The 121,896-nt window shown below is 36.2% G+C and overlaps 2 protein-coding genes across 3 annotated transcripts; both read right to left on the reverse strand.

Annotated features, from left to right (window-relative positions):
* Nucleotides 1-15,859: 15,859 nt before the first annotated feature.
* LOC150103413 (uncharacterized) lies at nt 15,860-62,755 on the reverse strand. 2 transcript variants are annotated; one of them, XM_090397861.1, is made up of 6 exons: nt 62,629-62,755; nt 44,787-45,043; nt 38,274-38,441; nt 25,499-25,611; nt 23,885-23,948; nt 15,860-16,945 (listed from the first exon to the last, which is right to left on the reverse strand). In XM_090397861.1, the coding sequence occupies exons 2-5, from the start codon at nt 45,041-45,043 to the stop codon at nt 23,896-23,898; spliced, it is 591 nt and encodes a 196-aa protein (XP_090253987.1). In that variant the 5' UTR covers nt 62,629-62,755; the 3' UTR covers nt 15,860-16,945; nt 23,885-23,895. The 2 variants fall into 2 exon arrangements, with proteins under 2 accessions (XP_090253987.1, XP_090253986.1); XM_090397860.1 differs by having other exon boundaries at nt 38,274-38,453.
* A 12,627-nt stretch (nt 62,756-75,382) lies between these two features.
* LOC150103414 (inactive peptidyl-prolyl cis-trans isomerase FKBP6-like) lies at nt 75,383-116,882 on the reverse strand. The gene is made up of 4 exons (XM_090397789.1): nt 116,717-116,882; nt 95,561-95,804; nt 84,896-85,026; nt 75,383-76,592 (listed from the first exon to the last, which is right to left on the reverse strand). The coding sequence occupies exons 1-4, from the start codon at nt 116,827-116,829 to the stop codon at nt 75,647-75,649; spliced, it is 1,434 nt and encodes a 477-aa protein (XP_090253915.1). The 5' UTR covers nt 116,830-116,882; the 3' UTR covers nt 75,383-75,646.
* Nucleotides 116,883-121,896: the final 5,014 nt, after the last annotated feature.

The raw sequence follows: 121,896 nt of genomic DNA on the forward strand, positions 1-121,896 counted from the left end.
AAAAGGATCCCGTGCAGTGATGAATCGCCGTACATGACCTGGCAATCTGATAGACCTGTCTTAACCTGTTGGATGCCTGTGAACGAAACTTACAGGAATGGCTTGTATCGCCCTTGAAATTTGGAAGTTGTAGTCTAGGACTGTTTCTCCTAGTTTGGAGTAGGCCCATTGATTTCCGTGTCCAGATTTTTAAACTCTCATGCATACCATGATATTTTGGAAAATTCCGTTTTTCCCACACTTTGTGAACAGTTTGGAATAGGTCCCACATTAACACAATGACACACCTGCTCACTACTCCATGGTTTGAAAGTGGAAGAACTAAATTGGCCAGTCCAACACCCCGACCTCAACTCTATTGAACATCTTTGGAATGAGCTGCAGCAAAGGTTGCACTCCAGACCTACTTGCCCAACTAACACTGGTCAAATGTTCGCGTTATACTACAGGAGGTATGGAAACGAATTTCAGAATGCGTTTATCAGAACTACTTAGGTGGAAAGCCCGCCCAAAGGGTAATGGCTATATAATAGCAGCAAAAGGAGAGCCGATCTCGTATTGATATTGGTGGCAGGCCTGGACACTATAGCCAACATTTGTGCGTGTGTGTGTGCGTGCGTGCGTGCGTGCGTGCGTGCGTGCGTGTGTGTGTGTGTGTGTGTGTGTGTGTGTGTGTGTGTGTGTGTGTGTGTGTGTGTGTGTGTGTGTGTGTGTGTGTGTGTGTGTGTGTGTGTGTGCGTGCGTGCGTGCGTGCGCACATACATACAGTGTTTCTTCTGGCATTCTAGCATTTGGTGCTGGTGCCAGAGATGTCCTAAGGGGACTGCATCTTCTAATGCCTTCTATTTCCCCAAAGGGAATGGGCAAAGGCATTTAGTCCTAACTTTCCAAAACTGGAGAAAACCAGGTTTCACCCTTAGTCAATCATAGATCACTAGCACCTTTGTTTATTTAATAATTTTATGGACATGGTGTTATCCAAAGTAAGATCGATTAAAAAGAATGTTTTCGAGAAAAACGAGTCAGTCTCGCCTTTCAAATGTGAATAAACTAAATTACTGTAGAGTTTTGCATGTGTATGTAGATATTACTATTATTCTATTTTTTTACCATTTCAAGGTTTATGAAACACGATGATATTTGCAATCCTATGAATGGGCTTCACAGTCTTAAAGTCATACCAATACAGACAATAATCTCAGTGGCAGGATTTACAGTCACATGATGATGACAGCCGTCTGCCATAATCTCTCTCCCTCCCTTGAAAAGCTTAACTTTATGAATGGTTGGGGCTCACTATCAGCAATTGCTTGAAGAATAGACAAGCAGTTTGCAAGTCTTCAGAAAGATTTATTCTATTTTACTTGACACCTGTATAGCTCAGTGGAAGTGGCGTGTGCCATCTATGGCACTAGACCTCCTGATGAAAGAGCATGTTTTTTGACCATTTCCAGTGTTAGTCGATCTCTGGCAAAGGCAAGCAGGTTTTTTCTCCTGAAAACTTGGGTTTTTCATCCAGTAAATTGAAGAAAACCGACCATAGAACACGCACTATTTTCAGAAAGTAAACAGTGATAGGATTAGGGATCACGAGATGGCAGCATTTCTCAATAGCCTCTCTTTACGGTAGGCCAATTATAATTAGCAATAACCTTGGACCAGCTATCTCTGATTGGCTATCAGCATAAAGAGTAAACACTCCCCACCCCTCTCCAAAAAAGTGAGATAAGGATAAAATGGCCTCACTTACTTCCTATCAGGATATAAAAGGCATTAGCTGATTTTTTTTAAATTTTTTTTTTGCTGACTTGATATTCTGTAGACCAAGGTTTCTCAAACTTTTTCTATGATCGAACACTTCACAAATCCTGAAATTTTCACGGAACACCTTGGTTATTTTGTAATTTATTAATTAATAATTAATTGGTAATTTTCATTATTAATTAATAATTAATTATTTATAATTAATTAACCATCAATTAAACTATCATTAAATTAATTTGTACTGATTTTCATTCACATGTCCTATTCTGCTCACCAAAAATTTACATTTTAAGTACTTACGAGTGAATGCAGACTTTTTCTCCTCCTCCTCTGTGCTGGTATCCCCTCGTTTTTTATATCCTGGAGATCGTTGTAGGCTTGAGGTAAATGACTCACTATCTGTTCTGTCACAAACACCTTCAATAAAAGATTTCTTAATACCAAAATTAAATAAAGTGCATTGTCTATTATTCATATTTATTGGAGTTTAAATCTGTATTCCTAGTACTTTAAAAAAGAATCACGGCACTTCGGTTTCAGAACATGCACTCACACACTACAATACGAACTTGCGCAGAAAGTATTCGGTATTAATAGATTTTAGAACCAGATACAGACTACCTTGATCTTCAATTTCAGTGGAAAAATTTTCTTTATACTTCCTTGCTGATTGGTCACTGACATTTGCAACACAGATGTTATTTCGTTCAGTTTTGAGAACACGCCGCCCCTTGTTGTAATCGGCTTGCAGGCAATTTTTATGATCGGTCATAAACGGAGGTATTCTCTTTCCCGAGTCTTTAAAGATTTCGATGAGTGAAAATTAATAACGATAATTCATGAATATTTCCATGATTAAAAATATGCCACTTGGTCACTGACATTTGCTACACAGATGTCATTTCCGTCCGTTTTGAGAACAGAGGATACGCCACCCATTGTTATAATCCTCTTGCAGGCAATTTTTATGACCCATCATAAACAGCGGTATTCCCTTTCCCAAATGTTGAAAGGTTTCGATGTGTGAAAATTAACGATACACCGATGTTATTAGGAGTTCTGGGTCTGAACTTTTCGACATATCCACGAATATTATTCTCCTCAGAATATTTATACTATAAAATATTTATTCATGAAAAATGCTTAGAAAACTAAAATGACAAATTCCAGAACTTCTTGTGGAACACTTATTCAACTTCAGCAGAACACTAGTGTTCTGCAGAACAGTTTGAGAAACCATGCTGTAGACTATGATTTATTCCTTTTTGACTCAGAAAGAAACGGCGAAAGAAACCAAACTTTGTGTTATATACTGGTATTAGTAGACAAATACAGTATGGCGCAAAAAAACAGAGCTGAATGACTAAGTTATGTTATGGAATAAACGGATGTATGGCTGAATGTTGGTCGATTAAAGCATTAAACACAGTAGATCACGTGTTCAAAATGGACACCGTCTTTCAAGACAGGTTTTGCCGCCCATGCACAGGTTCTGTGATCTTGGAGAACAAGGGTTGGTACATCTGCTAGACATAGTGTGTAATTTTATCTTAGTTCATCACTGTTTGAAGACGAGTCATAGTAGGACACCCATTCCTTTAACATACCCCAAACAAAGCCATCAAGTGGTGAGAGAACAGGAGAACATGAAGGGTAAAGGAATTCTGTAAACCTCGAAATGAGCCTCTCGGGGGAAGTGTTCTGGTAAATAGGCTCTCGAACAACGCGATGTGACACGTTGCTCAATCCTGTTGGAATACTTAAGCAGAAATTGGAATGTTTTTTGCACAACCCATCCTAAGCAAATCCTTGACTGTGCAGATGAAGTGGTGAAGGATCCAGCAGCGAGTGAAAAAGCTGGTGAAAGGTCTATGGGATGCTCCGTATGAGAATAGATAGGGGGAACAGAGGAAACAATAGAAGCATGTGTTATTTAAGGGATTTATAGGATGATAGACTTTTTTCAGAACATGATAGGAAGAGAGCAAGGAGCATCCATAGAAATTGTGTAAGTGTATGGTTAGCAAAGGGGTTGAGACCAGATTTTTTGCTTGGAGGGTAATGAAAAGGTTGCCAGATGTGGATGTGAGTGCGTCATCGGTGAATTAGTTTCGTGTGAGTTTTTAGCGTGTGAGTAAAGGATCTCCCGTGATGAGTCTGACTCCATGGAGATACTGTATATTAGGGTTTCCCAAACTGTATTCCGCGAATTCTCCTGGAATTTGTCATTTTAGCTTTCTAAGCATTTTTCATGAATATTTTATAGTTGGGATATTCTGAGGAGAATAATGTTCGTGAATATATCGAAAAGCTCAGACCCATAGGTCACATTTAGATTACTGATAACATCTATGTATTGTTAATTTTCACACATCGAAACCTTTCGACATTTGGAAAAGGGAATATCGCTGTTTATGACAGGTCATAAAAATTGCCTGCAAGCGGATTATAACAATGGGTGGCATAACATCTGTTTTGCAAATGTTAGTGACCAATCCGCAAGGAAGTATAAATATAAATAAAGAACATTTTTCCACTAAAATTGAAGATCAAGGTAGTCTGTATCCAGTTCTCAAATCTAGTAATACTGAATACTTTCTTCGCTAATTCGTATTGTAGGGTAAAAGTTTCAATACCATAGTGCCATAATTTTTAAAAGTAATAGGCCTGCAGATTTAAATTTTAATATGAATAAGAGTCAAGAGACTTTGTTTAATTTTGGCATTAAGATATCTCTTTTTGACGCAACAGATAGTGAGTATCCACCACCAAAGCGACCTCCAGGATGTTGATTTCTTAATGCCAAAATGCAGCTTACAAAGCGACCTCCAGGATGTACAAAAGGAGGGGAAAACTACCAGTACACAGGAGAAAGTGTGCATTCACTCGTACTTATATTATAAATTTTAGATCAGAATGGATGTCAATGAAAATAAGCACAAATTAATTTAATGATGTTTATGTTCAACTGATGTTTAATTATTATCAATTATTAATTAATAATAAAAAATCAGCTAAATTAACAATTAATACGTTTCAAAATAATAAAGTGTTCCGTGAAATTTTCAGGATTTGTGAAGTGTCCCATCGTAGGAAAAGTTCGGGAAACACTGCTGTATATAATATAATATGATAATGCTGTATATAATAAATATAATAGAATAATAATTTTAAGGAAGTGGACAAATATCAGTGAAGCAGCCTAGTGCAGAAAAGAAGCATTACTTCCAGAATGACTTTCATAACTATTGATGAAACGCTTTGCTTGAAATATCATCGAAATCAACACTTTCTCATAGGTAAGATACTGAAGGCATTTGGATTTCTTCGTTGTCCACTATCCACTAAAGCATGCTAATAAGTATTATTTGTGGTCACGAAGACATATCCCACTCCCAAAGAAAATCAACAATTAACTCTTAATATATCAAAATTAAGAAGACTGGATGAGCCTGTGTAGCTCAGTGGATGTGGCGTTTGCACACCATCGCACTTGGCCGCACGAAGGAAGACTTGGTTTCGAGTCTAGTCGGCGACTAGAAGAAATTTTTCTAAGCCTTTTTTCGACCGGTTCCCGAGTTAGTCGATCTCTGGCACGGGCAAGCAGGTTTTTCCTCCCGTAAACTCGGGTTTTTCGTCCTGTAAACTCAAGAAAATCGACCGTAGAACCCACATTATTTCAGACATTAAAGATATTGTGTTAGGGTTAGGGACCACGAGATGGCGGCACATTTGAGCCGTCTCTCTTCACTGTGTACCGCTTAATTAGTGATAGCCTTGGGCCATCTGTCTCTGATTGGTACCAGTGGAGATTGCACTGCCCACTCAGTCTCCAAAAGTTAGATAGGGCTAAATGGCCTCGCCTACTCCCCGTATACGGGAATAAAAAGGCGTTAGCTGATTTTTTTTTGAAGAAGAAGAAGAAGAAGACTGGACAGAGCAGTCTTTTCCTGCTCGAATTTTTCTGCATAAATTATTACAATTTTCTGCATGAAGATGAAAGCAAGGCTTTCATCTTCATGCAGAAAATTGTAATAATCTTCTGGCGATGATGAAAATGCAAACGCCAGATGCCAACCGCTCAGTAAAAAATAGAAAAAATAGGACTAAAGTTGATGGAAAATAAAAAAAGGTTACCGTAGTCCCTTTTCTCTTTATTCGCAGTCAGCACTGGTCTGAAAATGTTAAACGAAAAATTCCAGAAATAAATAATTTCTAACTACATAGGCAAAGTGCATACTAGTTCCAACATTATTTCAAAGATGAATGTTCGCAGAAAGTTTACCTGAGAGCTTACCAGCTCAGCATCGATGAGTTGCCAATAATTACTTAAGTAGTGCATGGTAAGGCAACTTCGAGCTTAGTAAGCTCTCAGGTCAACTTACAAAACTTTCATCACTGAAATGAAGCTTATGGCTCTTTCTTTTAGCAATAGACAATTCATAAGTTTTAAGTTGCTTGGAGTTCTGAGTATTAATCAGATACCCTGATAACCGAGAACAAGTAATCCTTATTTTACTTAATGATCCCAATGCACAAAAGCAGTGATGCTAGCAATTCGGATATGCCAAAGAGAAGCCGTAAAGCTTCCTTTTAAGTGAAAAAGACTCAAGTTCTCTTTGCTGAGTTTGCAAAAGATTCCATTCAAATTCAAATACCTTTTATCATAGTATGTTCTTATAATTGTTCTATTTTATTATTAGTTATTGTTGTTAATCTCTTATGTACCTAATTTATAAATTAAGCTTTACCATAGGTATGTATATATATATATGGGAAAAAAGAAACATAGTATATATACATATAAGGTTTGGTACTATCTGTGGTTTCAGGTATCCGGAGGTGTCTTGGAAGAACGTATCACTAGCAAATGAGGGACTACTGTATTATTAAAAATAACCTACTGTCATCACAATATGCAATGTACTTCACCAAATATACATACCAGTGACAGAATTAAAACCTCTTCATACCATGTTGGATCTTCTTTAGTCCAAATTATAGTACATATGCAATTTGGCATAGATTCCAAAAGGTTTCGGATTGTATCTGCAACTGGATGAAAAAAGGACTTTGCTTCCAGATGTTTTTCTAACATGTCCCATACATTCTCAATGGGGTTTAGCTTGGTTAGTGTTCAAGATGGTGAATGTTGCTGCCATGCTTGCTGAACAATTCTAGAACGATGACAATGATCTCGTTCCTGACTAGGCTGTCGTAGGACTAGTTATGTTACCAATGTCGGTTATTTTCCAATTAAATACCTGGGATATCTCACCTTTTGAGAAACCAGTGAGCGCTGATGTTTTCAAAATCGCGGCTACAGCCAGACAGGCACTCACAATACGTCCTTCATCGAACTCCAAAAGAACCTTTTTTTTTTTTTTGTGATCAACACAATTTATGATTACTGACCAGTAACATTATTAAATAGTTGCCTTGAACAAATTATGCATATAACTAAGTATCTTGCATATACACTATATAATATTTACATATATCTGCCTAACAGTTTCTAATATATATATATATATATATATATATATATATATATATATATATATATATATATATATATATATATATATATATATATATATATTTGTGGATCAAAAAATAAAAGATGAACTTTTTCATCATTATCGTTATTAATTATCGTTAAAAATTACAATTTTAAATGGAGAAAATCGATCATAGAACTCATTATATTATGCAGCAGTTGTCTGCATCTCATTCCTCAATGCTAATTAAAAATCATTGATAGTCTTGGGAGGCAGCTAATCTTCACTTAAGGGTGAAGATTAGCTGCCTCCCAGTTTCAAAGGTAAACCAAATAGTCTTGCCTACTCAGTTTGGAAAATATAAGGTATTAGCTGGATTTATGTTATGTATTTAAATGAATATGTACAGTATAAATATTCATTTAAAATAATAAATAAATCCACTAGTGGCTTTTAATTCCACAACGAGTGTAGGTAGAGCTCTTAATCATAAACAAATTTGGGAAATTTCATGAGTAACCAGACTCCACACTTATTCGTCACTAATAGCATGCTTATGGTTATCGATGATTTTAAAGGCATCAAAGCAGATTGTACGGGAGGCAAGTGTCACCATACTTGATTCTCAACCGTCACACTTATTGTCAAAAGATGTGAATTTTTTCTAGGATGCTGGGTTAAAAACTTGAATTTCTAAAGGGAAAAAATCTCTACTTTCCTACGCGAAAGTTTGAAGAACTAACTATAAAAACATGCCTAGAAAAAGTTCTTGCAGTCAGCAACTAGATTCAAATATGACCTTTCTTATGCAGTCTAGCATTGTTAAGAGAAATGTTTGTTTAAAAGTACACATAAATTTAAATGTGCCTATCAAGGACTTCATATCCTGGTAAACACTTTCCCAGTCACAAGCTGTCCAAAAGACGGCTTGTGACTAATGGTGTGCTGCAGGGCTCTGTTCTTGGACCATTACTTTTCAATTTGTTCATCAATGATATAGGAAAGGATCTGAGAGGAAGTGTTCACTTGTTTGCTGATGATGCAAAGTTGGGTAGAGCAATTGTGAGTGCACAGGATGCCAAAATTTTACAGGATGATTTGGATAGTTTGGAGGACTGGGCTAGGGAAAATGGATGTCAATTTAATGTGGCAAAGTGTAAGGTTATGCATTTTGGGGTAAAAAGAATAGCAGCAGTATATCACATTGGTGGAACCGTACTTCAGGAGATTGATGAGGCCAGGGATTTGGGAGTGCCGGTGGGAATTGAAGTTTAGGGGGGCACATTGCAAAAGTGGCTAAATCAGCTCATCAAATCACTTGGCTTCTTAAAAATACTTTAAAAAGCAGAGACAAACAAGTTATTGTTTGTATCTAGACTACTGTGGCCAGATATGGGCACAAAGCTTTCTTCTTGATGGGGAGGAGGTGGAGAGGATCCAGAGACGAGTGACCAAGATGATAGCAGGTCTGTGGAATGAACCTTATGAGAACAGGTTGAAGATTTGTGGGTTGCAAAAATTGGTCAATAGGCGGAAAAGGGGGTGATATGATTGAGATATGATTGAGACATTCAAATTACTGAAGAGTTTCTATGAGATTAATCCAGAAGATATTTTTGAGAATAGGACTGGTGGTGGGAGAACTAGGGGCCATACATGGAAGCTGGGCAAGAATGTGGCTAGCAGGGGTAGAGCTAGTTTTTCTACATGGAGAGTGGTGAATGAGTGGAATAAGCTGCCAGAGTCTGTTGCGGGTGCTACGACCGTGAATGAGTTCAAGGCGAGGTATGATAGATACTGTGTGAATGTCAAATAGTTGTTCTTGACATGATGCTAGGGCCTCCCTCGATGATTATTAATATTATTATTATTATGGGCAACTCCAAGGAGTCGATTGACTCCTTGGAGTTGCCCAGAATAATAATAATATCTCTTTCAGAGAGAGAGAGAGAGAGAGAGAGAGCAGTCCCCAACTTGTGCGTTCCACCTTTTCCTGATATTACTTTATGATGATGCACTGATGGAACTGCTTACTCTTGTTATTGCTCACTGCACCAAAGTTTCAGGAAAGTCAGGGTGAGCATGAAAGAAGTGAATCTTCAGTATTTTCTTATTTTCATTTTATAGTACTTTATCTAAATTCATCAAGTTGAAAAAAAAGTTGAATCCTTCAACAGAATATCTTTTGATTTCCAGGCTTCTAGTTCTATTTTAGTGAGATTCTTTCCTAAAATTATTTTTTAATTTAATATACTTCTCTAATTTGCGTTTCAGACATTAAGTATATTGTGTTAGGGAGAGGGACCACGAGATGGCGGCACATTTGAGCCGTCTCTCTTCACTGTGTACCGCTTAATTAGTGATAGCCTTGGGCCATCTATCTCTGATTGGTACCAGTGGAGATTGAACTGCCCACTCAGTCTCCAAAAAGTTAGATAGGGCTAAATGGCCTCGCCTACTCCCGTATACGGGAATAAAAAGGCGTTAGCTGATTTTTTTTTTTTTTTCCTCTAATTTGCGATCAGATAAATGTACATTTACGTTTAGATTTGGAAAATTTTGGAATCTGCAATTGGGTTCTGCTAGTATATTTTTGCATTAGAAAATTTTTCATGAGTCAGTGCGATATGTAACAGTAACAGAATTATTTTCTTGGATGTATCAATGACTGATGTGCGTTTTACATCCTTTATGTTCTCTGGAGTGTTGGTAGATTTTAACAATGTTAAGAACTTGCTTATGGAAATGGGCTGATAGACAAGCTATACTTTGCAAGGAAGAGCATTGGTTTCCTAAAGAGAGGTAATCATCATCTTCCTTTTACCCTCTTTTACCTCGCCGTGTCGAGGGTTCTATTAATCATCGGACCTCAAACCATTCAAAGGGTAAGGTGGTCAGTCCTATGTCCTGTAGTGTGGAGTTCCCAAGGACGGTTTGCCTGCTTCATGTCTGAGCAATTTTCTCATATTTTATAATAATGTAACAGCTGAGTTGGATGTTGTTCAATCTTTACATACTGGAAGGACCTAAGAGAAGCTGAACTGTTTGCTGATAGCCAGCAGTTGGAGATATTACTGATTAATAAGAAGCAATTACAGGACTTGTATATGCTACAACTAGGCAAATAATAGCGTTGTCATTTCAATGTCACCGAGTGTAAAGTTATGCACTTTTTGTGTGATGGAATCTTCACTGGCACATTATATAGGTGAGACTATGCTTAGAGAAAGTAAGCAAGTTAGGGAATTTATAGTGGATAAGGAGTTTAAGTTCAAAGGTAACAAAGAAAAAATTACTAATACAATCTGAAGCTGAAACAAACATCAATGTGTAAAGATAGGGAAGTCATTTTGCATCTTTACAAAGCCTTCATGGGACTGCACCCTGACTACTATATAGATTTGGTCTCATGGGAATAAAGTTACTGTGGAGTGGGTGGAAAGCTGATATTCTGATTATGGAATGTAAATTATGAGGATATATTCAGTTTGCGGACAGCAGACTGGTTAACAGGAAAGTAAATAAAGCTAAACAGTAGGAATGCGTTGATATGATAGAGCTCTATAAACTTCTGAAAGTGCACTATAAGATATCAGTTGAAATTTTTCATTATATGAAAGTAGACACACAAAGTGAACAGAAGTTCACTTTGTGTGAGGTTAAGAAGGGAGTGAGAGCTAGTTTTCTGACTGGCTGCTATGTCAGGAAACTGTTGAAGTGGTATCTAGTTGTGAATGAGTTTAAGAGAAGGTATAACCGAGTTTCCTGACAGAGCAGCCAGTCAGAAAACTCTAGCTCTCACTCCTTTCTTATACTCTTTTTGATATTCTCCTTTGCTCTCTCTTTCCACATCAGAATCACAATGGAAACCAAGAGACCAGACCTGTGCACAATAGTCCAACTGAAGTCTTATCCAGGTCCTGTAAAGAGGCAAAATGACATCCTTATATTTACATGGGAACGTTCGTTCAGCATTGCAATTATTTTTGGTGTTGTATTTGCAATCTTAGCTGCATGGCCTTGTAACTTCCGCTTACTACCTACTAACACTCCAAGATCCCTAGCCTCAATTTCTTGAAGCATAATCCCACCAATATAATACAACATTGGATAACTAATCACGCCAAAGTGTGGGATTAGATAAGTGAATGACTTTGCATTTACTGACATCCATTTTCCCATGCCCACCTATTCAAATCATTCTGCAAGTAATGCATATCAGCAGCCTTCTTGATTACCCTGCCCATCTTTGCATCATCAGCGAATAGTTGAATGTCACCAGTCAAATCCTTCCCAATATCATTAATGTACAGATTGAATAACAGTGGAACAATCACTGATCTTATGGTACATACCACTGGTTATTTTTTTATTATTAATCTTTGTACTGGTTATGGGCAGTACTACCCTTGCATCACGTTGACTTGATATAGGCCTAAGCCTTTACAAGTGTTTTACCCTATACTTATTCGAGTTATCATTGTAGTCATTCTCTGATGGCAACGCCATGTCACCAGTGTGTTCTGTAGGGCCCTCAAGGAAAGAACTTTTATATCCTTTTGTGGAAGCCCAAGCTGTTTTAAGTCCTTATAACTATCTGCACTCGATATGCCATGTAAAGAAATGGTGGCGCTGGTAAACCTCGGAGTTGCCCCATGCTCCTCCCGTATCTTACTAGGTCTGGGTTATTTTTATAATAATTTACATTATTATTATAGCTATAGGCTAGTGGGCATCCTGTTCCCACCATCTGGGCATCAATTCCCCAAACGTCACATCTCTTTTAATCACCAAGTCTGGCTTACGCAAACCTGCAGAGGTCCTATAATGTGGTTCCACTGCAGTCTCCCAACCTTTGTTCTTAAAGCAGTTTTGCAGAATGGAGACCACAGCATCATGCCTCCTCATGCAGACTCCATGGGTGCAGAAGCAACACTGGGCTATATGAGACAATGTCTCACTGTAGTGGCAGCCAGGCCCTACAGTTGGAGTCGTCACAACCCCATCGAGCTGTGCGGGCTCTAGAAGGCAGCACATTGATCCTCGTTCTGATAAGGTCAATATACTCGAACCCAGGGAGGAGTCTGGTGCTATCCCTTACCCAATCATGTTGGGGAGGCACCAGATATGACTCCTTTAAATGAGCACCATCTACAGAACACTGCAACAGAGATGCCCATCTCTTGTGTTCTGCAGGTGCTGACTCAATTAAAGAAACTTGATAATGTGACCAGCCAAGTCTTCTTGTATTAATGGGCTATAGAAAGCCTCTCTGCAGATGGGGGAAGAAGACAGTTCTAACTGTGCGATTCTTGACAGCCGCAGGCATGGGATCAGCCATCTAAGTGATGGAACCCCAAGCCCACCATCCTTCACCCTTGCATGGAAATATGCAGTAGGAGTGTCAGGCAGCAGTCGGAGCCATGAATCTTGCACTCACATTCCCCATACACCATTTTGATGTCTGTCGGTCAGATATCCTCTTATTCACGCTAAGATTTTATAATTCAAACCCATATTCTCCAATTTATGCAAGTCTTCCATGCTGCATTATGCTTTACAAAGTAGAAAGATATTGGATATATGATTCTATTTACTTTGATCTCAACGAACACATACTGACACTGTTATTTTTCATCTTCACTTGTAGCAATCATTAATAGTGTACCCTGTTCTTTCCATTTTTATTGCCACCTGTATATCATTCTAGGTGGAGTCTAGAGGGATAATACTGGATATAGAAACAGTGGCATTTTTATGCTTTATACTAATGCCAGAGTATTCGGAATAAGGGAGAGGAATTCGTGGCACTGATAGCATCAGCTTGGCCAAAGGTTATTGGGCTTACTGAGACGTGGTTGACAGAAGAGGATATAATAACAGGAATAGAAGTCACTGGGTACAGCATTTTTTGACAGGATAGGAATGGTGTGGAGAACTGCTTATGATAAGTGACGACCTATGTCCTCTAAGAGTAGAGGCTTTGGAAGGCAGTGACACTAATGATTTTGAAAGTATATGGTGTGCAGTTGAGGGGAGGGGCAAGACTGGATATTTAGTGGGGTGTTGTTACAGACCAAGGAGCACAGAGGATGGGGACCAGGAGATGTTAAGACAGTTAAGTTTGGCAAGTGCAAGAAGAATAATTGTTATGGGAAATTATAAATTGGGAAGAGGAAGATGCATGTAGCAATAAGGGATTGGAATTTCTAGAATTCTTGAGGGTCAAATATCTTAGGCAACATGTAACAGATGGAACAAGAGATTATTTGGTTATAGCATCAGAAGAGTTGACAATAACTGAGATGACATCTCTCCCATCAGCTGGAGGGAGTGACCATATGGTTTTGACTTGGAAAATGAAAAGACATGCAGGAGTATCAAACAGATGGGAACGTATGTGGAATTATAAAGCAGGTGATTATAATAGTCTTAGACGTCATGGGGAAGTTTCTGGGAAGGGAGGAATTGGAAGTCTGGGATATCATTAGTGCTTGGGAGATTGTGAAGGAATATTTGTTAGCAGCAATGGTAAGCTGAATTCCACGAGTGAAGAAGAGGCCACAATTTGAAGTAAAGTGGATAACAAACAATATTAAACAGGAACTGCATGCAAAAAAGAGGCTATGGAAGAGATATAACGAGATAGGTGAAGAGAAGATGCATGAAGAATATAAGACACAGGCCAGGAGAGTGATAGTATGGTAAGGAAGGCAAAACTGGAATATTTGAAAAGACTGGCCCTTAGATCCAAAGAAAATCCCAGGGAATTTTTTAGCTATGTGGCCAGTAGGACGAAAAATGACTGTGGAAGAATGACATTTGGAATAAAAATGGGAATAGAGTGACTGATGCAGAGGACATAGTGGAATTGTTCAATGAACACTTTATTGGAGTATTTCATCCTGGAGGAGTCAATTTTAATACTAGAAGGATAGGGCAGGTTAGAGGTTTAGAGGAGTGTGTTCTAAATACTGAGTACTCTGGATGTCAGTAAAGCTGTGGAACTGGATGGTATTTCACTACGAATCTTGAATGTGCTAAAGAACTGAGTGCCTTTGACCTGGCTTTTCAATGAGTCTGGCTGCAGGAAAGTTGCCCATGGAATGGAAGGAAGGTAAGATAGTCCCATAAGGGCAGTAGCAGACTGGAAGTGTCTAATTATATGCCAGTTTGTGTGTCATCAGTAGTTGGTAAGATCTTGGAGAAAGTAGTGAGGGACCATATACAGCATTGGGCAGATGAGGGTAATGTTATCTATGAGAGTCAACATGGATTTGTGAAGGGGCACTCTTGTTTTAGCAATATGCTAGCCTTTTATAATAAAGTTACAAGAGCATTAGATGAGGGAAAGGCATATACTGCCATTTTCCTATACTTAGCAAAGGCATTTGACAGGGTGCTACATGATAAACTGATTTTCAAGCCACAGCACATGGGTCTGGATGTCAGATTAGGCAACTGGATTCATGATTGGCTGTCCAATAGGTATCAGAGAGTTGTGTATGTTGGGGCAATGTCAAAGAGGCAGAAGGTTACAAGTGGGGTTCCACAGGGCTCAGTACTGGGACCTATATCGTTTAACCTTTATATCAATGACATTGTCCATGGATTGCAAGGAGATATTCAGTTGCTTGCAGATGATGCGAAGGGTTATTAGTAATAGTGCAGATGTGGTAGCCCTGCAAGAGGATTTGAATAAGCTAGATAGGTGGGCAAATGAATGGGGTATCAGTTTAATGCAGCAAAGTGTAAGGTCTTGAGGTTTGGGACACATCGATGGGATGCTGCACACTCTATGGGAGGAGTTAAACTGGAGGAAGTAGGAGAGACAAGAGATCTGGGGTTGATGATTGATAGAAACCTGAAATTTAGGGGACATATTGCAAAAGTGGTGAAGGTAACACAGAGGATTGCTGCAATAATGAGAAGGACACTGACCTGCAGAGATAAAAGGATTATCATTCTGTTGTATAAGACTCTGATCAGACCACACTTAGACTATTGTTCTCAGATTTGTTCCCCAGGATTTGAAGGGGATAAATTAACTGTGGAAAGGGTACAAAGGCAGATAACAAAGATGGTTTCAGGACTGTACAATGTTAGTTACGAGGATCGGCTGAGGGAGTGTGGACTGCAGAGTTTGGTGGATAGGAGAGGTGATATAATTGAGACTTTTAAACTGTTGAGAGGTGGTTACAGGGTTGTCACTGGGGAGTTCTTTTGCTTGGTTGAAGAGTGGGGAGGATCATGACAAGGGGCCATCCCTGGAAGTTGCAAAGGGAAGCTGCGAGAAGGAAGGTGAGGAGTGGTTTCTTTGGGTGGAGGGTGGCTGAACCATGGAATGCATTGCCTAAGAGAGTGGTGAGAGTGCATATGGTCAATGGGTTTAAGGAGTGGAATGATAATGTTTCTTAGGAAGGACCTCCCAAGATGAGTATTGACTCCATGGAGGCCTGAATAATAATAATAATAATATCATTTGCATATGGAAAGTTATTTTATGCCATAAGATCTTGTATTAAGATTCATGCATCAATGGAAAAACTTGTAACAGCTATAAAGAAATTAAAAGAAAACTGAACTGCTTGATATAATCAGAATACATATATTGAAAGGAAAGCTTTTCATATTTGCACATAATATCCACATAAGAAAAGAATTTCATATGTGGAAAGATATTCTCATTCAGTCCAACTTTAATATCAGCGCCAAAGAAAAAAAATATACACTGAACATTCCTCAAATTGATCATATCACTTACAACCAGTGGTGAGCTATAAGGGGCTCACGTGAGCCCTTTGTTAAATTTTTCTCAAATTTGCGAGCTCCTTGTTCTTCTTGTTTAATAATCTTGTAGAACTAGAAAATACCACCATGGAATGTATACATGCTACTATAATTGCTACTTTAAATTCATATGGATTTTCTGATAACTATATAAAAAATCATCTCATTGCATTTTGTTCTGATGGAGCTAGTGTAATGTTAGGAAAATCAGGTGTTGCAATTAAACTTCCATAAAAATTTCCCAACATTGTGATTTGACATTGCGTAGCTCATCGTTTACAATTAGCATTGGACAATTTGATAAAAAACAATAAAAAATAAATCATTTTGAAATATTCATGGATAAATTATATGCTTTTTATCATCAATCACTAAAAAATCAACGAGAATTAAATACGATTGCAAAAGACCTTGGTATCGAAATTTTAAAGATCGGCCGTCTGTTTGGACTATGATGGGCAGCTTGTAGTTTAAGAACGGCTTTTGCTGCGTGGGGAAATTACCCAGCTTTATGCAAGCATTTTGCATCCAACGATAAATATAAGGATTTTTTAAACCGACTTCTCAATTTGGAATTTTTAAGAGATCTAGCATTAATGATTGATATTCTACAGGAATTATCATATCTGCCAGCAGCTCTAAAAAGTCACAATATAAGTATTATAAGGGCTAAGTTAATCCTTTTTCTTTTTTCTTTTTTTTTTGCTCGACAATGCGAGCCCTTTGTTAAAATTTCCATAGCTCACCACTGCTTACAACCATATGATATACAGTGATATACAGATTACAACCACGTGATATATTTTTATATCATCTTTATTATTTCAAAGATTTGCTATTGATGACGGACTCCAAAGATGAACCTTTACGAAATACTGACTTTGATGAGTCTGTAAAACAAAAATCAAAAAGTTTAAAAATTTACACATTATTTAATAAATAAAGTTATGCTTACCAATAGCATTTTAAATCAAATATGTTGATGCAATTTAGAACAGTTATGAGCATGCTCACAGAGGTACATCTCTATACCTACTAAAGAACTTATTACAGTGGAACCTCGGTTGCCGAACATAATTCATTCCTACAGGCTGTTCGGAAACTGATTTGTTTGAAAACTGAAACCATTTTCCCCTAAGAATTAATGGGAAATAAATTAATCCATTCCCGAACCCCAGATAATTGCTTATTTGAACCTTTATAACAGTACTTCATGCATAAAATCTTACACAAAAAAGTATAAACACAATAAATAGATAAAATATAGACGAAAATTTAACTTCACTTTATCTGTACAGAGGAGAGCTGATGGCATAAGTGGGAAGTGATGAGGAGGGGAAGTCCCCTTCCACAAAAACATTGACTCTGCTTGAGACACACTGGCCCTCTGTCTCACTAAAACCTGCCCAATGAGATTTGTTTTTGGCTGCGTTTTGAAATCTTTCTGAAGGGAGACACAGCATTGTCATTAAAAAGGTTTATGATGCAGTTTGCTACTGCTTTGTCCGGGTGATGTCTCCACAAAACTTTGGACCTCACCCCATTTTGCATACTTTTTTGTTGATCAAAGAACTAGGAACATCCTCTCTTCCTTCCATCTCTGAAGACATTTCCTCCACCACTGTCTTTTGCTGCTCCTTCTGAAGGTGTTCCATTTCTTCCACGGTGAACTCATTCCTGTGGTCCTACACATCAGCACTGTCAACTTCCAAGCCATGTTTTTTTGTGTCTCTGGGCAAAAGCATGGGCTTGGAAGTCACTTGCACCCAGGCTTTATCAAGGATATGTAAGCGACGGAGGATGTTGAAGTGATTTTTCCAGAATTCTCCGAGTGTTAATTCTGTGTCAGAGGTAACTTCAAAACACCTTTGAAACAGTGCTTTAGTGTAGAGTTTCTTAAAGTTTGAAATGACCTACTGGTCCATGGGCTGGGTTAGAGGAGCCGTGTTAGGGGGAAGGAACTTCACCGTAATAAAATCAAACTCTTCCACCCACTCCTCCTCCATGCCTAGAGGGTGAGCAGGAGCACTGTCCATCACAAGAAAGCACCTTATTAGCAATTTTTTTCTTGAAGGTATTTTCTCACACTTGGGGGAAAGACTTCAAGGATCCACTCAATAAAAATTGCCTGGTTACCCACGACTTACTATTAGCCTTCCACATAACAGACGGTTTACTTTTCATCACGTTATTTTTCTTAAACATCCTCTGATTCTCAGAGTGGTACACAAGCAATGGCTTACTTTGAAGTCCCCACTTGTGTTTCCACATAGCAAAAGAGTCAGACTGTCCTTCATTGGCTTGTGTCCAGACAATGCTTTTTCCTCCCTGAGTGACATAGGTCCCCCCTTGGTGATTTTTTCCAAATAAGCTGGTTTCATCACAGTTGAACACTTTTTGGGAAAGAAAACCCTCAGCCATTATATAGTCATTACATTCTTGCACATATTTCTCTGCAGCTTCTTAGTTTGAACTCACAACCTCTTCATGCCTAACCACACTATGTATGCCACTTCTCTTAAATTTCTTGAACCACCCTCTACTAGCTTTGAACACATCAGTATCAGCACTCGTACCAGGGTTTTTCTTTAACAGGTCACCATGTAATCGCCTCGCTTTTTCATAAATTATAGCCTCAGAAGCACTATCACCAGCTAACTGCTTCTCGTTTTATCCAAATCAGCAACAATTTTTCCACTTCTTCAATCGAGTGTGATCTTTGTTTAGTCACTCCTCTTGCAACATCGGCTCCCCTTGATTACCTCTTTATTTGAGTATTGTACAGATTGTTGATTTCACCACACTGAACTGCATAGCAAGATCCGAGACACGAACACCATTTTCATGTTTGAATGCGATTTCTTTTTTCACCTCTATCGTGGCTCTAACAACTTTTTTCGCTTTGCTGCTATCACTATCCTTCTTCAGCCCCGTGGTAACTTATTTAATAATAATTTATAAAAAACAACAAAACACAAACAAAATCAAGAATTTGCCCTGCAAATTTGAGCAGGAGAATCAGAAACCGATGTTCTGCCACTGTACATCTCAGCCCTAGGAGCATGTGGTTACCAGTTTGCCTGTTCGGGAACTGGTGTGGTTTTTGTTGGGAAAATATGTTCGGAAACCGATTTGTTCGAGATGAGAGTCGTTCAACAACCAAGGTTCCGCTGTATATGAAATCTCCCTGTATCAAATTCCTGAAGACCATAGGATGGTTTGGGATAGTGAGCTAGTTTAATGGTGTTTACTATAGACAGAATTGAATATATATTCTGTTATCAGTGAGTATACTGTTTTTGTATTATAGCTTATCTGATCCATGAAAATTGAGTGAATTAACATATGATATACATGTCAACAATATTAAATAGCTATCTTAAATGACAAAACCACTATTAAAAGTAGTAATAATTACAAGAAATCAGTGGTAAACAGTGTACACTGAGCTCTTTCATTAAGATGAAACCAATTCCAATTGCATTTAAATGAATGAATTATCACTTGCCAATGTGAATGGTTAATGTTATGGGATTATTATTAGAAACCTTCATGAAATCAAGAATTCATTGTGGTCACACCCATTCTAGCCATTATACCTTCTCTTAACTCATTCACTCACCATTTCAATAGGCAAGATTTCACTTACTGCTCTGATAGAAAATCTAGCTCTTACTCCCCTTTCATTGTCTTCTCTCCACCATCTATGTAACAATTTCACCCAATTGATATTCCATAACACCTTTTCAGAATTTTGCAAGTCTGTCATATCACTCCTCCTCCTGCTTAACCAGCATCTGTGTTACCAATATTCCATAACCTCATAATCTAAATTCCATAATCCCAATATATCATCTTTGCACCCTCCATACAGCTTCATTTTCTCAGAACTGGAGACAATCTGCACACAGTAATTTAGGTGTGGTCACATCAAGGACTTGTAGAGGCAAAATAACCTTATCCTTATATTTTAATATTCATTTTAGGTGATGAGCAAAGAATTGTAATCTATGTGAACCAAAGATTACAATTTTTTTTTTTATATGAGTACCCTCCCCACACCCACAAAACAATGAAGCCTATGGCACATTAGTATCATGGGTGGGCTAAGGATTTTTTTCTATTTTTTTTTATTTTAGTAGTTTCTATTTTTTTCAGCTTGTCCAGAAAACCTGCTAGACCAACCATGGAATTTGTTCATGTCCAGATCAGGCCTCCTCCAGTAAGCAGAGTGGTCTCACATAGGGTGATGAAAACACATCTACTGTCTAAAGACAACCACATATATCAATGTGTATGGCAGGACTCAAACCCACTGCCTATTGGTTAGAAAGTGGATACACTAACCACTCTGCCAACCAGGCTAGCAATACAATACAAGCGCAATCATTTTATTTGTAATCTTTACTGTGTGATCTTTGAACTTAATTTTCTTACCCATCATAAATCCACTAACCTCATCAGTTTCTCCAAGCATATTCCCACCAATATAATATGCCAGTGGAAGTTTCATCACACCAAAGCATATAACTTTATACTTACTAACACTCAATTGATAACCATTATGATTTGCCAACACATCAGTAACATCCTTGACTGCCATGCCTATCTTTGCATTGTCAGGAAACAATTCAACATCTGTCATCCAGATCCTACCAATATCATTAATGCATAGACTGAATAACAATGGTCCAAGAACTGACCCCTAAGGAACATCATTGGTCGTCACCTTAAATTTAGCAGATTCATAATCCCCATATATCACATTTTGATACCTGTCTTTCAGCCACCTGCTTATCCAAGTGAACAGTTTATATTCCAATCCTATATCCTCTAATTTATACAATAGATAGCCTTTCGTGTGGTATCCTCTCAAATGCCTTAGCAAAGTCAAACAGTATCATAGTGTATCCATTCCCTTCATCCAACTCAGAAATAACAAATATGAACAAATTACTGTGACATGACCTTAATGTCAGGGTAATTTGTTCATATTTTAATTCATATTTGTTCAAGATATTCCTAGAACATAATTCCTTGCTCGTTTCTTAACCCATTTCTGTATTTGAGTTCTTAACTTTTCTAAAATCTTCACCACCACACCATAAATACTGACAGACAAGTTTCTGCTGTTTGACAAGTTTGAATTGGATATCTTTTTTGATATCCAACTCAAATTATACAACCAGGTCATGAATCTAACCAGCTCAGCTGAATATTTCTTTAGCATACATGCTGATATCCCATTTGTCCCTACTGACAAATGGGATATGTCCAGGTTATACTACAACTCTAGATCCTCCTTCTCATGCATCCAATGTAGTAGTAGCAATGTTCCATGTTATATACACTCAGTTGACAAACTCAGCCAATTGAGTGGTCATTTATTGAACAATGGCATCTGCTAATTTTAGACATATATATATATACATCCTCTGCATTCAGCAAAGTTATTCTTCTACTTTCATTCCTTCCTTTATTTACAGCATAATGATAAAATTCTTTTGCATTACCTTTATCCACATGGCCAATTTTCATACTTTGCTTTCTATGCAACACTCGTTTTTCTGGCCTGTGAGTTATATATTTCATAACTCATTCTCATCCTTACAAAATTCCTTCCAATCCTTCATATGGATATCTTGTTTAATATGGCTACACATCCATTTCGCTCTCATTTATTCTTTTAAACTCTAGGGACACACTCATTTAAGCATCTCTTCAATGCTGATATCTTTCCCCATTCAGTAACTGATACTACTAGTCTGATCATACCATTCTCCAGAGTTTGTCATAATTTTTAGTTTATAATTCAGAATATATTCTTTCTTAACTGGAACATCCATGTACCTAGCTACTTTCTAGGTAAGTGCAGTATGATTAATGTGACCAAGTGGTGGCAAAATAGTCTCATTCTTAACTGAAATGTCCCCTTTCTGATGCTATAATCAAATCTAACATTCTTTGACACTGACATTCTTCTTTCAGATGTGGCTTAACAGCTCAATAAATTTTCATTTTTATTATGAATTTTCTCTGCTACCCAGTCAATACTTGGATAATTTAATTCACACATAATGATGATTACTCATAATTTAGTATCCATCAAAGTTATTAGGTAATGCATTTCATCATCCCCACTAGGTCAGTAACAACATCCTATCATATTCATTCTGTTAACCTTCACTTCACACCTGATAACCTTAAACTCACTGCTGCATGGAACATTATTTTCATGAGTTGCCTGAGGACCAGGTTTTACTAATGCCAAAAATCTGAGGGCTACAAAATATTCACCAAGGCAACAAAATGAACATCCTCCCTGCCTCCTTTATTCCGGATGCATCTGCATAGACATAACAAATTATCTTCTTGCTTTTTCATGCTTACATTTGCAGTCTACTCATTCAGAGAGTTTCATTTTCCTGTCTCCTTAAATATACATGCAAAATGTCCAAATCCAATGTGTACAAGTCTACCTCCTCAGATCATTCCATGAGATTAACATAATTATCACATTTTGCATACCTTAGTTTCACCTACACAATTTCACCATTCTTCTTATGAACTAATTTTCCTGCATTAGGTCTTACTCCAATAAATAATTTTCTCCATGCTTCAGATGCCAATTCATTGAAGTGCAGCCATCACTCTTCCACAAGTCCTTTCTACTATCGAACTCGTTCCATATATCAAAAATGCACCCATTTCTTATACATGCATGTGCATTGAATCATTTGTTACTGAGGCTTCCCTTTCTTAACTCAAGCTTACCATATTTTGGCAACAGACTAATCATTTTTACTCTCACTTCTTCCAGCAATTCTTTCCTACCCTCTCTCACACTGTATTTATCACTGCTCTAATCATTTATTCCTTTGATCTCTTACTTTTCTGCTTCTTGATGCATTTGTCATACTCTTAAGTTTCTCCTCCTTTTTTCATCAAAAACTATTTAATGACCTAATCACTGCACCATACTACATCTTCTCTTGCATTTTCTTTGACTTATATTATTACTTATTGACATCTTACTACTAATTTCCATACTTTCCTGGCTCTTACTTTTCTTATCCTGTTAAGTTTCCTAGGCATTTCTGAATTTTATTAAACTCTTATCTTAAAACATGTAGTATCAATACTGGAATCTATCCATCTACATTTCTGAACTTTTTTTCCTGCATTGATTTGCTTCAGTCTAGAAATTTCATATATCAAATTATTTTCCACATCAATATCAATGTGGAAATGTTTTTGTTCAATAGGACAGAGGTTCTCATCACCAGCATCAACATTAGCCTTTGCTTTCAAAGCTGCACTATGGACTTATGGCACTATTTTACACAATACCTTAAATTAGCAATACATGTACAAATATATAGTGAATACTCCGAATACAATAAATATACTAAAAGAACATGAAATAAAATTTAAAAAATACACTAATAAATCTAAGGAAACATTCAGTTGGTATTAACCTCTTGTGTGAGTGTTGATTATAGGATTCAAAGGACAAAATATTAACTATGGTGTCACTGCTCAACATTTGACAAATATGGTAATAACTGCTCCTTGATTGCTACACCAATAGAAGACCATAACATAAGATCCCACAACAATGGAATCCTGACAGATAAAACAAAATTTGAAGAAAACTGTCAACAAGAAGTTAGTAATAGTGTAAACTATTAGTGTAGTATATACTATCATATCAGGAATTTCATGAAGAAAATTACTATAGTATCGAGCCATCTTACTATAATGGAGCAAATGCCAAGATTTATTTCAACAATGTGTGCTACTATTTTAAATGACATAAATATACTTACTCCATTTATTGTTATTCTGTTTTATAATTTTCACTTTGGAAGTTGTAACTCTCATTAAGTGTTTCTGAAAAGAAAAAAAAAAAAAAAATATATATATATATATATTTTAATTTTCTATCGAGTTGCTTCAAATAGTTTATGACAAATAAACAAACAACAAAAAAAAAAAAAAATCAACATTTCTGGTTAGCGTCCTGATAAGTAGAACTGGACAACTATTCTCAGGAAATAAAGTTCAAGTCAATGGACCATTAGCAAAAATCACTTTAAGGAATGAGAGATGAAGGTTGGTTCTTTTCGAGCTGGGCTCATCTATCATTTTAATTAACTTATTGTCTGGACTTGCTAATTTCTGAAAAAAGTGACCATCTTTTGAAGGGTAATTTCATTAAGTCAGTTTGAATCGCTGTTTTTAAATGAATCCACAGTATTTTATACTAAATATGTTTGATTTTTACTTTAGTATTTTTTATATTATTAGTCTCATACATTTCCTGTTAACTTTGCACTGTTATTTTCTTATATCCTATTTTCTTTTTAACGTTGTTGTGTTTAGTTCATATTTTAGATTCTCCTGGGCAGTTTGCCTAGTTACCAGTTATCAACTGTATGAAATAAGCACAGCAAGAACTATTATGATCAAATCAGAATAATGTTAAAAATAAATTTTGTGATAACATAAGGATGAATGTATTTTGAATAGACTAATGAAGTGCTCACTAAATTTGAAGCTTAGTTTATATTACAGCATTGGTTTGCTTTGAACATTGCGATTTTGTGTAAAATTCCTTAATAATTTAATCGTTTTACAGGTGAGCATTTTGATGGTAGTCAGCATAAAGGATTATGAAGAAAGAAGTCATAGTGAAGTTTAAATTTAAAAATTTACTTTCCTTGTTATATTATTTATGTCAAATTAATCATCTCACTTTTACATGGTTACGTCTGTGGTTCCGAAGATTTCTGAATGCACTAGTCACGTTGGATCCAGAGCTACTGCATACTTCACAGAAAGAAAATACATACCATCTCCATCTGGCCAACAATCAGTTGTTAGCCTGAGTGAACAAGTGGTATGAATGTTTGTGTATATTTTCAGGTAGATGAATTTCACTGCCCAGCAAGATCCCTACTCTGTTTACTTGAGGCCTGAAGTCTTGATAAAGTTCCATTTTTGCCTTGAATAGCAGGATTTTCTGGATTATGTAACCTTCAGCATACCCATGGTACTAAACTGCACAACAGGTTTATGACCATTCATGGAACCAACATAAAAAAAAAGTTAACTTTAGTTGAAAAATCCTACAAAATATTCCTCACATCCTTGATGGAATTAAAATCCAGGTCTTTTCAAAAATAGAATATACATGATCTTGCAAATGTGCCATGTGAAGATATGTATGCATGCATGGGCACACAAATAATCTTGAGTATTATTAAACTGGCATACTGGCAGTTAATTTTAGCTACTTTCATGATACTTTAGAAAAAACCAATTAAGTTCTGCCCAGCAAAATTGTGAAAGAAAGTGATAAATATTTTAATCTAATTATAGTTGGTATTAATTAAAATGATCAAATTCAAAATTATCAAAGAGTATCAAAAATTACTCACCATGTATTGTTCCACTGAGGATTTTGTCATTACTCCATATATTCAACAATTCACTTCCTTCAGAAGGTTCATGAAAAGCTCTCAAATCAAGTATAAGTTTTCTCTCTACTAGCCTGATAGTTTTTGGTTAAATCTTTCAAACTTTTGAAATTTGTCACAACAATAAATAAAGCTATGCAGAAAAAAAAAATTACAAGAAAAAAAGAAATTTCACTTTATTAATTACCCAAGGTTATTTTAGATTACCACAGTAAACAGTCATGCTCACTGCCGAGTATGCTGTTTTTGATAAACTAAATACAGTAATATCAATGTAATGAGTGCCACTCATCTAGTCTTCCTTTAACCCTCTTTTACCTTTCAGTGTTGAGGGTTTATTAATCATTGAACCTCAAACCGTTCACAGGTTAAGGTGGTCAGCTCTATGCCCCGGTGTATCCTATGTCCTTAGTGTTGAGTTCTGAAGGCCGAATTTTTCATCCTGCTTTGCGGGATGAAAAACCTCAGGATAAACTGGGGAAAAACCCTACTGTCCATGCCCAAGACCGGCTAACTTGGCTATGGCTGAAGAAGATCCTTCAGTTCCTCATGTCACCAACGGGAATTGAACCTAGGACACTCCTTCCCCTGGCATATGGTTGTGAAGCGCACAGCCACTAGGCTAACCGCACGGACTAATGCGTACCACTCATAATGTTTATTAGCATTTTGCTTTAACAAGTATTTTCAGGAATGATTAATGTAATAGTGTTAAGTAGAGAACAATTTTCATTAATTTCAATATAACAAGCACTTTGTATGATGATCACATCATAACACACAACCATGTCAAACTGAGGAGATGACTAACACAGAGATACTGGAACTCATGTATAATAGTAATGCAGTTTCAAGATTTTTTTTTTCTTAGCCAAATGCATTAGAGCTAACTTGCACATGGTATCAGTAACTTATTTTTAATTTGTTTAGTCATTTACATGTCATGCTGTATAACCACAATGACAAACATCATATCTCAATTATACCACCCAAAGTCTATTGTAAAAATTTCCAATGCAACATTACTTTGTCACTGCAATGTCAGTCAATGCAAGAAATTTAGCTACCATTAAGCAAGGAGCATTAGGATGAAAATGACATTTCCATCCTACTACTAGAATACTAAATGACTGTCACATTGGTGGGTTTTGTAATATAATGCAACCTGAACACAAATCATGTCATTTTTCAGTTTGATTTAGTAACATGACATATCCTAATGATAGCATAAAATATCATGAGATATCCAAATGATAGCATTTGGTAACATAGCATGCCCAATGTACTTTTGGCTTTGGTTTTCAAATAGATAAACAGATAAAAAAACATAACTGAGAAATGAAATTATAACAATAACCACAAATTGCATTTATGAATATTTTTTACATTACTGTTTACACCTTAGATTTCTTGTAATTAGTTATCACTATCTTAACAATGTTACTGATAATAGTCATGTGAACAGTTGAAAAATAGATGTTTCCATAGCTTAGTCAGTAAAGACAAAGCGTTTTGGTTGGAAAGATAAGACATATAGAAAATGAAGAACTTCTATATAAAAAAAGCTTTTCAACTGAAGGCGAGTTAGATACTCATACAGAGGCGGCAGAGTTTTTTCACCCAGAAACTTGGTTTCTTATTTGACTAAACAAACAAAGACAAAAAATACATGCAATTGACAGACAAAGCACATTATGCAGATCTGCTTAAATGCTATCAGTGAATCTAAAATGTGAAGATGAGAAAATTAAGACTATACATCGAGTCAGAACTTACCAGAGCCATTAATAGTTGCAATAATTTTAACAATCTTTATTCAACATGCAGACTTAGTAATTATGGTACAGTAATACCTGGTTTTGCTAATGACAGTATAACAACCATTATTTATCACTGCTAAAATTTTGTAAAAGTGACTGATTGCACATGCACAGTGAAGAGATCTATGGGAGACTGACAGCTGTCACCTCAGAAACCCAGTAAGCAAGAAAATAATGAAGATAGGTGGATTTCTTTAGAAATTCTGGAGATTTTAGAGATTAGAATGTGCGACAGTATCTTTGCATAGGAACTTTTATGAAAAAGTGAATACTGGAATTGGCAGAATAGTTTAAATGTACAGCGCTGGAAAAAAAGTCAAGTCATTTTCTCAAGGAAAAAAGAAAATATTAATACGTGTTGTACTGCGACATTTTGAGAAATTCTGTTGAGGAAAACTTTAATCTAAAGAACATAACATTGTGATAAGAAGGAAATAATCCTTTAGAAAATTATTTCCTCAATCTGTCTTCATACTGTTACACCCTGATATCTTAAGAATATAGAATTCTCAGCTATCATGGTGTAACATGAAGAATAAATAAAATAAATTAAAAACCCTGCATAAAAGATAATAGTTGAATTAATTAAAAGAAAAAGAAAGATTCTTGCAACCAATAAAATATATAAAAAAATGAAGGTGTTTGTTAAACTAACTAACAAAAGAAAGAATATATTAATATTGTGATATGATTTAAATGAGAAAATTTAACTAAATAAGACAGAAAAGGATTAGTCATAAGAGATGGTATGTGAGAGGCTAGAGATTAAAATATTAAGTGAATTCATAGAAAAAAGTTGAAAAGGGGATTAAGTTAGAAGGATTTTTTCTGCCAAAGGACGTTTGGCAGAAAAAAAAATGCCACCCTAATTGGTCGGTGAAGTAAAAACAAGTAGGGGGTGGAGAAAATAAGTTAAAGAGGGTGCCGTTAGGAGAGCAAGTATAAAAGGGTTGACCCCCCCCCCGCAAGAGTCTTTTTGGTTTTTGTTTTGGTTCTGTTCCCGAGGAGTTCTCTACGAGCTCCGTGGCATAGGTTTCACGCGGTTTTCCTGAGTGGAGATTGGTCCGTCGTCACAACATGGAAACAAAAGTGAGCGGGATTTCGATTCCGGATTTCCTATGTAAGAAGCGAAGAATGCCATAGAGTCAAAGGAAAGGAAACATATTCTTTGTGTTTCAACTTCAGTGACAACCACGAGAAAGGGAATGCTATAAAGATATCGATATCCACGTCGCGAGTCGCGCAGCCATCATATAGATGATTCAAAGTGTGTCCTGAATTACGGAAGTTTAAGATCGTGTAAGCATAGTTCAACTCCAAAAGGAACATAGGAGTAGCAGATTATCGGAGAGGTTATACCAAGCTAGTTCAATCAGAAAAAGGTAAAGGCCCATATGAAAAACTAAAGAAAGAAAGGTACTGTTAAATATATCTAATGTTAACTAAAATTTGTCTGCAATAAGTATCATTATTCTAATACGGAACTGTTGAAGTGACCAAAAAAAATTTATACTAGGACTTTAGTATCTGACAGAACATATTAAAAGTAAGCTGGCTAGTGTTAATGTTATATAAGTAATTACGTGTCCTGAGAATTTTGTATGTCTATTGCAATGTATAGGAAAGTTGAAATGCCATAGTTGTGTGTTAGTGCAGAAAAAGGTTTAGTTAATCTACTTAAGTTTGAATAGTTAAATAGTATGAATTAATCTTATTTGTCCATGTCAAATGAATTTACGTGTTGAATGTGTATGGCGGCATGATCGTAATACTAGTTATGTGTTAGCGCAGTAAATGGTTTAGTTAATCTACTTAAGTTTGAATAGTTAAATAGTGTGAATTAATCTTATTTGTCCATGTCAAATGAAGTTATGTGTTGAATGTGTATGGCGGCATGATCGTAATACCCATTATTGGATCATAGCCTAATTACTTGTAATAAGTTAATGTTAGTTTGTAAGTATTTAGTTTAGCATTGAATTGAGTAATAACAAAATTTGAAATGTACCAAGTCATCATCATCATCATCATCATCATCAAATTCCTGCCATGTACCCTCAAGGGGTGTACAGGATATGACAGTACTACATGAAAAAATTACATCATTACTAACTTCCTATCTACAATTTTCCTCCAAATCAGCCAGTTACTTGTCAACACTCCAACATTATCAGATCTAATATTTCTATCGTCTAAAGCACTTTGTACCGTATCAATCCACCTATATCTTGGTCTTCCTCCGGGTCGTTTTCCTGCCAACCTGGCAGAGAACACTTGTTTTGCTAATCTTTCCTCGCCCATTCTGTTTAAGTGACCATACCACCTGAGATTAGTTCTGCTAACGCATTCCTGGATGCTGACAATGCCAAGTTCTTTCCTAATATCCTCGTTTTTAATATGATACTGCCATTGATGCCATCTGTTCACACCTATAATCTTTCTCAGGACTCTCATATCTGTGGTCTCTAGTCTTTGGTCAAGTGTTTTACTTCTGACCCAGCTCTCAGATCCATAAGTTAAAACTGGTTTGAACACTGTCTTGTATACAGCTAATTTAGTGTTCCGACTAATTTATCTCTTATTCCATATGAATTTATTCAATTGACTTCCCACCATACCAGCTTTGCTGATTCTGTTGTCTATTTCTATATTTAATTTACCATCTTCACTAAAAATCGTGCCTAAATAGCTGAAATGTTTTACTTGTTCCACAGGTTCTCCATTCACAACACAGTTGACATTTTCAATGATTCTGCCTATTTTCATTGTCTTTGTCTTTTTATTGCTGACCTTCATACCATATCTATTACAACAGCTATTCAATTTAGTCAGAGAAGCTTGCAGACTTCTAGCGGATTTATTTAGAAGTATAACATCATCCGCATAAAGCAAAGAGCTGACATTAACATTTCCAATTTTGATATCATGTTTAATACCACTTTCCTTCATAATGTGATCAATATAGATAATGAATAACAGAGGGGATAATGTACATCCTTGTGTCACACCAGATTTAACATTAAACCATCTTCCTGTACCTCCTTCAATTCTAACTGCTGACTTACAACTCAAATAAAGACTAAGTATTGCTTGATATAATGCCCCATTGACACCATATAACTGCAGCGTATTGAATAGCTTCTCTCTTGGCACCTTGTCATATGCCTTTTCCAGATCGACAAAACTTAAATACAGATCTTTGTTATATTCCCATGCTTTCTCGACTATTTGTCGTAAAGTGAAGATCTGATCCTGACAGCCTCTAATTGGCCAGAATCAAGCTTGTTCTTCACCAAGCTTTTCTTCCACAATTCTTCTTAACCGTTTCTCAAGTATACTCGCATAGATCTTGCCAGGAACACTCAGTAGGGAAATACCTCTGTAATTCTCACATTCAGTTTTATTTCCCTTTTTATATATGGGTACTATGAGAGCTCTACTCCAATCATCAGGAATTCGTCCCTCTGTCCAGGCTTTCTGAACTATGCAGTGCAGCCACTGTAAGACTCTTATACCACCATACTTCAGCATTTCTGGTCGAATATCATCTACTCCTGCTGCCTTTCCACATTTCAAGCCTTTGATGGCTTTTTCTACTTCAAGTATGGATATGTATTCCTGACTGCATGCCTGGTCAATGTTTTTTACCACTGTGCTATCATCACTGCTTGTTTCATTTAGCAGTTTTTCAAAGTAATTACTCCATACTTCAAGGATATCTTTTTCTCCCGTTTTCATGTCACCTTTATCATCTCTAATTCCTTTTATAGCACTCTTTCCTCCATTCTTAAGCTTCTTCAACAACCTCCAGAATATTTTGCCACCTTCTTGATATTTATTTTCTATATTCTTGCCAAAGTCCTCCCATGACTTTTGTTTAGCTAGTTTTACACAGTGTTTTGCATTCTTGCATTTGTCTCTATATTCTCTAAGAGCACAAGCTGACTTATTTGACAGGAACTTTTGGTATGCTTTCTTCTTTTCCTTCACTGCTTCTTTAACTTCCTGTGTCCACCAGGGAGTTAAAGATTTTTCTATCCTTGCAGACAACCTCACCACCACATGCCTCTCTGGCTGAATCAATCAGGGTTTTCTTCAAGGCTTGCCACTGAATCTCCAAGGTTTGGTTCCTGTTCTCAAACTCTTGCATTTTTTTTTTCAATAATCTTTGTGTATTTTAGTCTATAGTAGACAATTGAGAGCTTCTCAACTTTGATTCGCTTTAAAACTTCCTTACATGTTATTCTTTTCAATATGAAATTCAATTTTATCCTGCTCAAGACTAAATAGTGATCACTTCCAATTTCAAATCCTCTGTACACTCTGGTGTCCTGCACCAGGAAGAAAACATCACTATCAACAATAACATAGTCAATGAGACTTTTCTTATTCCTAGCCTCTTCTTCTCCATGTGAATTTGTGCGCATTTTTATGTTGGAACATGGTGTTAGTAATAACCAGTCCATGTCCTGAGCAGAAATCCAACAGATATTTGCCATTATTATTAGCTTTGCTCTTTTCTCCAAATTTTCCCAAAATATTTTTGTATGTCTCACAATCATTTCCTACTCTGCTATTTAGATTCCCAACAAGGACCAACTTTTCATTTTTCATTGTGTCAGTTGCTTTTTCTAAAGCCTCAAAAAATTCCTCCACTTCTACCTTAGTAGAACCTTCTGTGGGACCATAGGCACAAATAAGTCTCATTGTCCAGTTCCCCATTCTCATATTTGCCCACATTACTCTACTTGAGACTGACTGCCATTCAATAAGATTAGCCTCGTATTTTGTGTTGAATACTATGGCTACTCCTTCTTTTCCTTGATTGTCATTGCCTGAATATAACATTTTGTATTTATTGCTCAGAAAGATCTCACCAGTTTTGGTCTTTTTTGTTTCAGTCACTCCTATTATGTCGATCTGGTACTTATCTAATTCCTCAGCTAGTTCCATTTCTTTGCCATTCAGGCTTCTTACGTTGATAGTACCGATCTTTAACTCTGGTGATGTTGAGTTGGGGTTTATTTTCAGATTTGTTCCAGTAGCTGACTTTTCGCTGTTCGCCCTGGTTCCCTGGCGAAAACAACGGGGGCCTTGTTTAACCGGGCGACGCCCCAGCCAGCATGAAATTTTGTCATGTTGTACCATCATTCTATATTTTGGTTTAACCAATAAGAATACAATTTGGTCGGCTAAATCCCAAATTGCCAGCCCATCCTCGTCCATTCAGTATCCAAGTAGATACCCAACAGGGTGCACCACGAGAAGGTGAGGATTGGACATTAGGTCAGAAGCCCTGGTCGGTTCTCCACATTCCTTTAAAGGCTATGTGGAGGTCTCCTCTCAGTTATACAGCTTTGACCCTTAAGCACCCCATTGTACCATGTTAAAGTTTTTAATAAACTTTTGTCCAATGTTTAACATTGTACCATGTTAAAGTTTTTAATAAACTTTTGTCCAATGATAAAACAGTTGTCTGAAATTGCTGTCCAATGCACCACTTGAAAAATACAAACCTAATCACGCGGGAAATTAATGTGTTAAGAAACGAGATAAAGTGTCACGACTGCAACATTGTTTCACTTTCAGACATATTTGAGTTCTTCCTCCTTGTTTTTGTATATAATATCTCAAACTAAATATCCCAAAAGGCACAGTATAAATACAAATATTAAGGGTATTAAGGGGAGAAATAACTTAAGTATTAGTAAAATTTTTGGTGATATCTTGAGCATATATAATAGTAGAACACAGATAAGAGGAAATTACTAGATAGAATAAAAATCGTAAAATGGGACACAACAATACTCAGCATTCTAGAGACCAGAAACTACCATAATCAATTATCTCTGGAACCTTTCAAATATCTCTTCATATTTTTAAAAACATGGTAATATATATGAGGTCCTCTGTAGCTCATCTGGTATAGAGCAAGTCCTTGGGTTGGAAGAAACTGGGTTTGAATCTCGTCTGGAAAGCAAAGAACTGTCATCAGGACTTTTCAACTAGAGGTGACTTAGCCAGTCTTATATGGAAGTATCAGGGTCTTTCATCTCACAAAACAGGCAAATGAGCTAGAAGAATAGAGAGCTTGGTGTCGAGGCTAGCTGGTGAACGGACGTGCTATCGGAGAGCTCCTGAGAGATTTGTGTTTTTTGTTGATTTATTGATGTTTTGGATTCAATTTAATGGACTTAAGTGTGTAATTTTGGTATATTATTGGATCTTTATTAGCGTGGTTAGTGTACTAAAGTGTTTTATAACATAATCTATGTCGGGAAGTCGCCGCTAGATGAATTCGTAATGTGTAGTGTTCGTGCAAGCTCCAGATAAGATAAGTATCATTTTCAGTTATCGATACAAATTACTTAATATTGTGTAGTTTTGTTTTGTTTGTCTTGCGTATTTTAGTGCGTCTGTTTTTGGTGTGTTATAACGTATAATTTGACAAAACACGTTGCAAATAAGTATGGCATCTGTGCGAAGGAAAATGGCGGCCAGTAATGATGGTTCGCCATCGTTATCAAAGAACGGTAGCATAAAAGAAATGAGTCAGTGTACTAGCTGTGAAATGTACGCTTTGCTGAGTGCGGTTGGAGTGTGGTTAGATGATAATAAAGGATTGAATGTGTGTAGAAAATGTAGGTAGAATGAGGAATTGAGGTGTATTTCGGATCGTGAGTGTGATATTTTTGTCAACCTTCAGAATGAAGGAAATAGGGATATGACAAGAAACGGCAAGGTTGTACATGAAAATTGTGAGAGTGCGAATGTAGAAAGTGTGAATGATAGTATAAATGGTTTCTCAGAGAATAAAAAAGATGAGATAGATGCATTGAGTGAGATCGCGTTGTTGAATAGTGCGATAGAAAGAGCAAAACAGCAGCTAGAGTGCATGAACAAAAGTAGACTGAATGAACCAACCAATAATAAAAGGTATGACAGGAAAAATAGACGTATGAATGTGAACATGAACAAAATGAAGGATAGAGTGCTGTATGGAGACTCGTTAGTACGAGGTGTGTTAGTAGAGGATTTGACAAAATCGTACCAACCTGGTGCGACCATAAAGGATGTAACTGAGTCTATTAGAGAGCAAAAGGAAAGGGTGAAAGAAATGATTGTTGTGGCAGGTACGAATGATTTGAAAGGAGATAAAATGGAAATGATAGAAGACCTGAATGAATTGTTTGAGGTAGCAAAAGAAAAGAGTGAGAGAGTTAGAATGATTAGTCTTTTGCCACGGTATGACAGTGAAATGTTTAAAAGGAGGGCCATAATTGCGAATGACTTTATGCGTGGGTTATGTATGACGAGTGGTGTGGAATTTGTGGATGTGTGGAGTGAGTTTGATGGGCGAAAGGATCTATATAAGATGGATGGCTTGCATTTGAATGGTTACGGTGTAAGAAGACTTGAGAAAGTGTTGCTGAATGTAGTGCATATGCAAATTCAGGGAAACTAGATTTGTTAATGGGGGGGGGGAGTAGATATACAGTCCTTATGGAGGCAGTTGAATGTAAGAATGAATATAATATGCCAGAGCAAATAAGGACAACAAATCTGAGTGGGATAGTTAATATAAGGCATCAAGGTAGGGTTGGGGCTAATGGGGGTCTTAAATTCATGTACACTAATACTAGGAGTATTAGGAACAAGAAGGAAGAGTTTTTGGCCATGGTTGGCACTTCCAGACCACAGGTTATAAGTATTAGTGAAACATGGCCGACTGTAGATGATATAACTAGTGGGATTGAATGTGATGGGTATAGTGTGTTCAGGAATGACAGAGAGAATAAAATGGGGGGAGGAGTATTGTTGATGATAGCTGATGAGCTCCAGCCAAGGAGAATAGAAGTTGAATTGCAGGATAGAGAAAAGAGCACATTTGAGGCCATTTGGTGTGAGATTGTGGCTAGCAGAACTAAATATACAATTGGGTGCTGCTATAGACCAGGTGATGGAAAAGATGGTGGTGACAGTATGCACAAGCAAATAGAAGAAATGGGTGGAAGGAGGGTGATTATTATGGGAGATTTCAACTATGGTCGCATTGATTGGAGTGAGGAGAGGACACACGGGAGGAAGGAACTGGATTTTATGCGGTTATTAAGGGATAACTATCTGCGACAGCATGTAATGGAAAATACTAGGGGTCAGAGAGTGCTTGACCTAGTAATTACATCTGAGGATTTGGCTGTAACAAATATGACCACATTGCCACCAATCGGTGAGAGTGATCATAGGGCCTTAACTTGGGAGGTGGCTAAAGGTGTAGAATTTTCAATTAAGACAGGGTACATGTGGAATTATCGGGCTGGAAAGTATGACAAGCTTAGGAGTTTGATTGGTTCAGTGCCATAGCATGTACAACTGCAAGGACTAGAAGTTGACAGTGCATGGGAGGTAGTTAAGAAGTGCTTGCATGAAGCAATGGCTGACTGTATACCTAGAGTCCGAATAATAAATCAAGTAGGGGTTAAATGGATGAATAACACCATTAAGCTTGAGCTGCAAAAAAAAGAAACAACTATGGAGGGAAATTAAGGAGAGGGGTGACCGGCAGGCACATGAACGGTATAAAGCGCAAGCCAGAAGGGTGACGAGTGTGATAAGAAAAGCAAAAAAGGATTACGAAAGAACATTGGCCATGCAGGCTAAAGAGAATCCTAAACAGTTTTTTAGATATGTAGCAAGTAAAAGGAAAAATGTACATGGCAGATTGATTTTAAAGAATGCCGATGGTAGGGAGGTAACTGAATCAGTTGAGATAGTTGAGTTACTGAGTGAGCACTTTGCAAAAGTATATCATCCAGGTGGTGACATTGCAGAAACGAATAAACCAGTAGATTATACGGGAATTGTGGTTAATGAAGTGGAGGTGAGTAGTCTATTGCATAACCTCGATGTCAATACATCTGTGGGATTGGATGGTATACCAGCTCGTGTTGTACGAGAAGCAGCTAAAGAATTGTCAGTACCCTTGACCATTTTGTTTAATTAGAGTCTCGTGTCTGGGTTAGTCCCGAGCGGGTGGAAAGAGGGGAAAATAGTTCCACTGCATAAAGGTGGTTCCAAGACTGCTGTTGTAAATTACCGACCAATTAGCATATCAGGAATCATTGTCAAGGTCTTAGAGAAATTAGTCAAGAAAAGAATACAGGATTGGATAGATGAAAATGGGATATTGTATGGGGATCAACATGGTTTTGTGAAGGGTAGATTATGCCTCAGTGACTTGCTCACGTTTTATAACACAGTGACGGCTGAACTGGATAGGGGTAATGGGTTTACAGTGATACTACTGGACCTTGCCAAGGCCTTTGATAGGATACCACATGGAACCCTAATCAGTAAACTGGAGCAGATGGGTATAGATATAGGGTTGGTGAGATGGATAGGAGGGTGGTTGAAGGAGAGATATCAAAGAGTGGTTTATTCAGGAGTGGAGTCTAAAAGACAGCTTGTGACTAGTGGAGTGCCACAGGGCTCTGTTCTTGGACCACTGCTTTTCAATTTGTTCATCAATGATATTGGAAAAGATCTGAGAGGAAGTGTTCACTTGTTTGCTGATGATGCAAAGTTGGGTAGAGCAATTGTGAGTGCACAGGATGTCAAAATTTTACAGGATGATTTGGATAGTTTGGAGGACTGGGCTAGGAAAAATGGATGTCAATTTAATGTAGCAAAGTGTAAGGTTATGCACTTTGGGGTGAAAAGAATAGCAGCAGTATATCGCATTGGTGGAACCATACTCCAGGAGATTGATGAGGCCAGGGATTTGGGAGTGTTGGTGGATAGGGAGTTGAAGTTTAGGGGGCACATTGCAAAAGTAACTAAAACAGCTCACCAAATCACTTGGCTTCTGAAAAATACTTTAACATGCAGAGACGAACAAGTTGTTGTTCCTCTGTATCGAGCCTTGATAAGACCCCATCTGGAATTCTGTGCCCAGCTATGGGCACCAGGGTTTCTTCGTGATGGGAAGTGGAGAGGGTCCAGAGACGAGTGACCAAGATGATAGCAGGTCTGTGGAATGAACCTTATGAGAATAGGTTGAAGATTTGTGGGTTGCAGAAATTGGACGATAGGCGAAGGAGGGGTGATAATGATTGAGACATTCAAATTACTGAAGGGTTTTTATAAGATTGATCCAGAAGATATTTTTGAAAATATGACTGGTGGTGGGAGGACTAGGGGCCATGCATGGAAGCTGGGCAAGAGCATGGTTGACAAGGGTGTTAGAGCTAGGTTCTTTACTTGGAGAGTGGTAAATGAGTGGAATAAGCTTCCAGAGTCTGTTGTGGGTGCTACGACCGTGAGTGAGTTCAAGGCAAGGTATGATAGATACTGTGTGAATGTCGAATAGTTGTTCTTGACATGATGTTAGGCCTCCCTTGATGAGTCTGTCGACTCCTTGGAGTTTCCGGGAACAATAATAATAATAATAATAATAATAATAATAATAATAATATATGCAATTTAGCCATAGCACAATACATATAGGATTAACTGTCATATCATAATCAGTGTCAATTTTCTAAAAAGCCAAGTTACTTGGCAATTGAGCCTAAATGGGGGGGGGACAGTGAGAGAACAAGAGACAGATCATCGCTGGAAGATGTATAAGGAGGGAGTGAGGAGCAGATTTTTTTCGTGGAGAGTGGCAGGTAATTAGAATGAATTGCCTGAGAGTGTGAAAACCATGAAGAGATTTAAGGCACAATTAGGTATGTTTGATCATGAGTGGGACCTTCCACAATGAGCCAATGAGACTCCATATAAGTCTGATAATAATAAACCTTTTCAGACTACACAAATCTGTATTTATGGGTAATGGAAGATGCATTCGTTTAATAAAATCTAAATAAGTACATTTTTATGATGGAGATGAATATGCATAAATTAAAGGATACTCTGCATTAATAATTCTATTGGTCTTATTAATGCTACTCAACATTGTAGATATAGGAGGTCTTGTATATTTCTTTTCATTTAATATCTCTTCTGAAAACTCCTCTTTTGTTATTAGGGCTTCACAACAGTGTTCCTCCAACTTCTCATATTCGTTTTCAAGTTCTTTTCTATAAAAAACACTGAATTAGAGTAAATATCATTGTTTTATTATATATTTTATCAAATAATACATCAATAATACAGCAATGTATCAAAAAATGTCACAACTAAAGACAGGCACTAACATAAAACATATCAATGGAAAAGAAATCAAACTGGCAGAACTTGAGAAATATCACATGGACATAAATGAAGTTACTGAGACAACCAGATGAGATCCTCTTGTAATGATATTATTATATAATGATATCATATAATAATATCATTACATAATGATATTATTGTATTATACTTAAAAGAAATACAAATGAATGTATAAAATAACAAACAACATTAGTACAGTCGTTAAATAGTTTCAACGAATCATAATTAAATGTTAATATTCGTCTCTAATTTATATGATACAATACTAATTTCAGTAAAATTAAAAATTATAAATTTTTAATTTTACTAAAATGCAATTTAAAATTTAAAATTTGAATTTTATTTTTTGTTCAGATTTCTAAATTTATGAAAGATCTTCAGCTCTTTTTATGGGACTCAAGAAAAAGATTTGAAAATTCCCTGGACAGAAACCCTACTTGTTATATATACTGTGTTAGTGATGACTAGTCTGTATCTTGTACAGAAATCCAGCATGCACTTACCATTACTATTAGCTTTGCTCTTTTCTCCAAATTTTCTGAAAACATTTCTATATGCCCATGATTCATTTTCTAACATGTTGTCTAGACCAGTGCTTCCCAAACTTCTGGATGTCAGGGCACCCTTTGCAAAAATTAAAATATTTCACGGCCTCCCTCAAAAAAAAATCGCAATAGATAGATATATTATTATAATATTTATTGTATTTATATTCAATACAAAACATACACAGCGAATAATGCAAAAATCAAATGCATATATTACATTTTTTGACTCTTACCGTTTGGTTCTGAAGACGATGCGGGCTGTTCTGTAAAATCTGAAATACTGTCATTTTTTTTTTTTGAGTCTGTTTCTGCTTCTTCTGATTGTTCGTGGGAATTTTTTTAAATTTTTTTTATCAGCCACTTATCCATCTCAGGGTTAAAGTTTTTAATAGAATACATCAAATAATATCACCACTTACTGATACTGGCACACCCGATAACATGAAATTAGTGAATATTACCTGAATAAGGGAATCCCCGGACCAGGAACATTTTTCTCTTTTGTGACTTTTCTCCTTTTAAGGTAATTAAGCCTAACGTGAAACAAACAGCAAATGCAGGTTATTAAAACGTGTATATGATTTGTGCGGTATTAACAAAAGATCGTGCAACCGAAAGATAAAAGCATAGCTGACAATTGAGTTGAAATGCTAACTCTCTTCAACCGAATTCCATATGTGAAACCGCCATAACATTCATTATATATATATATATATATATATATATATATTACTTAGTTTTAACACTTTTACGAATTTTAACACGTTCGTTCGGTTGAATTTTATTGCTGCCTTGGGAAATCTAACTCACACACATCTAATTAATAACAATAGTTTTTAGTTAGATGCTGTGTTTGCCCATGCAAGGTTTTGTTTCAGTCTATACAGCATAGTTTCTATATGAGGGGACATGTGATTCATTAATTAGTGTGTTTTTATCCCAGTTGTCTCTAATTGCACTATTTGTTGAGAAATATATTACACAGACTCCTCATACCTTATTCACTGGCATAATAAAAGTACTTGTTTTTATTGCCTCTGCAGTATAGGTGGGCGGTGTTGTGTACCACTGCAAGCGAGTTACCATCTCCCCACATGAACTTGTTTAAACTTTTTTCATGTGTGAAGTATATGCGATACTTTTATTGGTAACAGAAAACTAGCTCGAATGACAGTGATAATATAGAACGAGTTTTGATATGTATATAAAGTTAATATCAATAGTCCCTGATTACGAACGCGTGATGAAAGGGACAGGAAGATTTGGAGCTTCCCTGGAGAGCATTCGAAGTAAACACAATTAACCGCTGCTTTGAAATGAAACATATGAATAAGCAATATTTACTAATATTCATTAAGTGCCGAAATACGCAGGAAGCAAAGTTTGTAATCCAACACCAATGTGTGAATTTTTCCATTAAAATATAAAAAATAACAAAAAAGAAATAATAAATAATAAAAGTTAAATACGTTTCTTTTAAAATAAAAAAATCTACTTAATCTTTAAACATTTTAAATTTATTTTCATTATTTCACGGCCCCCTCAACAAAACCTACGGCCCCAAAGGGGGCCGCAGCCCACAGTTTGGGAAGCGCTGGTCTAGACCTCCAGCAAACACCAGCGTTTTTGTTTTCTTTGTCAGCTGCCTTCTCAAACAATTCCTGCAGTTCTTCCTTCTGTGGGAACCATAGGTACAAAGAAATTTCATTGCACAATTCCTTGTGCAGAATTTGTACACATATCAAAAGGCTCAAGTGTAATTGATTATTCACATCAGTGTTTCACAGTATAAACAACTTAATTTTTTCAATAAATTAACTTAGTGAAATGACTAATATTCTACCCAGCATCATCAGAGTGCAAATTGTAACTGTGACAAACACTACACTAAAACATTTAGAAACAATTCAATTTGTAACTGACACTGAACTAATATCCTCTCCAAATATGATCTCCATGCCACTTTTAATCTACTCATGCAGCCTAACTACTACAGTACTTTCATCCACTCTCCTAAAGATCAACTTCATTTTCTTACACATCGTGGAGTGAATTGCAGGCACAAGGAACTTTGTTCCTTGTGCCTGCAATTTGACCTACTTTTGATGAACTGAGATCAGTTGACATCTACCTTGAAGAACATAAGAATTACATCCACGATCATCATTATAGAAATCTACCTTATTCTTCATCTACATGAATCACATTATGAAAGAAAGTGGCATCAAGCCTGATATTAGAATTGGAGATGTCAAACTTAGCTCTTTGCTTTATGAAAGAGCTAAGTTTGTATTCCTAGTGCAAGTCTCCAGGCTTCACTAACTAAACTAAATAACAGCTTTAACAAATTTGGCATGAAGATCATCCATAAAAAAGACCAAAACCATGAAAATAGGCAGGAGCACAAAAAACTTCAGCTTCATTCTGAATGGAGATCCTATAGAACAAGTAAAATATTTCAGCTATTTAGGCAGTTTTTAGTGAAGATGGCAAAGTTAATTTTGAAATAGACACAACAGAATAAGCAAAGCTAGTATGGTGGGTGGACAGCTGATAAGTTTATATGGAATAAAAGAGAAATTAGTCAAGACACCAAACTAACTCTATGCAAGACAGTGTTTAAACCGGTTTTAAACTATGGATCTGATAGTTGGGTTAGAAATAAAGAACTTGATCAAAGTTCTTTATTTCTAACCCAACAATAAAGAACTAGAGACCACAGATATGAAGGTTCTGAGAAAAATTAGGAGCAAACCGATGGCATCAATGGCAGAATCATTAAAAATTAGGATATTAGAAAGGAGCTTGACATTATTAGCATTCAAGAATATGTAAGCAGAGCTAATCTAAAGTGGTATGGCCACTTAAATAGAAGAGGGTGAAGAAAGGTTAGCAAAACAGGTGTTTGATGCCATGATAATAGGAAAGAGACCCAGAGGAAGACCAAGGTCTAGGTGGATTGATTCAGTCAGAAGTGCCTTAGAGGCATGAAATGTTAGATATAATATTGGAGTGCTCACAATTATTATTGATTTGGAGGAAAATTGTTGATAGCAGATTAACACGTTCGCTGCCAACTACGAGTATACTCGTAGTTGGTATATAAGCCCCCACAGGTATACTCGTATGTCGATTACCGCCGGCAATGAGATTACCTGTACTGACCTTGAAGAAGTGAAATTGCTTGGCGTACAGGAACAAACTATGCCAAAGTAACATGGCAGCGAACGTGTTAATAATAATATAAACTTAATCATGTAGTGCTGTCATAGTAACTTGAATACCCCTTGTGAGTACATATCAGGAAACACTGATTATAAAACCTAGCAAAACATATAAATAATCAGCTTCTGCCAAAAAAAAAAAAAACTTGGTAAGCATTACTATTTCTAATAATGCCACCTGGAAAAAAGTTGTAAACTTACAGTGTATTACTATCGTGAGAGAACAGGCTAAGAGTTACATAATCCAGAAATCCTAAAACTTTATTATTTAAGTTGGAACAAATGGGATTAGACATGAAATCAGAAAAATATAACAAGGATCTGTATTTGAGTTTTGTAGATCAGGAAAAGGAACATGACAAGATGCCGAGAGAAAAGCTGTTCAAAATGCTTCAGTTACATGGCACAAATGGTACATTATATCAAACAAAACATAGTCTATATTTGAGTTGTAAGACAGCAGTTGTAATTCAAGATGATACAAGAATGATTTGATATTAAATTAGATGTGAGATATGGGTACACATTATCTCCACTATTCAATATGAAGGAAAGTGGATTAAACCTCATATCAAATTTGGAGATATTAATCCCAGTTCTTACTTTATGCAAATGATGCTGTACTTCTAAATAAATCTAGTACAGATTTGCAAGTCAGGGAGAAAGAATCTGAATAACTGTTGTAATAAATTTACAACAGTTATAAATAAACAAAGACAATGAAAATGGGCAGAAACATTGAAAACATCAACTACATCCTGAATGGAAAGCTTATAGAACATGTAAAATATTTTGCCTATTTATGCACAATTTTTAGTGAAGATGGCAAATTAAATTTGGAAATAGACAAATAGCAAAGCTGGTATGGAAGGAAATAAGAGAAATTAATCAAAATTCAACTAGCTGTATACAAGGACAGTGTTCAAACCAATTTTATCTTATGGATCTGAGAGCTGGATTAGAAATAAAATTCTCAATCAAAGACTGGAGACTACACATATGAGATTTCTGAGAAATATTTAGGGAGCCAACAGATGGCAGTATCATAATAAACACAAGGATATTAAGAAAGAGCATGACATTGTTAGCATTCAGGAATGTGGAATTTAAGTGTATGGTATAGTCACTTAAATAAAAAAGGAGAGAAAAAGTCATTTTCCTCTTCTATTTAGTCAAGTTTTTAAGACAGATATATAAGATCTGATAATATTGGCATTTTGACAGATAACTGATTAATTTGGAAAACTGAAGAAAACTTTAATTCATTATTATCAATAGCCTGTAAACCCCTGAGGATACGTGTCAGAAATTTGATGATGATGAAAATAGTGACATATAAGAAGTTATCAGTAGTGTGTGTGATATGCCACAAAGTTCTGCACTGAGGATGCTACTGATCAATTTGTACATCAATGACAATGATACTGGTAATGATCTGAGGGGAATATCCAGTTGTCGGTTATACAATAATACTAAACAGAGAAGGGCAACAGTTAAAGATGTAGAGATCATGCTGGATGATTTAAACAAACTAGTAATTTGTGAAAGGAAATTATTTGCTAAATCAGGTATCAGTGTCAAGTTATGCACTTCAGGATAAAAAATTTACACGTTGTATATTGCAAGAAACTGATGAGAATAGGGATTTAAGGGGACAAAAAGTAGGTAAAATATCTCAAAGGATAGCTTGGATGTTAAGAAATACAAGAAATACTGATAACTAGGGAGATTATTATTCCTCTTTATAATATAGCCACATCTTTGATATGACTGCAAACTGAACTATTCTGCATTGATTTGTTACATGAGTTTCTTAGGAATGAATGGTACAGAGGATTCAGTCACAAGTGACCAAAGTGGTGAATGGAAATTATGAAATATTAGGGCAGAAAAGTGAGGATATGATAGAAACATATAAGTTATTAAAGAAGTTATGTAGAGTAGATGCTAAAAAATTTTCAATACATGAAAGGATGAGAGAAAAGAGATCACTCCTAGAAGTTTTGCAGTTGGAAGTGCAGTTGCAGAATGATAGATTTTTGCTAGAAGTGCAGTAAATGAGTGCAATAAGATGTAAGACAGAGGTGGTTGTGAGTATTGTCAGTGAATGACTAAAGAGAGAGATATGATATTCATTGTATCAATAAAAATAAACATGAAACTCCCATGATAATTTATCGGAATCCATGTAATAACAACAGAATAAACAAAAAAATTTCCAAGCCACTTCAGGCCTCCAATAAGCAAGTTGGTTGTCCCACACTAGTTAATGAAATCAGGTATGACCTAAAATCATTCACAAATATCCATAGAATCATACTGGAATTTGAATCTACAACATGGTTGATTGGAAAGCAAAAATTCTTTCCACTTGGTCAACTAGGCCAGCAATTATTTTATATAGTACTATTTGTAATTGTAATAAACTTATACTTACAGAAGATCTTTCAAGTCTTCTACTTCTTTAATTATCTGTAATCCCAGTTTAACTGCCGTTGTTGATCCAATCTGAATCTGAACACTGGGCTCTGGTTTAGATTTTTTAAGAGTCCATAATGAATTGCACAGTTTGTTAATCTGTTGACATACAGGATATCCTTCAGCCATAGATTCCTTCCATTTCTTCTGAAATGTTTCTAATAGGCTGAAATATGATTTCAGCTGCTGTTCCAAGACCTGAATGTTTTGTGTCATCTATAAAATACCAATTTAGTGGAGAGGGGAAAAATGTAATTCAATTTAAAAACATGACATCTTTACAAAAGCATTAATTATCTTCAAATATCATTAATATCTAATGCATGCTTTATAGGTTAGTCTAACAGAATGAATAGAACAAGGAATAACATAGAACAAAGTCTGTTCATAGAATCACGCTAATACATATAAAAAATGTATATTTAAGTATTTTATATGATCAGTGGTTAGCATATCTACTCATACAATTTCCAGGGTAACCCCTTGAAATTGTATAAGAGTGGTCTGCAAGAGAGTGAGGATTAGCTTTTGCCTGGAGGGTGGTATATGGGTAGAATGGACCTGCCAGAGGTGGTTGCAAATGCTTAATTTCATTTTTATTTATCCTCCCACCCACAAAAGGTTATTTGTAAAACTATACAACATTCTGTACCGTGAATGGGCTAGGAATATATATATATAGAGAGAGAGAGAGAGAGAGAAAGAGTAATCCCTCGATTAATGCTCCTAATGCGTTCTTTAAAACAGGAGCATTAATTGAAAATAATAACCTATGGGAAAATGTATAATTCGTTCCTCAAATTTCTTTTTTGACCCTTACTTTTTTTATAAAAGAATTAGGGTATGTCTCAGGACCAAGTTAAAGGAAAACCATGAAGCTGAAAGACAATAAAACATATTCAGAATATAAATTTATTATTCTGCTTCTTAACATTGAATTGAGCTAATGTAGTTTGGTAGGCATTCTGTTTCTTTTTTTTCATATAACTGATAGTATGGCCCTATTGCCTCTTCTGCAAATTTTACTGGTTGTCTCTTCACCAGGGTCAGTCTCTAAGCATTGCTGCTTAAAAACTTCGACTGTACGAAAACTATTTTCAAATTGTTTCTGCAATACCTCTTTGGGTTTGTCAGTGATTAAATTTTCTTCATATTCTTTCCGCCGTGCATCTAGATTTAGCAGGCCGGAACCTCTCTGAACGAGATTTAATTAACTTAGTTTCATTTGAAAAGCCTCTAAAATTATTTGCACAATGTGGGAGAATGTGCTTCCAAAAGGCTCGCATATTGCTAGCAGTAATTTTATTCAACTTTGCCAATTTATAACCAGGCTTAGATTTCTCTGATTTGGCTAGAAAAGTCTTGGAAGGCATTCCCTTCCAAAAAAAAAAAAGGCCGGTTTCATCAACATTAAATATTTGTTGATCACAATAGTCCCCTTCTTACACAATTTTCTTCAAAATCTCTGGATATCTCCTTTTATCTGCACTTGCAGCTTCGCCTGTGATTAGAACATTATGTAGGCTATTTCTCTTTTTGAAATGCTCAAATCACTAGCACTAACGTGGAATCCTTCTTCTTTTCCATCATTGATAGCCCTTTCTTTCCAGGTTATAAAGAGACAATGCTTTTGATTTAATAAGGCCAGTGTTTAGCGGGATCCGTTTTTGGTTACAATCTTCGATCCATCTAAAAAGAAGTCTCTCTAATTCAATCATTATAATACCTTGATTTCGAGTGCATGCATAATGAACTTGAAGCAGCCTTACCTTTCTCTTTGTATTCAGTAGATTCACCCATTTTTGTGTTCTCATCCTATCTTTGCTCTGGACTCGCCTTGTTCATTTTTCTTTATTTCAAGTTTTTCTTCCAATGAGATTACTTTTTGAATCATTTTCATACTTCTATTTTTTGCTCACTAATTCTTTTACTCATGATTAAAGGTGAGGAAAATAATTTAAAATAAAAAAGTAAGGAAAACAATTGCACAAGATATGCTGAGCAAAATGCTATGTAAAGCAGACAACATAAATTTCGATGGTAAATTTGGAACACAGTGTACATGGAAATAGTGTAGTATGCCATTAAAAAATTACTTTGTAAAATGTTTCAAATCAGTAATAGGATGAAATAACTAAATTATTTCATCCTGGTGAGTGATTTTTTAAAATAGTTAGCCATTAAAAAATGTATGGATCAAAAATTTTTAAAATCTGTAACATTTATTTTTAAGATGCATGTAGGCGCACTAATCGAATTTGGGTATCGAAAAAAATTAAGCACTAATTGAGGAATTGCCGTATATATATTTTTATATCAATGCATTCAAGAAATATAACAGATATTGTATAAATAATTAGTACATATTCCTCATGATTATCAACTCCATGCAGATGCCCAATAAAAAAAAAATCCTAAATATCTACATGTTTAAATAGAGAGTAATATGCTTTCTCCTTTCCTTTACAGTGTTACCAAGCATATTTGGTCCGGATCAAGCATATTACATATACTTGATCGGGTACAATCATAGTTATCAGAATGCTTCTGGGAATTATTATTATTACTACCCCAAGACCTCATGGAGTCAAAGACTCATCTGGAAAGTCCTTTTATCACACACATATCTCATCATACCATGTTTTAAACACATTCAAACTCTTTGCAGACACCACATTCTCAGGCAAGGCATTCCAATCATTCACAACTCTGCACGAAAAAAACCTGCCTCTCACTCCCCTACTCACACCCTCTTTATACAGTTTCCAAGGATGACCTCTGGTTCTCCCCTGATCTTTCACTACTCTCTGTAAAACTTCTCCAGCATTGATCCTATAACAACCCCTTACCAACTTGTAGGTCTCTATCATATCTCCCCTCTTCCTCCTGTTGACCAGACTCTGCAAATTACATCTTCTCAATCTTTCCTCATACTCGATATTATATATATAAATTCCATTTATGCATTTGTAATTTGTTGTTTATAAATTCCTTATTCATAGATGCTATTTCTTTATTCCTATCTATAATTTTCACATATAATGATCACTGACATATTCACTAACCAATTTGATTTATATGTCCGTGTCTTAATCTAGATGCATCATTTCACTTTTCATTCTCACCCATGGGTAAGTTTGTTTGTAATCTACATTCATTAACACTAGCACTGCATGCTTATATGCAATACAGATGTCTCCCACTAAATTAATTTTGTTTACAGTAATGATCCACATTGATGATGACCAGCCTATTTTTCTACCCACTGCAAGGTGAAGGCCTCTCCCATTGCAGGAGGTTTTGGGTCTACTACTCCCATGGTGACTCAATCCATATTGGGAAAGTGTATCTATACTTGAGTGAATGAATGTATGAAGGTGGAAAACAGTCACAAACATCCATGCCTACGTGGGATTCGAATCCACAGCCTCTTGGCTGGAGAGCGGATACACTAACCACTCAGCCAACCAGGCCGATAATGATCCACAATAAATTTCATTGCATTGTGGAAGTTTTCTGGAACAAAATGTTGTCTCAATGTATGAAAACGAATTCCTCTCTAAATTTTAAAAAATTTCACATTATGCAAATTATTATTATTATTATTATTATTATTATTCAGGCCTCCATGGAGTCAAAAGACTCATCGTGGGAGGTCCTTCCTAAGAACATAAAGTCTGTCAAGACTCATCAAGGGGAGGTCCCCCCTAAGAAAGACAAAATCTATCATATCACTCCTTAAACTCATTAACCGTTGTCGCTCTCACCTCTCCATCAGGCAATGCATTCCACAGTTCAACCACCCTCCATGCAAAGAAACCACTCCTCACCCTCTTGCTCACAGTTTCCTTTCGTAACTTCCAGGGATGGCCTCCTATCATCACTCCTTCCCACTGGTCAACAAATTCCCTACCTTTAGAATGCCACAAAATAGGAGTGTGATTTTCAAAGCCCAACATTTCAAAAACTACTGAAGAGTACTTAGTTCTTTTGGTTCTTCAGTAATATTCTAAAGATAAGGAATCATGATATCAAATTATTATCATCATCATCATCACACTCTCCATGGAGTTAACAGATTCATCATGGGAAGTTCACTCATCTGACAACATATTTTTCATATTGAACCTTAAAACTCCCTGCATTCGCAGCATATTCTGGTAATGTGTTGCTTTACCCACAATTCTCCATGTAAAAATCTAATTATCATACTCTTCTTCACCACACTCTTATATAACTTCCAGGGATGGCCTCTGGTTCTCCCCCTCTCACCTTCTATTCCATTTATAATCCCCTCTATATTAATCTGATAAAATTCCCACACTAACTTAAACATCTGCATCATATCACCTCCTTTCCTTTTATTCACTATACACTGCAATTTACATTCCTTTCACCACTCTCCATAGCCTACATTCCCATCCTGATATTGCATGAGTCATCACTCATCTCTGGACCTTTCCCTCTAAATTCTTTAGAGGGAAATTTAGAAGGAAATGACTTTATCAGACACTGAGACCCAAAAGACTACATGGGATTCAAGTGAAAATAATTTAATCAATAAATTAAATGACAGTGTTCAATATCCATTCACGATCACTTTTCCTTTATTGGGATAACTGTCACATCTGGCTTATTATTATATAGTATCTCCATGGAGTCTGGAGACTCATCATGGGAGACCCAAACTAACCATTATATACACAAAACCTATCATACCTCTCCTTAAACTCATTCACTGTCAGAGAACTCAACTAATTCTGGCAATTCATTCCACTCGTTCACCACTCTCCGTGCAAAAAATCTGATCCACACACACCCCTACTAACCATACTCTTACACAACTTCCATGAATGACCTCTAGTTCTCTGACTACTTATCAATATATACTAAACAATTTCCTTTGCATCAATTTTATAAATCCCTTTAATATCTTAAAAGTTTCTATCATGTCCCCTCTTTTCTGCCTATCAGCTAAACTTTATAATCCACACACTTTCAAGCTGTCCTCATCAGGAGCATTCCACAGACCTGTCACCAGCTCATTTACTCATCTCCATCATTCCCAGATCCCTAACCTCACCAATTTTCTGTAAAGTAATACCATCAATATTACACTATATGCAACCTTTTCAACTCAAAGTGCACAACCTTACATTTTGCAATACTAAATTGACAATCATTATTCTTTGCCCACAATATTATTTAAAATTCATTTTATTTATTTAAATCATCCTGCCTGATATCTACATCACCTTTATCAGTTATTGCTGTCCCCAGTTTTGGATCATGAATATCCCCTCTTAAATCTTTCTCTATATCATTGATATACAAATTAAAGAATAGTGGCCCTACCTCTGAGGTACTCCACTAGTCACTCTCAATTCTCCTAGATTTCACTCCACCATACACTACTCTCTGGTGTCTGTTTGTCAGCCCCCCCCCCCCCCCCAAATCCATGCTACTAGCTTCATATCAATTCCAATTTACTCTTTAAACTATTACTTTTGTAATAGTTTTCCATGCGGTATTATCAAATGCCTTTGCAAAAGTCCAGCAACATCATGTAGCCATTTCATTTATCCAATTCTGCTGTCAGTTTATTATAAAATGTGAATAAATTACTAAGACAGGGCCTACCCTTTATAAAGCTGTGCTGCCTACTAGAGTATAGTATCCCTATCCCACCGAATGTTGGATTTTACCTTTAAACAACTTTTCCAGTACTTTAATAACCACTTTTGATATATTAATTGGTCTGTAGTTTACTACCTCTGTCTTGGAGACACCTTTGTGCCATGGAACTATCTTACCCTCTTTCTATACCTGGAACCCTGCCAAAGCTGAGAATTAGACTGAACAATTTCATCCAAAGCAATGCCAATTCTCTTGCACATTCACATAGTACATGAGTTGGCATGCTGTTCAGTATCACTGCTATGTTCACATTCATATTTTTCAATATGCTGAAACCTCCTCTTCATTTACAGTAATAAACAAATTAATCCAAGCACTCACATTGTAAAGAAAAATTTTAATTTTGCAAGAAAATAAGCACAAAAATTAAACTCCAACTTTACCTAATCACTTATGTGCTCCTCTGTTCCTAATAATATTATTAATTCACTTAGGCATGGACTCTACCAACATGGAACACATTTTTTTTATCTGCATCTCGAAACTATACTTTTATAATGGATTGTATTAGGTTATCCTTTATATCACAATTTAATCATCTAAGTGTCTTTTTCACTATGTCCATAAATTTTCTATTCGGTTAATGTCAAGAGAGTTACTGGCCATTGAAGCAATTAGATGGTGTGATTTCTGAAGAGATCTTTCACTTTTTTTTTGAAGTGTAGAATGGAGTGAAATCCTATTGGAAGATGATCCTTTCCCCTTAGTGTTACACAGTGATCAGCATTCATTTTAGACAAATTATGGACTCTACATTTGTGTTAGAAATAATTTTAATTTCCCGACGTTGCAACCTTCATATTAAAGTCATCATCTGGAGCGCACGCACGCATGCACACACACACACACACACACACACACACACACACAAAGCTATATTACATTTCAACCAGTATGCTAAGGAGAATGATTTGATCAACGGTTATTCTACTGGCCTGACCTCTAGTGAAAAATTAGATTAAATTAAGATAAATAAAATAAAATAAAATAAAATAACTACACCAAAGCTATATTCTATTTAAGACAGCATCAGGGAAAAAATGTTTTGCTTATAGATAGTTTTATTGCAGCAAAATGATATCCTAATTTGATGTGAGAATTGTTATATTAGATTTAAGATCCTGGATTAACTCTTAGGCAGAAAGGTTATGTGGGTAGAATATGTGCCTTCCATATTCTTGGGATTTTTAGACCATCATTACCGTTAAGATTAGGGCAGTTGATAAGAATTTCACAGGCCTCCTTAAATTTACAATTAATGATACCTTTACCTATGTAAAGAACAAGTGCTTTTCCAGTCAATTCTATGTAAAGTATTCAGGGCATGATCACAAAGGCAAACTTCATCATAGTTATTAAATTTAATGTGTCGTTTATGATTCTTTTGTCTGATAGGAATTGTGCATCCTGTTTCTCCTATATAGGGCAAATTATTATTATTACAGGCAACTCCAAGTAATCGACAGATTCATCGAGGGAGGCCCTAACATCATGTCAAGAACAACTATTCATCTTCCACACAGTAGCTATCATACCTCGCCTTAAACTCATTCACGGTCATAGCACCCACAACAGACTCAGGCAGCTTATTCCACTCATTTACCACTCTCCAAGTAAGAACCTAGCTCTAACACCCCTGTTAACCACATTTTTGCCCAGCTTCCATGTATGGCCTCCAGTCCTCCCACCACCAGCCCTATTCTCAAAAATATCTTCTGGATTAATCTTATAAAAACCCTTCAGTAATTTGAATGTCTCAATCATATCACCCCTTTTCTACCTATCAACCAATTTTTGCAACCCACAAATCTTCAATCTGTTCTCATAAGGTTCATTCCACAGACCTACCACCATCTTGGTCACTCGTCTCTAGATCCTCTCCACCTCCTCCCCATCAAGAAGAAACCCAGGTGCCCATATCTGGGCACAGTAGTCCAGATGAGATCTTATCGGGGCTCGATATAGAGGAACAATAACTTGTTTATCTCTGCTCGTTAAAGTATTTTTCAGTAACCAAGTGATTTTATGAACTATTTTAGCTACTTTTGAAATGTGCCGCCTAAACTTCAACTCCCCATCCACCAACACTCCCAAATCCCTGGCCTCATCAATCTCCTGGAGATTGATGAGGCCAGGGATTTGGGAGTGTTGGTGGATGTTCCACCAATATGATATACTGCTGCTAATCTTTTTACTCCAAAATGCATAACCTTACACTTTGCCACATTAAATTGACATCCATTTTCCTTAGCCCAGTCCTCCAAACTGTCCAAATCATCCTACAAAATTTTGATATCCTGTGCACTCACAATTGCTCTACCCAACTTTGCATCATCAGCAAACAAGTGAACACTTCCTCTCAGTCCTTTCCTATATCGTTAATGAACAAATTGAAAAGTAGTGGTCCAAGAACAGAACACTGCGGCACACCACTAGTCACAAGCTGTCTTTTGGACTCCACTCCTGAATAAACCACTCTCTGGTATCTCTCCATCGACCACCCTCCTATCCATCTCACCAACCCTATATCCATCCCCATCTGCTCCAGTTTACTGATTAGAGTTCCATGTGGTATCCTATCAACGGCCTTGGCAAAGTCCAGTAGAATTACTGAAAACCCATTACCCTTATCCAGTTCGGTCGTTACTGTGTTATAAAACGTGAGCAAATTACTGAGGCATGATCTACCCTTTACAAAACCATGTTGTCCCCCATACAATATCCCATTTTCATCTATCCAATCCTGTATTCTTCTCTTGACTAGTTTCTCCAAGACCTTGACAACGATTCCTGATATGCTAATCGGTCAGTAATTTACAACAGCAGTCTTGGAACCTCCTTTATGCAGTGGAACTATTTTCCCCTCTTTCCACCCCCTCGGGACTAACCCAGACCCGAGACTTAGATTAAACAGAATGGCCAAGGGTACTGACAATTCTTTAGCCGCTTCACGTATGACAGGAGCTGGTATACCATCCAATCCCACAGATGTATTGACATTGAGGTTTTGTAATAGACTACTCACCTCCACTTCATTCACCACAATTCCCATATAAACTTTTGGTTCATTCATTTCTGCAATGTCACCACCTGGATGATATACTCTTGCAAAGTGCTCGCTCAGTAATTCAACTATATCAACTGATTCAGTTACCTCCCTACCATCGACATTCTTTAAAATCATTCTGCCATATACATTTTTTCTTCTACTTGCAACATATCGAAAAAAATTACAGGTGAAATGAATATGGTATACTCCAGGGTGGGCCAACAGAGGAAGTGGATCTCTGGATGAGGTGAGTAAGTTCTTTAATTTTGCAAGAAATTTAAAGGTGGATTTTAAGGTTGTATTGTAGGTAGGGAGTGACGTGTGGAGTGAGTTTGATGGGCAAAAGGATCTATATAAGATGGATGGCTTGCATTTGAATGGTTATGGTGTATGAAGACTTGAGAAAGTGTTGCTGAATGTAGTGGATGTGCAAATTCAGGGAAACTAGATTTGTTAAGAGGGGGGGGGAGTTAGATATACAGTCCTTAGGGAGGCAGTTGAATTTAAGAATGAATATAATATGCTAGAGCAAATAAGGACAACAAACCAGAGTGGGATAGTTAATATAAGGCATCAAGGTAGGGTTGGGGCTAATGGGGGTCTTAAATTCATGTACACTAATACTAGGAGTATTAGGAACAAGAAGGAAGAGTGTTTGGCCATGGTTGGCACTTCCAGACCACAGGTTATTGGTATTAGTGAAACATGGCTGACTGTAGATGATATAGCTAGTGGGATTGAATGTGATGGGTATAGTGTTCAGGAATGACAGAGAGAAGTTGAATTGCAGAATAATATCCTGCAATTCAACTTCTACTCTCCTTGGCTGATGAGCTACAGCCAATGAGAATAGAAGTTGAATTGCAGGATAGAGAAAAGAGCACATTTGAGGCCATTCGGTGTGAGATTGTGGCTAGCAGAACTAAATATACAATTGGGTGCTGCTATAGACCAGGTGATGGAAAAGATGGTGGTGACAGTATGCACAAGCAAATAGAAGAAATGGGTGGAAGGAGGGTGATTATTATGGGAGATTTCAACTATGGTCGCATTGATTGGAGTGAGGAGAGGACACACGGGAGGAAGGAATTGGATTTTATGCGGTTATTAAGGGATAACTATCTGCGACAGCATGTAATGGAAAATTCTAGGAGTCAGAGAGTGCTTGACCTAGTAATTACATCTGAGGATTTGGCTGTAACAAATATGACCACATTGCCACCAATCGGTGAGAGTGATCATAGGGTCTTGACTTGGGAGGTGGCTAATGGTGTAGAATTTTCAATTAAGACAGGGTACATGTGGAATTATCGGGCTGGAAAGTATGACAAGCTTAGGAGTTTGATTGGCTCAGTGCCATGGCATGTACAGCTGCAAGGACTAGAAGTTGATAGTGCATGGGAGGTAGTTAAGAAGTGCTTGCATGAAGCAATGGCTGACTGTATACCTAGAGTCCGAATAATAAATCTAGTAGGGGTTAAATGGATGAATAACACTTTTAAGCTTGAGCTGCAAAAAAAGAAACAACTATGGAGGGAATTTAAGGAGAAGGGTGACCGGCAGGCAAATGAACGGTATAAAGCGCAGGCCAGAAGGGTGACGAGTGTGGTAAGAAAAGCAAAAAAGGATTACGAAAGAACATTGGCGATGCAGGCTAAAGAGAATCCTAAAGTTTTTTAGATATGTAGCAAGTAAAAGGAAAAATGTACATGGCAGAATGATTTTAAAGAATGCCGATGGTAGGAAGGTAACTGAATCAGTTGAGATAGCTGAGTTACTGAGTGAGCACTTGGCAAGAATATATCATCCAGGTGGTGACATTGCAGAAACGAATAAACCAGTAGATTATACGGGAATTGTGGTGAATGAAGTGGAGGTGAGTAGTCTATTGCATAACCTCAATGTCAATACATCTGTGGGATTGGATGGTATACCAGCTCGTGTAGTACGAAAAGCAGCTAAAGAATTGTCAGTACCCTTGACCATTTTGTTTAATTTGAGTCTCGGGTCTGGGTTAGTCCCGAGCGGGTGGAAGGAGGGGAAAATAGTTCCACTGCATAAAGGTGGTTCCAGGACTGCTGTTGTAAATTACCGACCGATTAGCATATCAGGAATCATTGTCAAGGTCTTAGAGAAATTAGTCAAGAAAAGAATACAGGATTGGATAGATGAAAATGGGATATTGTATGGGGGACAACATGGTTTTGTGAAGGGTAGATCATGCCTCAATAACTTGCTCAGTAACTGTGACGGCTGAACTGGATAGGGGTAATGGGTTTACAGTGATACTACTGGACCTTGCCAAGGCCTTTGACAGGATACCACATGGAACCCTAATCAGTAAACTGGAGCAGATGGGGATAGATATAGGGTTGGTAAGATGGATAGGAGGGTGGTTGAAGGAGAGATATCAGAGAGTGGTTTATTCAGGAGTGGAGTCAAAAAGATGTCTTGTGACTAGTGGAGTGCCGCAGGGCTCTGTTCTTGGACCACTGCTTTTCAATTTGTTCATCAATGATATTGGAAAGGATTTGAGAGGAAGTGTTCACTTGTTTGCTGATGATGCAAAGTTGGGTAGAGCAATTGTGAGTGCACAGGATGTCAAAATTTTACAGGATGATTTGGATAGTTTGGAGGACTGGGCTAGGAAAAATAGATGTCAGTTTAATGTGGCAAAGTGTAAGGTTATGCACTTTGGGGTAAAACAGCAGCAGTATATCGCATTGGTGGAACCGTACTCCAGGAGATTAATGAGGCCAGGGATTTGGGAGTGCTGGTGGATAGGGAGTTGAAGTGTAGGGGGCACATTGCAAAAGTGACTAAAACAGCTCACCAAATCACTTGGCTTATGAAAAATACTTTAACATGCAGAGACAAACAAGTTATTGTTCCTCTGTATCGAGCCTTGATAAGACCCCATCTGGACTTCTGTGCCCAGTAATGGGCACCAGGGTTTCTTCATGATGGGGAGGAAGTGGAGAGGGTCCAGAGACGAGTGACCAAGATGATAGCAGGTCTGTGGAATGAACCTTATGAGAATAGGTTGAGGATTTGTGGGTTGCAGAAATTGGACGAAAGGCGAAGGAGGGGCGATATGATTTAGACATTCAAATTACTGAAGGGTTTTTATAAGATTGATCCAGAAGATATTTTTGAAAATATGACTGGTGGTGGGAGGACTAGGGGCCATGCATGGAAGCTGGGCAAGAGCATGGTTGACAAGGGTGTTAGAGCTAGGTTTTTTACTTGGAGAGTGGTGAATGAGTGGAATAAGCTTCCAGAGTCTGTTATGGGTGCTACGACCGTGAATGAGTTCAAGGCAAGATATGATAGATACTGTGTGAATGTTGAATAGTTGTTCCAGACATGATGTTAGGGCCTCCCTCGATGAGTCTGTCGACTCCTTGGAGTTTCCCGGAACAATAATAATAATAATAATAATAATAATAATAATATTTCTGTAGAATTTTTTTTTTATTTTATCTAATATCCAGCAATACCTTATATCTAATAATATAAGGTATTGCTGATAACTTTTAATTCTTCTTTAAGTGCTTGTTCATTGGAGCAAATGTTCCAAGTCCTGCTGTTTTTTTTTAGTTTGTTAATGATACCTAGTTTTTGTGTTGGGTGATGGTGGTGGTAGAAGTTCATGTGTACATGTTGGCCAGTATGTGTATGTTTCTGGTAAACAGTGAAGGAAAGACTGCCAGAAGGAAGATGTGTGACAAGTGTATCTTCTCCTTTGAAGGATATTCCTCTCCTTTAAAACTCAAAGTCTGGCTTAGATACATTAATGAAGTTTTCACTATCTGGTCCCATGGTCGCCAGACATTACACACTTTCCTCGGCTACCTAAACAAACAAACAACACAAATGCATACAATGAACAATTGAGATTGAAAAACAGAACACACTTCCTTTTCTAGATACACTTAATCTAAATTTAAAATTTAAACAAAATTCTCATGTTAAATTAGGACATCATTTTGCTGTAATAAAACTATCTATAAGGAAAAAATTTTTTCCCTGATGCTGTCTTAAATAGAATATAGCTTTGATCTAGTTACTTTATTTTATTTCATGTATTTTAATGAAATTTAATCCCATTTTTCACTAGAGTAAATTTCAGGCCAGTAGAATAATGGTTGATCAAATTATTGTCTCTTTAGCATGCTGTGTGAAATGTAATATAGCTTGTCCCTGTGTGTGTGTGTGTGTATATATATATATATATATATATATATATATATATATATATATATATATATATATATATATATATATATATATATATATATAGGGGACTAATGGAAGATGAGTTTTGTCTTTCTGGATCTGTGGGAGACCACTCTTCTCTTTTCTCCAATATTTTTATATATTGGTCACGTTTCATTATACCTTCAACAGGCACAAGTGATCCTGGACCATCATGTGTAAAACAACCCCAGAACATCTTTTTAGCTAGGTGATTACGAGCTTGTTGAAGATGGGTGGGAGAAGTCTTCTTAGAAACTGATTTGTGAACATAGGACACTCGCTCGCCTTGGACAAAGAAATGGCTCTCATCTGATGATATGACCTTCTTCCACTTCTCAACAGTCCAATATTTGTACACTTTCACCCACTGGAGCCTTTTTTTCTGCATTGCCTTCGTCAACAGTTTCTTTTTTTTTGGTCTGTAGGCAGTCCTCCCTGCTACCAACAATCTTTGACAGACTGTCATGTCAGAAACATTAATTCCATTAGCTACCAATCTCTCTTTAAGTCTACAGCAGACAATATTGGATTCATTTTGCTTTTCTAACTGGTAAACGATCTTGAGCAAATGCAGTTTTCCTTATTCGCCCACATTTTCCATTTCTGTCGGGAGAAAAAGGTACCTGTCTCCCTAATCCTCTTTAAAATCGCATTAACAGTACCCAAACCAACACCAAACTCACTGTCACCTTGAGTCATGGATGTGTGCTGAGAAAGAGTACACATTTTTGAATGCATTCCTGGAGATGTATTCATTTTATAGCTACACAGAATGAAAACACTATGAATATCAACTTGTTTACACTATTAAAAATGCACGACACTATTAATAAACATCGTAGAGACAGTTAAAACAGTTAACATACAGCATGCAACCAAAATTATTGTGAATTGAAACAAAATCAAACTAACACCATAAACATGACGAAAATTCTGCATGTTCGGATTAATTTGTTCGCTACTGTACTTCAATTTTGATATGCATCTCTGTCACATCAGCAATCACAAAATCTCCACCTTTGCAAAATGATCATTATTATTATTATTATTAAAAACAAGACCTCATGGAGTCAAAGACTCATCTAGGAGGTCCTTTTATCTTACACACACATCTCATCATACCGTGTCTTAAACACATTCAAACTACTTGCAGACACCACGCTCTCAGGCAGGGCATTCCAATCACTCACAACTCTGCACGAAAAAAACCTGCCTTTCACTCCCTTACTCACACCCTCCTTATACAGTTTCCAGGGATGACCTCTGGTTCTCCCCTGATCTCCCACTATTCGGCAATTCCATGAGCATTGGAATTGGAATATCATTCGGCAATTCCATGAGCATTGTTTACAGTCATTTTTCCTCTTACTTCTTACATAACAAAAAGGCTTCTGTTTATTTTGGCCTTCTTAGCTAATTTTTTCCAATAATCTCTCTCATTCTCTCTCCTGACACTTTTTTAACTCTCAAATCTTACTAAACTTGGAATACTGTTATCACATTTCTGGTGGTGCACTAAAACGAAACTAAGAATTCCTGATAATAAACAAAAGATGGCAATCTACTTCAAAGGTGATCCCGTCTCTCTCTCTCTCTCCCTTCAGCCACTTTGTGAAAGAAATTTTCTGTAGGTACTTTCATGGTCACTGCTCTGCTGCACTAGCTACTACCACACCTCCACTTTCTTCTAATCATGTAAGAAGTAGGACAGTCACCAGTCAACACCCATACACTGCCCACCTCCAAACATACTAATCCCTCATCATCTTCCTTCATTCCATCTACTTCTGTTCTTTGGAATGATCTCCCCCAGTACATTTTCCACATGAGTACAATACCAAACTAAACAAGAAATATATTAATTGATTACTTCTTTCTCCTTAATCACATTATATATATATATATATATATACAGGGTGTTCGGGATAAATTTGACAGTTTCGTAAGGAAAAAGAAAATCTTCTTTGTATCTATTAAATTTAATGAATTGACAAAAAAACATTACAGGCAGAGTTAATTACAATACTATCAACAAGATTTACTCAAAATAACCACCATTAGCATCGATCACAGCTTCAATTCTGCTTCGGAATCTCGAACAAGCTGATGCTACAGTCTCCCTGGGAAGGGCTGCAAAAACTGTTTTAATTTTATCCATTAACTGGGCTTTTGTATTACTGGAAGTGCGATTGGTGTCTTTTTCAACTGCGCCCCATACAAAATAATCCATGGGGTTAAGGTCTGGGGAGTTTGGAGGCCAAACATTTGGACTGGTGAAGTCGTAGAAATTTTCAGACAACCATTTTTGACTTTTCCCAGAGGTGTGGCAAGGGGCCGAATCCTGCTGCCATACATACGGCCTACCATTAGCTACCCTTGTTATCCAGGGCTTGACTACAGTTAGCAACTCCACGAACAAAACCCGAATTCCAATGCCAGGGTTCTTCAACACCTGTTCCTGCAGATTTGCGAGGAATTCTGCTGTACGAACGCAATCAGATCGTCTGCTAGGGATCTTTCTTCTTGCTACATCCTCGTAGTCACCATTGCAAGTCTCTAGTTCATGCCTGATTGTTTTTACTGTATTCAGGGAGCATTGGGCAGCAGTCGTAATATCCTTATTTTGATGGCGGGCACGAATCATCATGATACAAGTTATTCTCTTCCATGATTCAGGTGGGTTCCAGCTATCCATCCTTTCTGACATCTTGTATATGAATGAAGAAGGGTCCAAACTTTTAAATGAAGAGAAGTGTGTGTTAATACATGTAACTTACGGAAAAATATAATTAATTATAAATATGTCAAATTTATCCCGAACACCCTGTATATATATACATACATATATATACTAGGGGGCTCCCCCCCTGGCACCTATGGCTCCGAACCCCCCTGAGTCCAGGCTGGTAAGCCGGTAAGACAAAAAACATGACATAAAATGTTTCAAATTTCGGCTTATCTTTTTATATATATAGAATATATATATATACATATATAATATTCATCAAAGCTTGATTTGCTTCCTCGGTCTTAAGAAAAGGCTGGTTATATTCCACTAATTCGAGCCCTACCCAAGGGCCTATGAGTAGCGGAGCTGTGCCGAACAAAGCAGCCTTTTGCAGCTGCCCAATTTTTAATCCATCTAACTCGAGTGCTTCTAGATGTTTTTTCAATGTTTTAGGGATGGCGCCTAAAGCACCTATTATTATGGGAACAACTTTTGTTTTCTTTTGGGGGGGGAGCAGAATGGGGAGAGACTATTCAAAGAACAGAAAGAGATGGACTGAAAGAAGAGGCAGTGAACTTGGTTCAGTGAGTTTCAAGATAAATTGTAAAAGTATATTGTTAGCAGTGACTCTTGTTCTAATGATTTTGAAGGAATAATAGTGGCCAAGTCAGTAGAGCATTGTCCATGAAAGTATCTGTAGATAAGGCACAAGGCAGAAACTGAACGTCTGTGAGAGTGGAATTGAAGTGGATATGTGAGAGAGATGGATAATTAATTAGCCAGACTGCTCTCTTCTGGAATGAATCAAGCAATTTTAGAGAGGATTTTGGTGCACCACCCCAAATATGGGGACAATATTCCATGGTTTGGTGGATTTGGAATTTGTACAGAGTTAGCAATTGTGAAGGTGTGAAGTAATGTCTTGTGCAAAAAAGTGCACGAAGTTTTTTGGTGGCAGCAGAAGCTATAGTTGAAATGTAGTTGTGCCAGGAAAGATCAGAGGCACAAGTCCGTCCAAAAAGAGAAATCTGATTGTGTATGGATATCTGATTATTAATGAAGGTAAGGGGTAGAGATGCGAGCTTTTTCTTGTGAAACATCAAACAGGACTGAGTTTTGGTAGCACTGAAGTCTACATAGTTGTCCTTGCCCCATTGGGATATAGCTAAGAAATCAGAGTTCAGGTCACTGGTTGTGGTGGACCTTGAGGATTCTAATACTTTAACACTGCAAGATTTGTCAAATGAAGAGGAGAAATGGAGTGTACTATCATTGGCAAAAGCTATGGATGGAATTAGAAGTCTGTGAGCACAAGTCGAACAGAGTGGAATATACAAGAGGAAGAGAGCGGGTTAAAGAACAGAATTCTGGAGTACTCCTGCATTGGTGGGGAAATCTAAGGATAGGACACCATCCACCATGACAATCCACTTGCAGAGTATCGAATGCAGACCCCAAGACGGCAGTTTGTTAAATAGGCCCCTGTGTCAAACTTGATAAAATGACTTTGAAAGTTTGTTTATTTTGTGTATTTTGTCTTGACTTTTTTTTTTTTTTAATCTGAAAGGTTTAGAACTTGTGACCTTTTGCGTGTCGAATCATTATATTAAAATTATATTATATTATGTTTCAAAAAAGTACATGCAGATGTTTCAACAGTTCAAGTAGTATTATAAAATAACACTTGAAAGTTACGCTCAGTGATGAGTGAGAATGAAATAATCTCGAGAAAACGGAAAATCAAGTACAATATACGGATGTGAGTGCCATTGATTTTCTATTAATGGGAACATAAAATAGAGAATCAAAATTCGTGTAGCATAATGGCATAAGAGTGCAGTTCTCACATGGTATGGAAGAATTGCAAATGATATATTCTTGCTTAGAATATAGAAAGATTTCTTGGTAATAATAACAGCAGACGACTGTTACGTGTTTACACCGGACCAAAAGCCACGTGCATTACGTATCACGTTTTTATGGTCACTTCTCCTAATGCAGTACTTTTCGTATACGTACCCGCCGTAAATATCTTACAAAAAATAGTATCAAAAAAATGTTACTTACCTTGCTGAAACCACAAGCATTCGTGGAACGGAAAATGAAGAAGAAAAATAAATAGGTAATAAATTATCTTGAATCTTATGCATCAACAGCACAATTGGTACAAATTTTTGATTGTTAATAAAGCGCCGTCTATGATTAGAAAAAGAAATAATTTATGAAAATGTAACCATAATTGAGGCTTTAAAGCACTGCTCTATAGATAGCAAAGAACAACTTCTATATATGCAACTTTGCACTTTCCTCTGGGAAAGTTCCTGAACAGTGGAGGAAGGGTCTAATAATACCAATTCCAAAAAAGGGTAACCTGAACAAATCTGAAAACTACAGCGGAATCACACTCCTCTCTACTCCACTAAAATCTACAATAGAATGATATTAAATGGAATTGAACCACATATAACTCCATTACTTCGTACAAACCAGGCTGGATTCCTCAAGAAAAGTGGTACTCTAGAACACATTCACTGCATCAGAAGACTAATAGAAGGTTCAAAGGACAAGAATCTACCATTGCTTTTGAACTTTATTGACTTTACTAAAGCATTTGATTCTGTTGACAGGGAACGACTATTGGGAAACGCTCAAACTTTATGGCATTCCACCTAAACTTATCAGGGCAATCAAGGCACCCTACCAGGGATATCAAGCCACAGTTCTAGTTTACGGAGACAAACAGACAGTTTTCGCATCACCATAGGAGTCCTACAGGGAGATACTCTGGCTCCATATCTCTTCATCATAGTGATTGACTATATTTTTAAAGTAATGCAAGTAAAATCTGGAATCCTTATCAAAGATCCATATGTACAGATGCACCTTGAAGAACTAAGCTTTGCAGATGATATAGTCCTCATTGACTCGAACATTACAGATGCCCAAAACTACTTCAACAGCCTTAGGAGAACTGCAGAAATATTTAAAAAAATTAAAAAAACATCTAACGCCTTTTTATTCCCGTATACGGGAGTAGGCGAGGCCATTTAGCCCTATCTAACTTTTTTTGAGGGAGACTGAGTGGGCAGTTCAATCTCCACTGGTACCCAATCAGAGATAGATGGCCCAAGACTATCACTAATTAAGCGGTACACAGTGAAGAGAGACGGCTCCAATGTGCCGCCATCTCGTGGTCCCTAACCCTAACACAATATATTTAATGTCTGAAATAATGTGGGTTCTACGGGCGATTTTCTTGAGTTTACAGGACGAAATACCCGAGTTTCCGGGAGGAAAAACCCGCTTGCCCGTGCCAGAGATCAACTAACTCGGGAACCGGTCGAAAAAAGGCTTAGAAAAATTTCCTCTAGTCGCCGACTAGACTCGAAACCAAGTCTTCTTTCGCGCGGCCAAGCGCCGTGGTATGCAAACCCCACATCCACTGAGTACACAGGCTCTTCTTTAGTCCAAATATTTCTGCAGAAATATTTGGACTAAAAATAAACTCCCAAAAAACAAAGATATTAAAACATCAGGCAGATGGGCACATCTATATAAATCAAAATGATCACCTTGAAAAAGTATACATTGGATCAGACATCTCAGACTCCTTAACAGACATTAAAGTAAGAAAGAACGGAAGTCGAGCCTCATCTCGAAGGAGACGAAGATTCGTCTTTATAAGTGAACTAGTCACTCTACTTTTCTGTATTCCTCTCAGAGCTGGAACATCTCAACAAAAGCAGCAACCAATATTATAAATAGCTTTGGAACTACTTGTCTAAGAAATATCCTGGATTACTCCTGGGAAGACCAATTTTCCCAATTCTACTATATTAGATGAAACCCAGCATGATCCTCTAGTCAGCACTGTTCAAAGAAACCAAATAAAATAGCTCAGCCACAAACTCATATATCCACCCTCTGTACCCTTTGATGCTCTGGTCCTCTACGCCCCTACAAATGGAAAAAGGAAAAGATGCAGACCACGAACTCCATATTGGAAATAGATCAGCAATATTCTGCACATTTCCCCCAACTCTGCATCAGAGATCCGTCAATTAGCATATGACAGAGAAGCCTGGTTTTCCTTCACGTCATAACAACCTCCAAGTCCTATCTTAGTGTACACAGATTACTTATTTGTTTTGATTGGTTTACGTATTTATAATTGTAAAATTATAAATAAATGATGATGATGATGATGAACCATAATGCCAACATAAAGGAAATGTTAACTGTAATCTGCAATATATATTGTGTGAGTTCAAGTCTCTCATCGTTGGCCTTTGAGCATAAAAGTGGCGCTGAGATTTAGAGAGAGAGAGAGAGAGAGACAGAGAGAGAGACAGAGAGGGGAAGATAAGCAGATAGAGGAGAGCAAGAGACCTCAGTTGACAAGTTTTAACTATTGAACAACTGGGTATTTCTAAAGCGGTTGTTTGATTTTTCACTCATTAAAGGAAATGGCCCCAAAAGTAAAAGATACACCAAAACCCTAACAAGAGTAAAAAGCTAAAAAAGAATATTAAAAATACTCGGGGCCGTTGCCAGATTAGATCGCGCCCTGAGGCAAACAATTAAATATTGCCCCAGATGGATTACAAGACAAAAATATAAGAAAATCTCCAATTGCTATTTTTTTAATTACAAGAGAAACATCAATGCAAAACAAGTACATAAGAATATTAATTAAATGAAGAGCCTGTGTAGCTCTTCATTTAATTAATACAGTGGATGTGGCATTTGCACACCACGGCGCTTGGCCGTCAAAAGGAAGACTTGATTTCGAGTCTACTCGGCGACTAGAGGAAATTTTTCTAACCCTTTTTCGACCGGTTCCCGAGTTAGTCGATCTCTGGCACAGGCAAGCGGGTTTTTTCTCCTGGAAACTCAAGAAAATCGACCGTAGAACCCACATTATTTCAGACATTAAATACGAGTGTTAGAGTTAGGGACCACGAGATGGCGGCACTTGTTGAGCCATCACTCTTCACTGCGTGCCGCTTAATTAGTGATAGCCGTGGGCCAGCTATCTCTGAATGGGTACCAGTAGAGATTGAACTGCCCACTCAGTCTCCAAAAGTTAGATAGGGCTAAAAACGGCCTCAGCTACTCGCTATATATACGGGAATAAAAAGGCCTTAGCTGATTTTTTTTTATTATTATTATTTAAATGTTTGCTCTACGAAGATATCGTAAAATAAAACTGTTTATAAGCTCTTCTAAATTTAAATTACAAGCTATATCTGCCCTCTATCGATATAGTTGCTAGACCGACCAATCTTTCTTGGGTCATTGCTGTTCGCAAATAATTTGTAATCAGTTCAAGCTTGGAAAAACTTCTTTCGCCATTTGTTATGCTAAGAGGAATTGTTAACAATTTTCTTAGGGCGGTGGTTACATTGATAAATTTCTAAAATGATTTTGGCTATATTTATATATATGATTAAATTTGATGAGGACCAATTTTCTCTTGTATTATATTTGAGAGAATTTTTAATTCTTCAAATAAATCTATTGCATCTACATCAGATGTAATATATCTTCTTGCCCTAACATGGCGCCTATGGCTGAACGAGCGCCCTTAATTAATTGGCGCCGTGAGGCACGCTGCCTCTATGCTGCACCCTGAGGACAGTACTGAAAATTCTATAAAAACCAGTATACGAAGTATAAAAACCTGTAGAACCAAATAATTATCATAATTAAAGTCGCCAATAATGAACACTCATTTCTTGCTAGCTAGGTTAATTTGCCTATACATTTCCTTCTCATTATCCTGCATATTACCAGGTGTATAACAACACCCAACTAAATATTTCATGCTGCTCACCTCCACCTCACACCAAACTGCCTGAAAACTGTGGCCACTATTTGCACCTTGCAAATTCACCTTAGATGGGCACAAAGTCATCTGCTATCATCTACAGTACTCTTCCTCACTTTCTTCTCTGTTCACAAAAAATATCATATCCGTTCTTCACTATTCCTATCAGAATGCCATCTTCATCTAACCATGTCTCGCTTATACCAACAATTTTGGGAGAATAAACTCAAGCAATGCAACAGTTTTGTTCCCCTTACTTCGAATACTTCTGGTATTAGTAAACAAACATAAGAAATCATTTCTGGGTATACAAGTCCTACAAACATCACTTCTCTGGTGTCGTTTCCTCTATATTACCACTAATTCTACAACTTTCATCACACTCAAACTCTCCCCTCATATCCCAGGCCATCTCGATCTTTTTTTTTTTTTTGCCCACTCACACATTGAATCCAGCATTTATATGTTCCGCACAGTGTCTCACCGTTTCCCTGCTTGTGTTGTGCTTCCACTCTCATATTTACTTCATTCATAGTATTGACCTCTCCATTTGCAAGTCTCCCTAAACTGCTTTTTTGCTTTCATATCACCTCGCACCACGTCAGATCTATTCATAACAGACATTGCCTCTCCTACCAGCAACAATCTCTCCAACCGACTCAACTGAAACCATTTAAATGCAGCCCATCTTCTTTACACAGTTCCATCTGTTCCTCAAATTAATCCCACACATTCATAAAATGCACTCCTTTCTCTTCACATAACAGCAGTGGTTAAATTCAGCCAGGGTTTCTCCGGAGCCAGGCCACAGAATTTTTTTATGCACGTGACGCAGAACATTTTTCTGTTTTGCGATTTTTCTCCCTTTACGGTAATTAAGCCTAACGCGAAACAGACAGCAATGGCGAGTTATTAAGATGTGCGTATGATTGGTACGGTATTAGCAAAAAATTGTGCAACCGAAAGATAAAAGCATAGCCGAGACATATGTGAAACTGCCATAACAATAATATATATATATATATATATATATATACAGGGTGTTCGGGATAATTTTTGACATATTTATAATTAATTATATTTTTCCGTAAGTTACATGTATTAACACACACTTCTCTTCATTTAAAAGTTTGGACCCTTCTTCATTCATATACAAGATGTCAGAAAGGATGGATAGCTGGAACCCACCTGAATCATGGAAGAGAATAACTTGTATCATGATGATTCGTGCCCGCCATCAAAATAAGGATATTACGACTGCTGCCCAATGCTCCCTGAATACAGTAAAAACAATCAGGCATGAACTAGAGACTTGCAATGGTGACTACGAGGATGTAGCAAGAAGAAAGATCCCTAGCAGACGATCTGATTGCGTTCGTACAGCAGAATTCCTCGCAAATCTGCAGGAACAGGTGTTAAAGAACCCTGGCATTGGAATTCGGGCTTTGTTCGTGGAGTTGCTAACTGTAGTCAAGCCCTGGATAACAAGGGTAGCCAATGGTAGGCCGTATGTATGGCAGCAGGATTCGGCCCCTTGCCACACCTCTGGGAAAAGTTAAAAATGGTTGTCTGAAAATTTCTACGACTTCACCAGTCCAAATATTTGGCCTCCAAACTCCCCAGACCTTAACCCCATGGATTATTTTGTATGGGGCGCAGTTGAAAAAGACACCAATCGCACTTCCAGTAATACAAAAGCCCAGTTAATGGATAAAATTAAAACAGTTTTTGCGGCCCTTCCCAGGGAGACTGTAGCATCAGCTTGTTCGAGGTTCCGAAGTAGAATTGAAGCTGTGATCGATGCTAATGGTGGTTATTTTGAGTAAATCTTGTTGATAGTATTGTAATTAACTCTGCCTGTAATGTTTTTTTGTCAATTCATTAAATTTAATAGATACAAAGAAGATTTTCTTTTTCCTTACGAAACTGTCAAATTTATCCCGAACACCCTGTATATATATATATGTGTATATATATATATATATATATATATATATATGTAATTAATTTTTTAACTTGGGGATAATTAGTGATAGCCTTGGGCCATCTATCTCTGATTGGTACCAGTGGAGATTGAACTGCCCATTCAGTCTCCAAAAGTTAGATAGGGCTAAATGGCCTCGCCTACTCCCATATACGGGAATAAAAATGCATTAGTTGATTTTTTTAGCTAGATATTGTATATTAGGGTTACCAAGTAATTTTATAAGCTTGGTTATTTAACTCCTAATCCCAAGCAAGCAAACAGTTAAGTTTGTGCCTGAAATAATTCAAGTCTAAAGATAGTACAATACCAGGGAAACTCATTGTAAAGGTGGGTAAAGTTCTGATCACTATTCTTAGTATTTAAGAAATATATATTTTAAATATTAGATATATTTCTTAGTTTTAACACGTTTACGAATTTTAACACGTTCGGTTGAATTTTATTGCTGCTTTGGGGAAGGCGAACTCACACACATCTAATTAATACCAATAGTTTTTAGTTAGATACTGTGTTTGCCAGTGCAACATATGATTTTGAGTCTGTACAGTATAGTTTCTGTATGAAGGGACATGTGATTCATTAATTAGTGTCGTTTTTATCCTAGTTTTCACTAATTGCACTATTTGTTGAAAAATATATTACACAGACTGCTCATACCTTATTCACTGACAATAAAAATACTTGTTTTTCTTGCCTCATGCGGTATAGTGGCTGTTGTGGAGGGCATATTGTTTACTGCTGCAAGTGGGTTAGTAAAGCCCGACGTGAACTTATTTAAGCTTTTTTTCATGTGCGAGGTATATGCGAAACTATTTTTATAATCAGTGGTGCGAGTTATATTCGAGTAAATATGGTATTTCAACTATAGATAAGTACATTGGTACCTTCTTTAAACGGAAAAATAGCTCGGATGACAGTGATAATACAAAACGAGTTTGTAATGACAGTTTGTAATGTGTAGTTTCTCTAATGATCCACAGAAACACAGAATTACCATCAGTTAATGCTAAAATATTTTAATAAGCTTAAGGAAAGGAAAGATTTCTGACTTGCTCAGTTGACCAGTGGATCGCATTCAAAAGGTGAATACAATTGGCTATTTTGTAGGAACATTTTTCTGTTTTGTAACTTTTCTTCCTTTACTGTAATTGTGCCTACATTATTGTGTTATTATTCAACAACTGTTTACAGTTTTGAATGTGTATACAAAGTCAATGTCAAGTTGCCTGGTTACGAATTCATGATGAAAGGGACGGGAGGTTTGGAGCTTCCCCAGATAGCATTCAAAGGTAAATACAATTGGTTATTTTGTATAGGTCCCAGAACGTTTCGTTTAGAATTTAACCACTGCATAATTGCGCTAACATATCATTCATAATCTTTGCTCGCCGCCTCAATTCATCACTATCATATATTTGTAACACGTTGACTGCATTTCCTTACCACACTGTTATCTTTTACTCTTCTTATTCACCTAATATTCAATCTGATATTTTCCTTGTTCTCATCAAAATCATTCGTTCCTACTACAACCACCAACTATTTATTCTCTTATTCCTCATGTCCAACGCTTCAATCACTCCACTTATTTTACCACCTGGAAAACAAACCTTACGCACCCTCTGATTCACACCTCTAATAATGGAATCTCCATAGAGAGCCATTCTAGAATCATTCATTACATCATTCGCATGGTCATCTTTCCTTCCACTCTTTTTCTTTCTCCATGTATGTACGTAATTCTTTTCATTTCGCTTATCTATTGACTCATCTTCAACTCTGCTTTCATGTTCTGATTCAATATATAATAACAGAAAAATTCATGTCTGATATTTCCATGCAGTTACATACAGTATTATGCTTTTGGTTATCTTTGGTTGTGCAGCATCTATAGCAAACCACACATTGATAGTCTGACAAGGATAATTAATTGACTCATGTATATTCACCTGAGTGACATTCTGATCTTGTAGTGGAAGCAGCTGAACATGTATTTTATGATGTACGTGTCGTATATATGTATTTTATGATGTATGTATGTAATAAAAAAAATCAGCTAACACCTTTTTTTGTTCCCTTCCAAATCATTCATTCCTATTACAACCACCAACTCATCTCTAACTTTTGGAGACTGAGTGGGCAATTCAATCTTCACTGGTAGCCAATCAGAGTTTCAGAGTTAACTGGCACAAGGCTTTCACTGATTAATCGGTACACAGTGAAGAAGACGGCGAACAAGTGCCACCATCTCGATGTCCCTAACCGTAACACTATATTTTTAATGTCTGAAAATAATGTGGGGGTTTTACGAGACGAAAACCCGAGTTGCTGGAAGAAAAAGCCAGCTTGCCCGTGTCAAAGATTGACTAACTCGGGAACCGGTCGAGAAAAGGCTTAAAAAAGGTTCCTCTAGTCAGCGACTAGATTTCAACCCAGGTGTTTCGTCGTAGAGTGCAAACGCTACTTCTACTGAGCTACACAGGCTCAGAAAACATGAATCCATATTCTCTATATATATTTTTATTTTACAGTTATGGAAATGAAGTTTAATACCCTCTGAGGAGAATTCACCACCTACTACTGTTATTTCATCATCAGCATCTGCTAATGCTTTTTTGTTCCCGCATAGGGAGTAGCCAAGGCCATTTTAGCCTATCTAACTTTTGGAGACTGGGTGGGCATTTCAATCTCCCTTGGTAGCCAATCAGAGATAGCTTGCCCTAGGCTATCACTAATTAATTGGTACGCAGTGAAGAAGGCGGCTAGCAAGTGCGGCCATCTCGTGGTCCCTAATCCTAACACAATATTTTTAATCTGAAATAAGTGTGGGTTCGACGACCGATTTTCTTGCGTTTACGAGGCAAAAAACTCGAGTTGCCTGAAGAAAAAACCAGCTTGCCCATGCGAGAGATCGGCTAACTCGGGAACACGTCGAGAAAAGGCTTAGAAAAATGTTCCTCTAGTCGGCGACTAGATTCGAACACAAATCTTTCGTTGTGCAGTCAAGCACCGTAAGGTACAAACGTCACTTCTACTGAGCTACATAGGTTCGTTGGAACTTGATTTTATTTACAAATTATTCAATATTAAGAACATTAAGCCAAGTTTAATCAGTTGTCTGCTTGTGGGGGAAATTTATTCAGTACAATGAATAATTTATCTGATAATAAAAAAAGGAGAGAATTTTTTTTAACATGTGAAAGCTTCTCAAAATACTTCACAGACTGGCCGTTTACCCTTGCGGTAAATCTGCTTGGTTTTCATTCCTTCTCCCTTTAATTTTTTAAGCTGAATGTTTATTAAAGATGCTTAACGATTATATTTTGTACATTTATTGCATTTCTCTGTATATATAGAGTTGTGGCAACTCTCTATATATACATATACAGAGAAATGCAATCCACTCGCGAATGCAAATTTGCGATTGAAATTCTGGAAAACTTACTACAAAATTCAATGGAAAGTTAGCAAAAATCATATATAACATCCCCATTTGGTTTCAACTAACATACTATGTGATCGAATCGCACTGTGAATGATTTTTAAGTGATAGCTGAATTTACCACCACCTTGCTAAATGACCTGAAGTGGTTTGAAAAAGCTTTATGTTGGATTTCGAGACAAAGATCCTTAGATTAATCATTATCAGATAACTGTGCTAACTTTAATATAGGTTACTGCAATTTCCTGAGTTCGATGCACATTAAAAAATAATCTTTCTTCTGTAGTAGACCTCTACATGTTTTTCTGTTGTTGTTGCCACTGTTGCTGTAACTAAGAGCATATCCCCTGAAACTGAGGATTTCTAATTTCAGGAGGAATTATTCCTTAGTGACTCTGAATGGTTTTCTCAAAAATGAAGTCCAATCTCAATTTTTTTTTTTTTTAAATTAGAGAAAGCAACTAAAGCTATGAAGCTAATATTCTTTCTGTTAGTGGTTATTCTCAGATAGGACAGCTTGTTTTGCAGTTTCCTAAAGAACATTAGGAAATCTTTCCAACAAACGGTTAATGTCGGGATATCTTCACAATAGCGCTACAGAACATTTTTGCGACCTTTCGAACAGCATCAGTTATATCTTCGGAATTATTTCTGGATTCTTTACTTGCGATTGGGGAGAGATGTGACAAAATGGGAGTAATCGTCTATCTTCGAAAACTAATTAATATAGCAAAGACGAACAGACTTTAGACATCTTTGTTTAAACAGAACTTTTCGAATTTACCATCCCTTATTCAGTACAAGGTTTATATACAAAACATTAGCGATACCTACATAATAGCATTCCAGAGCTCCTCTAGCACGAATAAGGTTGAAGAGCCTGTACTCTTCAAGGCACTGACTCAACCAGATACCGAAGGCTTGCCAAGAGGTAATTTCAGCCCCTTGTGTGTTGCAGCATTGTCCACAACTGAGCATTAGACGTTGGTTCCTGATACATTCATCTGATGTCTGACTCTGCGGCATCCGCGAGATATTAGATCGGCTTTAAATCTGGGGACCTTGGGCCATATGTCTAATCAGAGTATGATTAGACATATCTAACTTTTGGAGAATGAGGAAGTGCAATCTAAATAATTAACCAATTGGAGATAGCTGGTCCAAGACTATCACTAGTCAATGGCATTAGGCAAACAAGTGTCACCATATCATGTTCCTCAACTGAGACAATATATATATAGACATCCTTTTATCTCACCTGACACACCATTCTCAATGTGGGATTGAGATTATTCCCCTGATCCCAACCCTCTGTGTGGATCATTCAAATTTGGGGATGTTCATAGATATCAGTTGGAGTTCAATGTTTGTGGTACCAGAGGTTCAAGGCCAAACCAGGACCACACCCTATCCGAATTTCATAGTTGGGGTTACCCACTATTAAAACCATCAACCTGCACATCATAAATTATAAATGCTTGGAAAGCTGCATTATGGAGTGAGGATTGATGCTACATCCTCTGCAGAGTAGATGGACTAGTTTATAATTTTCAAACTGTAACTATAAACCAGCTATTTTAATAACTGGTTTATAAAAATGTATAACTTATTTATGACGTGCAGGTTGATGGTTTGAATATTTAGTTGAGTGTTGTTATATATACACTGTTGCCACTTTATTAGGAACAGCATTTAATATAACGAGTTGGATCGACCTTTGCCTTCATGGCCTGTATTCTCTGTGGCATTGATTCAACTAAGTTTCTAAAACGTTATTCTCAGTTGTTTTGTCCATGCTGCCACAATGGCATTACTTAATTATTGCAGATTGTTCATTCTACCTCATCCAAGAGATGCTATTGGGTCAAGGTCTGTGGACTGAGCTTGTCACTGAATAAAGGAAATTCACTGTCATGTTCTCGAACACGCTACATGCTTTGTGGAATGGTACACTATCTTGTTAATAGCACCCATTTGACAACAGGTTAAACGGCAGAATATGATCAGCAATGATAGGCTGTGGCATTCATGTGTTCAGCTGGTATGACCTAAAGTGTAACAAGAAAACTTTCCCCGACATCATTACACTTACACTAAGCGGTTATTCGGTAGCAAGGGTCCCTACTCTCAGTGTTGCCACCATATTCTGGTTCTGCCATCAGCATGTATTGATACATACAAATGGAGTTGTTAGACAAGATGATATTTTGTCATCAACCATTCAGTGTTGGAGATTATGCACCCACTAAAGCCACATCTTCAGAGCTGCACTTATGCACAGGCTCTAGCTGGTGCCGAGAAAAATTAGGGCAAATTTAAGGGGTTTCAAACAATAAGAGGGGGTGTTCAGGGTACTCTAGCACCTAGGAAAAAGTGCAAGTACAGCCTTGCATATCTCCATGTTCTTAGCTGACATTGGAACCTGGGATTGTGGTTTGCTCCTATACCATATCCGCGAGTTTGCAAACTGCATCATCCAAGATGTTCTGACCACCACTGCTGTACTGAGTTGTAGGCTTCCTGTCATGTTGCACAAACTTTGCCGTTATTCTCCGATTTCGTGCAGTGAGCTGCTTCTCTCCAGAGAACTGCAATTGGATTGAAGTTATCTGGCTATTACACCACTCCTGGTACACCCTAAACAGTTTTGTATAAGAGGTCCAGAAGTGTAAACATTTGAGCTACTATCGCCAACATTCTTACCACCATTAGTCACACCTTTCATCCAGACCGTCAGGAATAGTCCATTTCCCTAAAGAGAGAAGTGTCGCTAATAACATGACCACTCAGCATATTAAAGTTAGGGGGGTGTGGAGAATGGCTAACTAAAAGAAAAATTCTTGAGTTCTTAAGGGGCAACTTTCTCAGGCAATATGCAACAGAGGACTGTCTTAGATCTGAATCAGAGGATGATATTGGATAACTATGCAGCTCTTTGCTGATGATGCAAAGCACATGTTGTGGCTTTATAGGAGCAAGTTCTTTGGAGAGTGGAATGCATTGCCTGAAAGTGTGGGTTTAAGTAATAGTTTAATCTTTACGCATGAAAGCATCACCATGACGAATACTGTTTTGTTATTTATGTTAGCAGTCACTAGCAAAACAGATAACAAGACCAGCTTTGATGTAGTTTTTCACCAGCAGTAAAGATAGTAGTGTTAGTGGTTGACCAAATTAAAGTTACTTAAGTTTATTAAACTACACGCATACTTATACTTCAGATGATCTTAATGTGAAGGTAGTGAGATGTCGAGCAATTCTTTTGGTTTATATTAAACTGAACGTGTTACTCTAAGATGGTAGTTGTCTCCATAATTACAAATAGTGATCACCATGTGAAAGGATTGTATATCACTTATTAGGATGGGCAATTATTAGCTGATAACAATACAGTACTTGAATGTATTTTGAAGCAAATACTTAAAAGTAATCACTCTACTTATTTTGCTCATAAAAATTTTACGCAAAGCAACTAAGACAATCTGTAGATTACACACTATGTTGGATTAATTATGAGAAAGTGATAGTAAAAGGAAGTTAAATGCACACATTTTTTAAACTTGAACATATTTATCCTTTTATTTACACATGATTTCAAAGTTAAAATAATAATAACAGAAACTTTGGATTGCCATTCCATTCTTTTCCCATAACAGGCATGGCATTTCCATGCCATTCATAAAATAGATAAAACCATAACATTTAACATGAACAATGCAATGTCATTCAAAACAAGTTACCAAGCATACCCAAACTTCTGGATATAATGGATTTTATTTACATAATGGAATTTTAAAAATACCCCCCCCCCTCTTCCATCTAACAATCATGCTTTCTTTTTGAGAACTTTAACATGTTTAATATTTCCATACTGTTCATCAACAAACTCTAAACCAAGAGATTCAGCAAGAGCTTTAATATATTCCTTTTCAGTTGAAGTAAAACCACTTGAAAATGGAATTTCTGATATATTACTATCCTCAATAAAATTAGTCATATATTCCTTCATTTTCATTTTGAAATTTTCAGACACGCTAATTCGATCAGGCGAACGAATGGCTGTCACATCTGATTGACTGAACATCTTTCTACAAAATTCCTTTTCAAGCATTGCATGCTCCTTTTCTTTAGTATCTAATTTTAGTAATTCTTGTATTATTTCTTCATTCAGAGGTTCATTACGCTTTGCTTTAAGTAAATGTTTTCTAGCATTTTTAAAATCCCCATCGTATATGAGAGCCTTTGCATAACGGAAATGTGCTTTTGTGTTATTGCCATCTAGCTTCAGTGTTGCTCTTGCATAAGAAAGTGCTGGTCCAACTTCACCCATGTTCAAATAGCATAGCGTTAAATTTAAGTACATTTTCAGACAAAACGCATTGCGACGTTTGTCTTCATCTTCGTTCTGCACATTTACATTTTCCAAAAGTTGAGCAGCCCTCTTATATTTTGAACATGCTAACCCATACTGTTTTTTTGAAAATAAATCATTTCCTAATTGATGTTCTCCCCTGCAAACTGCAATAATTTTCTGAAAAGAAGCTTTCTTTTGATCCTCAGGCAGCATTTCTTCAAATTCAATTGCAGCAGCACTGTCAATAAAACTTATGAGCTCAATTTCATACAGTATAGTAGCATTTGGTGGAATACGAGGTGGGCATCCCATTGCACCATAAGCATATTCTGGAGGGACAAGAAATTCAGACATTTCTCCCTTTTTCATTGTTGACACTGCAATATCAAGACCAGGAATAACTCTTCCATCACCCAACCTAAATTAAAACATTCACATATATAAATTTCATACAAAAAAAAGCAAATCAATTACATATATTTTGACTTAATCAAATTTTTATTTATTAAAATGAATGTTAATTACCAAAGCTGTCAAATTTCTTATATTTCCCACGATGCTGTTATACAGAAATGCCTCAAATTCTTCTCAATTATAGAGTATGCTAAGTAATATCTTCATGCAGCATCAAAAATATGACAAAACTTAAATTATTGTTGGTGACATGATTTTTAAGCTGTATTTTAATTATGGTAAATGGAATTTTATATAATGTGTATTGAAAGAGGTGTATGCAAAGCTGTAAAACAGTGCTACAAAATTTCAACATTTCATTTTCAATTTACTTAGAAGTATCAAATCCTTCTGGATTTGATACTTCTGAGTTTGACTTTCATCATAATTTGACAAATTGAGTTTGTCAATTTGTCAAACAAAAAATATGTTTTCCCACTTTTTTTTTGTTTACACCATCACCTATGCCATATATTTGTTATAAGGTGTGATTAAAATACCTATGTGCAAAAATTTGAACATAAACTAGTGCTGTGCTTTTTTTTCTTTTTACAAGAACAAACTACTGAACAGATCATCAAAAGAGCACAGGATCTACTATAATTTGTTTATTGCTTGTCCCTCCATTTCAGACATACAGGAACTCAAATTACCTACTTCAGCTATTAGATCATTGTATGAGGGTGGTCTGAAAAGTTCTCGGCCTAACAATGAAAAAATAAATTTATAATTTCCACATAATCTCCATTAAGACTAATACATTTATTCCAGCATCATTATCCCGCCCCTGTAATGGTTCTCAGTAAGATCTGCAAAATACTCCTCTACAGCTGCAATCACCTCTTGATTCGAAGAAAAACGCTGACCAGAATTTTAGTTTTGGGAAGAGATAGGGAGTGAAATCTGGGGAAACATGGTGGATGTTCCGACAAATCATAGTGCAGATCCCTTAATTTTCACATTTGCCAAAATGCTTTTGTGGGCAGGTGCACTGACCTGATGAAAGATACAGCTGAATAAAACAAATTACTTGATAGAATGACTTGCAATTTCACATGGATGCTGACAGATGTACCAACTTAGGAAAAAAAAAAAAAAAACTGCTTGTCAATGGTGTTGCGTTGCCATCTATGGTCGAGGCCGAGAACTTTTCAACACCCTCATATATGTTACAGTTGTTAAATTTGACACTTACACAGTCTACAATGTAATCACGATTTAAGAACAGAGCGAGCAAATTAAAATCAACCTTTGTAAAAATTCTGGGTTATCAGCAACCCATTCTCCTAAACATTTCTTCAATCTTCATGAAAATAAAAGGCTTACATGAATTACTGACTCATTGGAGTGAGTCTTTTAAAGCCTTCAAAGTTTATGATGCTGATCCTCACTGCATAAACTTTACAGATCTTTCTTTTCCTCAATCACAACCATACCTTTTAGACAGTTTTAGGCAATATATTTCTGGCATTTCATATGTATTTAATGTTTTTTTCCTTCATTCACAAACACACTTCAAAGTCCAATGAGCATTTAACTAAGACTAAACAACATTCACTGCTTTTCATGGCTAATTTTAATCTTTATCTTAAATGTTTTATGTTTACAAGACCGATACTTATTGCCTCTAATATTAGTACTTTCATTTCCCCATCTGGTTTTATAAAACATTCAAATAAATGCACAAATAAGCACTGTTTGCATAGACAAATATGGCCATGCTGCCAAAACTGAACTGTTGGTTAGTAGATAGATAACAAAAGTAAACGTTCGTCAGATAATGCAAGAAAGTCTCAAATTACACTTATGAAAGGCAGTTTTATAGTATAATCTGAAAAATTGAAAATGTTGTAACTTATGCAAATGCTGTGTTCAATGAATGCCACTAAGCTCCAAGAACTAGTTCAGATAAAGTATCCATGTGATAAGGTCAAAAGGTTTCCCTCCACTTTTTTATTTTATTATAATGTCAGCTAAGTCCCAAATTGCAGTCCATCCTCACTTATTCAGTATCCAGGTTGATACATACAACAGGGTGCACTATAAGAAGGTGAGGATTGGACATTATTTCTGTGCATTCTTTGAAAATGTTATGCGGAGGTTTATCCCAGCTATCCAGCTTGATCTTTATATGCCTCTAAAATTAAGAGTATTAATTAAGAATGTTATTGAAGTAGTTTCGTTTTTGAACATTGTAATAACAAAAAAGTGGAGGTAAATCTTCAGTGATGTCACACAGAAACATTATCTGAACTGTTTCTTAGTCATAGAATTAGTGGCATGTATTAAACACAGCATTTGTATAAACTACATTTCAATTTTGTAGATTATACGTACATTCTAAAACTGCCTTTCCCAAGCCTAAGAACTTGTAATTCCTGAATTACAAGTTCTCCATTCTTTATGGTGAAATAATAACACTGTAATAACCAAGTCTGACAAAGGAAACGTAACCATACTCATGGATACCACCGACTACAATCACAATGTTTTACTGTGCAATAGATCCAATTATAGTATAAATGACAGATCAAACATATTCCTTTGATATTAATACTATTGAAAAGTTGCAGATTCATCATGCTTGTCCCCCATGTATTTATGGCCTTCCTAAGGTACACAAATCTGGTTATCCATTATTTCCAATATTTGATTGCATAGGATCTCCTACTTAGTATTTAGCAAAATAACTTTCAAAATTCTACAAAATTTTACTGGGAAAACCACCTTTTATATAAAAAACAGTTTTCACTTCAAATAACAATTTAAAGATCTTCTTCAAGAGTCTGAAATGATGGGTTCCTGTGATGTAGTTTCATAGTTTACAAATATACCGCTTCAAGAAACTACAGCTTTTACAAGATTTCCCTGCTGACATTGTCAATTTCACCAACTATTTTACTTGGCACAATAAAATATTCCAGCAGATTAAAAGGTACCGCAATGGGTAGTCCTATATGACTTATCTTGGCTGATTATTTGGAGCATTTAGAGAATCAGATTTCTGATACTATTTCTCCTTGACCTCACATTTGGTTATGTTTTTTGGATGACATCTTTGCAATCTTGACTTACTCTGAAACAAAACTACTTCAATTTCTGTATAAATAAAATCAATCCTTATATACTCACATCAAGTTCACTATCGAATATGAATTTAACAACAATCATCTCTTTGGATACTCTAATACATCATAACTCTGCTGGTAACATGAAATTTTCCGTTTGCAGGAAGCCATTCTTTACAGGCAGATATATACATGCATCTTCACATAAAATAAGTATTATCAAAAGCCGAGCATGCACAGCTTTTGATAATACTGTATGACGAGCACACACGTTTTGTTCTTCTGGGTCTCTTCTATTAGAACCAAAGAATATCTGGATTATATAAGATTTTTGGATTCTGTAGGTTCAGGCCTTGTTTTTCATGCCATTGATGCTAAACACAGAGTTCAAATTTGATTGTCTATGCTTGAATCATGTGAAGCCCTACGCCACCATCCTAATCTTAATCAGATAGACAGTATGATTATTTCTAAGTTTTGGGAAGTAACTGCTGTTAACTGTTTATAATTTTTGTATATTTTTATTTATTATTTTTAAATTAATTATACATCTATTCCCACTTCCTTGGACTCTAATGGTGTTTCTTCCTACCAGACTGTGGCGACCAAGACACATGATATTATGCACATGCTGTTGTATGACTAGCTCTTGTATTGAGTAAATGTTGTTACCAGATTTTTTTTTGTCTTCTCCCTGAAAGAAGGTCATGACATATTGAGCGAAATATATAGATGTAATAAATTATATTTAGTTTTTTCTCACGTGTCAAGCCATTATTCAAAAATTTATATCAAGCACTGTCTTACTACAGCGATGTCTGCTTACTCTTGCTAAGTTTTGAAGCAACTCTAACTATGACATTAAGAAATTCAAATGTTTTTAAAAATGAATGAGTTACCAGATAAGCTTGATGATAGTAATTGGCTTTGGTACATCTCAGGAATGTCAGTTGTCATAACACCTGATTTCAGATGGGGGGGGGGGGATATGAAAGAAGATTCAAAGGTTTTCAAGACATGAAGACAAATTCTCTACTTAGTATTGCATTTTTATTTAACATTAACAAGGCAAGCAGTAATGTTCAAATGGACCTTAAAATCCAATGCAACTTGGTAATGAAAGAAATGTCTTGAAATCGATATTCCTCTTTATTTCTATTACTAGGCAAGCAACTTTTGCCAGAATGTGTCAATCTGCCACAAGGAATGCAGTAATATATATGACAGTACAACCTTTACACAATAATTTATTTATGGATATCAAGAATAAAATGGTGCAAAGATCAAGATTGACAACCAATGTCTTTCATTACATAAACAACCCTAACATTAACTTGCATCACAGAAAAGATGGCAATTATCTAAGCTTTGAAATCCTGATTTAGTGGGTTTTTTTTTTTTTTTTTTTTTTTCCCTTTCAATGGTTTAAAGAAGCAAAGTAAACAAACTGAAAATTATGTTCTCTCAGCATACCCTTCTTCCTTAAACAGCCCTTTCCAAGATTGGAGTTTGACATGCCTGATGTACAGGAAGGCAGACATACCAAGAATTTTAAAGGCTTTTGGTACACCACTGAATGAAAAAGGTCGCCAAGTTTTTAAAGAAGCAACTGAGAAAGTTACTGATATGTGTTTGTGGTAAGACAGGTCAGAAGTAAATGTTACTGAGAGAAACATCTTATTTTGTCTGGCAATCTGGATATTATCAAAAGGTGGACCCCCCCCCCCCTCCCTCCCCACCAAGAAAGATGGCAGGATTGTCTAGATAGCATTAAAGGTGATGGTTATCCTCACCCTGTTGATAAGTGGTTCTTTTTCTAAAGGAGATGTTTGGTTCTTTAAGGTTGGTTGAATAAGCAGGAATGGCAGCATACTCTGTCGACAGTAAAACTATATGTGGGACCCAATATTTTGGACATGTGACCTTTATCACAAATATGCCTTGGATAAAGATCATTTCATCATGTGGAAGGAAACAGGACTACATAACTCTCAATTTAAAGCACAGAGACTGTTCTGTGGTTTGAGTTTTACAAACTCAGTCAAATTCAAACAAACTGATAGCACGATCAAAATTTGTGGTGCACTGCCTTATCACCCCATCAGCAGTAATCACAAAAGATTACCAGAGAGAGCATGTGTCCAAGCATGTGTGATTGTCCTAATTATCAAGGTCATTTCATTCTTAGGCTTCAAAATTGTATAACTTTAACAACAACTACCATGGATTCAATGCCCATAAGTGTCTGATGTCATCTTGATAAGATTCTTCCACTGCATTCTATTTTGTGCACAGAGTTTCCACACCATTTGACGATGTCATCGTCCCATTCTCTGTTTGGTCTTCCTCTTTTGTTCTTTCCTTCAATCATTCCAACCAGCAACATTTTTTATTTTCTCTCATCATTCATTCTACATATATGGCCAAACAGACGTATTTCTGTATCAGGTTTTCTTTTGGTTGTATTCGTCTATAGATTTCTTCACTGTTCACTTTCTGGATCCAGTTTATCCTCAATATCTTTCTATAGCACTTCCTCTTGAATGCCAATATCCTCCTTTCAGATTCTCTCAGGAGTACCCAGTCCTCACATCCATAGAGCATACTGCGGAAGATACAGGTTTTCACAATGCGCAGTTTAGTGTGCATCTTTATAGCTTGACTCTTCCATATTTTGTCCATGGCTTTTAAGATAGCTGTTGCTCTGGCTATTCTAATTTTTACCTCTATTTTTGGGTCCAAGTCATGCATCATGTGGCATCCAAGATATGTGAAGTGTTCCACATTTTCCAGTTGAAATCCTTCAATGGTAACTTTGTTCAGTAACCTCCTGCTGTCTGAATATCAGTTTTAATTTTTTTTCAAAATTGACATTTAGTCTCCATATCTTTTTCCTTCTGTGTAGTGTTAGCCAGTGTCCCTTTCCAGCCTTGCCTAAAGCATCTTCTTCAATCAGGATGATGTCATCTGCAAAGTAGAGGTAGTTTATTCTTATTCCATTTATTGAAATGCCTCCACCTTCTTCTTTGATCTTATCTAGTGTCCTTCCCAGATGTGTGATGAAGATAGTTGGTGATATTGGGTCCCCCCTCATCTTGTGCCTTGACTAGCAGCAAACCAATCTCCAGTCACGCCTGCTATCATGACTGTTGCTTGTACTTAGCTGTTTATATCTTGCAACAGGCAGATCAATTTATTGTCCACACTATAGGATTCCAAGATAGCCCACGTTATATTTTGGTCAATATTATCAAATGCTTTTTCGAAGTCCACGAAACAACAGTATATCTTTTTATTCTTTCTTCGAGCTTTCTCTGCTATTAGTCTTAATGCGAGTATTTGTTGCACAGTACTTCGATCTTTTCGAAATTCCAGCTTGCTCATCAGGAAGATGTACCTCCATATGACCCTTCAGGTGTTCTGTAAATATTTTCATCAGCACTTTGCCAAGATGACTCATTAGTGCAATAGTTCTGTAATTGGTGAAATCTAAAGCATTGCCTTTCTTATGAACAACAAAGACTGATTATTTTTACTCTTCAGGGACTTACCCTGATCTCCATATTTCATTGCATAGATCATACATTTCTTTTACAACCGATTCTCCCCATTTTTTAGCAGCTCACCTATTATGTTGTCATTTCTTGACATGTTTTATAGCCTTATTCACCTCCTCTTCCAAGATGTCATTTTCAAAGATCTCTGGTGGTGGAGAGATTTCTTTTAGTTCTTTGATTACTTCTGTTGCAGTATTATTTAGTTGATTTTTATATAGTTCACTGCAATAACTTTAAAGTGATTTGATAATGCTAGCTTTAGATGGCAAAACATCTGCATGTAAATTTTTAATTAGTAAATTAAAATCATTCCAGTCCTAGATAGTTTTTTAAACATAGAACTTTGACATGAGTGAGCACAACATGCAACAGCTATGGAAACATGAATATGGGAATCCAGTGAATGACTAGGGAAAAAACAGGTCATCATATGAGACCACCATTCAACTTACTGGAGGTCTGAAGTGGTGGCATGAGAAAAGTATTTAGGCTCTATAACAAAGTATAAGAGTACCCACTGAAAAGTCTTAACTAAGCTCTATAAAATAAATATGCAATAGTGAGAGGAAATTATATCAAGAAACTAATAAATGATTGCAGTAATATTCTGCCACTATTACTGAATGAAATCTTCTTGCTTGTGATCGACCTTTGGACAACTGCCATGAAAAAGTTTAGGGACTCAAGTGGTTGCTCTTAATATCCCTAAGACATTTCACAAAAGTGGCACAAAGGCTTTATTAAGAAAACTCCCATCACATAGTCTGTCTTAATGGCTCATCAAAGTTTCTGCTTGAACACATGTACGATGATGAATACATCTTGAAACGATGAAATTAATACTTGTGTTCCACAAGACTGTTCTTTCGCTTACTCTCTTTCCCTCTATACATATCAATGACCATCTCCAATGTATTGTAAATTGCTTCTACAGTTTTCTCAGCATTCAAGAAATTAGTTCCTTTCTCTCTTGCATTTCAGATATTATTTTAACAACTATGAATCCTATACAAATCAGAAACACATCGTTGTTGAATTCTGCTCTCAACATTTGGGGTGGTACCATTAAGTTTTCTAATAAGCCTCACCTCAGAACAGTAGAAATTAGTTTGATCTTCCCAACCAGCCATGAAAATGTAATAAAGTACCACCATACACTTTGCATTCATATTTTGGTTGATGGATTGGCCAGTTCAGTTGGCTAATGATTCCTCCAAACCACGACCACCACACACACACACACACACCATATTCACTACACTGCTGCTGTTACTTGCATTTTACACAGATATTGATGTCATGGTCACACTCTTAATTGGCATCAACAATTATTCAGATCACTTCTCTGAACATGCAATGGCAACTGAATGCCTTTTCAGTTCGATTTCAAACATCTCTTTCTCTACTGCTGTCGTTTGGAACTCCTATCTTATTTCATAAAGAGCCACAATTATATTTGCAGGTCATTGAATGCATTAAAATTCTTTCTTCCCATCCTGTAATCCACAGTACAACAGGCTGAACATCTGCTAAGTGTGAATTTACAAGCTCAGCAGCAGCCTGTTATGGCATAAAAAATAATTTCAATCAGAAATAATTATAACTTTATATTTTAAACTGCACTCTACTAATGAAATACTTACAGAAATCTGTGTGGTTTAGTCCTCAGTCTAGAAGAATCAAAAGGAGTGTCATCATATTCAACATAGGCACTATAGTGAATAGTAACCAAAGATTTGTCAGGAAGCTTTACTCCTGTACCTGGCTTAATTTCCTAATAACAGTAATGAAACAATCTGTATCACTAAATAATACCACAGACAATAAAAATTATAAGCAATTACATTTTAATATCCTATTTAATTTAATGCACCTATCTTATAACAGTTGTAACTGCAGAATTTATTACTTCCTATCAAATGTCTACACATGGCACTGATATGATACAGACTTTGTAGCCCATTATATTTATTCTAATCAACAAATCAGTTTAAGCTGATAAATGTTTTCTCTGCTTTCATGTATATTTGCTTCTTAACACGCTAACTGCCAACTATGAGTATACTTGTAGTTGGTATATGAGCCTCACAAGCCAATTACGAATATTACAGACCTCCTATGCCAAGCACAAGTTAACCCATAGTATAAGCACGTTAATTTGGACCCTTGGCTTGCGAATAAAGTGGAGAGAGCACGGCTAGGGGGTTGGAAGAAGGAAAATAATTTCGGCAAAAGTATAGTATATTATAAGATGTATTGTTGCATAAACTGTGTATTTATTAATGCAAATAAAACAATAGTTTGAAGTTTTTTCAACATTTACATATATTTATATATGACATAATCATCATCTGAGTCATCGCTAGAGTCGTCTGTAGGATTATAATCATCTTCAGAATTGGAACCAAATAATTCATTCCATTCATTGTTGCTCATATTAGCATAAACTTCTAATTCTTCATCAGTAAGCTTTCTTTTACTGGCCATGACATAATTGAAGGTTGTTATTTAGATCATTTTAAGCAATTGTAAGACTAGATGCAATAAACCTTACTGCACTGAATGCTAAACATCACTGACTCTGAACTCAAGTTACACAGTCATTAGTGCATGTAAGACACAGATGGGGGGGGATGATACAAGATTACTTGTAGTTGGCGTATGAAACAAAATTCTGTCTGATAAGCCCGCTACCAGCTTATATATATTTAATTATTCCTGAAATGAATTACTACTCTTGGATTTCAATCCATGCATAGTAATTATATAAAAACACACCACAAAAACAGAATTACAGGGCTGAGTGGTTTCACAAGCTCTTCCCTTGTTTTGGGTACTCTAATTAGTGCAGTCCAATATCAAGATGTAGAGACTTGTTTCACATATGTTCTGATAAAGTATATTATACCAGGACTATTTTGAAATTTTTGTAATAACACTGTTTTAATGTTGTCTTCTTACATTTCTTTGGGCCTGTGGATGTGTTCAGCTACAGTAGCTATATCATACTTACTTTCTCTTTTGACTAGCCAAAATTCACAAAGATTTTGAATGAATTACAATCTGGGAGTTACTGTAGAAATAACTAGTGAAGAAAAGTAATTAACCAGGAAGTGATTTTAAAATGAAAAGAAACTGGCTGTGCAGGCTAAAGGCAGCTCAAAAAGAATGAATGTTGAAGAATAACTTTACTGAATGCAGATGGTGCCCTTTTATCAGAGACAGATACAATAGTTCAAATAATGAGTGCTCAGTTCACCAAAATCTATCAACCTGGTGTATATAACATAGAACACAGTGCTACCAAAAGGTGCATGAGAAGAAGGTTCTAGAGCAGTTGAATAACTTAGATAAGAATTCAGCAATTGGGAAAATGGGATATCAGCACAAGTGCTAAAGGAATGTTCAGCCAAACTGGCTAGGTCCTTTATAATTTCAGTCTTAGCTCAGGAAAGATCCCAAAAGAATGTATGACAATCCCATTACACAAGAATGGTGCAAAGACTGATATGTAACTATTGATCTAGCAGTATCTCTGGAGTAAATATTTTAGAGAAGTTAGTGAGAACTGCCATACAGAAATGGGTGGACAAACAAGATATATACTTTGCATGGGATAGCATAGGTTTAATAAAGGGAGGTCACGTTACATATTATGAATATTTTAGAAGTTAGTAAGAACTCTTAAGTCTAATGATTGTCTTGTATATTTCTATTTTAACTCTGCTAAGCAGAATTTCGAAAGATAATAAATTACATAGTGAATAATAAGATTTGAGACATGTATTATAGATTGTATTTCTGTAATCCATGTTCCAAAATATTTGAAGTTTTTTTGAAGAAATTTAAAAATTACAATAAAATGTAATTTTTAAATTTCTAGTTATCAATATCAAACTAATCAATTTTCCTTTGGTTATAGTTTCTACACACTTAAACATCCAGTTTTATCTTGGTAAATTTGTAATCCTAGTTTTGCAATATAAGTTGCTTTCTGAATGTCTTGCAGGAAGATATCTGCACATCCCAATATTACCTATCTACTTATTTTCTACAGTTTCTCTAATACATTTTTTTAAAAAAAGCTAAATTAAACCAGACGGGTGAAAGGGAATCTAAAGCAAAAGATTCTGATCTACTTTTGTTAACCAATTATCCTGCTTTCGTTGTCAGTGGTGAAAATATTTTAGTACATGATCACAAAATTTTGTAATACATTATATGAGCAAACCCTTGTGTAATTTTTGCATTTATTTTCCCCCCAAGTTTATTATATATTGATAGGATAAGAGATTCTTTCCATTCTGAGAGTATCTCTTAAATTTATCCATTTATGTATTTCTAGAATTAATTCACTACTACCATAACACATTTGATGAGTTCAGTTATTATTCTGAGTACCTGGCGCTTTGTTGTTTGAGTTGCTTTATACTTTCTTCTATTCTAACAAGTGAAAATCTAATCATTTGTTTTATTTCGATATTGCATATAGTATTCATTTCTTGTATGCTTGTATCCCTCCCTCTTAATTTTACCATCGATTAAGGAAGATGAATTCACTTATATAACCATTTCAAAAGGTAGCAATAAGGATAGTCCTTATGATAAAGCATTAAAAAAAAGATGACAATCAGTTCAGAAGCCATTAGTCTTACTGAGGGGGGGGGGGGGAAGAGCAATACCCAATTCTAAAAAGCTTTAGTCAATCACTTTCATTTCCATTTCATTATTCTAAAGCATCGGTTCCCAACCAAGTATGCATACTCCCCCTCCAGTGGATATGTGCTAGGCCATTCAGGGATACACAAAAAATAATCTAATCGCAGAAAAAAGGATTTAAGATTGTATCTTGCATCTTTTGATGCACCGAACAAAAGTGTCAGTATTTAAAAACAGCTATTTTAAAAACAAGGGGAACAATTTATAGAAATGGGTTTAAAAGGGGTACAAAAGTGGAAAAAAGTTGGGAACCACTGTTCTAAAGCTACAACATATCGTAGCCATATTTTTGGTTTTGGTTCAACCAAAAATATGGCTACGGTATATTGATGGAATTACTCTGAATCCTTGGTACCTAGAGCACATAAATTTTGTTCCTCTGAAGAATGTTTAAAACAAGAATTGGAATTGGATATTATTAAAGAAACAGCCTTATTAAATGGATACAATCCAAAAAATCATCAGCCACTTCCCTATACATCAACCCAGATCAGAAGAAACCTGCAGGATTTCCTATACCATATATCAAAGGCATCTCAGAACGTCTGTCAAAAATTATGAAGAAATACAAACTCACTGCCCTATAAGCCAATCAACCAGATCCACAATTTGCTACCTTCTCCAAAAGAAACTCTCACTTATGATGCTACCTGGCATATACAAAGTCCCATGTTCTTGTAAGATGTCTTACTACAGACAAACAGGAAGATCTTAAGTAAATGCATCTCCGAACATCAAGACTACATCCATCTTACCAAACCACAAATCTGGCTATTCACAACATGGGGTTGAAAACCCTAACCATAGGATCCAATGGAAAAATACTAAACTGTGACATAGATCCTTATATAAACATGGGCGTTTATATAAAGAAAGTGCTGAAGCCTTACACCACAGATCCAATCTGAATTGTAATGACTATCTCACTATCCCAAAAGTCTGGGCAACTATTATCCTCAATTGTATAAAATAAATTTATTGGATATATTTTAATTTAATGTCTGCACGGTTAGCTTAGTGGCTATGCGCTTCGCAACCATATGCCTGGGGAAGGAGTGTCCTAGGTTCGATTCCCGTCGGTGACATGAGGAGCTGAAGGATCTTCCTCAGCCATAGCCAAGTTAGCCAGTCTTGGGCATGGACACCAGGGTTTTTTCCCCAGTTTATTCTGGGGTTTTTCATCCCACAAAGCAGGCAAACTGGCCTTGAGAACTCAACACTACAGACCATAGGATACACCAGGGCATAAGGCTGACCACCTTATCCTGTAAACGGAGTGAGGTCCGATGATCAATGGACCCTCGACACTGCAAGGTAAAAGAGGGTATAAGGAAGATGATTTTAATTTAATTTTAATTACAGCCGATTTTTTTCCCCCAAATTCAAACATTTGCACTAACTGTTCCTTTGAATGTTATTTCTAGTATTGTTTGTAATAACTGTACTTTAAAAATATCCACATATTATTAAAATTTCGTTACTATGGTATAAGTGTGAATTTTTTTAGTTATGAATACTCCACAGGTTTCACTATATAACAGAACCCATCTATATCCTGGTCTTCCTCTAGGATTTTTAACTGCTATTTTTGTTTACTTCAAACATTTGTTCTGCTAATCTTTCATCTCCCATTCTATTCAACTGTTCACACATAATTCTTGAAGATTATCAGTGTTCGTTACTAAAATCTTCATTTTTAATATGGTTTTGCCAATGATGAATCTGTTCATCCAATAATGTTCCTTGTATCAATGGTTTCCAGTCTGAAGGGACAGTATGAAAATAATGCCTCCTATTCTTCTCTCCGTTTCAATTTGAGCAGAGCAGAAAACTTTACATGTCGCTAAATGGAGAGTAGTAGTCTAGTTCCACTGCACTGAGTGGCACTAAAATCAGAGAAAGAAACAGTCTTCTGTGGACAGTCTACCCAGAGGAAGACTATCATGTGTAAATGGGACATCATATCAAGCAATACATAGTCTCTATTTAAGTTGTTAGGAGTTAGATTTGAAGGAGATACAAGATGGTTTGAGATAAAAGCAGGTGTACAACAAGGGTGCACATTATCTCCACTATCATTCATTATCTATATAGATCACATTATGAAGGTAAGTGGTTTTAAATCTGATATCGAAACTGGTGATGTTAATCTTAGCTCTTTTCTTTATGCAGATGATATATTTCTGAGTAAATCCAGTACAAGTCTACAGGACTGACTAAATTGAACAATTTAATCAGCAACAAAAAAAAAAAAAAAAAAGATATTTTTTTATTGCAAGAACAAGTAAAACATATGGAAATAGACAACAGAATTAGCAGAGCTGGTATGGTAAGAAATCAACTGAATAAATGTATATGGAATAAAAAAGAAATTAGTTAAAACACTAACTTAGCTGTATACAAGACAGTGTTCAAACCAATTTTAACTTTTGGTTCTGAGAGCTGGATTAGAAATAAATCACCCGACCAAAGACTGGAGACCTTAGATATGAGAGTTCTAAGAAAGATTAATGGAGTGAACAGATTGCATTAATGGCATCATCACATCAAAAATGAGGGTATTAGAAAAGAACTTGCCACCATTGACATTCAGGAATGTGTTAGTAGAGATAATCTCAAGTGGCATGGTCACTTAAACAGAACAGGAGAGATAAGATTAGCAAAACAAGTGTTCTCTGCTAGGTTGGCAGGGAAAAGACCCAGAGGAAGACTAAGATGTAAATGGATTGATTCAGTAAAATTGCCTTAAAAGACAGAAATATAAGATAACGTTGGAGTCTTGACGGAGATAACAGATTAATTTGGAGGAAAATTGTTGATTGGAAGTTAGTAATGGTGTAACCTTTTCATCCTGTACACCCCTGAGGGTTCATATCAAGAATTTGGTGATGACGATAAGCCTATTAAACCATTCATTTGTTGAAATTAAAAATATCGTACGTCAACAACTACTTTTTGTTTTCATTATGGGTTCACGGACAATTCATCGTGCAAACTATTCATTGCAGAAAATTGAAATGATACTGCATTGATATCGATATATGAAAAGTAAATGCAGTGCAAGATAAATTTCACAAAATATAGTTTTTTTTATGTATTTAAATTTTAATTAGATTTTCATAATATTTTTATTGTCATGTTGTACCATCATTTTATATTGTGGAATGTGTTAACAGAACTAATCTCAGGTGGTATGGTCACTTAACAGAATAGGAGAGGAAAGATTAGCAAAACAAGTGTTCTCCGCACAGGTTGGCAGGAAAAAGACCCAGAGGAAGACCAAGATATAGGTGATACAATAGAAAGTGCTTTAGAAGACAGAAATAAAGGATTTGCTAAAGTTGAAGATGTCTGACAGGTTGATTTTGGAGGAAAATTGTAGATAGGAAGTTAGTGATGATATAAATTTTTCATGTAGTACTATCATATCCTGTATATTCCTTGAAGGTACATGTCAGGAATTTGATGATCATAGCATTTTTAATTCTTATACAGTGAAAGTAATATTTTATTAATCGGCAAGTTTCCTCATTTCTGTGTCATCTTCAAAAGATATAAATATTCCTTCTTACTTAGATTCTACAGGTTCTGTTGATGGAATATTAATATTTACAAAACTGGAATCGGGTGGTTTAGAGAGAAAGGGCACAATATTTAAGAATATTTATTCTGCAAACTGTTCACTATTTTTCTGCACACTTAGACACCCATCCAGATGTGTTATATAATATACATTTTATCTGAACTAATTCAGAAGATGAGGTGTGTCAGTTATTGAATACATGTGTATTTTGAAAATGACTACTGTTCCTGCATAGGAAAGATATGTTGTAAGCTGTTATCATTTACAGTCTTAGTTTAAGATCATAGGCACACTTTTGAGTAATTGTGAGTAATCATCAAATTCCTGATATATATATATATACCCTCAAGGGATGTACAGGATATGATAGTACTGCATAAAAAACTTACACCATTACTAACTTCCTATCTCCAATTTTCCTAAAAAATCAATCTATTAATTGTATTAAAGAAAATGATAATAAAATGACATGCATGTCTCATAATGATGTAAATCAGCATATGCCAAATTGTCATCTGCAGCTGCAATTCTAGTCTACCTTTTCCTCCAGTGCTAGTATTTTCAGACAACGAAATTCATCACTCACCTAAAAACAATGGGAGAGGGTACACTATCTAGTCAGTTGTTAACGACACAATATTTCTGATTAAGTTTATTTCTCATCTCATCTTCCTTATACCTTTTTTTACCTTGCGGTGTCGAGGGTCCATTGATCATTGGACCTCACTCCGTTTACAGGATAAGGTGGTCAGCCTTATGCCCTGGTGTATCCGATGGCCTGTAGTGTTGAGTTCTCAAGGCCAGTTTGCCTGCTTTGCAGGATGAAAAACCCCAGAATAAACTGGGGAAAAATCCTGCTGTCCACGCCCAAGACTGGCTAACTTGGCTATGGCTGAGGAAGATCCTTCAGCTCCTCACGTCACCGACGGGAATCGAACCTAGGACACTCCTTTCCCCAGGCATATGGTTGCGAAGCGCATAGCCACTAGGCTAACCGCGCGGTTAAAACGTCAGATGAACTGGCGGAAAAAACCCTGCTGCCCACGTCCAAGACCGGCTAACTTGGCTATGGCTGAGGAAGATCCTCAAATTCCTCACGTCTTCGACGAGAATCGAACCTGGGACACTTCTTCCCCAGTCATATGGTTGCGAAGCGCACAAGCACTAGGCTAACCGCGCAGACTGCAGTTTATTTTTGAACGGTTTTCACAAGAGATGTAATTAATTATGTATTTCACTTTTTTGGGGGCATGCATCAATATATATATATATATATATATATTTTTCCCCCCCAGCAAAGAAGACTAAATATAAAATTTCTTAGTGTCATAAAATACTAGTATTGGAGGAAAAGGTTAATAATGATAGTATTTATGTAATTTTATAATCATCATCATCAAATTCCTGCCATGTACCCTCAAGGGGTGTACAGGATATGATAGCACATGAAAAATTTACATCATTACTAACTTCCTATCTACAATTTTCCTCCAAATTTTATAATTGTTTTCTTTAATATAATTACTCCAAAATGCACACACAATCTTAACCACGTCGCCGTCAATATGGATAAAATACATCACTCCTCTACACTTCATATCCATCATATATTTCAATGTAATAACAATGGTATTACAATTTTAACATGCGCTTCGCATCCATGGTAACCTGGACGTATATATATATAGTAACCCCCCCCCTTTTTTTTTTACACTTTTCAGAGGACCGATGGAAAAAAGTGTAAATAGCAGGAAATGTAAAAAAACATTTAAAAAAAGGCTAAAAGATGACTTATTGCTAGTATGTGAGTCTACATACTAGATTACAAAATTTAATAACTGAAAATAAATGAATTTACAATTACTTACATTTATTTATTTAAAAAATCTTTAATTCTTGACTGTTTTTGCTTTTTTTTTTTTTTTTTTTGACATAGCGCCAAATTGCTTTGTATTGAGTTCAATGCTCGACTTGTTTTTTACTATCGTGTTCAAAGTGTACACGGAGAGTCCAAGATCTTTTGCTAAATGCACACATGTTCCGTCATGTCAATCTATACGCCGCAGAATTGCCATCTTTTCTTCTACCGAAATACATTTTCTTTTTTTTTCTTCTCCATGTTACTAACATGGATAATCCACCACCACAACCTGAAAGCAACTTTCACAACTTTCAAATTCTGCAATATCAATTCGTACCGTGATTGAAAAATCATGGTATCGCTCATCACTAACGCAAGCGTGCAAGTCACCGTGATGGTGGAAACAAAACTACAGCCGAAAGCAACGCCATCTGGGAACAGAAATGTGCAGATTTCTGCAGAAATCGATTCGAAAATCAGTATTGCCACCCGAGAAAAAACACAAATCACGGGAAATAACGTCCACATCAAGTTGTTAATGGCGGGAAAACAATATATCGTAAGAATAGGATTTAAGACGGGACCAACGGAAAATTATGTAAATGGCAGGAAAACGCAAATTGCGGGAACGTAAAAACGAGGATTTACTGTATATACGTCTTGGCCATTGGATGGTCAAACTAGCTCTGCAAAAGATAGCAGAATACAAGATGTCTTTACTATGCAGGAAAAGTGCAGTGATTTTCAATATACATGTGTATTCAATAACTGAAACACATCACTTTCTGAATTAGTTCAGATAAAAAAAATATATCACACTTAGATGGATGTCTAAATGCACAAAACAGAAATATAGTGAATGGTTAGAAGAATAAATATTCTTAAATATTTTATTTCCTCTAATAACTATTCTGACTATTAATAGTTAGAATAGTTAATAGGAATATGTAAATAGTTAATTATAAATATTAGTTGGAAATAGCTTTTATCTCTAAATATTAAACGGTGTCCTTTCTGCCTAACCACCCTATCCCAGTTTTGTAAAAATTAATATTCCATTTATAGAGCCTGTAGTATTCAAGTAAGAAAGAATATTAATAATTTTATATGGAATAAAAATTTCAGAATACATATAATCAAAATAATAAATAATACATAAAATATTTCTTTTTTTATGGGAATGACGACTGTAGGATTTCAAATTTTCTTGCAAAGAATTTTCCCACGATGACTTTTCCCACAATTAATTGTACGGACACAATTATGTGTTTGCACTTGCACTTTTTTTTTTTGGCGCTATGATAGTACTACATGAAGTACTATTAGCTTGCTATCAACAATTTTCCTCCTCTTATCTGTCAGGACTAATACTGCCTGACCTGCTTCACTAACTCTTCCTCTCCCATTCTGTTAAGTGACCATACCAACTAAGATTACCTTTGCCCACACATTCCTGAACATTAACAGTGTCAAGTTGCTTCGTAATATTTTCATTTTTAATATGATTTGATTGTTGATGCCACCTGTTTCCTCTCTTAATTTTTCTTTGCACCGATATCAGTAGTGTCTAATATGATCACTGTTTCATTTCTAACCCAAAATTCCAAATCCATAAGTTATAACTGTTTGGAACAACGTCTTTTATACAGCTACTTTGGTGTTCTATTATTCAAATGATTGCCTACCACTAGAAAGCTGCAAGATTAAGGAGCTGATGCTAATTCAATTAAGTAATATTTCAACAGACTTAGCTTAGAGAAATTAATGGGCTTTTAGTTTTAACACTCAGTGCAACCTATTGCACTTTGGAGATATTAAGACTACATACTGTATTGTTGGACATGTGCTTCATGAAGTGGATGAGAGGTGATATGCAACCTGTTTAAGTTAGTGAGTGGATTTTAATGGGTGAGAGACCTTCCATCCCCAAGTTATATAAGATATGGTGAAGAGGAATGCAAAGATTGGATTTTTTAGGTGGAGAGTGATCAGCGACTGGAATACATTGAAAGCACATTCTTTAGATACAAATGAGTTTAAGATTCAACATGATATAACTATCATACATATTCTAGTGGACCTTCACCAGAATGTCAACTATGGAAATTGCTATAATAATTTGTGTAGTATAACCAGTAAACTTACCCTTTTTAGAATTTCAACACCATCAAAAACAGGCTTCATTTTTTTTGCAATTGACTCAAATGGAGTTGGTGGATTTTCTTCATCCTCTTCTTTTTCTTCTTCATCATTTAAGCCATTCAAACATTCAATTTTCAAAGTCTTCAATAACTCGTTCTGATCAAAATAGTTGTTTTCATTTGTTTCATCGTTATATGGCTTATCAGCATCCACATCAAGTTCAAAATCAACCCCACTTTGAAGATCACTGAAAAACAGAAAATTTATCAAGGAAAAGCATAAAAATATCAATTTAGATGTTTCTACAATGCAAAAAATGACAGCCAACTAACTGGTTATACCCTAGCGTCCAAAACCTAACGACGAACACTATTTCTGAAGATTACAACTGCAAATGCACATGAATCAGCTTGTGGCAATTTGTATAAATGATGATTTCAAGTAGAAAGTGGGTATACATTCAAATTTTCAAATTGCATGCATAGGGATCACGTGACAGCACTCAACAGGATAAAAGGCTGTGCTAAATGAATTGTTTGAAGGAAGCTCTTCTGGCGAAGGAATAAAGTGGCAAACTTGAATGTCTTGTAATGTCTAAGACATCATCTAGATAATTTCATGTGGGGAAGAATTATTGGAAAGATTGAAGACCACAGATCAACTGATATTGCTAGAGAGTTTGGAATCTCACATGGAATCTAGCATTGTATCCAGGTTCTGGACAGTTCTTCAAACCAACGGAATGCATTCCAGAAATTTGCTAAGAGGTTGCACTCGCTCTACCATAGAGCATGAAAATAGATTTTTGGTTATAACAACAAAATGTAATCAATGAACCATGGCAGGTCAGCTCCATTCAAGCACAGGTACATAGATATCTCAACAAACTGTGACAAGTAGGCCTGTAGTCTGCATCCCTTAATGTGTAGCTCATTGTAAAGCATGCTTTCAGTGGTGTATCCATAAAAATTGAACAAGACACCAATTGGCTAAAGTACTCTTCACAGATGAGAGAGTTGTTTTAGTCTTTCCTCTGATTCTAGACCACACTTGATTTGGCATGAAAGTGTTACTGCTTATCATTGCCAAAATGTTCTTGAAAGAGATAGATATGGTAGTGCTGGGATCATGGTGCGGGAAAGCATTATGCTTAACTTCCCCAACCAGCCATTATGTCTATAGATGTTCAGCTAAATCTGGATATGATTCTGCAACACCTATTGAATAACATAGACAAGAAGTGCAATTTGGTCTCACTATTTCATCTGCCTTGGCTGGTAGGGAGGTTAATGGATGCAATGAGCTACAAGTGCTGGAAAAAAGGGACTATGACTGGTGAACGATATTGCAATGAAGTTCTTCAATGTCATGTTCGCCTGTTCCATGGTGAAATAGACAATAAATTTATTTTTATGAATGACAGTGCCACATCACATCATACATGAGCATTGGAGATATTAATTGAATTGAGTGGCCAGAGCACTCCACAGATCTCAAACCCCCCCCCCCCCCCGAAAATATTTAGGACACAACAGGGACATGCATTGCTGCTGGAAATTCCAGAAAACAAAGCCTTATCCATGCTCTGAAGGAGGAGGAGTGAGCCAATTTGCTTTAAGAACTCCTGAATCATCTGGTGCTAAGCATAATATGATGTTGTCGAAGCTGCATTGCAGTTCAGGGTGGACACATTCCCGAAATGCAGAGAGACATTTCAGTCTCTCTACAGTTTTCTATAAGCAGCGTACATTAACACCTTAACTATGTCCTTAGGAAAATTGCCAAAAACATATTATAATTTAATTTGCACAAAATTCATAACACTATTTTTTGTGAAATATAATTTATTGGTATGCTGGCAATAAATTGATGTCCACATTTGGTCTCAAGCCATGAAAATTTTTTTCATATACAGGTAAAAATGTAGTTCGTCCTTAGCTTTTGGACACTAGCATACAAAACGAATGGTCATGCACTGGCTATCTATCTATCTCTACCGTCCATCTGTTACAGACGGGGCGGGTCTCCTCCTAATGAGGAGTCACAGTGAAATAATGCAGCTGGCACGTCACTCCTCTGCTGCATCCCTAATGGAGGTATTCATGACTGTAGTCCGTGTGTGTTTATGGGGGCCAGTTTGCCTGCTTGTGGGATGAAAACCCCAAGCTAAACTGGGGGCAAAACCCTATTACCCATGCCCAAGACCAACTAACTTGGTTATGGCTGAGGAAGATCCTTCAGCTCGTCGCACATGGAACAGGAATCGAACCTAGGACACTCCTTCCCCAGGCATATGGTTGCGAAGCGCACAGCCACTAGGCCAACTGCGTGGACATGCATTGGGTAGTTGTTGGTAATTAAGATGGATCAGTGTTTTTTTTTTTGTTTTGTTTTTTACTGTTTTACAATCTTTTTTTTAGTTCATATGCACAAAAATGTCTTGCAGATTAGCATATTATTACCATTATTGATAATGATGTCTTAAAATTCGTTATACCTGGTCTAGCCATTAATACTGTTACAATCATATTTGTAGATTTAGTGACTCAAAAACACACGTGTTGAACAGATTATTTTATTAATTACAAATAAAATAAAATTTGACGTTTCGACCTCTATATCGAGGTCATCATCAGAAGAATACAACTGCATACAGAACCAAGCTACATGCTCATGCTTTCTATACCAGTAAACTAAATCTACGTAGTTAATAAATCTTTTTTCTAGCCTGACCTCTAGTGATAGAAAAGAAAAACAAATGAAAAAAAAAAAAACATATATATATATATATATATATATATATATATACATATATATATATAAAATAAAAATAAAAAAAAATTAAAAAAAATTATATATATATATATATTATAAATAGATAAATGCAACTACAATAAACTGTTAGAGTCCTCATGTATTAATATTCTGGATAGTTACAAAATGATTTCTTTCAGTTGTTATTGAATGTTCTAAACACTTCACCAAGTCAATAGGTTGTCTTCTTGTAGTGGGAATTTTTCTAATGCTAGTTTAGGATGTTATACAGGTTGTAGATGGGTCCTCCACATTCTTGAAATGGTGAGGCCATCATTTTTGTTGAGATTTGGGTTGTGTTTGAGCATTTCACAAGACTCTTTAAATTTTCTCTCAAACCAGGTTTTGGTGTGGTGTAGGGACTTGGTATTTTTCCAGTCAATTCTATGGTATGTTTGGAGTGCATGGTCAGAAAGGCCTGTTTTACCGAAGTGGAGGTATTTAATGTGTCGTTTGTGTTCGTCTTGTCTGATTGGGATAGTTCGCCCTGTTTCCCCTATGTATGGTATGTTACATGTGCAGTGTATTTTGTATACCCCTGGGTGTGCTAGGTGTGGAAGAGGATCTTTAGAGGAACTGAGTAGGTGTCTTAGCTTATTTGGGGGTTTAAAGGTGGTTTTAATGTTGTATTTGCAAAGTGTTCTGTCTATTTTTTCAGAAATGCCTCTAACATAAGGAAGGGCAATAGCATTCTTGAAATCTTTTTTGTTCTTACTGGTGTCTTTATGGAGGATCTTGTGAATAGTTTTTTTTATTGTATCCATTTTTGATAAATGTTTGGTTGATGATTTTGTATTCTTGGTTTAGAGTCTGTTCATTTGAACAGATAGTTAGGGCTCTGTGTTTAAGGGTGCTTATGACACCTAATTTTTGTGTTGGGTGGTGGTAATAATTTTTGTGTATGTATTGGCCTGTGTGTGTAGGTTTGCGGTAAATTGAGAAGGAGAGACAGCCAGAGGGAAGACGTGTGACAAGTGTGTCTAGGAAAGGAAGAGAGTCATTTTTTTTCATTTCAATGGTGAATTGGATACGTTTGTGTTGTTTGTTTAGGTGGCTAAGGAATGTATTTAGAGCTTCGCGGCCGAGGATCTTGTGAATATGGAGGATCTTGTGAATAGTTTTTTTTATTGTATCCATTTTTGATAAATGTTTGGTTGATGATTTTGTATTCTTGGTTTAGAGTCTGTTCATTTGAACAGATAGTTAGGGCTCTGTGTTTAAGGGTGCTTATGACACCTAATTTTTGTGTTGGGTGGTGGTAAGAATTTTTGTGTATGTATTGGCCTGTGTGTGTAGGTTTGCGGTAAACTGAGAAGGAGAGACAGCCAGAGGGAAGACGTGTGACAAGTGTGTCTAGGAAAGGAAGAGAGTCATTTTTTTTCATTTCAATGGTGAATTGGATACGTTTGTGTTGTTTGTTTAGGTGGCTAAGGAATGTATTTAGAGCTTCGCGGCCGTGGGGCCAAATGGTGAAAATATCGTCGACGTATCTGAGCCAGATTTTGGGCTTTAGACATGCTGTCTCTAGAGCCCGTTGCTCAAAGTCTTCCATATAAAAGTTAGCTATTGGGGGAGAAAGTGGTGAGCCCATGGCTGTACCTTCTTTTTGAAGGTAAAAATTGTTTTGCCATACGAAATATCCGGAGCGGAGTACGTGGGCAAAAAGGGCCGTGATGTCATGTGGAAATATGTTCTGTAGGAACAAGATCGTGTCATTGATTGGGACATTGGTGAAAAGGGAAGTTATGTCAAAGCTGACTAATAAATCTTGGTCGGTGAGTGTAATGTTACTGAGGTATTAATTTTTTTGTCGTTTCTTCGGGCCATGTGTGGACGGATTTGATTAATTCAGTTGTTTTCTTTTTGTTACGTTTTGTGGGGTTGTAGTTAACCTTTTGGTAGGTGTTATGGTCCGATATTAACTGGTTCATTTTTTCTATGTATGTTGTACAGTGGAATTGCCTTTATCGGCTTTCGTTATTATAATATCCTGGTTATTTTTTAAGGATTTAAGGGCTAGATTTTTGGTTTTGTTTATGTTGGTGTTTAGTTTTTTGTTAGAATTTAGTATACACGATGTTTCCATTCGTATTTTATCAGCCAGAATGGTGGGGAGGGATCGTAAACCTCTCTCGATATGATACACGATATCAAGCTTGTTCACTGACCTCGGAGCAATGGCGTAGTTCAAACCTTTCTTTAGCAGCGAGAGTTCACCTTCGGTGAGAACGTGGTTTGATAGGTTGATAACTGAGCATTGATCCGATGGTGGTTGGTGGCTCCTAACATTGTTTGCGGGCGATTGGTTGCTCCTTGAGACGTCGGTTTGTGGTTGGCTGTTCTTTTCGTAATGGCGTCTTGATGATATTGTGCTTTTCTGTTGTTGTAGGGCTTGAAATTTCATTATTAGTATTTCTTTATTTTTCAGTAGTGAGTGCTTGGTCGAGTCGTCCGTGATCCTATCTAGAATCTCCCAAATTTCTGGAATAACGTAGTCAGATAATTCAAATTTAAGTTGCAGAACTTTGGTTTGGGTGGATGCTAGATTTTTACGTGCCTCGTGGATTTGTTCACGTAACAAGGCTTTTTCCAACCGGGCATAAATACGGAGCGCTTTGGTTGATTTAAACTTCTTCTTTAGTTTAATGCAGTTTGGAATTATGTTGCTGTCTCTACATCGTTTCAAAATTAAGCTCTAAATACATTCCTTAGCCACCTAAACAAACAACACAAACGTATCCAATTCACCATTGAAATGGAAAAAAACGACTCTCTTCCTTTCCTAGACACACTTGTCACACGTCTTCCCTCTGGCTGTCTCTCCTTCTCAGTTTACTGCAAACCTACACACACAGGCCAATACATACACAAAAATTCTTACCACCATCCAACACAAAAATTAGGTGTCATAAGCACCCTTAAACACAGAGCCCTAACTATCTGTTCAAATGAACAGACTCTAAACCAAGAATACAAAATCATCAACCAAACATTTATCAAAAATGGATACAATAAAAAACACTATTCACAAGATCCTCCATAAAGACACCAGTAAGAACAAAAAAGATTTCAAGAATGCTATTGCCATTCCTTATGTTAGAGGCATTTCTGAAAAATAGACAGAACACTTTGCAAATACAACATTAAAACCACCTTTAAACCCCCAAATAAGCTAAGACACCCACTCAGTTCCTCTAAAGATCCTCTTCCACACCTAGCACAACTAGGGGTATACAAAATACACTGCACATGTAACATACCATACATAGGGGAAACAGGGCGAACTATCCCAATCAGACAAGACGAACACAAACGACACATTAAATACCTCCACTTCGGTAAAACAGGCCTTTCTGACCATGCACTCCAAACATACCATAGAATTGACTGGAAAAATACCAAGTCCCTACACCACACCAAAACCTGGTTTGAGAGAAAATTTAAAGTCTTGTGAAATGCTCAAACACAACCCAAATCTCAACAAAAATGATGGCCTCACCATTTCAAGAATGTGGAGGACCCATCTACAACCTGTATAACATCCTAAACTAGCATTAGAAAAATTCCCACTACAAGAAGACAACCTGGTGACTTGAAGTGTTTAGAACATTCAATAGCAACTGAAAGAAATCATTTTGTAACTATCCAGAATATTAATACATGAGGACTCTAACAGTTTATTGTAGTTGCATTTATCTATTTATAATATATATATATATATATATATATATATATATATATATATAATTTTTTTTAATTTATTTTTTTTTTATTTTTATTTTATATATATATATATATATGTTTTTTTTTTCATTTGTTTTTCTTTTCTATCACTAGAGGTCAGGCTAGAAAAAAGATTTATTAACTAAGTAGATTTAGTTTACTGGTATAGAAAGCATGAGCATGTAGCTTGGTTCTGTATACAGTTGTATTCTTCCGATGATGACATCGATATAGAGGTCGAAACGTCAAGTTTTATTTTATTTGTAATTAATAAAATAATCTGTTCAACACGTGTGTTTTTGAGTCCCTAAATCTACAAATATGAGTGCTGATCACCGTGTAACCCTAAAAGAAAGAATACTGTTACAAACTGATCAATGTATAAACCTTTATAAGTAAATCATTTACAACTTTCAGCACATATAAACCACATGTATAACATGCATATGGCAACATTCAATGTTCAAAATATCCCTCTTTTGCTTTCATGCATGCCTGAAGTCTGTGAAGTCACCAGTGGCAGCCTGTACATAAGCACTGCGACACCCCCAAGGAAAAAATGAAATTTTGTTTGCGTTTATAAATAATAACAATGCTTATATTATATAAATGCAATACAACATGTTAAAGGTTACAGTTTATGTTTCGACATTGAGTGAATAATTGAAATTGTTCAATTAACGATTTAGATTACGAAACAAATGAACTGCGATCTAACACAGTGTCGGAATTATGACGTTCGGCCAATTGCAGCTAGACTCACCAATATTTGTTTGCACTTGTCACCGTACGTAGCAAGTAAACCTGACACTGCTCCACGAGCAGTGTCGCTACAGATAAATTGTATGCTTGTGTGTGTTATTTCTGTGAGATATGAAACTTTTATTATTGGTGTGTGTTCGTGGTGAGGGTGAAATATTTTTAATAACGCAATTTTTTAATATGTAAATTTATTTATTAATAAATTGGTTACTGATTAGGAAAAAAAGAATTATTGTTATTTTATTTTGTATATGCAGCACCCCTACTTAAAATTTTCACCAGCTGCCACTGGAAGTCACATATCAATGGTGGCATACACAACATCCAACAGAAACGCTGCTACTGCTCACTTCAAATCCACCACCATGCTGGGGTGTCATTTCTTGCAGACTACTTTCTCAAGCTCTGACCACAGCCTGAAGTTCAATGGATTCAGATTAGGTTTTTATGGCCAATCAGATGATATGTGGTTAGGTACATTTCTCTCCAACTACTGTTGTGTTGTCTTCATCTGTGTGCACAGGCTGAGTCCTGTTGGAAGGTCCACTGCCTACCGTTATCCAAGGTGTTGTTCAGGGGCCATATCACAAGTTCCAGCAGAGTGTCTTGATAAACTTTGGCTGAAGTTTTGACCCCTTTCTTGCAGAAAGGTAACTTCCATATCCCTGATACATCACTGACACGAGGTGATGACCTCTCTTAATCCTTGATACTATGACATATGCTGTGCGATCATCCAGGGCACACTGGCAGTTAAACAACTCTTCAATGGTGAAAATCTTCTCATCTGTGTCTGTTGTTTGTACTGCTTTAGAAGTGCCTTTGATTTTATCACTTTCTGCTGAATAAGTTGTGGTATTAGAAAATGTCCAGAATGACAATTGACATTAACTCCCAGGTCATTAAGTTAGTGTGACATCTTTGTCAGCAAAACATTCTCTCGCAACATCACTTTCTGCATTCTCATGGGATTATAACAGAGGTGTGCTTTCACGCCCCTCATAAGCTGTTGCATCCTAATACTGCATGGTTGACCTGTTCTTTGGCAGTTAGATACGTCTTCTGTGTCATTATAATGGTTAATATAGTACGCCCACAGATACAAGACCCTTCGACACTTCTGCGTATGTCAAACGAAGGAGAATCCATTCCGATAATAGGGTAATCAATCCGTATTGTGGGATGAGTGTTTATTAGTACAGGTCGGAAAATTAACTCCTCTTTTATTATCGTTTTGCGTCATGTGCAAAAATAACTCGACAGCAAAGGTCTGAAAGTGACTTCCGACTGTGCGAAAGTTTGTAATAACATTCGTCGTCATGGATGAAACGGATAGTGTAATTTTACTGAATGATGATCATGTTCTAAAAGTTGAAATGGTGCAAATAGATTGGTTTTAGTTTGAAACGTGAATCATATATAACTTACATAAAAGACATTTGTTCAGTTCGCAAAACAGATGTTTATCTGGACTATCTACATAATGAAAAAATGAATCAAGTCACACACACAAGCACACATGTTAAGTGCTTTAAAAGGGTAAACTTTGCTCAATTAATGATTTGTATCTGTTGGCAATCTGCGCTTTGAGTCTCTTGTTACAGTCTTTTATATTCGTCAAGTTAGGTAATTCATTCTCTTTGTTCTTCTGTTTGACATTTCATGTATTTTCTTTGATTGCTGATAATTATGGAATAAGATTTTATTTCTGGAATTTCGGACTTTGTGTAATATACTGATTAATGACAATACCAATTATTGTATTATAATAATGTAAAATAATAATAGAATAATATCTATTATTGTAGAAAAATAGAAATTAACGTGAATGAATCCAAATAGAATACCAAATAAAAACAGTGGGTTGATACAGTAGAGATCTGGTCAATCGAGTAATTTATTAATGTGCTCTCAGGAAAACACGCTGTCATATAGAATCCGATGTGGGGAGGACCCATTGTTTGTTTAGGGTGGAAATACGTGCAATTTTTAGGTTTAAGACCAACGCAAAAAATTAAATAAACGAATTGGTTTCAAAGGTTCTGCGTGACCCCTCAAATAGCATTTCGGATCGCGTAAGAAACTTAAGAAAAAGATATAAAAATAGAAAACAAAATCCTAAGTCTTCTGTTTCCGAAATTTCATACTCATTTATTTCTTCGTTTGCTAGAGATTCGACAGAGTGAAATATTTTATCTTCATTCGAAGAAACCGTTACTGTGTTCAGATGGTACTGAAATATTTCATAATTTTCATATAAACAAGAATACATTTCTATATAGCCATACTTCACAAAATCTCTAGGGAAAAAACGAATTCCTTCATATATTGTTAATAATGATGACACACCCTTTTTCATTGCAGTTGGAGAAGATATATAAGATTTATTCAGTGAGAAAAAAAAATAAAGAGTAACAATTTGGAGTATTATGGATTGATTTATCTGTTCCCAAACTATAAGAGATTATGACATGTTCTACGTCGTATTGATTTCACTGCTTTTTATTGCTCTAACTTCATACAAACATGACGATTTTAACGGATACTAGAAAACTAATTTTTACATTATCCAATTTTACATAAGAAAAAAACGAATGTATTAGTTAGTTACATCTCCCCTAGAAGACTTTCCTTTAAGTGCACAGATTTATTGCAAATGACAATTCTATTTTTTTTACTGGTAAATATAATAATTAATTGGCAACCAAGAATTCTTTTGTTATATATTCTATTTAGTGTCAATTTAAGGCTATCTGCATCCAGTCTATTTTTCCGATTCCGTCATTTACTGTACTTTATTTTACGATGCCGTTATGCTGTTTTGCAGTCTCAGCGAGTTTTAAGGGTTCTAGTTCAGTATGCAGATACAGTGACATGCGGAAATTGTCTGCCAGATTTACAAGTTATGATGGCTGCTGTATAGCTGTTTGGAGGACCAATATATTTATGCAGTGAATACACAATAAGCTGATTATTTTCGGCTATCTCTCCTCGTGTATACGACTGTAGAGATGGGGGTTATGTTATATATGCTGATAGATCTAGATAGTGTGAGGTGTTATTTATGTTTATAATTTATATTATGTCACCTATTATTATCAGATATTCTGAAGCGAATTCTTCTGAGGTAGAAAGCACCAGTTTATATAATGAAAGAAAAATTTTGGTGCTTAAATTTGAAGGTCTGTAGATGGCGTTTAATATCAAGGAGTTCTCTTATTTTATAATGTTTACTTCCATGCATACATTTTAAATTATTCGAATTTATGATTTTTATCTGTTACTTCTAATTTATACTCACTAAATATTATTATACCACCCCACTCATTTAGTTTATCTAGGGCGTTTGTGTTGTTGAAGGTTTGGCATTTGGTAAATGTTTTCCTCTTCGTTTGTTGTGGACACTTCAGTCAATGCTAAAATATCTATGTTGTCTATATCTTCCCTCGAATAAGTTTGCAGAGTCATCCAGCATATTTAAATGATTCTGATATTGATGTGGAGAATGGATAATCCTCGTTATCTAGTTTAGAAGGTTGTAGCTATCATATTCCGAGGTAATTATATCTGTTTGGGGGTCTGCCCTCATGTGGGTTGGTATGGTTTTCTCCTTCATTGACTCATAAGTGTTCTTTTTAATGTGGTTTCCTGTTCAGATCTTCAGGGATTTTATTTGGATTGGCTCTGCATCTTGTGTCTTTTAAAGTATATTTTTCTGTCTCTTATCCATATAAAGTTTGTTTTTACTTTGCTTGTGTGGTAGAGTACTTTCTAATAATATGATGTTATGTACTCTTACAGGGAAGGGGAGTATGGTCATGAGTTCAATTGAAATCATTAGCTACTGTGTTTTTTAATCGTACTAGCGTTTGTTGTGACTGTTAATGAGTAGCATTATGACAAGGAGAGAGATTGCGAAGAACCTTCTCTTTTTCTTTTATGGTTCTTTTTTGAACTGTTTGGATATATTTCCTCCAATGGGAGAGCCAATGGTTAAGTGCGTCAAATGCTTGGTTAATTCAAGACATATGAGAAGAACAAATTTGTTTTTTTTTTATCAAGAGCGTTATGTGGATCATTTGTAATATTCTAAAATAACATGGTTGTGCTTTACATTTCCTGGAAATGGTACTACTTTTGGGAGATGTTACACTTCTGTAATAGTGCATATATTATAATGCTTAATGTATAACATAAAGTGAGTTATACATTATGTTAATTACAAGTATTTTATGTAATTTAATTGCTCATGTAAAATCGACTAGAGATGTCAGGCAAATTAGCTATAGGTCTGTAGTTCTGAAAGTCATTTTTTTCCTTAATTGTAAATAGGTGTGATTGTCACGGTGTTTACTTGTTTGGGAATAGCGTCAGAGTCGATTATAATATTCAAAACGTTCAGAAATACATGATTTAGTTGTATAAAACATGTCATTAGTTCTTTCAGTTCCAATTTCCATAAGGGAGAAATATACCTGGTTTTCTGTTCCTGTTCAGTTAGTAGTTTTTTTTTTATTGTGACTAATGTGAAAATTGTCTTTTTTCAGATGTCTGAGATTACTGGTGAAGGAGTAGTTAAATGATTGTGCGAGTTGCGTTTTAATTTTTCTCTTGACCGAAGTTCTTGGTGATGATATCTTGTGAATTTTTCGTTTTTCGGCTTAATGGTTCCCTAAAAATAGACAGTGTTTGTTTCATGCTAGAACAGAATTCTACGCATTTCTGAAGGTCTTTATGCGTTTCTAATGTTAGTGGGTTTATTTTGTTTTAAAGAATGTTTTAGGTGAGTGTTATTCACTTTCCTCTATAGCGTATCTTTTATTGCAAACTGTTGTGGATGTTCTCATTTATCCATGGATTATTTAGTGGTTGTATACTTTTATTGTGAAAGACATTAATCTTCTTCTAGATTATTGGACGTTTGTATGAGATGCTTGTTCTGCAAGTCCCATCTTCTTAAGCTTAAGGAACTGCATGTAATGCAGTAGTACCTTAACTATTTTTTCAGAGGATAATAGTGTTGATTTAGATTTATGTAATCGTTTTTGTCAATAATGATTAGGATATGATACGCACTAATATGTTATCCTATGATAAACCCATCCCATTTGAAATTCCTTAAGGTCTCTTCATATCTATATATACACTTAATTGTAAGTATATATATTAGCCTTATATAGCACTATAGGCTAGATGATACAAGAAAAATATGCTTATTGAAATATTTTATTCTGAAAGTTAAATATGTGGGTGAAAGGATAAATCGCTGTGATTTGAACACGTGCAGAAATAGAGGGGTCGTAAGTAGGTTAATAACGGATATTACATGTATTAAAACTAGTGAGCACTTACTCTTCTTACTGCTGACTCCATGGAAACAACACACATTGCATGTGAACCAAACTATCCAATATACATGCAACACCTATAGCATTTTCCACTGAAATAATTCACTGTCAACGCACACGCAGTTGTCCAGTGATGGCGAACCTTTTTACCCAGGTATGTCAAACATCTTTTTTTTTTTAAATATTAACGTTGTTGATGGGCCACATGCATACATGCATTATAAATTTAACTACATAATAATAGATGGTGACTTATACATATCATATTAGGTTATTTATTTAATAGGACATCGATATAAAATCTATGAATCCATATTATACAATTAATTTAATAAAGTGAAATTACAAACTTACATTATATTTAATGACTTTTCTGTTGCTGAATACTGGTAGAAAGTTGCTTTATAGAAGGGCTATAGTGTGTACATTTTAATGCTCCACAGGCAGCGCTCAAATCATTGCTCAATCTATTTCTCTCAATCCCTTTCGATTTGATATTGTTTAATGCAGAAAATAGAGTTTCACAAGAGTATGTAGAAGAGAAAATTGTTAGAAAAGCTTTAGAAAAGATTTTAAGAGCATGAAAGTTTTCGGGAAGGCTATTCCACAAGCTTAGAATTTCACAGTCTGAATTTTTACACGTGGTATCATGCAGACGTTACTGCTCAAGTTCTTTTAATTCATATCTAAGAGCAATAAACTTATCTATTCTAGGAAACAAGTGGTCACAATCAAGGTCAATGCAATGCGACGCAGCCCAGCATGCCTGTATTGTGTGTTGTCGCATTTATGAGATGTGATACAGCCTGCTAGGGCGAGTGTGTGCTTAGCTTTACATTGAATTGAATACGAGACCGATGATACTCAACTCTAACCAAGGTGTTCCGTTAAAATTCAGGATTTGTGAAGTGTTCCGTCGCAGGAAAAGTTTGGGAAATGCTGCTCTAGAATATGGGTGAGAAAAAGAAGAAAAAAATTGACTTATCCAGAGAAGCATATGATGAAATTACCCACAAGAATAGAAAAATAAGACTGGTCACACCAAGAATGATAAACATCATCAAGCAGAAAAATTTTGGGGATTTAAAAAAAACTTTGAAATGAAAATAGGTATGACAAACTGAATCAAATATGAATATGATATAAAAAACTGAAGATACAGATATATGCAGATGTAGTAGAATTATTTAATAAGTACTTTGCCAGCGTAAATGATACTGTGCAACATCAATAAAGGAAGCAAATACTGGAAGGATTAGAAGTGAAAGAACAGACAGTGGTGAGAATGGATAACATGTAATAAGTCATCCATTTCCTATTTTTGGCTGTGTGTTTGACCTGGTTATATAATAAGACTTGCAATAAGAAATGTCACAGAGAATGAAAAAATATAACAGTGCCACTGCACAAAAATAGCACTAGGACAATGTTTCCAATTACAGATCAGTTTGTATACAATCCACTTTTTTCCCTCGTTTTACTGAAAAGGGATGTCAGACAGCTGCTGCTCTTGTTTTAACAGGCCCAACAGAAAGAAGAGTATGCCAGTTCGATAGAGTTGAAACAATGCAAATATGAAGGAGGATGAAATGAGCATAAGAGAAGGATTATCTATGAGCCAAATTGTTCTCTGGATAGCATCTAGAATTTTAAGGTTTTAGATATACCATTATTCCTAAAGATCAACAGATCTGGGATTTGTATAGGTTGAGTAGCTGGGTGGGTTAAAATAGCATCATGAACATATCTTTAGAGGTAAAGATAAATGTCAGAGAGAGAGAGAAAGATCTTATCCTGTCTGGTGATTGTGTATTACTGATGGTAAGGGAAAGTGAGCTGAGATCTCTTTGGCAAGAAAAAAGACAGGATTGTATTTTTGCAGCACTGAAGATGACCAGGTTATCCTTGCCCAATGAAGGATGGTATGGGGATCAGTGTTTAAGGCATTGGTTGCAAATGATCTTGAAACTTGGGATGTCTGAGAACTATCAAAAGAGTAGGCCAAATGGAATGTACTTTGTGGCAATTGGGAGTAGGTCATTTATGTATAGGAGAAAGAGGGTAGGTAATAGAACAGACTCCTAAGGGACTCTTCTGCTGGTGACAAAACTCAAAGAGAAGGTGCTGTCCATCACAACATACAGTGAATAACTAGAAAGAGAATGCTGATTATCCAATTAAAGTGTGGCTGGTAGACTGAACAAAGGTAGTTTACTAAGCAGGACTCATGCCAAACTCAATGAAAAGGGCAGGAAATGTCAAGGACAACAGCACATTTCTCTGAAATTATCCATGGCAAGTGCCTAGCGTGGATGATGTAGGATCTAGATTGGTGGATTTACACAGACAATTCACAATGGCGGGCTTCTAGGTAGTGGAGAAGTTGACTATTGATAACTTTCTCCATTGTTTTAGAGAGGACTGGGGTGATATCAACTGGTTAATAGTTGGACAGTAAGCTTTTAACTCCTTTTTTTTGGAATAAACTGGATATAGGTTTGCTTCTATGTGTTGGGATAAGTGCCAGTTGAGTATAGAAGATTGAAGAGAATAGAGAACTGGTGTTAGCTCTGGAGAACAATGCTTCAGTATAACCGGAGAGATGTAATTGGGATTGGAAGACTTGAGCGTCAAAGTTATTTAGTGCTCTTCTTATGTCTTTTCATTGAAAATCCACAGGAGGCATACAGTGCTCAGTTACTGGCATGGTAGGATGTTTGCCTTATCTATGCAGGAGTTAGAAGAAAGAGTGATGGCAGGAGGTCAGCTATCTTTTGGTGCTGTAACATTGGATGAGAGATAGATGGAAGTGTCAGTAAGCATAAATTGTGTCTGCTGGTCTTTGAAAAGGATCAGGGGACTGCCATGTTTGGAGTTTTCTGCTACAGGTCTTTATGAAGGTGGATTTTCCTAAATATACTGAGGTAAATAACATTATCTTCATAATGAAAAGTGCTGTGTTGAATATTTCCATTTCTGATATGAGGTTCATGTGCCACTTTCCTTATGCAATCCATACAGATGAATAACAATTCTTGTCTTACACCTGATTTTACATCAAAGATATTTTTGTATCTTTGCAAACTCACTAGCTAAATCAATGTCCAATAATATGTTTATATTTTTTCTAATTTCAGCAACACAAATATAAATGATATACAACACTATTTACAGGCACCCAAGATTTTATCACTATTTCAAAATTATTATCATTACATGACACTTCCAAAAAAAGTCCAGGACTCACTGCAGGGAGGGCACTCTTTTCCACTATACACAACTCACGATCTCACTTAATTCTCCACCTGCTATCACAATCATCAACAGTATTTTTTTGCCTGTAAATTACATGTGCTCTCATGGCTGATTTACCCGTATACAAGATGAAAAGTCCAAGTTTCAAGAAGAATATATGAAAATCAGCTAACATCTCTGTAATGCAATTGGAAGAACAATAGGAAAATGTGCCCCTTTGACTGGAAGACTTGAGTTTGATTCTCATTGCAACAAGAGGAATCTTTTATTAGATCAGTTAACTTACTCAATTATTCAATTGAGTAAGTTAACTGATCTAATGCAGAAATAACAGGGTTTTTAAACCTATATACAGACAAATCACCTTTAAGAACACAATTTACAAACAAAAAATTACTGTTAGTAGTGGTAGGAGTAGTTGGAGGATTGATTAAGTAGGGGAAGACTGTGGGTTGTGTATAGTGGAGTAGAGTGCCCCCCCCCCCCTCCTGCAATGAGTCCTTGGACTACTTGGAAGTCATGTAATAATATTCTTCCTCAATAAACTTCTATGGCATAGGATGTGCTTATAGGTCCTTTCACTTCTCATCTATGGGATCAATACAATAATAATATCTTAAGTGGCTTGAGACAAGAACTGCTAAGGACTTAGGAGCAATTGTGGACAGAGTTGAAGTTTCTGGGTATATTGCAAAAGTTGATAAAATAGCTCAAAGGATTACCTGGATGTTAAGAAACATTAACAAGTAAGAGCCATATAAAGGGGGTTATTATCCCTCTTTATAAGGCTCTTGGAAAAAAGCACTGGTCATCCCAATCTATAAAAAAGGAAATAAAGACAATTGCAATAATTATAGGGGAATTAGCCTGCTGAATACAGGATATAAAATATATACAGGAATATTAAAAGAGAAACTAAGCAACATCGTAGAAAACAAATTACTAGAAGAACAAAATGGCTTCCGAAAAGGCCGATCCTGCATAGATCCAATTTTTACTTTAAAATTATTAATAGAAAAGAGAAGAGAATTTCAAAAAGAAACACATGTGGCGTTTATTGATTATGAAAAAGCTTTTGACAAAATTAGTAGACAAAAATTGTTTAAAATATTAACCAATTTTTACAATCTATTCAAGAAATATATACAGGAAATAAAATAGCAGTTAAATTAGAACACACCTCAGAATGGAAAGATATATCAAGAGGAGTACGACAAGGATGTACCCGCTCACCTCTGCTTTTCAATATATATATATATAAATGAAATATTAACAATCTGGAAACAGCATAACCCATTTGGTATACAAATGACCCCGCAAATGAAGATAGATACACTACTATTTGCAGATGATCAAATAGTATTAGCTACATCAGAAGATGACTTACAAAGATCATTAAAATCATTAAATGATATCTCAAAGCAATATAATATGACAATATCCAAAGAAAAAACAAAAATAATGGCATTCAAAGGAGAAAACCCAATAAGAAGTAAAATAGTGACAGATAATAAAATACTAGAACAAGTAATCACTTTCAGATACTTGGGATGTGATCTATCATACGAAGAAGAAAAAGACATAGACACTAAAATATCAAACTTTGTCAAAGTAAATGGCATAATAAATAATATATTTAAGCCATCCCTGGTACAAAAACACACTAGAATCAGACTATATAATGTCTTGTCAAAACCAACTCTACTATATGGAAGCGAAACATGGACCATGAAAAGGAAAGATGAAAAACGAATTCAAACTGCAGAAATGAAGTTCCTCAGAAAAACAGCTGGATATACCAACTGGGACCACAAAACAAATGAAGAAATCTTACAATCCCTAAAAATAAAACCAATTAATTACTACATAAGACAGTATAAACAAAATGGCTAGAACATTTAAATCGAATGGGCAACAACAGACTACCAAAATTATTATACAGATACAAAATAAGTAGAAAAGAAGAATCGGAAGACCAAGAAAGAGATGGCATGAGACCGGAACAAGCCACATGGCCTATATTCCATGTTAGGAAGAAGAAGAAGATGATAAGGCTATGATTCAACTGCACTTATGTTCCACCCTGTGTAAATGAGGTGCCAATAAACAAGTACCTTTATTTCTTCAATAACCTCTATTCCTATTTCTACCGATATCACACTTCCAATTTTCTCAATTTTACAGTTTACAGAGATCCCAAACTTCAAGATTTTTGTTTGTTTTTTTTTCAAGTTTTTTTTCTTTCTTTCTCCTTAACCACTTGCCCCCACACATAACACTACTGTGCTATAAGTTTTGACCTTTCATGTGTGTGATCAGCATAAAATAACATCCCCAAACCTTTCTAAAGAAGCTATTCACCCTTCCTTACACATATCCAGAATACCAGAGAATATTATATTTTTTCATTCACTGATATTTACTGTTCACCTAAAATAGCTTTGCTTTTTTAATTTAATAAAGACAAAAATTAATTTTATCAAAACTGCAAGACCAAGAAGGATTTTTTCTCCTCCTTTACTATTCACAATGGGCTTTTCTGGACTTGCATACATATGGCAAAATCTTTCTCTAGTTATATCTGCATCATACAAGATTAGATGAAAATTTATTTCCTTCCATCAGAAGCCACTATTTTCACTTCTGTTTCTGTGCACTAAACATATATTTTGGAAATTATATTGTGCAATGCTTCCAGAGGCAAGGCACAAATATTAAATTAAAGATATCAAGAAATTATATGCTTATTTAATCCTTTATACAAGTGTACAATGTTCAAACAAAGTGAGGTCTCATCAGTGGGAGCCAGACCTACTGATGAGAACCTCAATAAAGGTTGAAACTGATCTGGGTAGTGGCCCTTCCCATAATGCACAGCATTATACACACCTGAAAGGATGTGCGATTTCCATGAAGTTGCTAGCTTCTATATACGAGGTAGGTTCCAAACGTTTCTGGCATGATATACAAAATTTGCACCAATTATAAAATACTGTTTGTGACAGATAGCACAAACTATGGGGGAGCTTAGTGTACCAGTTTCAACTCTCTACCTGCATCATTCAGTTGGAGGCACTTGTTTGACTAACACATGGCATGCTAAGTGACTAATGCTAAAAATTAAGTACCACACTGTGAGAAAGTTTTTCACCAAAGAAGGGCTTTCTCCAAGTGCTATCAAACAGCGATTGGATGGTTTATGGGAAGCTTCTCCTTAATATTCTACTGTGAAGGAATGGGCTAAACAGTTTTGCCTAGGAAGTGATGAATGAGGAAAATGTCTCTCTTGTTGAGGAGGAACTGCTCAATGGCAGATGGCTGAAGCGCAAAGCTTCACATGACGAAGGTTAGCGCAAGGTGGGTGCCCTGACTTCTCTTAAATTCAGAAGGAGCATCACGGAACCTGTTCCCATAAGTTTTTTAAAGGTTTGCCGAGGGAATCAAAGAGAAATGCTGGAATCCATTGTCACCGGGGATGAAATCATGATCCTCTTTCCAAAAGGGAATCCACAGAGTGGCACAAACCAGGCGAAACACCGCCAAAAGCCAAGGTAACCCAATCCACCAAGATCATGGCAACAATCTTTTGGGATTTCTGGGGAATTCTCTTCATTGACTTCAAGGAAAGGAATACCACCGTGAATGCAGAATATTATGCTTCACTCCTGCACAAACTGCGCGACGCCATAAAGGAGAAGAGACGAGGAATGCTGAGTCATGGTGTTCACAAAATGCTTCAGTCCATACAGCTATTGTTGCAAAGGCTGTAGTGAAAGACTGGCTTCCAGGAGATTGAACCCACACTACAGTCCCAGTGACTACTACCTCTTCTCAAATTGAAGAAAGACCTTTGAGGAAGAAAATTTGCAGATGACAATGAGGTGAAGGATGCAGTTTTAGACCATTTTGCAGACAAAAGTACAGACATAGATGTGTTGAAAAGTGACACAGTTGTTTTCTTTCTATCATCTCTAAAAGTTAGTCAGGACAGAAACTATGGAACTACCCTTGTACAGTACTTAGTTGTGAAGATATTTCATGTGCAAACTTTGTTTGCTTACACTCTGATAAAGGATTAAACAAGAATTAAAATTCTTGCCATCTTTAATTTACAATCAAGTGATAAAACTTTCCAACAAGGCACAAATATGTTCTCATATATCTGTTGTTTATGCAGTGTTCTTCTTTCATAATAATGAAGTGGTACATGAGATTAATGATAAATACATGAAATTCAACTTAATTACTTCAATAACATAATGCACTCACTGTTCTAACAGAGTAAGATCAGTGAATCTAACACAGGAATATAAAAACTGAGTTGATGAATACCAGCAACCAATATTAACCTAACAATTTCACAATGTGCTTGGCATAGTTAACATTACCTTTAATTAGAGTTGGAGATAAACAGATGTTGATTTTCACCACCTTCAGAAAAAATAACAATCATCAGCTAAGCAGGAAGCATGTAATGTCAATTTAATGAACTCTCTTTTTGTATTTTTTTTTACATTTTAATAATGTTTCACTGTTAATCAGTGAATTTACAGATTCCCACCTACAATGGTATGTGGCATGCACCCACAGATTTCTGGGGAAAAAATACTGTTACTTTACATTATATTTTAAAGCTAAATTACTATAATACTGTAATAGTGGTAAATCACAAAATAATATTAAATTTAAAGATTATTTCACATTCTGTAAGTATTGTATACAAATTATCCGTATACAATAATTACTGATCTTAATCCAACTATACATATCAGTGCAGTAGAATTAAAAATTATTTTTCGAGTTGTATACCTGAAAATTCGCCATTATTTCAAACAACTTGATCTGTTCTGATTTGGCTATTATATACAAATTTATTCATTTCATTTATTCTAGAATAGAGTATAACACGACTAAATCTACAACACTGATAATGGTATGCATTCTGATACTGTTCATATCACAACTAAAATTGCCTATAACCAGAAAAACATGTAGTTTGGGGTATTTTCAATCGTGATAATCTGGAAGGCAGCATGCTACAGGGGACAAAATTGAAACATAATTAGACATTATTTTAACTATTACTAATTTCATATCATCTCTTAGAAGGAATGTTAAAGTATTTTTTCATTCCACTGGAAGGGAAATGAATGAACGAAAAAATCGTCGGGAAACTTTGTATAAAGCACATGGTCCAAAACCGAAGTACTATACACACATATGCAACACGAACCATGTTAAAAATAAATGATCTCACCTTAAACGTAACCCATTCTTTAAAGAGAACCTTGTTTCTTCCAAGTTTTCTGTATCTAATTCATCTACTAAAGAATTAGATGAGTTACCGTTGCTTTCTTCTATACTATCCATTTTCTAATACAGTATACATACACATCGACCAAACCAAATATGACCGCCAATCCTGCCTAATGGAAGTAATCCCCACAAGAGAGCATTATTGTTCCCATTTTTAACATGAGTCCCTATATCCAAAGTAAATATGAACAGAGATTTGTTTAGATTAGTGTTAAAATAATTCCCTACTCAATTCTGCAAAAAGCACTATCCATTATCGCCAATTTATGACTTACAATTACATAATATTGTAATACGGAATGTTTGAAAATATGAAATAAATGTAGCGATTTTTATCTTCCATCAATGGACCATACTAAATAAATAAAATAAACAAAATAAATCACAGAAATAATACCAAACTGAAAAGTTTGGTTATCTGTGGTACAATAAAGTGCATATTGAATGTAAGGGGTACAGTATTTTCAGGCAGGACAGAGATGACAGAATGGGGGAAGGGGTTTTATTAATGATAGACGAAGCATTAACGCAAAAAAGATAGATAGTACCTCACTGTGACAGGTATGTAGAGGGTAGTTCATTCGAGGCTGTTTGGTGTGAGATAGAGATACATGTGAGATACAAGGCAAAATATGTAATTGGTTGTTGCTATAATCCAAGGGGAATAAGGGAAAGTGTAGATAGCATGTATTGGCAAATTAGCACGATGAGTGAAGGTCAAGTAATTATTATGGGGGATTTTAACTTTGGGGATAGAGATTGGAGGAAGGAATGGTCACAAGAAACAAAGGAAATGGAGTTTATACAGTTGTTAAGAGATAATTACCTGAGACAGCATGTGATGGAAGGGACAAGAGATTCTAGAGTGTTAGATCTGGTCATAACATCGGAAAACATATCAATAAATAATTTAGTTATAACGTCTCCACTTGCGGAAAGCGATCATGTGGTCTTGACTTGGGAGATTGTAAGATGTGCTGAATATTCTATTAAGAATGGGTATATGTGGAATTACAAGGCTGGTGATTATGACATGCTGAGAAGTCAGCTTTCAGCTTACTATGGCATGAGAATTTCAAGGGGAGAGATGTTGATGGTGCGTGGGAGATTCTCAAGGAGTATTTGAAGAAAGCTGTATCAGACTGTATTCCCAGAATCAGAAGGAGAAATCAAGTAGGAGTAAAATGGATGCATAATAATATTAAACAGGAGTTGCAGATAAAGAAAAGGTTGTGGATGATGTATAAAGAAAAAGGTGATGAGGATTCCAATGAGCAATACAAGATACAGGCAAAGAGAGTAACCTGTATGGTAAGGAAAGCCAAAGCTAATTATGAGAGGAAGCTAGCTGATGAATCCAAAAGAAACCCTAAAGAGTTCTTTCGCTGTGTGGCTAGTAAAAGGAAGAAAATCCATGGAAAGATTATTTTAAAAACTGTTGATGGTAGGGAAATTACAGAAGCTAATTAAATAGTTGAGTTGCTTCGTGATCATTTCGCAAACGTGTACCATCTTGGTAGTGATAGTGCAGTGTCAAATGCGCCATTGACTGATGAGAGTCTAGAGATAGACGAAATTGAGGTGCTTAATATATTAAAGAACCTTAATGCTAACACTGCCATTGGGTTAGTTGGCATATCGGCCCATGTGTTACGAGAATGTGCAAGAGAATTAGCAACTCCTCTAACCAGGATGTTTAATTTAAGCCTCAGTTCTGGTAAAGTGCCAATAGAGTGGAAAGAGGGGGAAATAGTTTCATTGCACAAGGGAGGCTCTAAGACTGAGGTTGCGAATTATAGACCAATCAATATATCTGGACTGGTGGTTAAGATTTTGGAGAAATTGGTAAAAATTAGAATTAAGAACTGGGTGGACAGCAATATGATACTTTATAAGGGGCAACATGGTTTTGTGAAGGGTAGGTCTTGCTTAAGTAATTTGCTTACTTTCTATAATAAAGTAACAGTGGAGTTGGATAAAGGAAACCCTTACTCAGTGATACTGCTTGACTTTGCAAAGGCTTTTGACAGGATTCCACATGAAACTCTGTTACATAAATTAGAGCAAATGGGTATGGATCTGAAGATGGTGATTTGGATTAAAGGATGGCTGGTGGACAGATATTAAAGAGTGGTTTACGGAGGAGCTGAGTGCAGGAAAAGGCAAGTGACTAGTGATGTACCTCAGGGCTCAGTGCTTGGTCCACTATTGTTTAATTTGTACATCAATGATATTGGAAATACCTTGAATAGAAATTGTGGCAAACCATATTACGGCTAAACTGTTAAATCCATCCATTTACGCATGGAATAACCGCAAAGAGACATTTCTTACAACAGAACCCAAGCAAGCGCTCTCTCTAGCCACGTTCTCTTCTCCATCAACTCAGATGATGGTCGCCAACACATCGTTGACTGGCAAAAAACCTCTAATAACCATGTGTGCTATGATGAACTGGAAAGAAGAATAAATGAATCAAGAGAAATATCGCTTGATTCGTCTCATATTAATAACAGCTTTAGCTATAATATTTCTGATGCGCACACTGCCACTGTCCAATACTGGCGCACTAATACCAACTCACGCACGTAGTCAACTTTAGTTGGAACTCTAGCACGCATTCATTTTTTAAATGTACTTGTGTGTTTTATACTAGATCTGTTAATGTATTTTTTCATGTGTCTGTTATTTTTTATTTTATTCTTTGCCTATGATACCTAAAGAAGTTGTATTTCAACGAAACTAGTTGTATCTTAACAATAATTTGTCATTCTCGGTATAAAGTCATTTAATTTCTTGGGTATAATATTACTATAATATTAATATACAATTACCTTGGGTATAATAAATGTTAAAGATGCCAAGCAATTTTATAATTGGTTTTACTCCATTTCCCAAGTAAGCAAACAGACAAATAAGTCAGGTTTGCTCCTGCACGTATTGTAAGTCTAGCTGACCCTCAAAGAAGTGCAAGTCAAGGCAACTCATGGTAAAGGTAGAATAAGCTCTGATCACTATTCTTAATATTTACCCTTAATGCACAGCCCATCTCCTTGAGGAGATCGATGATGCTATTTGTATTAAAGGCAAGGGGCCACTACCTAAGACCGGTTTCGACCTTTATTGAGGTCTCATCAGCGGGAGCCTTTGAAATAAAGCTCTCCTGCCAGTAATATATATATATATATATATATATATATTTTTTTTTTTTTTTTTTACTGGCAGGAGAGCTTTATTTCAAAAACTAATTAGCAAAATAAACAATATTATGCAGATACAAAAGATAATATAAATATACAAAGATAAATTACAGCTAACACAAAGTAAAAGAAATTAGGATGAATCATATTTCAGAAATTACTTGACAGGTAATACTGAAAGGGGAAACCAGATATGGATATAACTTTCTAATATTTAAAAAAGAATACATACAAAACGCAATACTTATATTGTTATCACTAAGCACTAAGATTTCATACTTACAAATAAAAACTAAAAAAAAAGCATTCAGAGATAAAATAAATATTTTGTTTAGAGTCACAATATTTTCATAGTTACAGAAGCAAATGAATTTCTTTTGAAAGAGATACATTCAAGAACACGTAAAACCCACACTGGAATTGCTAGAATTTTTAGAACAAACAAGCCCTTTATATAATATAAATATATAATAATAATAATAATAATAATAATAATATAGCTGTCTGTGGATGCACGTGTTATTATTATTATTATTATTCCTGATACCTCCAAGGAGTCCGAAGACTCATCGCGGGAGGACACCTTACCTCTACTACGAATCAACGCCATCTACCGCCCACCTCCAACACCACCACAACTAGTAATTTTTGTCTGTAAATTGCGTGTGTTCTGAAGGGCCGATTTGTATGTATGCGGGATGAAAAACCCGAGTTTCCGGGAGAAAAAACCCTGCTACCGCCGTATGAGATCGGCTAACTCACCATCGATTGAAATCGACCAGAAAAAGATTCCTCCCGTCGCGACGAGAATCGAACTTAGGCCTATTCCAATCGAAGGGCGCAATGTACCGTCGTTCTTCCAATTGCGCTACGGAGACGTGTTGTCAGAAAGACTGTCCAATTTGACGAAAACCTGAGTTTTTCCGAATGAAAAAAAAAAAAATCAGCTAACGCCTTTTTATTCCCGTATACGGGGAGTAGGCGAGGCCATTTAGCCCTATCTAACTTTTGGAGACTGAGTGGGCAGTTCAATCTCCACTGGTACCAATCAGAGATAGATGGCCCAAGGCTATCACTAATTAAGCGGTACTCAGTGAAGAGAGACGGCTCAAATGTGCCGCCATCTCGTGGTCCCTAACCCTAACACAATATATTTAATGTCTGAAATAATGTGGGTTCTACGGTCGATTTTCTTGAGTTTACAGGACGAAAAACCCGAGTTTCCGGGAGGAAAAACCTGCTTGCCCGTGCCCGAATGAAACCTCTTTAAAATTTAAAATTTAATTAAAATTAAATTTTAATTTAAAATTAAAATTTTAAATTTTAAATTAAATAGAGGTTCAGAATGAAACCTCTAGGTGGCGCTTAGATTCGAACCTGAACAAATACCTGGATAAGATCTCAAACAGGTGTCATGGATATTGTAAAATACATTAAACAGGCTAAGTGGAGATGGGCTGGCCATATTGCCAGATGCAGTGACGGGAGATGGACTAGAAAAACAACAGTGTGGAGACCAATGGATGTGGCAGGATAAAGAGGAAGACCAAGAAGAAGGTGGAGGAATGAACTGGAACAAATTGCAGGAATGAAATGGATGGGAGAGGCAGAAATCCGAGTGGTCTGGAAAATCATGGGGGAGACCTTTGTCCAGCAGTGGACAGAACCAAAATGCTGAAGAAGAAGAAGAAGAAGAAGAAACATATGGCTAAATAGGAAGTGAAAAACCAATATATTATTATTGGTTTTAGCGTATATTCGTCTGTATATAGCGTGTACTCTACTGGTTTCTTTACCTGGGGGGGTGGTCGAGAAATCCCACTTTTTGGGAGAAAACACCCCTCCACCTCTGTAAAAGAACTGCTAACTCACCTTTAGTTGAAAAGCCCTGATAAAGGTTTCTTCGCACCGAAGACGAGAT

Source organism: Typopeltis vanoorti, chromosome 9, assembly GCF_054136105.1.
Source record: "Typopeltis vanoorti isolate ZY-2024b chromosome 9, IOZ_Tvanoo_1.0, whole genome shotgun sequence".
Taxonomy (NCBI): domain Eukaryota; kingdom Metazoa; phylum Arthropoda; class Arachnida; order Uropygi; family Thelyphonidae; genus Typopeltis; species Typopeltis vanoorti.

What these genes read in the sequence shown, in the direction of transcription:
- LOC150103414 (XM_090397789.1), bottom strand. Translation starts at nt 116,829, where the DNA reads ATGGATAGTATAGAAGAAAGCAACGGTAACTCATCTAATTCTTTAGTA. An exon ending in GTGTTGAAATTCTAAAAAGG is followed by an intron (nt 85,027 to 95,560) that starts GTAAGTTTACTG and finishes TACTGTTATTAG; the next exon opens with GAAATTAAGCCAGGTACAGG. An exon ending in ACTAAACCACACAGATTTCT is followed by an intron (nt 76,593 to 84,895) that starts GTAAGTATTTCA and finishes GTTTTAATTTAG; the next exon opens with GTTGGGTGATGGAAGAGTTA.
- LOC150103413 (XM_090397860.1), bottom strand. Translation starts at nt 45,043, where the DNA reads ATGACACAAAACATTCAGGTCTTGGAACAGCAGCTGAAATCATATTTC. An exon ending in GAAGACTTGAAAGATCTTCT is followed by an intron (nt 38,454 to 44,786) that starts GTAAGTATAAGT and finishes ACTCTAATTCAG; the next exon opens with TGTTTTTTATAGAAAAGAAC. An exon ending in AATAGAATTATTAATGCAGA is followed by an intron (nt 25,612 to 38,273) that starts GTATCCTTTAAT and finishes AAAAACTATCAG; the next exon opens with GCTAGTAGAGAGAAAACTTA.